General features: G+C 43.4%; 12 protein-coding genes and 2 non-coding genes across 21 annotated transcripts in view; 8 read left to right on the forward strand and 6 right to left on the reverse strand.

Annotated features, from left to right (window-relative positions):
- Positions 1-8280: 8280 nt before the first annotated feature.
- Positions 8281-18722, reverse strand: LOC133913044 (GATA transcription factor 18-like). Of its 2 annotated transcripts, XM_062356075.1 has the most exons (8): positions 18348-18719; positions 17385-17465; positions 17151-17287; positions 10541-10660; positions 10332-10437; positions 8912-8971; positions 8750-8838; positions 8281-8674 (listed from the first exon to the last, which is right to left on the reverse strand). In XM_062356075.1, the coding sequence occupies exons 1-8, from the start codon at positions 18603-18605 to the stop codon at positions 8635-8637; spliced, it is 891 nt and encodes a 296-aa protein (XP_062212059.1). In that variant the 5' UTR covers positions 18606-18719; the 3' UTR covers positions 8281-8634. The 2 variants fall into 2 exon arrangements, with proteins under 2 accessions (XP_062212059.1, XP_062212060.1); XM_062356076.1 differs by lacking the exon at positions 8281-8674 and having other exon boundaries at positions 8783-8838; positions 8912-9029; positions 18348-18722.
- A 6133-nt stretch (positions 18723-24855) lies between these two features.
- LOC133911201 (uncharacterized) lies at positions 24856-26854 on the forward strand. Its single transcript, XM_062353407.1, has 4 exons — positions 24856-25038; positions 25112-25235; positions 25811-25878; positions 26572-26854. Exons 1-4 carry the CDS (start codon positions 24862-24864, stop codon positions 26689-26691), a joined length of 489 nt encoding a protein of 162 aa, XP_062209391.1. The 5' UTR covers positions 24856-24861; the 3' UTR covers positions 26692-26854.
- A 10533-nt stretch (positions 26855-37387) lies between these two features.
- LOC133913045 (glucosamine inositolphosphorylceramide transferase 1-like) lies at positions 37388-40515 on the forward strand. Its single transcript, XM_062356077.1, has 4 exons — positions 37388-37882; positions 37974-38096; positions 38368-38535; positions 38648-40515. The coding sequence occupies exons 1-4, from the start codon at positions 37613-37615 to the stop codon at positions 40328-40330; spliced, it is 2244 nt and encodes a 747-aa protein (XP_062212061.1). The 5' UTR covers positions 37388-37612; the 3' UTR covers positions 40331-40515.
- A 266-nt stretch (positions 40516-40781) lies between these two features.
- LOC133913046 (uncharacterized) lies at positions 40782-43139 on the reverse strand. Of its 2 annotated transcripts, none has more exons than XM_062356079.1 (5): positions 42736-43139; positions 42334-42467; positions 41400-41523; positions 41204-41310; positions 40782-41112 (listed from the first exon to the last, which is right to left on the reverse strand). In XM_062356079.1, the coding sequence occupies exons 1-5, from the start codon at positions 43022-43024 to the stop codon at positions 41071-41073; spliced, it is 696 nt and encodes a 231-aa protein (XP_062212063.1). In that variant the 5' UTR covers positions 43025-43139; the 3' UTR covers positions 40782-41070. The 2 variants fall into 2 exon arrangements, with proteins under 2 accessions (XP_062212063.1, XP_062212062.1); XM_062356078.1 differs by having other exon boundaries at positions 41400-41547; positions 42736-43119.
- Positions 43140-46506: 3367 nt separating this feature from the next.
- Positions 46507-49075, forward strand: LOC133913047 (ferredoxin C 2, chloroplastic). 2 transcript variants are annotated; one of them, XM_062356081.1, is made up of 8 exons: positions 46507-46666; positions 46830-47076; positions 47159-47222; positions 47610-47698; positions 48161-48229; positions 48363-48407; positions 48598-48656; positions 48737-49075. In XM_062356081.1, exons 1-7 carry the CDS (start codon positions 46638-46640, stop codon positions 48640-48642), a joined length of 588 nt encoding a protein of 195 aa, XP_062212065.1. In that variant the 5' UTR covers positions 46507-46637; the 3' UTR covers positions 48643-48656; positions 48737-49075. The 2 variants fall into 2 exon arrangements, with proteins under 2 accessions (XP_062212065.1, XP_062212064.1); XM_062356080.1 differs by having other exon boundaries at positions 46510-46738.
- A 2592-nt stretch (positions 49076-51667) lies between these two features.
- LOC133913048 (uncharacterized) lies at positions 51668-55181 on the forward strand. Its single transcript, XM_062356082.1, has 4 exons — positions 51668-52092; positions 52196-52475; positions 53342-53392; positions 54740-55181. Exons 1-4 carry the CDS (start codon positions 51746-51748, stop codon positions 55157-55159), a joined length of 1098 nt encoding a protein of 365 aa, XP_062212066.1. The 5' UTR covers positions 51668-51745; the 3' UTR covers positions 55160-55181.
- A 29544-nt stretch (positions 55182-84725) lies between these two features.
- Positions 84726-88835, forward strand: LOC133913049 (gamma-glutamyl peptidase 5-like). Its single transcript, XM_062356083.1, has 3 exons — positions 84726-85240; positions 88109-88432; positions 88544-88835. The coding sequence occupies exons 1-3, from the start codon at positions 84851-84853 to the stop codon at positions 88682-88684; spliced, it is 855 nt and encodes a 284-aa protein (XP_062212067.1). The 5' UTR covers positions 84726-84850; the 3' UTR covers positions 88685-88835.
- A 4185-nt stretch (positions 88836-93020) lies between these two features.
- LOC133913050 (uncharacterized protein C6C3.02c-like) lies at positions 93021-96654 on the reverse strand. Its single transcript, XM_062356084.1, has 5 exons — positions 96504-96654; positions 94748-94807; positions 94417-94503; positions 94163-94332; positions 93021-93306 (listed from the first exon to the last, which is right to left on the reverse strand). The coding sequence occupies exons 1-5, from the start codon at positions 96520-96522 to the stop codon at positions 93211-93213; spliced, it is 432 nt and encodes a 143-aa protein (XP_062212068.1). The 5' UTR covers positions 96523-96654; the 3' UTR covers positions 93021-93210.
- LOC133913866 (small nucleolar RNA snoR138) lies at positions 95084-95217 on the reverse strand. The gene has a single exon (XR_009909107.1). It is a non-coding gene; the product is annotated as a small nucleolar RNA snoR138 (small nucleolar RNA).
- LOC133913921 (small nucleolar RNA U19) lies at positions 95752-95865 on the reverse strand. The gene has a single exon (XR_009909154.1). It is a non-coding gene; the product is annotated as a small nucleolar RNA U19 (small nucleolar RNA).
- A 4689-nt stretch (positions 96655-101343) lies between the features above and the next one.
- On the forward strand, positions 101344-116281 carry LOC133913051 (calcineurin-binding protein 1-like). 2 transcript variants are annotated; one of them, XM_062356085.1, is made up of 21 exons: positions 101344-101457; positions 101567-101641; positions 102939-103058; positions 103132-103172; positions 103797-104008; positions 104112-106066; positions 107311-107535; positions 107631-107778; positions 107872-107982; positions 109536-109735; positions 109849-110084; positions 110184-110394; positions 110481-110636; positions 111937-112094; positions 112178-112370; positions 113543-113934; positions 114296-114476; positions 114557-114786; positions 114860-115505; positions 115576-115660; positions 115750-116281. In XM_062356085.1, exons 1-21 carry the CDS (start codon positions 101455-101457, stop codon positions 115977-115979), a joined length of 5808 nt encoding a protein of 1935 aa, XP_062212069.1. In that variant the 5' UTR covers positions 101344-101454; the 3' UTR covers positions 115980-116281. The 2 variants fall into 2 exon arrangements, with proteins under 2 accessions (XP_062212069.1, XP_062212070.1); XM_062356086.1 differs by having other exon boundaries at positions 115576-115642.
- A 496-nt stretch (positions 116282-116777) lies between these two features.
- On the forward strand, positions 116778-129526 carry LOC133913052 (uncharacterized). Its single transcript, XM_062356087.1, has 2 exons — positions 116778-117201; positions 129279-129526. Exon 1 carries the CDS (start codon positions 116899-116901, stop codon positions 117178-117180), a length of 282 nt encoding a protein of 93 aa, XP_062212071.1. The 5' UTR covers positions 116778-116898; the 3' UTR covers positions 117181-117201; positions 129279-129526.
- On the reverse strand, positions 117972-118586 carry LOC133910709 (uncharacterized mitochondrial protein AtMg00810-like). The gene has a single exon (XM_062353011.1). It carries the CDS (start codon positions 118584-118586, stop codon positions 117972-117974), a length of 615 nt encoding a protein of 204 aa, XP_062208995.1.
- Positions 129527-135554: 6028 nt separating the features above from the next.
- LOC133913054 (protein FLOURY ENDOSPERM 6, chloroplastic-like) overlaps positions 135555-140700 on the forward strand; it is a 6145-nt gene continuing 999 nt past the window's right edge. Inside the window, exons 1-8 of one of the 4 annotated variants that reach the window (XM_062356092.1) lie at positions 135555-136294; positions 136402-136470; positions 136562-136713; positions 136812-136856; positions 137940-138137; positions 138218-138456; positions 139148-139293; positions 139383-139444. In XM_062356092.1, coding sequence (XP_062212076.1) covers positions 135702-136294; positions 136402-136470; positions 136562-136713; positions 136812-136856; positions 137940-138137; positions 138218-138456; positions 139148-139293; positions 139383-139444 — 1504 coding nt within the window. In that variant the 5' untranslated portion in view covers positions 135555-135701. Of the gene's footprint in view, positions 136295-136401; positions 136471-136561; positions 136714-136811; positions 136857-137939; positions 138138-138217; positions 138457-139147; positions 139294-139382; positions 139531-140700 lie in introns of all 4 variants that reach the window. The other 3 variants (XM_062356090.1, XM_062356089.1, XM_062356091.1) reach the window with 3 other exon arrangements.

Genomic DNA, 140700 nt, shown 5'->3' on the forward strand with positions numbered 1-140700 from the left:
AAATGTTTCACTGAGGTTAAAGATGCTGTCAAAATTCCCACCTCGGAAGATCTGGTCCAAAGATTGGAAGTTCCGATATGTGAAAAAATCCAGAAAAACTGAAGATCGGAAGTTCCAATTGGAATATCGAAAGTTCCGATAAAAAGATTTTTCCAAGGATAAATCTGGGAATTTCAATAGGTCGGATGTTCCGGTATGAAACACCCGTATGTTCCAATATGTGAAAAATTATAGAAAAATTGAAGCTTGAGAGATTTGAAACTTGAGATACGAAGGGATTTATAGAGAGATTTATCAATTGAACACTTTGGGTGTTTTTCCACTTGTGATCAGTGAACAAACAATCAAAGCTATGATCGCAAGCAAATTAACATGATTTGAAGATTCAAATGGATAAAATTGTATTAGAATGAACCAATAAATCCAACAAGCAGTTAAAATGCAAATGGAACCAACTATGGTGAATTAACCAAGAAAACTGGACTGTATGAATCCAATTATTGTACTATGACCAAAATTCATTTAGAATGAGATCCCTTAGAACATAGATTCATATTTCACACATAAGTCACCCAAAGGTCACTTAATTGCAAAAATATCAAACACCATCTTAGTTTGTGTATGCTCAAGTAGAGAGCAACATGTTGCCAATCTATGTTCACCATCTTAGTTCAAACACTTAGGCAAATGTAAACATTGTATGCAAAGAGTCAAGCCACGTTTCAAGAATCTAGGATATTTAGCTCATTTCTCAACTCGTAAAACATATGCTCATCTAGGAGCTTGGTGAAGATATCCGCTAATTATTTTTTCGTCCGTATGTGTTGTATGTCTATATCACCTTTTGTGAAGTGATCTATAAGGAAATAGTATTGGATATCTATGTGCTTAGTTCGGGAGTGTTGAACTGGGTTGTTGGCTATCTTGATTGCACTTTCATTGGCACTTTGTTCATATGAATTCCATAATCTTTCAAAGTTTGTCTCATCCAAAGTAATTGTGCATAACAACTACATATGAAAACATATTCTGCTTTGGCGGTGGATAGGGCTTTGGAGTTTTATTTCTTGGAAGATCATGACACTAGAGACCTACCCAAGAATTGATATGTACCTGAGGTGCTTTTCCTATCCACTTTACAACCCATATAATCCGCATCAGAATATCCAATGAGACTAAAACTCGAACCTTTAGGATACCAAAGCCCTAGGTTATGTGTATGAACTAGATATCAAAGAATTCTCTTAACGGCCATTAAGTGACACTCCTTCGAAGTGGCTTAAAATCTTACGTACATGCACACACTAAGCATAATATCGGGCATAGATGCACAAAGATAAAGCAATGAACCTATCATAGAACGATATATATTTTGATCAACGGATTTTATCGTCATTGTTGAGGTCGAGATGACCATTTGCTTGCATGGGAGTGCGAATAGGTTTGACGTCCTCCATGTCAAATCTCTTGATCATATCCTTAATGTATTTGGTTTGACATATGAACGTCACTTCTTTGAGTTGCTTGATTTAAAATCCTAGAAAGAACTTCAATTCCCCTCATCATCGACATCTTGAACCTTTTGGTGATCCTTTTACTAAACTCCTCGCTAAAAGATTTGTTAGTAGAACCAAATATAATGTCATAGATATATATTTGGCACACAAATAATTTTTTATCAAGCTTTTTAGTAAACAAAATAGTATTGACTTTCCCAATTTCAAAATCATTCTTGACTAGAAAATCCTTAAGGTACTCATACCATGCTCTAGGAGCTTGTTTAAGTCTATAGAGTGCCTTATGGAGTTTATAGACATGAGATGGGAACTTGGGATCTTTCAAACCCTGTGGTTGTTCAAGATATACCAATTCTGATATGGGTCTATTAAGAAATGCACTCTTCACGTCTATTTGATAAAGCTTAAAATCATGGTGAGCAGCAAAAGCAAGTAATATGTGAATGGACTCTAATCTAGCAACGAGGGCATAAGTCTCACAAAAGTTCAAACCTTCGATTTGTGTAAAGACTTGTGCAACTAGTCTTGTCTTGCTCCTCGTCACTATCCCATTTTCATCTTGCTTGTTGCTAAAAACCCATTTGGTGCTGATCACATTTGGTTGAGCCTTTCTTCCAATGACAATATCTTATTTTGGGTGAAGTTGTTAACTCTTCTTGCATTGTCATCACCCAATCTGGATCTTGGAGTGCTTCTTCTAACTTTAAAGGTTCCAAAGAAGATACAAAAGAGTAATATTCACAAAAATTAGCAACTCGAGATCTAGTAGAGACTCTCCTATTTATGTCATCAAGAATGTTATCAACAGGGTGATCTCTTTGCACACTTTGATGGATTCTTGGATGTGGCACTTGTGATTGAGGTTCAACTTCATCTTCTCTATCTTGATCAAGGAATGTGTTAGAATCATCTTGATTATTATTTGAGATTGGAGGCTCCACTAGAATTGATGAAGATGGTTGATTTGAATCTTCTTGAGATGCTTGTGGTCTTATCTCACCAATCGTCATCCTCTTGATTGATCCGTTTGGAATTTCTTCATAACCTAGTACATTAACATCAACTTGCTCTACTTGAAAGGCATTAGTCTCATCAAATGTTATGTCACGCACGATCTCAATAACACCGGTGGTTTTGTTGAAAATGCAGTACGTATAAGCATTTGATCCATAACCAAGTAAGAAACATTTCTCTACTTTAGAAGCAAATTTAGAGGATTTTGCCTTTTTTTGTTGAGAATGAAACACTTCCTTCCAAAAACACGAAAATATGAGATATTTGGTTTGTTACCGGTAAGAAGCTCATATGATGTTTTCTTCAAGAGCCGGTGAAGATACAACTGATTCATCACGTGACAAGTGGTGTTGACGGCCTCCACCTAAAAATGATTAGAGATCTTGTATTCATCAAGAATGGTTCTTGCCATCTCAATAAGTGTACGATTTTTCCTTTCGACAACCCTATTTTGTTGAGAAGAGTAGGGTGCTGAAAACTCATGATTGATTCCTTCCTCATCAAGAAATTCTTCAATTTTAGTGTTCACTCCTGTTGTTACTTCTAATTTTCTTAATCTTCAAGTTGAACTTATTTTGGGCTCTTCTTGTAAATTTCTTGAATATTTGTTGAGTCTCACTCTTATCATGTAAAAAAAATACCCAAATAAAACGAGGATAATCATCAACAATGACTAAACTATATTTGTTACCGTAGATGCTTATGTAAGCAATAGGACCAAAGAGGTCAATATGAAGCACTTCCAATAGCCTTGTGGTCGTCATGATGTTCGTAACGGGATGTGGTATTCCAACTTACTTTTCGGTTTGACATGCGCTATAAATCTTATCTTTCTCAAAAGAAACATTCGTTAGTCTCAAAATATACTCGCCCTTTAGAAGTTTGCTAAGATTCCTCATACTGGCATGGCCTAGCTTACAATTCTATAGCCAACTCATACTAGATTTAGCCATTAAACAAGTCTCAAGGCTTGCTTTTATCCGATGACAAATCCACAAAATAAAGCTTACATTTCATATGATCTTTAAACACTACGGAGGAATCATCACTTCTAAAGACCATCATATCAATATTTGTAAATAAGCAATTGAAGCTCATCATATCAATATTTGTAAATAAGCAATTGAAGCTCATTTCACATAATTGAGACACATATAGTAAATTGTAGTTCAAAGACTTTACAAGAAAAATATTTGATATGGAAAGATCACTTGAAATAGCGATTTTACTTAATTCCATTACCTTTCCTTTGCCATTGTCACCAAACACGATATTCTCATGTGATGATCCAGTTGCATCAAATGATGAGAACATGGATTTCTCTCCAATCATATAATTAGTGCGACCGCTATCGACAACCGAACTTGTTCCACCGGTGGCATAGTCCTACAAAAATAGATCAAGTTCTATTTTTAGGTACCCACACTTGCTTGAGTCTTTTCATGTTAGTCACAAGATTTTTTTTGTTCCCAAATGGATTTCTTAATAGAAACATGCTTATTTCTAACAACAAAATACTTAGCAATAATTCTACAATGATGATCTTTTCTAAACACATATGATGCATCAAAAGTAGCTTGAGGTGCATGATTGTGATTTTGGATAATTTTGGCTTTGACAAAGTTGATGAATCTTTGCTTTTATACCAAGGTTTCAACCTTCTTTCCCTTGGGAGGATAGTATCCAAGTCCTTCATGGTTAAAGTTGCCTCTTTGATAACCAAGATACTGCTTGAGACTCTTACTACCCATATAGCACTTAAGGAGGCCATTATGAAGGAGTCTCATGAGCTTCTCATTTTGACTTGCTAATACTTGTATAGATTTAGCGTTAGTAGCACAAGCATTAATATCAATATCTTTGTATCTAGAACAATCAATATTACTTGAGACAGTAGTAGAGCAAGGTGTATCATTAGAGATGGTAATGCTATTCTTGACAATTTCAAAATTGACTTTAAGAGTTTATAGACTTTATCTAAGCAATCTAATTTTTGTTGAAGTATTTCACTTGAGTTCTCAAGACTAGCATTTGAAGCTTTGGCTAACTCAAGCATTTTAGCCAAAATTTTATTTTTCTCCTTCTCTTATCAAGGGCCTTCTCGTGTTCAAGTTTTCTCTCTTTTTCAAAGATAAGCAATTATTCTTGCTTCTCGAGAGTTTCCTCTTGACCTTCTATTGTCTCAAGTAATTCGCACATGCTAGGTACAGATATTTTGCTTAAATCATCTAGCAAATCATCATCACTATCGCTACTACTATCATACTCACTAGTAACATTAATATTATGGGATTTGGTAGTAGATGGTACCTTGCACCCTTTTGCCATGAGACAAATGGGTGCCTTGTCGTCGCTTGAATGATCAAAGAGCAACTTGGTCGGTGGAGTGGTTGCGAAAGCAATGGTGGCAACACCTTCATCCTCATCGAAGTTGGTGTCAGAGTCATTGGAGTCCCATTCTTAACCAATGTGACCTTTACCTTTGTAGTTCTTCTTGTGGTACTTGCTTTTATCCTTTTTGTTATACTTCTCTCTCTTCCCATGGTCTTTCTTGTCCTTCTTATTTAGACAACGGCTATGAAATGACCCAGTTTGTCATACTCATAGCATTTTCTTAATGAGTATCCTCCCTTTGACTTGCCGAAGGTCTTCCTTCTATCACCCTTGTTCTAGCCACTTTTCTTGAGAAACTTTCTAAATCTCTTTATGAAGATTGTCATGTCTTCCTAGTCTTGGTGATCTTCACTATCATCCTCACTTGTGCTTGATTCAGTTTCTTTTCTTGCTTTCAAGGCTAGATCTTGTTTCTTTGAGCTTGAGGCTTTGGTTGTTGAGATCATAAACTTCCTTCGACTCTTGTTGCATCAAGTCATGTGCTAGGATTCTTCCAAGGATGTCATGAGGTTTGAGTGTGTTGAAATCTTCTCGCTCACGGATGAGAGTCACTAAAGTGATGTTCCTTGGAGTGATGGCTCGAAGCATTTTCTTGACTATGAAGTTATCAGTCATCTCCTTGCATCCAAGTCCTTTTATCTCATTCACGAGTAGACTTAGACGGTTGTACATATCACTTGGTGTCTCATTATCGCCCACTCAACAGGCTAAATATTGCATTTGCGACTTGAGCGTTCTTGTGTTCATTGAGATCATCTTTGGGGTGGGCTTGCTTAAATCTTGCATGGAACTTCCGACCTACTCCATCCAAACCAAAACTGATAGAATACACACATCGGAACTTCCGACCTCACATATCGGAACTTCCGATTAGCAAAATACTTCCATCCCGAGAACTCAAGATTTTGACAAAACCAGACAGTCCAATCTACATCGAAACTTCCCATTAGAAAAAGAATTCTAACCCGAGAACTCGATGATTGAGACAACCTGGACATTACAATCTACATCGGAACTTCCAACCAAAATGTCAGAACTTTCAATTAAATCGAAACCTGAAACCCGAGAGCCTTGAAAACCCAAAACATCGGACGTTCCGACTATGACTAGAACTTCTAATCGAACAAATCGAAACTTCCGATCTTTCCAGAACTTTTTCAACCCAAGTGTCCGTGTTGTGAATAGTATCTCTCATTATAAGGATAAACTTTGAGAACTAAGTTCATGAAAAAGTCTTCAACATTGCATCCCTCTGAGAAGTACGACATTCCTATACTCAATATAAAATAAAATTCTTATAACCATAGGAGTATCCAAGCGCCATCTTCTTTCTTCATTTTTGGGGATCACCAACGTCGTTTAGATTTTATCATTGGGACTTTTTCTTATTCAAATACTCATTGAACATATTAGTCCTTTAATCGCTTGTCATTAATCATCAAAACCCACATAGGGGCTTAGATGCACTTTCAGTGCCAGCATGCTGGTGCCACTGCCACTGTGCACCGCAAGCCTGTCGGTTGGGCGACTGTTGTTGTGTTGTGCCACAGCCACGTAGCTCGCAATGTTGCCGAGGCCCGACTGCCCGAGATGCCTCGCTGGCAACCAAGGATCCCACAATCGATGCTTGATGAGCCGAGTGTTTCATGCCTTGACCTGCTGGTCGTTAGCTACCATCGCACGCTCACTGAGATGCCTCACCACGGCACTGCCAACCACCAGAGTCATGACGACGCTGATTTAGGGATTTGGAAATTGAGGAGATCACGTGTTGCTTTGGCTGCGTCGCGCGTCTGGTCGCATGATTTTGGGAGGCAACACCTAGCGTGATTTTTGGAGGGTAGGTAATGTTCCGTGAATTAAGGAATCACGTGGGTGGAAGTGCAAGGCGTGGGCAAGGAGCGAGAGCATGACGTGGAGAGGGCATGACGTAGAGGCAGAACACAGGAAGGTGCAGAAACCACTGTGAAATTTTTAAGTAGTAAAGATAACCGCGATGAAATAATATACATAGTACAAAGAATGAACTCCATTAACATTGTAAAGTATAATGATTCTATATTCCTAACATATAAATCATCTTAAATTTCTAGGCATTGTCCACTTTACAGTGCGGAATGTTGCAATGGTGTGTCCAGTTTGATAGGGGTTTTTTTTTTTTTTGATAAAAGTTCAGTTTGATAGTTAAGTCACATTTGAAAGAGGTGGATCACTTATGTTGTAATTGGTTGCTCGCATAGGGTCTTGTATGGATGGATCGTATATGCAGGCTGACGGAAAGTAGACTGAGTAGAGTTATATTTGTTCAAAAGAAGAATGTCTGGTTGATCGTATTTGTTTAGACATGATGAGCTGAGTTTCTGTTTATTTTATCGAATATGAGTAGATGTAAGAGTTTAGATTGTGATTGGTTACTTGCATAAAGGTGATTTTGTGATACTGACAAGTGGATCCACCTACATGAGCGGATGCAGGAGTCTATATTCATCATATTAGGCTACAGAGGGAACTAAATTCAAGCATACCTCCTGGCCCAAGCTGCGGACGCACATTTGTATCCATCGGGTTAGACTGAAACAGTGCAGGCGACAAAATAAATATATTTCTTTCTAAAATTATATGTATCCGACAGGCCAGGATCATCCTATGCGAGCAACCAATCAACACGTAAGAAATGTGAATTAAATCGTACTGATTTGGATCCCGTTCCGAAGGTTCTCAAATATTTTCGACCAATACTTCCGATGTCTTTTCCAATATTTCTTACATTATGTAATATCTTATGCATAAAGTAAAATTAGACTAAACTGTCGAAATGCAGGAATTTCACAATGTCACAAAAATTTCACATGGAACTACTCTACTCCTGCCGTCTTTAGAAAAAAGATTAAAAATCTGCACAATTCAAACGGACCAAAATAATTTGTCGCACGTCAAGCTTTGGTGACTGCTCACAAGCAGCCGACTACTTGGATCGAGCCGGCACCTTTTCTTTGCACACGTTAAGCATCTTGACAACTAGCCATGATAAATTCACGGCCCGAGCTTCCTTTTTCTTATTATTTCGTAATCTGCCGCATCATTACGAGGGCTTCTTTGGCACGACGACGAATGTTCCATCCTACAGTAACAGAACAAACCATTTCATTATTTCTTTTGAGTAAATCTCCTGACCAATATGGAAAACTGCAATATCGCATCTGAGCTGTCTGAAATTGGTTCAGGTACATCCTACAGGTAGCAGAAGGATTGTAGAAGACGGCCGCATACGGCATATACAGAAAGAAATACCAATTTCGTCGGGAAAAAGGAAAGAAATACCAATTACAAAGACAGTTAACATCACAGACTAATCAACGGGAAAGGGGGAACCAATGAGTATGATTTATGTGAACGCACTGCTCGGAAAAGCAGGAAATGTAACACAGATCTGGGTTTACAGTTTACACAACAGACATCAATCGACCTTATGTTAATTACATGTCTAACGCTGTCAATCAAGAAATGTACACTTGATGAGAATCGGTATTCCTCATTAGCAAATCTTTCTATTGAGGTGTTTAGCTATACGCAAAGAATCCGAAATCATTGTCTTCAACAATGACATGTTTATATAACTTATTGTCACAGCGCCTTTCGCGCTCCTATCTCAGCTGAACTTGCAGGCGCGCTATTGCGAATGCTGGAGAAGACGACACACAGTTTCAGTTCACGAGCTGCCTGCGCTTGCAGGCGCGCTATTGCCAATGCTGGAGAAGACGACACACAGTTTCAGTTCATGAGCTGCCTGAATAACGTTACAAAAGAAAAAAAAATGCACTCACGCTTCGTCATTGCTTGCAGCTGCATTGTCATTCTTTGGTGCCACTAACGTTTTGTTGTCACTTCCATACTGAGAGACGGCGGCATTGCTCTGAGGTATGAAAATACTCAAGCTCAGAAATGTGTGGAGAGCACCAAGCCGATACAGCAATGAGAAAAATAACCTGCTCAGCTGCAACCACGGGAGATTCAACTTTTGCCTTGGGGCAACTTCTCAGGGTACCCTGCACAGCGCCAGAGCCAAACACGAAGTATAAAGTAACTACAAGTCTCAGATGACCACTGGGCAGTAAAAGCACATACAAATCCAAGAATTAGCCATCAAAGCTAAATAGATTTTTTCAAGGGGACGATCTCGAGATTTGAGATATGCTCATTGCAAAGAGAACAAGCTCCATTTGGTTTCACTCCTGTGCAACAAGAGTAACAGGAACGGAGCAGCTGAACTAACAGCACAATGTAAAAGATAGGCTCCCTTTACTTTTCAAATTTCATATAATATTTTCTTTTATTCATCTCCAAAGGACTGCGTACTTATTGTTCTGACACCTCGCCATTGAAGTGCATCAGCAGACCTCCATGGGCAAAGATTTTTTTTTCCTAAAGGGAGGAGGCGCTGCAACTGGAAATTAATATTTGATAACCTCAAAAGGCAACATGGTTGAATATAGCCATTTTTCCATAATTTGGCTGAAGCACGCCATGAATTTTTACCCATCAAGTTGCTACCACACATACAGTATTTCTGCAAGTACATTAACAGCAAAACAGAAGATGCTTAGCACGTCCTGGTGGGATTTTTAGATTTTGGCCCTTTTTAAAAACTTTTTTCTACACATGGATCTATAGGAAAACAATGTCAAAAAATGGACCATTTTTACGGCATCATGTCATTTGGCGCCGTGGTTGAATAGCATGACGCCGTGATAGCTACCACGTATAATCTTTCTAGTCCAAAATAGAAGATCGCTAGCACGATGCCAAATGTCACGGCGCAGTGCTATTCAACCATGGTGCCAAATGTCATAGCACCGTGAAAAAGGTCTATTTTCATAAATTGTTTTCGTAGGGGTCTATTTGTATAATATGTTTTTAAAAAAGGTAAAAATGTAAAAATTCCACCATGTCATGTAACACCATCACAACAAGCATGGAGTTAACCATGTTGTGAAGAACTACTTCCAAGTTGGAACCAAGCAAACTAATTCCACCAAAACTGCAATAGTAATGTGTTCATTAGTGCTCCCTCCAATCACAAAAGAGTGACAATTTGGAGAGTATGCAGTCTACAATTTTAAGTTTGACCTGCAATATCTTCATGTATATATTTAGATTAGTCATATGAGAATAGTATATATAGGTTTGTATTAAAACTCTACTTAGTTTCAAGTATATACTTCAATAGAAATCAATGGTTAAAGTTATGTCTGGGACCGTGTTCATGTCCAAAACATCACTTTTTTGTGACCGGACAAAGTATATGAAAAGGAGTAAAAAGGGAATGTCTAGCAAATAGGAAATGAAGATGAAGATAAGCATATCGGCCATTAGAAGAATCCGGCATGATAAAGCATGTAACTATACCTTGTTTGCCCACATCAATCCACAAGCATTGCACAAAGTCCTTGGACCAGCTGGACCACGACGCATTGCTGGCGTCATCCTTTCACTAGTGCCGCAATTATGACATCTGCAGTAAGTATGGTATCAAGGGAAAAAAAGGTCAGTTTTCCACCAAGTGATGAACCGACAGAAGGTTTATCAAGTGTCAACTAATGGAAGAAAAGACAAACTTTGATTCACGAGACATGAAATCTTGGCCTGAGCCCTGGGAAGCAGGATCACCACCAGGAGCTAGAGACTCCCCTTCCAAATTGGCTCGCCCAGCAAATTGCCCCTTATGGCGCTGCATCCTGAGATTAATTAGAAACACCATAAATTATTAACAAATGTAACATAGCTGCTAGTTATACAACTTAGTTGCTAGTTGGCTCCATATCCTCCTTTTTCTTGAACGCGCAGAAGAGCTACATGTCGTTTCATTAAAAGGAGAAAGAACAAACCAGTACAACACAAGAAAGCACAAACAAAAGAAAGAAGAAAACAAACAAACATACACAAACTGAAAAAGAACTAAAGAAACAGAGACCGGAGGGTCTTTAGCCCCAGCAGCACACCATAGAGCAACCTCATCTTCCACCTTCCTCAGCAACTCACTACCATTCGAGGCCTCTCCATTGAAGACGCAGCCATTACGGTGCTTCCATGTTTCCCAAGGGACAAGGATTATTAGGAAGTTGAGACATTTCCTGTGTTGTTTAGCAACCATCTTGATGGTGCGACACCACCAGTTGGAGAACACAAACACTCGCAACTACGGAGTCACCAGTTGCAAACCGACTTTCTGGAGAATATAAAACCACACGAGAACGTGCTCATAGTGTGGTGGTAAGACCTCCAATTGTGGGGCTACCGGCCAGGGCTTGAACCCTGGTTCTCACAAAAAAAATAAGGCGCCTCGCCAAGTTAAACCGCTTTCTGCGTGTTCCTAGGCTGACTAGCCTTCAGGGCCTTTTCTTGACCTAGTTGCAATATCCTTCGGGACGTCTCTCCCTAGGGTTGAGTTTTTGAATATCAAACCACACCTGTCAAACAAACACGCAAGACACTAGCAAATGTTGGATTGATTCATCCACCTGATCACAAAGGGGGCAGGACATCGGGTGAGGCAGCCCGCGCTTGGCCAAGTTATCTGACGTCCAACAGCGATGACGGATAGCAAGTCAAATGAAGAATTCGCAACGTAGAGGCGCCTAAGACCCCCACACTCGCTTCCAAGGTGCAAACTTAATCGAACCAACAAAGAATGCATTGTAGGCCAACAAATCCCAGATCTGGAAATACTCCTTAATTGCCCTCACCAAAAGGGCTCCCTTGATATCAGCCACCTACCCGAAAGGGCTGCACGTCAGGCCGCCCGTCGGGGCCGCTCTTCAATCGCCTATCACAGCCCTGCTGCGCGCTACTTTTCATCAGCAAACCTGCCGCCCGGATCTACGCGTCACTGTCGCCTTCGTCTCGCGTCACTACGCCCGTCCGTCGGGGAGCAAGTCTGCCGTCACACCTGCTGTGTCCGTCGCCCCTCCGCTCATCGCGGAGGCCTGCTACGCTCGTCACCCCTCCACCTGTTGTGGAGATCTTCTAGTGGAGTCGCTCCTTCGCTTGTCTGCCGGTGGTGTCGCCCCCTCTATCTCATTGCCGCGGGGTGTCTATCAATCGACAGGTTTCTCCTCTATTGTTGCTCTGCAAAGGACATAAGAAGAGGAAGGGAGGTATCATTGGTACACTGTTCATCTACTATTGCTACGCCTGCTCGTTTATTGTCGCCTGCTATTATTGTTCATCTATTGCCGTTTTGCGTCCAATATGTCACAATCAAGTGCAATTGCTATTAAGCTTAATGGTCTTTTTATGTGAAAACTGTGTTAGGAAGTTATGCATTGGCGTCTCACTTGACTGATGTTCCACCTGTTGATAAATCGAAAGATGGTTCTGGTGCCGCGAAGTCAAGAATTGGCAGAATGATGATGGAAGGGTTATGAGCGCCATTGTCACTAGTATGAAGGAGTCTTTGATCATGAGTCTTGAGCATCACAAGACAGTCAAGGAGATGTGGGATTATTTGCAGCATCGATATGTTCAAAATAGCGGTGCCCACTTGCATACTCTCATGATAGGATTTCATGGTCTTCAGCAGAATGATCTCTCTATAGATGAGTGCTATACCGCTTTTGATCATTTGATGGGTCTGTTGCTTTCCATGGTCCCCTAGTGTACTGGAGGGTGTTCAGGCTGTTGTGATCGAAAGAACAAGTTCATTGAGAAGTTCCTTTTGTATCAGTTCTGTCATGGCCTTCGATCAGATTTTGAGTCTATTCGTAAGCAGCTGCTCAGCAACCCCACCACACCATCCATTGCTGATGTATTGTCTGCTTTGATTGCTGAGAAACTCGTTTTCGTTCGCTCACGTCTACTCCAGTGTCAGTACCTCATAGTGTACTTGCAGCTTCTCAGATCTAGCACAGCTAAAGGCAGTTCCTCAGAGGGTATTCCTTGTGAGCATTGCAAGAAGACTGGTCATCGTTCAGAGAATTGCTTCCCTCATCATCCAAAGAAGTTGGCTGAGTTCCGTGCCCGTCGTGCCGCTCGATCTCGTAATACAGCTCATTCCCAAGGTTATGTATCTATTGCTGTTGCTAACAACAGTGATTCTCAGTCTTGGGTTCTGGATTCAGGAGCTTCGTTCCATGTCACATCGGATAAGTCTCAGCTAGCTGCTTGCACGCTGGTCCCTACAGGAGGTTCTATTCAGACAGCTGATGATACATCTTGTCATATCACTCATCAGGGTGCACTTTCCACTTCTTGTTTTTTTGTACGTGATGTTTCTTGTGTACCTCAGTTATCTATGAATCTTCTCGCCGTAGGTCAAGTCACTAACTAAAACTATTTTGTTAGATTTGATATCTCATCTTGTTTTATTCAGGATCTTCGAAGCTTTTATTCAGGATCTTCGAAGCGAGAGTGTGATCGGGACTAGCCGTCGCCGTAGCGGGTCTACTGGCCTCTACATTTTGGACACCTTGCGTCTTCCTCTTTCCACCAGCTCCATCGCTCGTGTCATCCGTTGCATCATCATCCGCTTCATCTTTTGTCAAGTAGCATCATCGTCTTGGTCACTTATGTGGATCGCGTCTGTTTATTTTGGTTCCTCAAGGTCGGTTAGGTCATACATTCATTGAGTCCATTTTTCATTGTAAGGGTTGCAAGTTTGGTAAATAGCTTCAACTCCCATATTCTAGTAGTATTTCTCATTCTGCTAAACCTTTTGATCTTATTCATTCCGATGTATGAGGCCCTTCACCTTTTGCTTTAAAAGGTGGTCATAGCTATTATATCATTTTTATTGATGGTCATTCTCGATATACTTGGATTTATTTCATGAAACATCGTTCCCAGTTGTGTTCCATTTACCAGTCTTTTACTCGCATGGTTCACACTCAGTTTTCTACTCCCATTAAAGTTTTTGTTTTGATTCAGGTGGTGAGTATTTATCTGATATTTTTCGCCAATTCTTGACCTCTGAGGGCACTCTTGCTCAGCTCTAATGTTCTGGTGCTCATGCTCAGAATGGTGTTGCTAAACGCAAACATCGTCATCTCATAGAGATTGCTCGAACACTTTTGATTGCCTCTTTTGTTCCTTCTCATTTCTAGAGCGAAGCTGTTTTCACTGTTGTTTATCTCATCAATCGACAATCATCATCCAAACTGTCTGGCAAGTGCCCTGGTAAAGTATTGTTTGGTACTCCTAGCTATGATCATCTTCGGGTGTTTGGGTGTACGTGTTATGTTATGCTTGCACCTCGTGAGCGAACTAAGTTGACTGCCCAGTCGATTGAGTATGTTTTTTTGGGGTAGAGTCCTGAGCATAAGAGTTATCCTGAACATAAGAGTTATCGTTGTTATGATCCTTCCTCTCGTCGCATACGTATCTCTCATGATGTGACCTTTGTTGAGGACCGTCCCTTCTTTTATAACCCTTCTACTCAACTATCATATTCTCCCACAAAATCCCCATCATTTATATGCTCCCCTCCTATTTCATCCAGTGATGATGTCTCTACACTGCCCCCATCAGTTCCACTCATTCCTAATGAGCCTCCTCCACCCACTTCTGCTCCACCTCCACAATCTAAACCACCCATCATACATGTATACACTCGTTGTCCCACCGATCCCACAGAGCTCCCGCCTAGTTCTACCTCCTCGGCCAATCTTGATGCTCTTGTTTTTGATGAATCTGACAATTTTGACGAGTCACATGGTATTTCTGATGAGTCACAGGTTGGTCCGAGATATAATCTCCGAGATCGTACTACTATTAAGCCTCCTGACAGGTTGCGTTTTCCAAGTGTGAGTGCTATTATTGATGAGCCATCCACTAATCAGGAAGCTTCTAGTATTCCAGAATGGCAGCTTGCCATTTCTGAGGAGCTTGCTGCCCTTGATCGTACTAGCACTTGGGATATTGTTCCATTACCGTCCCATGCAGTATCTATTACATGTAAATGAGTGTTCAAGATTAAGATCAAGTCAGATGGTTCTACTAAAAGATATAAAGCTCGTCTTGTTGCCAGAGGTTTTTAGTAGACTCAGGGACAAGATTATGATGAGACATTTGCTCTTGTTGCTCACATGACTATTGTTTGTACTCTGATTGTTGTAGTCAGATGGTGCTATTGAGAGATATAAAGTTCGTCTTGTTGCCAGAGGTTTTTAGCAGGCTCAGCGACGAGATTATGATGAGACGTTTGCTCCTGTTGCTCACATGACTATTGTTCGTACTCTAATTGACGTAGCTACTACTTGTTCTTGGACTCTCTCAGATTGATGTTAAGAATGCTTTTCTTCATGGCAATTTGTATGAAGAAGTTTATATGTAGCCACCCCCCGTGTTGCTGCTCGTTTTGGGCATGTTTGTCGTCTTCGTCGTGCTTTATATGGTCTTAAACAGGCACCTTGTGCTTGGTTTGAGCGTTTTGTCTCTGTGATATGAGCTGCTGGTTTTTCACCTAGTGATTATGATCCTGCTTTATTTATTCATCTCTCTTCACGTGGACGTACTTTGCTTCTTATGTATGTTGATGATATGTTGATCACAGGTGATGATGTGAAACATATTTCTCAAGTGAAGAAGCAACTTAGTGAGCAACTTCTGACGTCTAACTTGGGTCCTCTCAGTTATTTCTTAGGGATTGAGGTTTTACACTCTGCCAATGACTATTATCTTTCTCGGTCCAAATACATTCAAGATCTTATTTTTCGTTCTGGCATTACTGATAACCAGACAGCAACAACACCTATGGATCTTCACTTGCAGCTTCATCCTACTGATGGTACACCTCTTGAGGACCCCTCTTGATATAAGCATATCATGGGCAATCTTGCTTATCTCACTGTTACCAGACCTGACATTGTTCATGTTGTCCATATTTTGAGTCAGTTTGTGAGTGCTTCGACTTCGGTTCATTTTGGACATTTACTTCGTGTGCTGAGATACTTCAGGGGGGGCATCATCTTAGTGTTTGTTTTATGCTCGTGATAGTCCGCTTCAGCTTCATGCTTACTCAGACTCCACTTGAGCGAGTGATCCGACAGATCGTCGTTCTATCACTGGTTATTGCATTCTTCTTGGTTCTTCTCCTCTTGCATGGAAATCCAAGAAACAGACAGCAGTATCTCGGTCCAATACTGAGGCAGAACTTCAAGCCCTTGCCACTACCAATTCTGAGATTGTATGGCTTCAATGGTTCTTGGCTAATTTTTTGGTATTTCTTGTGATGATCCCACACCTCTTCTTTGTGATAATACTGGAGCTATACAGGTTGCTAGTAATCTTGTGAAGCATGAACTTACAAAGCATATTTGTGATAATGCCTCCTTTACCCGGTCTCATTGTCATCAGAAAACAATTGCTCTTCAGTATGCGCCATCCGTACAACAAGTTGCACATTTCTTCACTAAAGCGCAAACTCGAGAGCAGCATTGGCTTCATTTGCTCAAACTCAACACTTCATATCCGCATTGAGTTCGAGGGGGGTATTAAGGCCCATATATCATCTAGGCCATATTGGCCCATCTCATGGCTATATATACACATCCACCACCTCATGACGTGATTAAGCTCTCTAATCCCCAATGTTAGTAACACTCTAGATATTGTACCCTTTTTAAATTGGTCCACTTGTTTATACTTATTCTTTCCTAATAGTAATAGGACTGTGCAGTTTAATATAGTGGAAAATTTAGAGTAACTAAGATGTATAATTCAGATTGAATGACTAGTACTTGAGGACTATGTAAAAAGATGAACTGAGCTTAGTTTCATCTCCGGTTAAGCCAATGCATCATGATCCAATAGTCATTAAGGATTGAACTAAGAAACAGGCAAACAACAGGCTGGTGAAATAGATTAAACTACTAATCATAAACGTTACTCTGCTTTCTTTCCCTTAGTTCCAGCAAACTGTCGGCTATGTATTTGTTTGAGAGAACAGGAGGGGCAAGCCCCTACTGATTATATTATATTGAAAAGAGGGGAAAAAAGGTTATGTGCAAGATCTACAAACAAGAAAAAACATAGGAAAAGCAAACAAATCCAAGAATGTTACTCAGCTCCTATGGGCACCAAAGTGGTACCACTATTAGATACAGTAAGAAGGTTGACAAATCATTCAAGATAAGAAAATGCTTGTGGCTAACAGGTATGGCTTATATACACCTTCTGTAATAGCATTTAGAAATAAAATATGGCGAGTAATTAATCAGACCAGCAACACACCTGAGTGCCACTTCTTTGCGTACAGAATAACGTATCTTCTTATCAAAATTTCTTTCCTTTCGCTTTTCACGGAACCTGATGAGCGAAGCAACCCTTTTTGCAGGAATGTCTGTCCTCCGAAGTATATCATCATAACCCTACAGAAATGCTAACAAGAAATTATAAACGAAGAAATGATTACTGATATAGTGACTGTCATACACACTGCAGAACAAATGAACAATTTCCACTTACCTTGTTCTGATTAGGTAAAACCATGCCAGCTAAACCAGGTGGCAGTTCACCGCTTCCTAATAGTAACAGGACAGCTTGAACCTGGAAAACAAACTTCAGCTTAGAGAAACAGAAGTGGGTCAGGAAGTTGGAAATTGAAGAGGGGGGGGGGGGGGGAGCAGAATTACCTGTGCTCAGATGTATAACCAGATGGTTGATATTCATGTACTATGGCAACACATAGCTTTTGGCAATAGCAAGTAGTTAGTACAAATCATCATGCTCTTTGGTTAATGTGCTACATGCAGGGAAAAAACATGCTGTGAAAGGGTTGCAAACTCCCTCAAGTCATAATGACTAGGATCGTATCCGTTTTGTGGTAGTAAACCACAACTATGGTACAGTGATGTTGCATAATAGCACAGTAATTCATTACAAAAATTACAGAATCTCAGCAGTTGCTACTAGTTGTCACCGTGAGGTTACTTGATTCTTAAGATTGGGGGTTCTACACACTACACAGATTAGCACAGGTATAGTATAACATATTCTCACCAACAAAAATACGTGACATGTCTGTATTGCTTTGCAAGTCATACATGAGGATGAAAATTACTTGTAACCCAGGCCAAACCCAGTATCCCAATGTAACTCATTTCTTTAGCCGATCCAACTGTACTCAATACTCATAATAGTAGACATGTAAACAATGTTTTGGCAAACAAACATGTTGATCAACCAACTCCAAGCCCAACACAGAATCAGGTGGGAAAAAAACAGAGCTGTGAGAAGTAAGAACAGAGGCGCAATTTCTGATGCTCACAAGGAAATGATCCCAAACAAAAAATCGTAACACCAAGTACATATCCAATAGCCGCTCACTACCACTAACACGTCAAATTTCTGATTCGATCGCACGAATTCTCGAGCAGCACATTTCCATGTGAATTGCAAAACATAACGAAATGAGTCGAGGGGGAAGACCTTCTCAGGGGTAACGGATTCGAACACGTAGACCTCGCCCTGGAAGAGCAGCGTCAGCTGGTTCGGGCTGCTTGGCAAGGCCGAGACCGGCGCCGGGGCGGGCGGCTCCTCGTCTTCGTCTTCCTCGTCAACGTCCTCATCATCCTCCTCATCCTCGGTGTAGTCCTCGCCGTCGTCGTCACCGGGCGCCGCCGCCGCGGCGGCGGCGGCGTCGCGCATCTCGGCGTCGGCGTCCTGGGCGGCTGCCGCGTCGGGCATGACCGGCGGTGGCCAGGAGCGCTCAACCCTAGATTGGGGAATGGAAGGCGGTGATGCGGGGCGGGAGCTGTAGTGGTGTAACTGGAGGCCGAACTCGTGGTGCGTGTGGTGATGCGAAGGAATAGGCGACCCAGATGACCTTTTTTGCGTATGCAACCTCCAAGAGTCCTGATATTCCGTAGCTTGTAAGTTGATACTACTACATACTAAGAATAAAAATCCACAGGCAAAAATCTAAAATAGACAACAAACGTAATTATATTTATCAAAATAGATAATATATCGGTGTATTTATAAATTTAACGTATGTATTTAGCACTTCAAATAATGAAAAATCAATTTCGGTACCTGAGGTATCGAAAACTCCTGTATTCGACACCTCACGTGCCAAAAACTCCCTGGTGCTGAATACGGTGAACAGGGATGAATACGGTGAACAGGGCCATATTCGGCACCTTAGGTGCCGAATATAGGCCAGCTCCGCTCACATCGCGTCGATCGATGCTTTCAACACGGTAGGTCATGTCGTGTTGTGTTGTGTCGTTTCGCTTTTGCCCCCTTTTTGAACATGCGCGATGTTGTGTTTCACTATAAAATACTAGCGTGCTGTCGTGCTTCGCTATAAGGAGCCACAACGCGATCTGAGAACAGATGAGCAAGGGAGGGGAGGAGAGGAGAGGAGAAGTAGTAGCGCAGCGCATGGAGATGAGAGGAGAAGCAGCGCGAGGTGAGGAGTAGCAACAGCCCGAGGAGAGGAGAATCAGCCTGAAACGAGTAGCAGAAGTAGCACGAGTTACAGTAAGTACTTAAATTATGTATTTAATTAATACTTGCAGAATAATAGTAATTAGAGTAAATAGATTGTTTAATCCGTTCAATTATATTTGTATAATTATTTGTTTAATTTGATTATATCAATTTGATTATTTTCTTAGTCGGTGTAATAGTAATTAATGTGAATTTGTATAATAGTAATTAACGTGAATTTGTATAATAGTGATTATTTGCTTATTCAAAGTAAGTAGATTGTATCATAGTAATTAGAGTGAATTTAATTAATCAATGTAATTAGATTATTTAATTAGTTTAATAACATGATGGTCTAGTAATGACATTTTGTGCTAGTGGTGGTGTAGGGTGGTGGCCTAGTGCATGTATGCTCTCCATAGGTGGAAGTAGGGTGTCCTATAATGAGAGGAAAAAAAAGAAAAAGAAAGGAAAAAGAAAGGGTAAAGGATAAAAAATAATTTTTAGAAAGATTCTAAAAACTTGGGTTAAACAGTAAGATTTGATAAAAATCACAATGCACCAAAAAAAAATTATCAAATTGAATTTTTAATTAATAGTGATGTGCGTATGTTTAATTAGTATTAATTTAATCTATTAAAATAGTGGTACACACAAGAACTCATGCCCTAAGTTAAAGAAAAGAAGCAACTATGAATTCAAATAAAGCAATATTTTCAATGTCTTTTACTTACCGTAGACTAGTCATTTTCTCTCTTCAGCTCACTCAACATAAAATGTGAGCATTAAAATTTTGCTAGAAACTATAGGCATAATAGTATTCACCGTAAAAATGAGATGATCACCAGGGTTGAGAGCGGTATATTGATGCTTTTGACTTCTAGAAGAGTAAATGTAGTGTAAAGAAAGCTAGCAAAACTAGCTTCTAAAATAGTTTTAAAGTTAATTTATAATGAGATTGAATATTTGGTCAATATAACTTTTATGTTAGTTTAATTAATATTTTAAAATATTAAATATTAATTATTTTATTTGAATTAAATATTGATGATTTAATTAGTATTGTTAATTACTTAAATATTTAGCATTGTTAAGTATAGTACTATTTAATTTGTATTGTTAATTTATTTATTATTTATTAAGGGGGCGTAATTAGTTGTGTATCGTATATACATCTAAGTAGTTATTTTATTAGATTTACTTTGTTTAGCTAATACGGCACAACTTTCCATATTTATTACGAAGAACGTCCAACAGTTTTGCACGGAATGCTCGTAACAATTCAGAACTGGCAGCACATAGAGAGTTCGGTTGAGATACCTAATGACCTGGATGATCTGAAATCACATGTTATAAGCCTTTTGCGTGTGAACCAGTAATGTCATACTGTTGTCCTGAATGGTGTGCGGTCACGACTTATTCCAAACAGCTTGTTCGTTGTCCATATGTTGTTCGAGATGAGAAGGAATAACACACTGGCTCTATACTCACCCAAAGCATTGGAGGAGAATTTTGATATGGGGGTGTACAGCCATGACTAGTGCAAGGTGATGCAATGACTACCGTGGAATGATCAGACCAGCAGGTGATGCATGAAGAGGATGGAAGGCATGTCGGGGAGGGCAGTTTTGGTAGAGAGGGAGCTAGAATGGACCCTTCTGAGGTAGATGCAGGATGCATGAATGATGAAGCCGGTGGTAGTGGGGATGAAGAAGCTATTGATAACGATGATCCGGTGCTTGTGATCCAGTACTTTCGTGGTGCTGGGTTGTTGGATTGTGCCATCATTGAGTATAACACCTTACCTAACTGGGGATATCGGAATAGCGACATACAAGTCGGGCAATAGTTTCATAACAGGAGGGAGGTCATCCACTTTATTAGCAACTATACTGTAATGACAAGAAGGGACCACAAGTGTGTCCAGTCTAACCCTATAGAGTATGAGGTCAGGTGTATCAAGCACCCAAATTATCCTTACTTTGTACAAGCACATATACCAAAATATGAAAACTATTTTGTGATTAGTAGACACATCCCACATGGATGCAGCAAAGAGACAATTAGGAATGTGAGCCACGTCATTGATGCAAGGTTCATAGCCTAACTGTTCATCACTCTTGTTGACACGGATATTTATTTGTCACCAAAAATCATTATAGATTAGGTGCAGACTAAGACAGGTATGCTGATCAATTACCACACTGCATAGCGAGCGAAGCAGAAGGCGTTGAAGATGCTGTTTAGAAGCTTAGAGGAGTCTTAACTATGCTCCGAGGCTATTGCAGAAGATTTCTATGACGAATCCAGAGACTTAGTGGGCCATGGCAGATGAGCCAATCAATCTAGAGGATGGATCATACAACACCACTGATCGATACCTCATTAGGTTATTGTTGTCCTTTGGATAATACATCAAAGCTTTCGAACATTGCAAACCGATTGTATGTGTAGATGACATATTTATAAGCGGCAAGTACCATGGTACTCTTATGACAGTGATAGCGGCGAATACAAATAATCAGATCATTCCTCTTACCTTTGCAATAGTTGAGAGTGAGAACAATGATAGCTGGTTGTGGTTTCTCACTTTGGTGAGGACACGTGTCGTGGGAAAATAGGGAACGAGTTTACATCATCTCAGACCGCAACAGGGCCTTTTATATGCGTTGGATATGCTGCATGATAGCATAAACAACTCCATTGCATAGCCTGATGTGGAAAGAAGATGATGCATGTGACACTTTGGAGCAAATCTGTACACAAGGTACTGCAACAAGTCTCTTGTAAAGATATTCAAATGGTTGTGTCCGTAGAACCAGCAGACAAGGTTCAATGAGATATAGAGAGTTAAATGAAACCACTCGTAAGATGATGACAGATCAACAAGCACAAGAGGACCATCTATAAATGCAAATGGTTAGGGGACAAACTATCGTTAGTCGTTCACATGCTATGTTCAGCCAGTGGATAGTGGCGAAGCTGACGGAGCGTTGGGCCCTAATCCATGACACTTACAGTGGCATGTTAGCACATAGAATTTAAATGATCATATTGTACCATTTCTTATGCAAATAGACCTTCTAAAATTATTGTATAACATGTTAGATACATCATTATAACAACGAATATAGCAAAGGCATTCAACAATATCATAAAGGGAGTACGGGGCCTCCCGTTGTGTGCCATCATTGAGCTCACATTCAATAGAATAGTAGACTACTTTCGAGACCGTGGTAATACTGCTATGAATTGCAGCACGTGGTTCACACCTAAGGTGAAGGAAATCATATACAGATGGAGTAACAAGGTACACTTTCATCAGACGAGGATCTATGACCTGGTCAATAATGAATTTGAGGTTATATACCGTCATAGGTATGCTTCAGGGTATAGTGCATGGGACACAGTGCAACAATGTCAACTTGGGCCTCACGAGGTGAAGTGCACATGTAATAAGCCAAAACTGCACCATATCTCATGCTCGTATATCTTAGCCGTTTGCAGGGATATGGGCAGCAATGACGAATCACAGTACGTAACACCGTACTTCGAGATCGATGCATCGAGGAACACATGGCTTACATAAATTATTTTGGCACATAATTTATGTAATATTTGTCAAATAATTGTGATATTTAATACTTGTTTGATGTTTCTTAAATAATCAAGGATTCGTGCTTTGGTACAAAATCATAACGTTGCAGTAAAGAATCAATAAATCTATGGCGGGATCTTCGAGTACATGCTTTCTATGGACACATATAACAATCCATATAGCACTTAATGCCTTATTGCATGTTGTGCATGAAGGGAAGGATGATCCATTCAAGTAGAGCAACCTAATCCAAGCCGTGACCAAATTGCATGCAAGACCCTTCTGTTTTGCGTATAACCGATAAGAAAATAGGACGTGCTATTACCGTGATAGCTCAAGATGACAACTACGACGATTTCATACCACAACAACCCCTTCATCCGAGGCCTCCATCTCCGGAGGACATTGATGACCTTAAAAATAATGCCATAACTTTTTTAGCTTTCACAGGGAATCCTATGCTCCAGGCCTCAGCCAAGCTCATGCACTCAGTCCATGCACCAGCCCCCATCCACTATAAATAACTCAACCTTCATCCATGAATAGATCACTCCTTCCTCAACTATCTCAATTGCAATATCTTCATCAGCTCTATCAAGCCCACCCAAGAAACATTGGGGTATTTTTATCCCTCAGATGGTCGAACCTCCGATGTGCTTCTATAACGACCCTTGTAGGCTTCGTGAGTCCCATGACATTACTACACCTATAGCCTATGCTTCTTCATGTGTACCAACTAACAGTACAATAAGCCTCGACATGGACAATATGAGTACTCACTGGTATAGTGACATAAATCACTCATGTGACACTTTCCATATGATTTCATGCACTGTCTTACTAATCTCCCCTCTTGTTTCATTTGTCTAGTCTCCTCCACCTATTTGTGACTTCATAGAATGACTGGATATGGAGCAAAATGAGCATCAAAAGCAATGGGTCCAAATGATCATACAATGAAGGAGGGAAGTGTACGAACATCGAGAATACGAGCAACAACATGAGGAACTACGGCTGAAGCGTCAGGAGGAGCGCACCGCGGCTGAAGCACGCGAAGCAGAAAGGGAAAGAAAGCCAGAGAGGGCCCGCCGCGCTAAGATGGGAGGTTCCGATGCCCTACGGAAGGGAAAATATCCCAGGTGCACTCAGTAGAGACCATCTATTGTAACCCGACATACTTTCATTCCCTAATACATGTTAGGTTTAGTAGTGGCATACTATTACGTTAGTCTTTAGACGTACCATACATATCAACGTTTGTTATCGTCGTCTCTTTTATGGTTAGGATTCATTCGTGTACCGATGATAAACCCCATGTAATATTTTTTAGCGTATGTAACATCTATGCCTGATTCTATGATAATTGTTCTCTCTAACTATTATTATTTGATTAATAGTTTTTTGTCAGTATTCCTCAATATAAATTTATTAAAAACAAAAAATCAAATTTAAATGAAAAAGTAGCTATCGTCAACCATAATTATTAATAAAAAATAATAATAAGAGGTATGCCTATCGACATTCTATTTGCCGACAGACATATCGGCTCTCCGCTCCTGCGACACCCCTATCGGTGTCTATCCAGGGTTCTCTCGGCACGCGAAATGCTGACAGACCTTTTCTCCGCTTTCTGCATGCTGACAGGGCGCCAGGTTCAGTGTCACGTAGATTGTTGGTATTCAGAATGCCGACAGTACCCTTGTCGGTATTCTGTGTGCCGACAAGTAACTATTTTTGTAATTTTTTAAATTTAACTATTATTTTTACAATTTTTTAATAAAAAATATTATTAAACAAAAAGATTCCAGGAATGGCGTTCCATCCACCGGCCTGTTTTTGGATCGGCTCGATTTGGCCCATCTACGACTAGAACTTTATAACAGCCTATTCGAAGCATGGAACGCCGCAAGAATGTCGACCCCGACCCCTGCGGCGGCGCGGTCTGCTGCGGTCGCCATGGACTACACACTCGCGGCGCTGAAGGTCTTCGGCTCCCAGCTCGCCGCCTCCACCGAGGCGCCGTCCTCCGAGGGCTCCTCCGCCGCGCAGATGCTCTTCGGCATCCGCTACCAGCGCGCCTGGATCCAGGTCCCAAACCCACCTCTCCCTTCCTCCTCGCATTGTCTTGGTCTGAGCCCTGACGACTTGCGGCGACAGGCAGGGCATGCTCCTATCGGCGGATTACAATGAGGCCGGCGAAGGGCGCCTGGTGCTGGATGACGGGTCCTGCGTCGCCGACCTCTTCGTCTTGCCCAAAGAAGCCGAGGGACGGCAGTGGCGGGCAGGTTCGACGGTTCTTGAATCTTTTGCTGGTTCTTTGGTCTTGCCTTTCCGGTATCTTGGATGTAATGTGTGTGAGAAATAACTTCACTTGTGAGAAATCATGGATTGCAATTGTACTTCTCCAATTGCCGATAGATTATATTGGTCCCGTGAATTGTATTATTTCTAGAAACCAAGGAAAACTAGGACCCCTGCTGCCCTGCAAGGTGACCGTGCAAGGATTTAACATAGCCCACCATCACTACCACCTTGAAAACGTGAAGGGTTTACGAATGAATTCATTAGATTATAGGATCTTTACTATTAGCTTACCATGACTTAATATCAGCGTGCTGTTAAGCACAATGGCGTGTCATGCTTGACTCTGCATCTGCCACACTGATGCCACCGCCTAACAGACACACCCATCGCTTCCACTGTCATATACAGACTGGCAACTACTCGACGAACCTGTTTTCTTAATGATCTTGAAGAGTGACTGTTTACATAGAGGTTATTCTGTTTGTGTTCTAGCCTTCTTCGGTTGTTTTCTGACTCGTTTTATTTATGCTAGTTGATGTTCTATCTTGTGCTGTAGGGATGTATGTAATGGTTATTGGGGCATACGTTGCAGCAGAGTCTAAGGACAATTATCCAGCTATCAAGGTGTCATCTCCCTCCCACGCTTTTTTTGCTTGTCCCATGTTAGTCCCAGTCTTTTTGCATGCTTTTTCCCATCCATTTATTGATAATTGGAGGTTCTTTGTTTGCGATCTCTTTATTGTTTAATGCGATTGAAAATTTCATTTTGAATGATTAAAAAATTGTCAATTTAGCGAACACCTGCGGTATTAAGCATAGCCAATGCTTCATCTAATAAGAGGAAACAGAAGGAAAAAACGATATGTAATTTAGACTTCTTAGGTTGAGCTTTTTGCAAAATATGCTAATACATGCCATTGCTGAAGTAAAAAATTAGTAATCAGTGGTGGGAGCTCTTTAGCATCTAACTCCACAACAATTCCTAATTTGGAACTTCACTACGATCAGGGTGTTATTGGTTATCCTTTCATATCTCCTGACATAGCATGTCACTCCTAGATTTGTTAAGATTTTTGGTTAAAGCAGGTTTATAAGAATTTCCTGCGATCTTTTCAGGAAAAAAATAATGCTTGTGCACATTACATCATTTTATTCGTGAGTTCTATACACTGCAGAAAGGATATTTGACATGTAATCTTTCCCATGCTTCATTAAGTCCTCTAATCGAGTGCTCTGGTGGATCTTATTAGGGAAAAGGGCAGTCAGCTATCCTATTTTCAATCGGTCAATAGTGATATGTGAACTTGATTGTTGCAGGTGCATAAGATAGTCGATCTCTCGGCCCAGCCAAACCGTGATGCAATGTGGTACATGGAAGTAGCCGAGGCCTACAATTTCTTTTACTTGCCATTCTCAGCTTCTAGTCCCCCGTCATGAGCAGTTGAGCACTGATCTTGTTCTCTCCAGTTACTTGGTTTAATCGTTACCCTCTCTTAGCTATTTGGACATGTATTCAACACCACATTGTGGTTTATATGTGCTATGGGGGATCTCTCTAGTTATTGTAGACCTTCTATATTTTAAAAACATTTTGGAAATATGCCAGGCGCTGTCTTGCGACTGAGGAGGTAAGGATTCGGTTTTTTTTTCTTTTGCCACAGGCTCACAGTTGATTACTCTTTTTTTGGAGAGAAAATTGGATATTTGTCACTTCAAATAGCGGGCTTCGCAAATTTGCCATCCAAACATTGGCACACGTTAAAATGCCATTCCAAACATTGCCACTTTGATTTGCCATCCAAACATTAGCACACGTTAAAATGCCATTCCAAACATTGCCACTTTGATTCTTCTGCAATTGTGGAGATTTTGCCCTTGAAAATGACAAAATTGCCCTTACCTTCTTCCATCGTCTCCGTTTTCCCTCTCCTTTGCCTGGAGGGTGCGCCGCCGCAGCCGAGTAGCCGACCACACGGTGGCCCTCGCCGCTGAACGTCGCGAGTTCGTGATGAGCCATTAAGCTCACCCTCCCCGAACGCGGGCTTCACCCCCGTCTCCTCCTACCCTCCCGAAGCGCGGAGGTTCGGTGAGCTAGCGGCAGCTACCTGAATGCAAGCGGACGGCGACTGCCTCCTCGAGCTCCGCGGTGATTAGATCCGCGGTCCAGCCCTCCCTTTCTTCCGCCACTCACGACGCTAGTCGTGGATCGAGCTCCCCCCTCTGTGGTGCCCTGAGCTTGTGTCCTTTTGCTGCATCCGCTGCTGGGGAAAGGCCCCGGCACCCGCCACAGGGGATCGTTCCCCTCCTCCATTGCGAAGTGCTGCCACCCGTCCGAGCCTTTGCTTGTCGGGGGCCGCGATCGGGGCCTGCAAAGGAGGCGGAAGGAGGAGCAAAGGTGCTCCTAGTTGGCGAGCTATGGCGGAGGTGATGATGCTCGATAAGCAATGGATGCTCGGCAGAGGTCGCAACAGCGGAGCTACCATTAGAGTCATAATACTCACAGACAGACTTTAGTCTTATATGATAGAAAAAACTTATAATAAAAATTATTCGAATCAGACTATCGGGACTATTTTTATTAATCATTCTAAAATAATTATAAGAATAAATTTCACAAAACTACGTTACAATCGTTAAAACTATCATAAACTATAATTTTCTCATTTTATTTTATAAAATCACACTTACTTTATATCACTTTATCATAAAACTACATTTTTTAAGTTCAACTATCACAAAACTATATTTTTTCCCCTTCTATTTTATAAAATCACACTTATTTTACATCATGTTATCACAAAACATTATTTTTGTTACTGTAAACAGATCTGACAAGATGAGGTCTACACGTTATACTTGCAGGTTTCGATCCTCACCATTTCCTGACATGATTAACTACACAATATCACAATTGCTTGCCAAAGTAGCAGATCATATGTGACATTTGAGCTCCTTTTGGAAGCTACCGATCTGGCACGAGTTGAATTTCTAAGCGTGAAAAATTAGTGTTGGTGGAGGTTGGCATGACACTATTTAGCCGCCCAAATGATAAACCCCACCAGCGCCATTTAGCCGCCCAACTGGTGTCATGCTAACCCCCATCAGCACCATTTGGACAGCTAAATGGTGTCATGCTAACCCCCATCAGCACCATTTGGACAGCTAAATGGTGTCATGCTAACCTTCATCAATGCTAATTTTTTGTATCTAGGAATTCAACTCGCGCCAGATCGGTAGCTTTTAAGAGAAAAAGCTTAAATACCACGTAGGATCTACTAATTTGGCAAGCAACTATGACATGGCGTAGTCGACTACGTCAGCAAACAGTGAGGACTGAAGCCTGTAAGTATGACATATGGGCTCATCTTGTTAGATATGTCTACAGTAACTGAAATATATTTTTGTGATAAAATGATACATAGTACGTGTGATTTTGTGAAATAGAAGGAAAAAATGTAGTTCTGTGATGGTTAAGTAAAATAAAGTATAGTTTTGTGATAAAGTGATACAAAGTAAGTGTGATTTTGTGAAATAGAAGTGGAAAGTCTAGTTTTGTGATAGTTTTGATGATCGTAATGCAGCTTTATGAATTTTACTCTAATTATAATTATATGAAGCATCATATGAATATGTATGGTTTCACATAATGATTAATCATATACAAGAATTGTGTGATATTGATTCATCAAAATCATCTACTATTATCTATGAAGATAATATTGCTTGTATTGTTAAAATGCATACATGTTATATAATAGCAATATCACAAGTATATTGCCTCAGAATTATTTTATCCTCATGAATTACAGAAATAAGGAAATACATACTTTGCAAACCATCTTGTAGATTTATTTACAAAGACTTTATCAACTTATTTATTTCATTTATGGAATTGGTATGAGAAGACTTCGAGATTTGTAAAGTTTAGTTGTCGAGGGTTAATCCCAGACAACGATTCTGGGGGCACCGGACGACGGTGTGTGATCAACATCTTGAACGGATATGTATCTGCTAGACCTCAAGAACACCAAGGGTTATCCAGTTTCAAGCCTCCCAAAGGATAACAACCCTACGTCATGTGTATTTTGTTATGAGTGTTTTCTGGATTGGTTACAAATGAGATCCCCCCCCAATCCTAGACCCGTTCTCCTCTTTATATACAAGAAAAGAAGAACTTACAAGTAGACTCTTTTTCGTAGACCCATACTTTGCTAGATATTCTTTTCTCAGGCCATCACCACGCGGAGCGTGTGAGCTACACCTTGCATCGGTGGTACTGTGGGGCCCATCCCGTCCCTATGGACGTCTCCACTTTTATTTTACTCGGTAGCCCCGCCCGTCCCTTCGTCATGAGTCGCAAGCTTATCTGCCAAGCTGTTCCATCCTAGCCTTTCATGAGCCTACCTGTGAACTCGTCCACTTACCTGGTCATTCTGCAGACCCTATCCCATCTGTCGTGTGGTGTAAAGTCGGTCCGTAAGATCCCACTCCGTAGCATTTAATGCTATGGGACGGGGCACTGCCCATTTGCGCCGGTCACAACTTTGTTCGCTAAAGGAATGTGTCTCGGGAAGGATAACAATTAAGTAGAGATCAATAAATGCGATTAGACAGGTTAGATATGGATGTCAATGAGATTAGATATGTTAGATATGGAATGTGCCTCGGGTAGGATCACAATATATCGCAAGGAGGCTGGTCGCGCAAGCCTCGCGCCGGTCAAGCGAGCTTTGATCTAGTAGCGCGATGGGCCAGGGTTTAGGAAATATTCCCCGTCGGTTGCCATACCCCTCGTGTGGCCCGTTAGCCAGGATACCCCTGTCGGAGGATGAACTCCTGTCGCAGGGATCCCGAGAGACCCCTTTTTAAAGATTCGGCCGGGGGGATGATCCTGAACGGGCTTGTCTGGGAAATAAATGGGAACGGAAATAAATGCAGTGGCTAGTGGTGGGAGATGATCGACCTAGTGCAAGAAAGATGGGTGCACCGGGGTTTAGACAGGTTCGGGCCGCGCGGGGGCGTAACACCCTACTCCTGTGCGAGTGTTATATCTCTCCTTGAAGGGAATTCTTCAAGGATGTATCTGGTTACAGGGGCGAGCTGTCTACAGAGAGCTTGAGGCTCTCGTGTTCTAGCTTGGCTTGAGCTTGTTTGTGATGTTCTTCGCCTTTTGATCTGGGCTTCGGGTGCTTCTTGAGGGTTGTCGGGGCTTTCTTGCCTTGTTCACTTTGTTTTTGGTCTGTCTTTATGTGTTCTCCATCCTTTCCTTTTATAGGCGCGCCGACCTCGACTTATCCAGAATGGGAAAGAGGGGGCGCAAATGCCAAGGCGCCACGGAGAAAGGCGTCATCATTCCATCTTGGCGAAGTGACAGGGGCGGTGGAAAATTGCGGCGTGTATCTGACCACCCGCCACTGTGGATGTCCTCCGGCGCCATTAAGAGGGTCCACCGGGCAGCCACAGAGGTGCCCGGTGCGCCCACCCTGTCTTGTTCTTCTGCCAGGACAGGGTGGCAGGCGGAGCGCTTCGATTTTGGCAACGTTATCCCGAGGCACCCGGATGAAACGGGACGGGACTCGTGCATTTAATGGACCCATGCCCCCCTGCCAGAGCATGGCAGGGTCTGACACTAGGGCGTGAGCAGCTGAGAATGTCAGGATGTCAGGCCGCGCGTGCCTATTAAATGCGGCATTGGGCCTTTGACTGGCTGACACCTCGACGATGGGACCCTTCGGGTCGTCGGACGATCTTGCGCGAACCTTCGGGGAACCGAGTCCTCGGGGACTACCACGTGCAGCCCCGAGTACTCTCTCCCGAGCACTCCGGTGAGACCTTCGGGGAACCGAGTCCTCGGGGGCTGCCACGTGCAGCCCCGAGCACTCTCTCCCGAGCACTTGGGGGAGACCTTCGGGGAACCGAGTCCTCGGGGGCTGCCACGTGCAGCCCCGAGCACTCTCTCCCGAGCACTTGGCTGTTTGGATCATCGAGGGACTACAGTACTTGGGGGTAAGCGAGAACCCTTCCGAGTACTTCCTTCCCGGTACTTGGACTCTGCGGATCATCGGGGAACTGGGGTGCTCGGGAACCAGAGGCGGCAGCCCCGAGCACCTTCTCCCGGGACTTAGCTTCTTCTTATCTTGCAGGGTGGACCTCGCGGGATGGTGACGCGTGGCGGATGGCCGGCCCGGTCTCGGGACTCAGGGACCCCTGGTTCCTGATACACCGACAACCCCCTTACTCAATACTCCGACAGTATCCCCCAAGCTTCCACGTGGTCGTGGTTAGGTCTAGTCACATCACTTAGGCCCCGAGGGAACATAGTCCACCCAGAGAGTGGTCGTCGATGTCGTTAGCATTCAGAGTTTGATTATGTACTTCACACCATGTGGGGAGGTTAAGCGTCTTGAGAAAAAGAGAGAGATATTAATTGTCACCGGGCCTCAGGGACTTTTGATTCCCCATGCGCACCCCCTTGGATTGTTGTGTCGGGTGAGGTTCCTCAGTACTCCCTAGACTGAGGTGTCATGATGAGATGTGTATAAAAACACAAAGGTGTTGGTGCCTAGATGCCGCCACATGCATGGGTTTGATCGGGAGATGGCCATGAGCCCCCTAGGTAGTAAACGATAGGAACACAGGGCATTTCTCGCAGTGGTTCCGTCTTCCACCCTAGGCGTGAACTAATGGTTGGACGAGCTATAAAAGCAAGAGTATACCTAGCCGGCCACCCATCGATATTTTTTGCAAGGCAAGAAGGCAACTCTCCTTGTGGATCATGGCATCCTCCTCCCATTCTTCATCGGGAGGGTCCATGATTTTGGAGGATTTAGCAAGGGTCGAGTCGCCTCTGATGCCAGCTTCGCTTGTTAAGGTGCCCCCGGGGGCAAATAATCTCAAGGACCTACTCGCAAGGTTGGAGCCAGCTGCCATCGAGCTTCCCTCGCTATAAAGAGGGTCTCCTCCTGCCGCTCTCACTTGATCCTCGGCGCGAGCGGTTGCCTTGGTCGAGGTTATCGATATCTTCGATGACGAGGAGAAGGTCGACTGGAACCTTCTGGAGAAGGAGATCGACGAAAAGGAGAAGGCGAAGGAGGAGCAAAAGGAGGGTCAATGGGGTTCGCCAGCGCCGGTCAGCAACTCCAGCATGGTCTTCGCATCAGCCGCCCTCCCTGGCCCCTACACAGACCGTCGTCTAATTCCTGCGGTGACCAGCTGCTGGACCAAGGAAGAGTATAAGAGGTTCCTCGACTCATTCAAGGACAAGTAGGGGTCCACATACTTCTAAATTCTTGGAGTTGGTGAATCCTTATGACTTGCAAGAGTTAGCGGAACTTTTATGCCAACTTTACGCCAGACACGCGAGTCAAGAGGGAAAGAACAAGCATGTAATAGGATAGTTAGTCTGATCAAATGTAATTATGCCGCATGTAACCTAATTTTTTTTCCATGAATGAAAAATGTTCCAACCCTTTATGATGGCCTCGTCGATGGTCAAAAGACTATACATGAGTCTTGCTGTTTTTGAACCGTCTGGTCTGAACCACTGTTCGGAGTGTTCAGAGAGTTTTCACTGTGTTATCATGGCGAGTAGGCTTTGATTGTTTCTCTCCGCTCGTTAGTTAGGCTTTCGAAGCGCATGACAACCCTTAGCACGATAAGTCTCTCAGCAGCGACTAGCGCCCGACTCGTGTGGAGACTTATGGTCTTGTGGTCGTTATCCTGAGCCGTTCGTACCTTTTACATCATGTGAGCAGCGATCCCACACTATTCTAGAGCTCTCGACCATCTGGTTGTTTGAACTTCGTGGTCGTCGAGCGTTGTCATGTACTGTGGTCGAAGAGTCAATCTGGCAGAGGTCTGTTGTTGGTCGTGAAATCCTGCAAAATAGAGAGTTTGGTCTTTTGAAATTTTTAAAAACCTACAAGTCATATTCCACGCTCGTCCCGAAGGTTTTGCAAAATAGAGAAACATGCCCGTCTCCGAGCAACCTTATACATAGAACTTGCGCAACAGGTCGATGTTCCAGGAGTTATGTAATGCACAGCCACCCTCCATGGCTAGCTTGATCGCACCAAGTCTGATGATATCGACCACTTTGTAGGGCCCCTCCCACTTGGGGGAGAGTTTATTCAGATCGTCCTTATTTTAAATTTGCCTAAGGATGAGGCTTTGCTGATATCAGGCAGCTCGAATTAGAGCACGCTCGTGGAACTCTTTGATCAGGTTACATCATCCTCTCGTAACGCCACCTAGTCGTCGTTCGAGTAGTTGGCCACTCGAGGCAATTGAAAGGTGATTTCGGAGGGAGGCATTGCCTCTGCGCCAAAAATAAGGAAGAAAGGGGTTTCGGTCATAGTCCTACTGGGAGTCGTTCGCAACGACTAGAGTACTGTGGGTAGTTCGTTCACCCAACGCCTTGAATAGCTTTTAAGCTGATCAAAGGCACATATTTTGATCCCTTGCAGTATCATCCCATTTGGCCTTTCGACTTATCCGTTGCTCTGTGGGTGTGCCACTAACGCATAGCAAATCTTGGTCCTGTGTGTACTGAATAGACTATTTAGAAACAGCCCCTGGGAGCTACCCGGGTGGTCGCTTTGTAATGAAAGGACCAGTCTTCATATAAATTTCTCTTCATGTAAATTCCTTGGCCCGGGGTGCTCGCTAGCAAGGTTCCTGGTGCTTAAGATGGTCCTTAGCACGACAAGTCCTTCAGGGGCGACCAGCGCTTGACCCGATCTAGGAGTTGTGGCCTCATGGTCATCATCCCTCGGACGCCCATACCTTCGACACTGCACGAGCAGCAATTTTGACTCCCACTCAATTGATATGATCGATCGGGTAGAACAAAACATATATGTTGTATAAAAATAAACTACATATCCTAAAAGTCTATTAATCGGAAAAACTTACCATTTAGTGAGACCGTTCATACCCAGGTTATCCTGCAAAACAGAGTCTAATTTTTGAATTTGAAAAAACTTACAAGCCACATTACAAGCCCAGAAGATCCTATAAAATAGAAAAACATGCTCATCTTCGAGTAGCCTTACACATAGAACTCGTGTTCCACAAATTTGTGTAATTTATGGGCGGCCTCTGTGGCTAAATCGACTGTGTCAAGTCAGGAAATGCAGACCACTTTGTAGGTCCCCTTCCTCTTGAGAAAGAGCTTGTTACGACCTGCGCTATTCCCTGACTCGTATGAGGTTGAGGTCATCTACGACCAGTATCCGCTCCCACTCCTTGTGATCACGGTAGCACCTGAGGCTCTGTTGGTATCGGGCTGCCTGAATTTTGAGCACGCTTGCGGGACTCTTTTGCTCAGGTTTGTATTGTCCTCTCACCGCACGTTTGTTTTGTTGAAGTTACATTATGTCTAGCTAGTAAATTCATTGCAAATGCAATATCAAGTCCGGTGTAACTTATAAGATAAATTAGTGATATAATGGTACTGAGATACGAAACTTCACATCCTAATATCTCTTCATCATTATCCCTAGTTCTTGATGAATTTTTTCCATATTAAGAAATCTAACTACCATAAATGTTTTTATGGATATGCTTTATCCATATTGAATTTTTCCAATATCTTTTGGATATATGCAAAATAGTGTACACGTATTACTAAGAAAAGATGATCAAGTTATAGACCTAAACATAATTTGATTTTACTTAAATCTTTCATTTTAAATTCTATTTTAAGATAATTGTATGCTTATCATCTACGACGCCAGTTGAGACAGCTCTGGCCCTAGGATGTTGTTGCTATTCTCTTTTTGTGATGTTGTTTAATTTCTAGGTAATTACAACCTAAAGTGTCCACCTATTGTGCTCGGCCTATGTGCATGGTAAACTTGATACATTTGCTGCCATTCTTCTGTAAAGTTGACGCGTAAAGCTTTTGCGTGTTAAAAAAATGGGCAAAGTAGCAGGAACTGAAACCGACATGTTAGAATAACAGAAAATAGCGTTGAAATTCAGGTCAAAGCATATAATGACATCATTGAACCAGGTAAGATTCCAACATGAAGGGAAGCAAATATCGTTATATTACACAGTGGCCAGTATATAGACTGAGGTGGCATAAAAGGTAAAACAAAAATAAAATGTATGTAGATTCGTGATCCAAAGGAGCCGATAAATCATAAACCAACCCACAGTAGAGAACACATAGATTAAGGTGGCATAAAGCGAGAGATCACAAAAGAATGTGTGGAAATGCGCAATCAAAAGGAGCTCATAGACCATAAAAAAAAAGGCGCTATGAAAACTAAGATACGGCGACAAAGAACTGGTCATGAGTGAACACTGGTTCTGGAAGATAAACTCCGACCCTGCTCAATGCCTGCCCTTGGCACTTGTTTATTGTTATTGCATATCAAACCCTGACAGGGAACAGGCGCCCCTGCAATGTGAAAGGCCATTTGGGCTAGTTCCATTTAAAATAATCCGAGGTCTGCATGCCACATCGCCCACATGAGTACCGGTCATTATTCGAGCTTCCAAAAGACGATCACCTAGCCTTTCAATCAGCAACCGAGTGCTGTTACAAAGTCCAGCTGACTGATTAATATTTCTAAGAAGCACCACTGCAACACCGGTTTTCAAAGAGAGACGATGCTATGAGAAATTGTTAATCACAATCGCATTTAAGAATTCTGATGGGTAAAGCATTCAAAATCAGAAGGCTATTTTGATGAATTGGTAATTGTATTGAAACTGAGATATTCTCGAACACAACCAGGAAACTTAAATATGCATCAGTAATACCAAGGGGTGGATCATCAGCCCCTACTGCTCCGTAGCTAATAGGAACCCCTCTAAGGCCCTAATAAATTTTCTGTCATGCATGAGGGAGACGAAGAAGAAAATAATAAAGAGGGAGAGAGGAGCAGATCCGCCACAGGCTGCACAACAACATATAATAACACAACACTCCACATCCTTACGCCATGCCACCAGTACACATCTCCAAACTACGTGTAAGCATAATAAGATTATCTCCAACTATATTTCCTTTATTTCATTCCCTTTCTGATTTCTTTTTCCATTCTCATTTCTTTTATTTTCTCTCATTTCCAACAGCTTCCCTTCGAGGGGAATCGCGGAGGGAAAGAAGAGATAATCATGTCCTGAAAGGAATAACCTTAAAAATTCTTTCATGATGAAAACCATGAAGAAAAACCGTTAAAACGCTGAATGAAACAAAAATCCCTTCACGACGGGATTTTCGTTCCCGAAGAAAAGCCCTTGGAGATGGCTTTATAGCATACGGTTTAAGCAAGCACCAGGATAATAAATCCATAAACACACATTCCGAAAAATATTATGAAACCCTAAATCGTGAAGTACCCAAGAGGGCTGAAGGCCCCTCGACCAAAACTCTAGCCGAACCAACAGCACCCGCCGCACCTAAAGGAAAACAAAGGCCACACTATTAGCCAGGAGCAAACAAATAAGTGGAGAAAGAACTCAACAGACCGCCATGAACTAAGGGCTCGTTTGGTTGGAACATAGAACAATTTTGCCTAAACATTGCGACCGACTGCCAGGAAGGTGTGCATGTGGTCTGTTTAGTATTCGCCCATACTATTAAGGCAACAAATTGTAGCTAAGAACAGTCCCCACCTAATCAACCAGGGAACAACACCAAACCAACACAACAAAACCCCGTAGCAATACAATCATGCTGCAATTCACAAAAACCATGGAACAAACATAACATAGCGAGAACAAGAAAACCAAAACCGATTAACGCTAGAAGAAGCTTCCTGCTAAAGGAAGAGAAGAAGGAGAGGCAAGACAAGCAGCAAAGAGGTCATATCAGCTTCCTCAAAAGAGACAAATCATGATCCTCTTTTAAAGTCACTGTGCCTTTACTTTAAACCGAAAATGTTACGTAACAAATTGAAAAATGTTATATAAGTAACTGAAAAATGTTAAACTAGTTACGAAATCGAAAAATGGTGCATAGCTAACAGAAAAAATACTAACTCTAATAAAATTAAGATTTAATCTTAAATGTCGAACTGTTTTTAAATGTCATAAGAACTTTAAAAGAGGTGAAGTCGGAGGATACGGCATGACGACAGGTCCAAGGAGGGAAACCGAGCCGAAACACCCAAACGGGCAGCCGCGATACACCCGGGACAACAAACCAGGCCGAAACACACAAACAGGGCCGTCGCCAACCCGCCGCCGAACCAACGCACCGGGAAGAGAGTGAACACGACGCGCCCGTCGCGCTGAGCCGCGTAAACCGCCCTGCGACGGGGGCCGCCCGACGATTCGCGAGCACTAACGCGTTGCTTCCAGCGAGCTCTGTTTTCTTTCGCGATTAGAGTTACCGCCGCCGATGCCGTCGTCGTCACCCCCGCGGCCGGCAATGTCGACAGCGGCGGCGATGCGCCGCCACCCGCACCCCGCTCCTACGCCCTCCGCGCCCGCCTACCTCGCCGCGATGCTCGCGCTCCTCGCCCTCGCCGCGATCGCCTTCTCCCGCGTCGCCTTCCCCGGCTTCCCGCACCCGCCCGACACCCGCCGCTGCCGCCCTGACGCCGAGGGGTCTTGGTCCGCCGGCGTATTCCTCGGGGATTCCCCCTTCTCGCTCAAGCCCATCGAATACGTAACCAATCCCCCTAATTGATCCGGTTTCCTCTCCTCTCCTCAAAAAAGGCACGTCTTTGATGCCGATAAGTTGGTTCGTGTGGCCGCAGTGGGGGATCAACAGCGACGCGGGAGCGGCGTGGCCGGTGGCAAACCCCGCGGTGACGTGTGCCGACGTGGCGAAGGCCGGATTCCCCGTCAGCTTCGTCGCCAACCCCTTCCTCTTCATCCAGGTAGCTTTACTTGGTTTTCTAGCCTTAGCATTTTAATAAGGGAGGGGATTACAAAGCCGGTACGGAACAAATGAATGAAGTCAATCAAATGTGTTTTGCAAACTATAAAAGAAGTCAATCAAATGTGGAATATGTCTTATCAATTCCATACAGAGTTAACTTACTAATCATGATGATGTCACCACAATGGCGCAATTGGAATGCCCAGTTGTGGTTTCGAAAAATAGCGGTTTGTCCTGAGTCCTGGAATCTGAATCTACAATGTCATTAGGGGGATGCCATTTATATGTTTTTCGAGACCAAGAATCCTGTTACATCGCAAGGCGACATTGCTGCTGCCGTGAGCAAGGATGCCGGTGCAACATGGCAGCAGCTGGGTGTAGTGTTGGATGAGGAGTGGCACCTTTCTTATCCGTATATGTTTAGCTACGAAAACAAGGTAAATATTTGTTTCACATGGAGGAAGTTGTGCATCATTGACCTGGACAATAAGTTCTTGTTCTAATGCTTCTCGCATCTTTTTTTCTTTCTTTCTTTTCCTTACTTCGAAGATCTACATGATGCCTGAAAGCGGCAAGAATGGAAACCTTCGGTTGTATCGAGCTGTAAATTTCCCCCTTAAGTGGAAATTGGAAAAAGTCCTTCTGGAGAAGCCACTTGTTGACTCCGTCATTGTAAATTTCCAGGGTTCCTATTGGCTCATTGGATCAGATTTTAGTTCTTATGGTGCAAAGAAGACAGGAAAAGTCTGTATTTGGTACAGCAGCTTTCCTCTTGGTCCTTGGAGTCCGCACAAGCAAAATTCAATTCATAACACGTACAACAGGTCGAGTGCTAGAAATGGAGGTAGGCCATTCATTTACAATGGTAATCTTTATCGCGTAGGCAAAGACCGTGGTTTTGGATCTGGCCACAGTATCAAAGTGTTCAAAGTTGAAGTCCTAACAGCAAATGAATACAAGGAATTTGAGGTCCCGTTTGTCCTCGAAAAGCCTTTGAAGGGCCAAAATGCATGGAATGGTGCACGGTCCCATCACCTTGATGTCCAACAGCTTCCAATAGGTAAACTTTGGATTGGGGTAATGGATGGTGACAGAGTGCCCTCGGGTGACTCAGTTCATCGTCTGATCTTAGGCTACATGTTTTATGGCGTTACTTCCATTTTGGTTCTCCTGCTTGGTGGGCTTATTGGTTCAATCAAGTGCATCTTACCACTCAGATGGTATCTACCACATACTGAGAAACGGAGTGACTCCTTCAATGTACACCAGCAGTTCTTTCTATACCATAAGCTTAGTTCGCTGATCTCCAACGTTAACAAGTTGGGATCTCTTATTGGTTCAAGAATTTATTACAGATCTTGGAAAGGCCAACTTTACATAGGTGGGATAACATTGATTTTAGTGGTCCTAACTTGCTTTGGGACTCACTACATCTTTGGTGGCAATGGTGCAGAAGAGCCATATCCTGTTAAGGGAAGATACTCACAGTTCACATTGTTGACCATGACCTATGATGCTCGACTTTGGAATCTGAAGATGTTTGTGGAGCATTACTCCAAATGTGCATCAGTGAGGGAGATTGTTGTTGTCTGGAACAAAGGTCGACCCCCAGTGCAAGGTGAATTGAAGTCGATGGTGCCTGTGAGGGTCAGAGTTGAAAATAAGAACACTCTGAACAACAGATTCAACATAGACAGAGAAATTAAGACAAGAGCTGTTATGGAGCTCGATGATGATATCATGATGACATGTGATGACTTAGAGCGTGGATTCAAGGTATGGAGGGAGCACCCTGATAGAATTGTTGGGTACTATCCACGCCTTGCTGAGGGCAGGCCGCTAGAATACCGCAATGAGAGGCATGCTCGGAAAAAAGGAGGTTATAACATCATACTAACGGGAGCAGCATTTATGGATCATCGGCTGGCCTTCAAGAGGTATTGGAGCAAAGAGGCTCAGACAGGAAGGCAGATTGTCGATAGTTTCTTCAATTGTGAGGATGTTCTCCTAAATTTCTTGTTTGCAAATGCAAGCTCGACGAGCACGGTAGAATATGTGAAGCCGGCTTGGGCAATTGATATGTCTAAGTTCTCAGGAGTAGCCATTAGTCGAAACACACAAGCACATTATCATGTTAGGAGCAAATGCCTTGCTATATTTTCAGAAATCTATGGGAATTTGACTACCAAGAGGTTCTTTAACAGCCGAGGTGATGGCTGGGATGTGTTGTGACACAGATAACTGGGTAGCTTTTTCTTGATACTTAAAACGCCTGCTTAGCAAAGTTTATAAGGTAGTCAAGCCGGGGGAGGACCAGTACAGGGTGATCCATGTAACTGTTAACTGTCATCAGTTTGTATAATTTTGGCACATCTCCTTTCTGTAAGTTTTGCAAAGATTCTCTTTGTGTGTCCTTACACCTACATTCCATTTCTAAATCCTTTTTTAGTTTAACCTTTTCAATCGTTGGTCAGAGTTGTACTCTTCGCATGCAAACTGTTATTATTGTTACTGTGCAAGTATGCATGCAACTGCAACTCTGTTCTAGAATAAATGACTTTATCCAAAAAGAGATTATCACGAAACATTCTTGATTTTTTTTTAAAAAAAATGCACAATTACATTACATGAATAATGCCACCAGAAAAAGGAAGGCAGGAAATTTTTTGCACAAGTGTCAGACTTCATTCAATGATAGATTGGTAATTTGGTATGTACTTGACATTTGAGTGCTCTGCACTTTGATTTGGTATGTACTTCACATTTGAGTGCTCTGAACTTTGATCGAGTACCTTGAATTTTTTTTCTTCTATTTTTCCTTCTTTCCTTTTCTGTTCAGTAAACCCAACCAAGTGACAGTAAATCTACATTTTCTCAACTTCTTGCAAATGCGGGTCATGTGATTTATAGTACATGATTGAATAATTAATGAAACCGCTGCTACAAGAAGTCATGAAGTCACTCAGCTTGAATCAAAACTTGAAGTTCTTCTTCAGGTAAACTACCACCTCTTGCTGCAAAAAGTGCAGTGTAAGGGTTAATGTTCTATTTTCTATGCACTAAGCCTTCTGTACTTTCAGGAAGCATGAGGTACAGTTTACTTACAATCAAGCAAAGAACGACGCAACCTGCAGCTCCAGGGAAAAGAGCGTACCATAATTGCAAGTTGTGAAACTTGGGACTGTCGATAAACAAGAGGGGCAAGCCTGCAGCTGCAAAAATCCAGAAATAATAAACAACAGATGCAATACCAACAGTTGGGCAACAAAACAAGACTGCAAATTTCTCTTGGGAGTTTTACCTGGAGGATGTGAGGAACCTGTGATGGTCATGAATGCTATGCAGGCAGAAAGAGCTGCACCTCTTGCTAACCAGCCAGACCCAAACAATGAAAGGGCTAATACACCAAAAGCCGCACAGCTAATCTGGGCAACGAACATATTATATTTCTGCAAGTTTTCACAGCTGCTAGTGTCACAATTGATTATCATAGATGAAGCTCAAGAGCTCTTGATATTTTATAAGACAAAAGGAGTTGTTACAAGTTTCTCCAGTCTTGGATCAATTCAAAATGGGTGCTACGCTGAAAACCTTATGTAATTCAGGAAACGTATACTTTTGGGGTTACAGTAGAATGAAATAACAAATCACTTAAGTCCTTGCTAAATTCCATGAATTCCATTTACTACTTGCTACATACTTTTTAGTGAACATTCTGTTTTTGCCACTAAGGAGGTCATCTATTAAGGTCTCATTTGTTTTTACCTCTGGCATCAGCTATCTTGAAATTGGCCACGGTTGACCAGATTGGTTGGATTGAAGATGTCAGATTTCATGAAAGATGTTCAAATGCCCCCAAATGTTTGTTTGTTTGTGGGACATATTGATCATGTTTTAGTAGAAGTTCATGGATCATTTCAACAACAATAATGATGATGATGATGATGATGATGATGATGATGTGAGAAAAAGAGTGACAATTTTTGCCCTGCATTTATATAAACCGAATCTTTTTAAAAAAGGATGATACAATGTTTTTCTAAAAAAAAGATATAGAAAGGGTAGCATGAATTGTACATGTAGGATTTATTTGTAATATTCTAAGCTTTTTATGACCAGAGATGAAGTTAACCAATGTAATATCCAACTCAATTGTTGGTTATTTCTTCTTTACTAGCAATGACTTGCAAGTCTAAATGTTGGCTAACTAAAAATTTTTAGTGCTGATTATGAACCTTAGCTGCAGGTGAGTCTGGAGCGCTGAAAAGCACGCAGCAGACTGCTCCAAGTGGCGCAATGGTCAGTGATACTCCCTTGAACGCCACCATTTGATCTAGTTTTCCCAGTACTGCCATTGCCAAGAATGCACCTGCATGATATCAACATTGAAGCAACAAAAATATCAAACGGAAGGCTCTCTTCCGTACGGCTTTGTTAGTCAACAAGAAATAGCTGGCACCATCTGACAGGCACCAAGACAAGGGTGAGCCAGCGATTCTCGGGCTCGTCCATCACCTCTAAACAGAACATACCAGAGAGAGAGAAAATGAAAAGAACCTCTCTGAAATTACCAACAAGAGGATAGAGAACCGGACACACCAGCCGGGGGGCAAGAAACATCAAAGCTTTAGACTCACCAGCAGAAGGCCAAATCACATCGCTGATGGTGACGCCGCGAGGCGACGCCGGTGAGACCTTGGCCGCCGCGGTCGCTTCAGCGATGACGCACAGGTCCCTTCTCCGGCTTAACCTTATCGTATTGCCAGCCTTAAGGGTGGGGGAATGACCCTTCTTGCCGCCATTAACATGCAGGAGAAGATGCAGACGCGGCGCATGGGGCGCCGCTGTCAGACATTGCACCCTCGCTCGTGCCAAGATGTTGCGGCAGCCAATGCCGGGCAGGCTCTGCTGCAACGACGATGCCATATTGTTTCTCTCTCTCCCCCCTCTCCTAGCTCTGCCCCTTCTCTCTCCACAAGAAGTACAGGTATTTAAACAAGATAAGGTGCGGGAGGACAGAGGAGATGGATGGACCCTTGGGCTGGGCGAGAGGAGAGGGGTGATGAGCTCTTCAGTGGCGTGGAGAGTCGCAGCTGTTCAGACTCTGATAAAACAAACAGACAGTCAGATACCGTCATGCGCGCCTCCTTGTCTTTTTTCTTCTAATTTTGGTCCCAGGGATGACTTGATCACTGGGGAAGAAGTAGCTTTCCCATGTCATTCATGTGGCCAGTGGTGACAAACTCCCACGCGCTACAGATCACCGGTGCGTCCGTGTGCATGCGTGAATCCAAAACCAGCAAGTGAAGCCTTGCTGAGGATGGATTTTACTCCCTGAAGATATTTTGTACGAGAGCAGTTGGTTCTGGATAAATCTTATACTATTTAAAGGTTCAGAGAACATTCCCACAAGAAAAGAATGGAGTTTTAGGTCCTGGTTGGATGTTAGTGTTAAAAAAAGATACAGTAGTTGCAAAACCAGAGTTTTGTGAGGTTACTTGTAAAATCCTACGGCTTTCAGATACGGCAGTTTTGTGCATATTGAGGTCACATGGGGCGGGCAGCAGCATGTGCGCTTGGATCTAGATCTTATGATTCGAAATCGCACCCATTTTCAAGAGGTCAAGTCCCTAATGGTTGAGTGATCATGAGAGCTGCATCACGCCATCTATGCAATGCATACGTAGGACAATATGGCTATTCGTTTAACAAAAAATGAATACATTATATATGTGTTTGACATTTTCAGTGTCAACGAACTCAAGCATATATATTTTTCGTTCCACGATAGCTACTGCGACCACCAGTTTCCAAGAGGTTGGTGTTCGGTTGCCGTACCGGTTTGCATGTGCGATGACGGACACCTGAAGAGAAACCTGATTGCGCCCACTTTTTTTTTAGTTTTTTAACCTGCCAAACCATGTCACTCGACATCCTATAGCAGTGGCGGATCGAGGATTCGCAAAATGGATATTCATTTTTTTTTAAAAAATATGTTTAATAGAATATCATAAATTTATAATAGTATAGCTGAAGTACATAAATTATTCAGCGTAGCGACATCTTAGCTAATTTAGAGAAATTACAAAATAATTAAGAAAACTACAATTGAACTTGACGTTTTTTTATGACTTGAAACGCTAGATGATATCATTTTCCTTGACTTAAAAAAATCACACTCTATAAACACGATACATAGAAACTTCAACACTAACAACTAGCGACCTTAGCGAAACTTGACAGGTCTATATGGCAAGCTATCTGATTTCAGCACGTTACATTGAAAATTTAACACAAAAATAAACTATCTAATTGAATAATCTTGTGTATTCAGATGAACAAAACAAAATTATAAATATTAGTGGAAATTTTAAGAGTGTTCTGACGCTAAATCAGTTCGCCTTTCATTTTGGCTCTGGAGTTTGTCCTAGCATCTAGTTGGTTGCAAGCTGCCTATGGCGTGTGCTCTCGCCGCACTGCCTATCTACCCCATTTAGAGCGGTGGAGCACTAGATGGTAGGATGGATCATGACTAGTCGGCTGGATGCCTAGTCATGCCACTAGTCGCTCGTCGGCGCAGCCTAAATGTCGTCTACCCACCAGCTACTCGGCTGGTCCAGCCATCGCCTGCCAACATGGTGCATATGTGTCTTTGCGGGTTACGCCACTGCGGACTTGCGACCTTGCTTTAAACCCTAGCTATAGGCATGAGCTCACGGTGACACGATCTGGTGTGCGGAGGCGAGTCACGAGACGACGATAATATGACTTGAGGAGTTGAGGTTTCGGTCTGATCTGGTGGAGTCTCTCATGGCTTGTGGGATGGCGATTGGATGAGATTGAGCCATTAATGTAGACTCAAAACTGAATCCGGCACATCTCAGTCTATACACATGTATATATACTTTACATATACTTGATTTTTTGCAAAAAATAATGGGTACTGAGTACCCATGAATCAGGTCCACCCATGCCATGTAGGAGGAAGAAAAGAATTGAAAAGAGAAACAGCACAAGCTCTTCCGGGCGACAAAAGAACCAAGTGGGCAGTAGCCAATCGCCGAGCCACCCAAGGCGAGCCAACCACAGCAAGGAATCGCCGCTGTGCACGTTGGATCACACCTGACGACGAGCCATTTCCGCAGCAAGAGCCGTCCCAGGCAAGTTTCACGTGAGCGTCGTCTTTGCTACCAGCGGAAGCTCCGAGGCCAATTTGCAGTAGTCTGATGGCCCCTATCCAATCCACCGGCCCGGGGTGGCCGAACGCGTCTCGCGCCTTGCGTCTAGGCCTGGCAGCGGGGCTGGGTGCAGCCAGAACGCACCCGACCCGAAACCCGAATAAAAAACCCGACCCGAACCCGAATCACATGTCGGGTGCAAAAATGAACCTGACCTCGAACCCCGCGGGGACCAGGCGTGCGGGGTGCGGGCCTGCAAGGCTACAACGTAAATGGGCTATCGGCTGCCTCCACGGACGTGACACGGTGACGGGCCACATACTACTTCGGGCCCCCGTGGAAGCCCCGCGGGTGATAATTTATCCCCGAACCCGACCCAAACCCATTTCGGGGACCCGACCCGCGACCCCCGCGGGTCTAATTTCGCCCTCGCCCCCGCCCCCTCCGGGTCTAAAACCCACGGGGCCCCGACCCGACCCGACCCGACCCGTTGCCAGGCCTACTTGCGTCAAGAAGGGACTTTTTTATTTTTATATTTTGAAAATAAAAAATTGTAACATTAGAAGTCCGTTTAAAAAGTTACAAAAATAAACTACTGTCAGTGTAAAGGATACTATATTATCCTTAAAAAATTATTATTTTTGTTTCTCATTGTACATATAATATTTTTGGTTGAATTTTTTTAAGCTAGATTATAGCATCTTGTATAACATAATTTTTTCAAAAAAATCATGACTATTTAGATAATGTTTTTAAATTTTGAGAGCAATGAACCGTTGTGTTTTTTGATTTTTTAATATATTACCTGTTGAAAAAACAACATGTTTATTTTTTAAACTTATAGCCTGTTAGAAGGGCGATAATCACATGTGGCCTTTCCAACGGGCGAAAATAGCATATTTTTGTATTTTTTTTCAAACCGATATCTAGTTTTGTATTTTTTTTATTTTCAAAATATAAAAATAAAAATAAAAATCCCAAGAAGGAACTCGCCGTTCGCTTTGCGCGGTCGCACAGCCCGCTGGGAGGGCGTGCGCCCACGCTACGCTCGCTGCGCGGGCCGGGCCGGCGCGCCACGGTTCGCGCGCACGCGGCCGAAACGTTTTCGGGCCCCCGTACCGTACGCGGACTGGACCGAGACCGAACGGCGCGTGCTCCGCTCGGCTGGACACGGACACCGCACGCACCGCCGCCGCGGCTTTTGTCAGTGCGCGCGCGGCATCCAGGCTCTCCCATCCCCTTATCCGCTCCGAGCCAGTCGCGGGGTCGCGCTAAGGATTTCGCCCAGCTCGCTCCCCTCCCCTTCCCCGCGCTGCCCACGGCAGCGCCCAACCCGTCCACCGCGGGCAGGAGGCGACACTATGGCCTGCGCCGCCGCCGCCGCCGCCACGTACGCACACGCTCTCCCCTTGCCCCCTTCTCCTCTACCACAGCCACAGGCACATCAGTTGGCGAATCACATGTGCGGCTCAGCTCAGCGGCTGTGCTTGTCACGCAATCGATCGCGGTTCTTACCCAACTGTGCTGAGTTTGGCTCTCATTGCGCTTCTCAGGGCTCGCATCGGAGCTGGGAGAGGACCCTGTCTGTGGAGGAGCGACAAGAGCTCGAGCATTCTCGTCGGTTCCGCGCCCCTGCTTCCTTCGTCGCCGTCCGCAAACCGCCCCGCCCGGGGCACGAGGGCGCGCGCCTCGGAGCTGCAGCGGGCGCCCGGGACGGCCATTGCCGCTGGTGTCGCGACGCACAAGGTCACCGTCCACGACCGGGAGCGCGGGGTCGTCCACGAGTTCGTCGTGCCAGAGGTACGCACACATGCTGCCTCCCTATGCTTTCACTTTTGTGAGGTGCTTGGTCTGATCGGTACCACGGTGGTGATGGCCGCAGGACCAGTACATTCTGCACACCGCGGAGGCGCAGGACATCAGGCTGCCTTTCGCGTGCCGCCATGGTATGCTGCATCTTTTTGTCCTGAATAAATGCGTCTTATATGTCAGATACTTGTTTCGGCTAACTGCCACTCTATGCCCTCATTCTGAACTTCTCTGTTGCTATGGCACCACTCAGCTTGAACTTCCAGTTAGTTTGTGCTGGATTGAGTAGTTTTTTATAATCTATTAAGCAGCATAATTTAACTTCAGGCTTACAACTTGTAGAAACATATTATAATCTGTGATCTAGAAGGAAAAAAGATCCATTTAATAAATTGACTGAACTGGCTGCTAAATTAGGATGTTGGTGTGTATCCTTTTAGCTTCGCCTCGGAGCAGTATCTCGTCTTCATGCGTTTCTTGTAAAGTTGTTACTGGATCAGTGAATAACTATATTTGCTAATTAGGTTGCTGTACTAGCTGCGCTGTTCGTATAAAATCAGGGCAAATAAGACAACCTGAAGCACTTGGAATATCTGCTGAACTGAAAGATAAGGTACACACATTTTTTCCTCCTTTTGTTATCAATTGGTACCACTAGTTCATCTTTCTTATTGTTATCTTGCACGAGTGCCACCAAATTGATCCCTTCCTGTCCATGGTTTACAAAACGTCTATGCTTTATCACAATACTAACTGATGATTCAGTTCAGTTATTGGATTTAGCTTTATGTCTTCTAGCATTATTTCTTTGTCACAAATAGGATTTAGTTGTTTTGAAACGTGACTTGAAGAAAACTGATATAGGATGCAGTCAAGCTAGCCTTCAATTATGCTACTCAAAGTCTTAGCTAAGGGTTATCAATTCTTACTGTTAGTATGCAAACTAGCCAACTAGGTCTGCAGCTATGCCCCATACATGCCATATATTTTGTTTTATCATTCATTCTGGTTCTGTAGTTGTGCAAACTGACAATGAACTATTATGGATGCTGCATTTGTGCGGTGTCCTTTTCAGGGCTATGCATTGCTGTGTGTTGGTTTCCCGACTTGTGATGTTGAAGTTGAAACGCAAGATGAAGATGAGGCAAGCACATTTTCTAAGCCACATTGTGAATTTTGAGAATTATGTAGTTTAACTTAAGAAATAAATATTCCTCTAAATTATAATGTTTTAGCTTATTTTCTTTCTATTAAGCATAGTCTATCTCAATTTATAGGTATATTGGCTCCAGTTCGGGAGATATTTTGCACGAGGACCAGTTGTAAGTGTTACTTTTTTATTTACAAACTGCAGTTTCTATGTTCCGACTTCTCAGACGTCTTGGCTTAAGTGCATAACCAATTGATTGCTCTTTGGTTGTCAATCCTAACTGCTATCGTTATTCCCCTTAAGCATTTTCAGTTTTGCATGGTTCTAGCTTTGCTAACGCAAAGTGTACTCATTTTATTCAGGAAAGAGATGATTATGCACTAGAACTTGCAATGGGAGATGAGTGAGCTGTGCTCAAGAGGTTGCGCCATCTCAGTTTCAATCCCTGCTCGTCTTTCTTTCTGTCTTCCTAATCTAACTCGCTGCTCTCATCCTTTTCAGGGGTACCGTCTTAGACGATGTTTCTGCGGTTGGTAGCTTATAGAGTCGCAAAGACTTGCATCACAAGTGGTGGAAAGAATTTTGTTTGCTGTGTTCACAGTTTCTCCATGTTCTGCAACCTGTATGGTAGCAGCCTGGCATTTGCAAATATGCTTCTTGTAAATGTAGCGATGCCGTTTCTGATTTTTCGTCTTAGTTGCCTCAAATCCATGTTCGTTAGTTGAACGACAATTCGAACCGTGTGTAAAGTTGTAAACCGCCTGGCATTCGAACTTGGGCGCAAACAATGATCACCGGGGCAATGAGATTAGGAATGGCATGGGGGACTGGAACTGGAACCATACCAAACTGTTGCGTTGGTACGGAAGAGTTGCTTCCAGAGCAAACCAATTCGAGCTAAGTTCTGGCGCTGGCCATGTGCCAGGCGGAGTGGATGTAACGCCGGCGGGGTGCAGGTGCACCAGATGGCTGTGGCTTGGCTCCAGCCGGTGCCGGAGGACCTGACCGATCACCAAACGTGCAATCGCCCCATGCGCGCCTAGTCGGCTGTCAGCCCCGCCGCTCTGGGTGCACCCGTGCTTGGCGTCCCCGTCGTCGGCCGTCCTCCGGTCGGTTGCGCACGGCGGTTTTCGGCAACCTTCCAGGGAGAGCGCGCGCTGGACGCACGGACTGGCTCAGCGCAACCTCGGCTACTCGTCAAGTTGCTCCAAGAATGCTGGCGATCCGAGTAAACCGCGGATCCTTCGGCCAGCACACCATCCAGCAGCACCGTGCCGCCGTCTACGGAGGAGCCGGGAGCGATTGACGTGCGCTGCCAAAATGACCTTTGCTGGATGGTTCACGCAGGAAGATCGGGGAAAGGGTGCACTATGCGTTAGTATTAGTCACTGGATCCTATGAAGGTTAATGATGAGTTGGGAGGTTCTTTTAGTCTAAGAAAGGGTTGAGACAAGTGATCCTCTCTAACATGTCTCTGCTATATAAAATACAAATTGGTTCCCGTGTCATATATTTTCCTACTATCTTTTTATCTAATAAAACCCTCTAAAATTTAAATAATTTACTTAATTTTATCATCTACCCTCATCCTTTAATCTCTCCGCATCATTACCTGTTTCGGATATGGGATCGGTTTTACTAATGAAAATAAAAAAAAATTAGGATGTAAATTAGTAGATAATCTTCTCCTCTTTTTTTATGCTATATGAAATTAAACTATGACATTGCTCCTGACGTATTCGTTCGGCTGTACTCCCATGGTGCATCCACGTATCTATACCTTGAGTTTGTACTTAATGTTATCACGTTCAATATTTATATTTTTGTTGCAACACATAAATATTTAGCTAATCTTTTTTAATATAGTAGTGGATATTCTGCCTATTTTAATTGCAAGAGTAAAAGAAAATGGTTAGATATTGGGTGTTGTACCTCGTTTAATAGATGATGGCTTGTTGAAAAAGCTTGTTGACTTTTCAATAGACAGATGATACAATATTTTTTATGTATCATAATTTAGAACATGCTAAAAGTATGAAGCTCTTGTTGTGTACTTTTGAGTAACTAGTTATTATGTTATGGTGAGACCAAATTGTATGAGGAACAATTAATACTCTCAACTTTTCGGATGTGAGAATGACGATTATTCTTTTAGGTACCTAGGTATTTCTATGCGTCATATAATATTAAAAAAATTGAATTGGAAAAAATAGGCATGATTCAAAACAAATGTCGGCTGAGTAAATGATTATTGCAACTAATTAACAAGGATGGTGTATGACAGAATCTACTTAGGAACAAATACCTGGGTGGCAAGACTACTGCTCTGGTGGAGAAAAAGCCTGGAGATTCCCATTATTAATTTGATCTTGTAAGTATCAAATCTTTTTTCCTGAACTTGGGAAAGTTGAGTTTATAAAACGGCACACAGGTCAAAGTCTAGGAGGATAAATGATTGTGCAATAATACTCTAAAAGTGCAGTGCCTATCTTTATGCAATATATTGCATAGGAAACAGTGACGGTAGCGGAAGTGCTTAACTCATAACAACTGAACGTCTCATTTCGTAGAGCGATTGTGGGCGATAAACTAGAGGCCTGGCATAGTCTTGTAGCTAAAGTGGCTTTGGTTCAGCTGATTGTTAACCCTGTTTATTGGGCGTTGCTAGATTCTAATGTGGCAAGTACTAAATGTTATATATGGAAGCTTAAACTCCCTTTAAAGATAAATATTTTCTTTTGATACTTGTATAAAGGAGTCATTTTAACTAACTTGGTAAAACGAAACAGACACAAAAATGATAAATGTTATTTTTTTAAGGGTGATGAGACTATTCAGCATTTATTTTTAAAATGCTATTTTGCTAAGTTTATTTGGCAAACTATGCATATCACTTTTGGCTTACATTCTCCTAGAAGTGCCCTAGATATGCTGGGGTCTCAGCTTAATGGGATTAATGTAGTGCCCTAGAATTTTTGTTAGGGCAGGTGCAATGTATTGGATACTTTGGCGCAACTGAAATAATGTTTTTGATAAAGTAAGAACTGACTCTTATATGCAGGTCATTTTTAGATGAATTCATTGGATCCGTTTCTAGACATTGCTATAGAAGGAGGAGGCATGAGGAGCAATGAGAAATGCTTGCCGCCTTCTAGAATAAATCATTATGGATATCTTCGCTAAACATATGTAGAAAGTTTAGCAAGTAATTTTGTGGTTGAGTTTCTTTTACCATGTTCTTGGTCAACTTTGGCTGCTAGTCAACCCTTTTGATCTTATTTATGGGTCACAGCCTTGTAATAAGCAACGGTTATAGAGACCGGGATATTTTTATTATCTAGATGAAATAGATTCTTTTCATAAAAAAATGATGCGAAAGTTAATCAAACATCTCAACTGTGTTGCAGGCAGGCCGTTGTATCCAACGTTTTATTTTTTTTGAGGCATGTATCCAACGCTTTTGATGAAGGGAAATGGGGTAGTTTCTAGAGTTCATCTGTGGACCGTTTGATGCAACGAGTCCATGAGCAGATAAGATGGGCGCGAAGCGAAGTTACCGAGCCATATACCACCGCGATGCTACTGGCGCGCGCCCCACTGCCGCCGCCGCTCTCGGCGGCCAACTTTCCGGCGAATCTGGAGCGTGCCCTCCGCCCTCGCCTCCTAGCCTCGTCCCGCGCCACCGTTGCGATGGCCGCCACAGCGGCGAAGGCGGCTTCTTTCCGGGGCGGGCAAAAGCGCAAGCAGGTGGCGAGCGTGGCGAACCCGCTCGTGAAGCACTGCGTCAAGCTCCGGCTCTCCGCCGCGTACCGCCGCTCCTGTCACCGCATCCTCCTCGTCGGCCTCGCGCCCATCCTGTACCCTTCCTTCCTGCCACTCCCAAGCCCTCGTCGTCTCACCCGTCCTGTGAATCTTCTTGTCATTGTGCTTTCTTGTCTTATTCTGTACTCCTTGCCGCAGGGAGATGTGTAGGCTTGAGTTCTACGCCATCGATTACTTGCTTCTCCTGGACGGTGTAGAGGTCCCGGAGGAGTTGCACGAGTTCTCTGACAATGTCGTGTATGTTAGCGCCGCTGTGATGAAGAAGGTTTCTGGGATGCAATCAGTTGATTCGACCCAGGCGATTGCTGTCGTCCACATGCCTAAGCATTTTCGCGACCTCGGGAGCGATGATGACGGAGCTGTTGTTGATGGGTTGTTCCCTTCTCCAAAGAGAATTCTAGTCCTTGATGGGATTCAGGTGAAGATATGCAGTGCTCAACTTTATGCAGATAGATAGCAATTTCTGTCATTATAAAACATAAGATATGATGTCTATAAAACATAACATATTTTTCGAAAGGGCGGCAGGAGTTCTGCCGGTTTTATTTTAGGAGGAGGAAAAAACGAGCAGAAAATTTATAGTTTAACAAAAATTCTGAAGGGTGGACCAACACCACTTCACCCATGCATAAGCTGAGAGAGAGGAATCAACAGCATTTTATAAGCAACAGCATTTAATTAAGAGATGCCATCAGCGAGATCCTCATGTTGCCATTCTCTGAAAGCTATCCTCCTTTGGTCTATGTCCTCCTTGATCTTGTATGCAACTTGTGTTGTTGGAAGGGCTTCATTTTGGAAAATTCTCCAATTGTGTTCCTTCCAAATATTCCACCAGATGTAAATTGCAATCCGTTGAATTCGTTCCTCATTTGCTTATCCACTTTCTTGTTTGTGTCACGCTGCCACACTTTGATTGTGTTGTGGTCACTGAGGTTTGGTAAAACAGTCAGGCCATACCATCCAGCTATGCATGCCCAAATGTCCTTTGTGTATGCACAGTCTAGAAAACATAACATAATTCCATGCTTATTGTTTTTGTTTGAAGTCAATGTAAATATGCACCTCAAAAGCAGTGTTACTTGGACACAGACATAGGTGTCGGAATCCGACTCGGATTCGGATGTCCAATTTGGCAAAGAAAATTTGGACATGCGAAATACAACTCGGAATCCAACACGGGTGTCAGAATCCGACTCAAATTCGGGGTGTCTGATTCGGCAAAAGCATAATTCGGTATATTTGTACAATGCACCTCATGCTTATCATGTTACTGCTACATTGCAGGATCCTGGTAACCTTGGAACATTAATAAGATCAGCTTGCGCTTTCAAATGGGTATGTCATTTTCTTTCTTTAACATTACTTGGTGGATTATGTGCACATAATGAAACAATCTATTACCAGATCATGTTTTCTTTCTTCTATTTGAGATGAACAGAGCGTCTGTTTACTTTAGTTTGAGATGAACAGAGCGTCTGTTTACTTTGATTGCTATTATCTGTTTGAACATACTTCATCTACAAGATAAAATAAACTGTGTGAGGATGCAAAGTCAGTAATCTTTCAGGTCTCTGACATTTTCGATGTTAATATATTTACTGTGGCTGGTCTTGGACTGGTTGCAGAATTTTGTTTAATGCTTTCTCTTCGGTTCTTTCCTCCTTCCTCTTCTTGTTCATATGCTTGCTGTGCATATGTTTTGCTTCCCTCACTGTTTTCCGTTCTCTCTCTCTCTCTCTCTCTCTCTATATATATATATATATATATTATATATATATATATATATATATATATATTTGCACTGCGCACAATCCCCCAATTACAACCCGAAACACTGTGAGTTACAACTTGTTAGGTAGACCAGTTACAACTTCACGTTCAGAAATGTATAATTGCAACACGAGAAGCTAACACTGTGAGTTACAACTTGTTATTCGCACTGCGTACATCCCCCAGTTACAACCCGAAACACTATGAATTACAACTTATTAGGTAGACCAGTTACAACTTCATATCCAGAAATGCATAATTGCAATACTAGAAGTTAACACTGTGAGTTACAACTTGTTATTCGTATTGCGCACATCCTTCAGTTACAATTCGAAATATTGTGAGTTACAACTTGTTAGGTAGACCAGTTACAACTTCACGTTCATAAATACATAATTGCAACACGAGAAGCTAACACTGTGAGTTACAACTTGTTATTCGTACTGTGCACATCCCCCAGTTACAATTCGAAACATTGTGAGTTACAACCCGAAACATTATGAGTTATAACTTGTGAGGTGTGCGTAGACATGAACTACAGTGAACATACCTACAGTATATATATATATATATATATATATATATATATATATATATATATATATATATATATATATATATATATATATATATATATATATATATACTGACCACACTGGGGAGAAGATTAGAAGCGTCATTTATATGGCACTATAATCCATTCTGCTCCTTTGCTCAAACCCCAAAAAATAGACCATTCTGCTCACGGGATGTCGTTGCTGATTCCATTGCACACAATGCATTTTTTTTGTAGGATACACAATACATTATACTTATGTATTAATTATTTGTGGTTGAGAAATTTATGATTCTTCCTAGTATGTCTTTCCAACTTCTACACTTCTAACAAGTTGGAAAACTAATTACCAACAGGATGGAGTATTTCTTCTTCCAGCCTGTTGTGATCCTTTCAATGAAAAGGCTCTTCGTGCAGCCCGTGGAGCCTCTATGCAGCTTCCTATCGTCTCCGGTACCTGGCATGACCTGCATGCTCTGATGACTAAATATGAAATGAAGATGATGGCAGGTCATCCAGAAAGTAGCAATGACGGATCAAAAGGAATGCACTCACTGTCCAAAGAACTAGCTGATTCACTGGTGAATGAATCTTTGTGCTTAGTGCTAGGAAGTGAGGGGAATGGCCTCTCTGCAGAGACCATCCAAGCCTGTGAGCTTGTAAACATTCCAATGGAAGGTACTTTTGACTCTCTGAATGTTTCAGTTGCAGGTGGCGTATTTTTGTTCATGTTACAGCCCAAACATGAACTATATAGCAGAACATTAAACCCTTAAGTTAACTTTGCATCTTTTTGCATTGTTTTTGTCTCTTTTTTTTTTGCATATTTCTGGCTGTTTGTTTCATCTTCACTGTTAATGTTCAACCAAAGTACAGGAACAGTTGTTACTCATGGAACTGAGAAACGTAGCCTACAGAAAAATTGAGTCCTGACGAACTGTTACTCGTGGAACTTCCTACTATGATGGCATCCCTATAGTAGTATAGTTTCGCTAGCCCTTTAGTAAATGAAGCATGCTGTGAGGCTTGATTAATGTTCTGCCACAAGGATAAGGCCATATAAGACCATATTGAATGCCAGAATGTTTGGAACTATCTCCCTTCAGTTTACAGACAGACGAAACACAATTCTATGTTAAATCTTGTAATATGTCTTCATAGAAGTTTAGAGGCACTATGATGGTATCCAAAATACATATACCATGATAAGATCTCAACTATAAATCTTTACAACTTGTGTGGTTGATCCTTGATGACCGCTGTTAATAGCTTTACATCAAGGGATGTGATCCTTTAACAATAATGATATATGAAGATTCTGGATAATGCTTGTTATAAGCCTTTTGGAAATAGGCAGGCCTGGCCTAGAAGCCCGTATGAATGATATTTGGTCATAGAAAGTCCCGGTTTGTTAGTTTGAATCAGGTTTGGTGTAGGAGATAAGGTAGAGTTTGGTTAGTTTAAATCAGGAGAGAATTAGAGATAAGATTAAGAGATAGAGTTGGATTTAAACTAGAGATAAGATTAGAGATAGAGTTGGTTTGAATAGAGTCTTTGTAGGCCGGCTATATATAAACGACGTCAGCTGTGATTAATCAATCTAGTAAGAGAAATCAATTTAGTTCTTAGTCCCCTTCTCATATGTCTTCCCTATGGTTCTAAGTGTCCCCAATCTACAATCCAATCCCTCTCCTAGCAGTCGACGCCGCCCGGCTATCGTCTCGGCGGTGTTTACCCTAACACCTACCAAGCATTGTTCTCTAAAAGAGAAGTATTTCCTCAGTCATCAGTTGATTTATTTTGCAAATTGTGATGTTAGATGCTTAGCATTTTAGATATAAACAGTTTCTTATAAAGTTAGGCCTTATTTTACTATTGATGTATGAAATTCCTAGTAGAGATGAAGATTCGTTGCTACATGTGCACGCCCCTTTGCATGTGAATAAACTCTTTATTTTACTATTGTCATTCTGTAGTTCGATTGTACTCTGGCTTTCATAAGAACCTATCACTACTTCGTAAAATTCAGCTTAGTTGCTGTTTTCTTGACATTCTGCTCTGTTGAATATTTATACGGTAACATTAGAGAGTAGAAAGAATAGTATTCATTACTGTATACAGGAGGCGTTTCCTCGTTTTTTCCTAAGATTAGGGTATTCCACTCCTTCTAGAGGACTTATGGCACCAAGATGAAAATTGCGTCCCAATGTTTTCCCTTTTGGTATTATTGTCCAACACAAGCATAAAAATAGGTATTGTAGAACAATTTGTTACAACAGGAGTAAGCAATTGACTCTGAATGCTCACGCCAAGGCATTGTCCCTTGAGCCTTTGACACTAAAGAATAAATATATGAGTATGAAATAATAAATGCACAAAATTGCTTTGCACTGAGTGCAGGGACACATATTTATATTGGGTTGGAATATCTGAAATGATACTGTAGGTTTGTGGCTTCTAAGTTGGGTTTAGTTCTTGGTAATGTGACAGTATGTCTGCACCACAATGACATCTTTCACAGGACTTACTTCAAGATCTTGCACGATCCAACTCTTGCTGACCTGATATGGTGTGTCCTCAAATAAAATGCATTGTTGGCTTCTATTGGTGTCATTTCAACTTGTTTCGGCCTTAATTAGTTGGTGCTTCGAAGGAATGCTTTCAGGTGAAAGCTTGCTTTGTTAACAGGTAAGAGCATCGTGAGTCATAGGCAATCTGGATTTGACTATTGTAATAGACGTGTGCATACTTGTCACTCACTGAAATGTTGTGCTCCTTTCCATTAATGTCTTCTTTGACACTAGACCAATATTTTTCAAGGGATCTTGTTTTGCCAATTCATAAGGAGTTCATAAGGATTTTTTGAGCATGTACGACCGTTTTGCCTTTGTTTAAATATGAATAATGGTTTATTTTATTTTAATATTTTCATGATAAATAATATGACCACTCTCACTTTCAACTCCTACATGATATTTTTTTTTAAAAAAAATCTTGGAGTAATAGCATCTGTTTTAAGGAAATTCTATTCTGATTCACCTTCTGTGCTTCAATGCTTGTTGTCTATAGCTGATAAGTTGATTCCTCTTATGGCAAGATTGTTACAGTGGTGGTAAACTGCCCGTCTTTAACTTTACTTGCATTTTTGAAGAAGTGTTATTGACTCATCAAACATATCAATAATGACAGTTTTTAAATGCTTCGATTGTCTCAATAATTTATATAATTTGCCTGTGTAAACTGCTCAATTCTCAGGGAATGAAAGTTTCTGCTGAACCCATTTATTCAAGAAAAACTGGTAGCGCATTGCTTGTCTTGTCTGCTGCAACTGAAAACAAATACACTATCTCTTGCTTGTAAAGAGGCATCACACGATCTGTGTATTGTATGCTGAGCAACCAACCACTCAGCTGCAAATACATATTTTTACGGAACCTTTACTAAAAGGTTATAGAGTCAGCTACATCACAACATCTTCATGACTTTGCCACCAAAGTACTAGATGGTACCTGTGCTGGCACCTGAAAATGACAACCTAATGGAGGCAAAGTTAAAATTAATTCATCAATGCGCTGGCTGGCACTGTAGAACATCAAGATGTTGGATAAAGCAACGAAACACTGCATGTTGTTATTTGAATAAACAAATATGGAATGTGGTTCTCTACTGCTGTATAACTCTATTCAGTTTGCTTTTTGTCTATTTGTAATAAACAACTTGTTCAGGTTATATCTTAGGTGGTTCAAGCACTAGTTAGTAACTGTGAACCAATTCATTAGGAACATAGGCTCAAACACTGAGTAACCTTTCAAAGAAAAGCTTCCATTTCATTTCACAATGGATTCAAATGGTTTAGCTGATGTTCCAAGACTATTTCTGACTAAAATATTCTTAAAAAAAGAATTGATTACCATGTTCTGATCTGTATTTCTTGTGAATTCTAGAACTTTGAAGATTTGGTTATCTACACAAACTCTTTACCTAAGGAGCTATTCATATGCTAAAATGAGAGTTATACAATTTTGTGCTCTTTCCGAAATTCATTCTTGCATATGTTTCTAAAGATGTATAATATCTAAAAAAATCCCACCCACTGTCAAAAGTAATCCAAAACACGAGTAATAGATTGGTGCTGGATTGATCACTCATTCTGTAGGCATGCAACGCTCGCTACATGCTGAGAAGAATTATAAAACTGATTTTATTTTTTTGTAAAATTAACTTTTGGAGATAAAGGAAACAAAGTTTACTTTCGCATCCACTATTTATTCGTTCTGGGCTAAATTTTATAGGATGATGTATCGTTTCAAAACTTGACTTCTAGAAAGAAATATCATAATGATCATGATGGCATCTATATTATTTATGAATTTTCGAGCTGGTCAGGCTTAGCACAACAGGAACTAGATATTTTCTTATATGAAGTGGTGAGACAACATTTGTCAACTTCCATTCTTCCTATTCTTTGATTAGTGATAATTATGTCACTGTGCATAAAACTCTCACTATTTTTTCATGTGACAGCTATAGCCCTCAGTTCCAAATTACGCTTGTTTTGTGATCAACCACCATCAGGAACATTAGCAGGTTAATTTTGAACTAAATTTGGACAGTTTCCCAGCCCAGTACTTTAAGTAATGTAAATTTAAGCTGTTACTCTGCCTGCACATATCCTGATACCCCTATGCAGCGAAACTGTTGTAACTGAGCTGTTACTCTGCATGCAAAACTAAACTCCTGATACCATTATGCAATAAAAGTGTGCAAGAAATATTGTCCAGTTGCCTTTACTTTTTGTCCAATGTTTCTACTCTAAATGAAGTCCATTACTTGTGATTTGTACACATGTATGTCAATTGGTTTTGTGCCAAACACTACTGGAGTCATCATGTGCTCATATATTTGCTAAATGTATGTCATCCTAGAACTTCTATGCACTTTTAGATGGAATAGATTTATCTTCAACAAATATTATCGGTACCTTTATGTCGGTGGCACATTTCTACCAAACCAATAGAGTTATGGAGCACTATTTTGTAGCACGTTGAACCTTAAGCCTGCAAGTTGTCATAAAAAAATGATAGTTTTTTCTTTTTTGTCAAGAGTGACTAACTGATTGCCAAATGCAGTGATAGCATAGCCAGCCAGTGAAAGAATCTCGATTTCAAATCATCCTCCAACATGTACCACCTAGAAGAATATAGCCAATATGCTTGAATTTTACTTAGATGAGAACAGGAATAGGCCAGGATAAATATATAGACTGAAAAGGACATCCAAGAATTTTGGAATATGCTCCATGGGATGCAAGTTGCCAGCTGTGCCGATGTGATAACTATGCCAAAATCCATCTGGTACAAGTACTGCAGCACTAGCACAACACATCCATCCATTCGTTCCATGTGCTCCTTATCGCTTGTGGCTCGTTCATATCACGCTCTAACTAGTGGACAAAATATTCTTCACTTGGCAGCGAGGATGACAAAATACTGTACAAAATATTCTTCACTAGTAAGGTAACTAAGGTTGTCTAGATTGCAAATCGAAGGAGCCTGAATCTTTCACATTTTGACTTGTAAATGAACTATATACACCGGAGATGAAGAGCATGTGCGATACGATACATATATAATCTCTCTCTCTCTCTCTCCTTGGTGTGATGTAATTTTCTTCGGGCGCACTGTCAATATTCTCACACGCGAAGAAGTCCAACTGCATGCATCAACATGCGTCCCACTTCCTTCCGCACACAAGAATCCCATGTTGACACAAGACTTGAACCAAACGAGTCCTAAGGCCATTTTAAGGGGTGCAACCGGTCATGAATTGCACACTCTCTTTTGACCCATAAAAAGAGTAATGTAGAACGGAAGCAAGACAATGGCTTGCACGAACAAACATTTCGACCACGCTCTATTGAGTGAACTATGCATAGCGAAGATCGAGTTGTCAATAGGGCCGGAAACAAAGCTTGAGGCTCACGAGCCAACTCGATGGCTAAACAAGCCAAGCCTAAGCTGCCTCCTCAGCTCGGTGGACTAACGAGCTGAGCCCGAGCTGACTCGTGAGCGGCTCGTTGGCTCGACCACCATCTCAGCCCAGGCCACAGAGCTGAGCGCCTAGCCTCCAGCGGACCAGCGCCCTCCCTCATCCTCTCCTCATGCTTTCCTCGAGTCGAATCCCAAAATCTCCATCTAATCTCCTTCATCCCACAGATGCCGACGCACCGCCACCCTCGCTCACAGGATGCAAACTCCCGCCGTCCACCGTGGCGCCATACCGCCGCCTCTCCGCCCGCCCCTTCATCCTCCTCCATCGCCGCGGGGCCCTTCATCCTCCGCTGTGGTCGCGCTCCCATTTGCCCTCTGTCGCCGCCGCAAAGGAATGCGAGCAAGTGCGTGTTCGCTCCCGAGGTAGCAAGCGGCTGCCTCTACCGACATGTAGCACAATACAATGACTGCAGGTGGGGACCGCCGCCGAAACTACATGACGATGGGCAACCTCCACCGCGTCGATGCTGTTGCGTGTGATGAGAAGACGATGTCCGGGAGGTACATGCGGTACGGCGTGCCGACGGCAGTTGAGGTAGGGTCGCTGGCTTGGTGCGGGTGGGCAAGGTGCACGTGCGGCGGCAATGGCGTGTGGAGGAATATGTGGATGGAGAGCAAGGGGTTGAGGTCGATGTGGAGGTCCTTGGACACCACGCCATCAGCCACACAGAAGTTCGGTTTGGCCGCACACTGACCTCGTCAGGGCGGCAGGACCACAGGAGACCCCGAACGTTGCGGAGCTGAGGGTCCACCGGGGCATTGGCCAATGACTGGAGGCGATGACAGAGGAAGATCTTGAAGAAGATAATGTGGATCTTCACGCTAACGCTCAGCATCACAGCATGGATCACGCCGCGTTGCCTCACCTAGGTCCGCGCATCACACGGCCGGATCCTTCGCTCGGATCTGGAGAGAGACTTACCGCCCCAGCCGCCGCCGCCTGAATCCGTTGCGGAGGATAGGATCAGATGGGATTGGATTGGATGTGGTTGGGTGACATGGGAAGGAGAGTGGTTGGGGAAGGGGAAAAGCAAGGGGAATGACGGTTGATGGGGTGGCTACCCGAATGACGATGGTGGCATCGTAGGGGTGGTATGGCAGGAGGAGGGAGGCAGGCGAGGCAAGCAAGGAACTAACAAAGAATCGAGAGGGAGAGGTGATGCATGAGACGAGGAAGGAAACGGTGGGGAAGGGAGGGGATCTCTCTGTTGGTAGCTCGCGAGCCAACTGAGCCGGCTCGAGCCTGAAATGAGCCTGAGTTGAGCCCGTATTTCAGCTCGCATTTTCTATCTCGCCCACGAGTGAGATTGTTTCCACCCCTAATTGTCAAGTCGATTTAAAGGATCGAATGGCCCAAGAGGGGGGTGAATTGGGCGCTAATTAAAATTTCTACCGCTTTCTAAAACAAATAACAACCTTAGCCTATATAAAAGTGAATGCAACTACGTGATTTAAACTAGGACAAGGCAACTAAATAAACAAAATAACTAAGAAAGAGAACGGTAAAGAAAGACTTGCAAGAACAAAGATACTCAAAGTAAAATGCGGGAATGTAAATATTTGGAGAAGAGAACATAAATTTTTTTCCAAGGTTTCGAGAAGTTGGCACTTCCCCCTAGTCCTCGTTGGAGCATCCACCAAGGATGTAGCTCCCCCTTGAGTCACCAAGACTCAAGTGCTCCATCTTGATTTCCCCTTCTCCATCTCCGGATTGGCGGGCATCAAACCAAGTACATCATCTCTTCCCGGGGCTCCCACAAGTCCTCCAAGAGCTCACCGAGAACACCTCCGATCACCAAGACCGTCTAGGTGTTTGTCGGTGAATCAGGAACCGGGGGTCCCCGAATCCCGAGGCCAGGCCAGCAATCCGCCACATGGCGCCATCCCGCGGAGTCTCCTCTGCAAGGTAAAAAAGATTAAGTCCCGGGAGAGGGCGCTCGAGGCCACAGTCGGTGGTCCCCGAGTACCCTAGTTCCCCGATGATCCACGAAGTCTAAGTGCCGAGAAGTAAGTGCTCGGGAAGGTGTATGGTGACCCCCGAGCACCCGAGTCCCCCGACGGCCACGAAGGCTAAGTACCGGGAGAAGTGTGCTCGGGGCCGCGGGTGGTGGCTCCCTGGGCGCCCAAGTATCCCGAGGACCCACTGAAGGAAGTTCCGGGAGAGAGTGCTCGGGGCTGTGTGCAGCAGCCCCCGAGCACTCGGTCCCCCGAGGATCCATGCAAGTGTGCCCGGGAGAGAGTGCTCGGGGAGGTGAACAGTACTCCCGAGCACTCGGTTCCCCGAGGATCAAGAAAGGGCATTCTCGGGAGAGAGTGCTCGGGGAGGTATACAGTGACCCTCGAGCACTCGGTTCCCCGACGACCCAGAGAGTCCCCTGACAGTGGCCCCCGAGGGGCCCACCGATGAGGTGTCAGCCAGTCAAAGGCTCAAGGCCGCATTTAAAGAGCGCGCGTGGCCTGTCACCTCTAACTGCTCCCGCCACGCTCGGTGTCAGTTCCTGCCACATTCTGGCAGAAGGGCGTGGGGTCATTGAATGCACGGGTCCCATCCCGTGCCATTCGGCCCGTCTCGGGATAACGTCGTAAGGGCCGAGGCGTTCCGTCTGCAGCGCTGCTGTGGTAGGGGAACAAGACAGGGCGGGCCATCCCGTTGCCAGTGCATTTACGGTGACGGATGACCGGGCGTGGGACGCATTTTCCACCCCCAGTCACTTCGCCCAGAGGTAATGATGACGCCATTTCCATTTATGGTGTCTCGGAACTCATGCCCCCCTCCCGTTCGGGGCACGCTACTGCCGGCGGGTATTTAAAGCCGGCAGAACGGACGAAAAAAAAGGAGAGGAAACAATTGCTTACAAGCAGAGAAGAGAAGATCGAGAGCACCCAAAGCCGGCGGCTACACACAGACCGAAGAACAAGGAGCCCCAGGCTCTAAGATAGATAAATATTCTTGTAACTAGCAACATCCTTGAGGGACTTTCTCAGGGCATTTATAGTATCCATACAGGAGTAGGGTGTTACGCCACCGTGCGGTCCGAACCTGTCTAAACGTCGGTGCATTTACTCCGTTCCGCATTAGATCATTCCACCCCACCGGCCATCGCATTCATACCCATTTATTTCTCCGGCGAACATATTCAAGATCATCCCCCCGACCGAATCTCTAAAAAGGGGTCCCTCAGGATCCCTGCAACAGGAGTTAATCCTCCGACAGTGTTGCCAACCACCGAGAGTAACAAGCTTCAAGCTTCACTTGACAAAGACCAATCCTAGACAACAGCTAGATGCACACTCGTTACTCTCCAAGCACTAAAGATGTCCTTAATCTTCAACTAAGAACTTGAAATTAACACAAGTGCTCTCTCTTGCTTCTAAATGACACACCAAGTGTATGAGCTGTTACAGGGTCGCAAGAGCCACTTATGAGACCAAATGAGTGGGTATATATAGGCTATGGATCAAGAATTAGCGGTTGCCTAACAACCCAGAATTTTTCTTAACGCCGGAAGGTCCGGTGTGAATAACTCTCTCCACATCGGAATATCCGGTGCTAATACCCTTGACAGAATAGCCGTTAACTATTCCATTAGCCGTTAAAGCTCCGGCGTTTCATCCGAACTAACGCCAGATCATCCGGCGCATTGAAACTGGCCAGATGATAGTTTGCAACCTTTCTGTATAAAATCATCCGGCGTTAACTCTTCAGTACGCCGGACCATCCGGCGTGTAGAATCAAGCCGAGACTGCACTGCAAAGATTGCTCCGGCGATCTCACCACTCGAACGCCAGACCATCCGGCGTGGACTTCAACAATTTTTCAACTCAGAACTCTTAGGAAATTGCTCTGGTGCTGACAACAATTTTGGCGCCGGACCATCCTGGATAAGCTAGAGAATTTTGCTGACCTCAACCAAAGTAAACTCCGGTGAGTACACTCTTCATACAGAGGATCATCCGGTATGTTGAATATTCGCTGAATTCATCCAATTCAAACAATCTTGAGTTCTAAATTCTTGGACACTCAACCAAAAGCTTGTATGAGCTACCTAGCTCTAGAGATTCACAAGTGTGCATCAACAATGTCTAGACTCACCTAGGTCAAGCTACAACTCTTAACCCCCCCCCCTTATAGTACGGTCAAAAGACTAAAGAGAAATAGAACCTATACTAATCTAAGTGTCCTTCATCTCCTTGTGACACTTAGAACTAGAAGATCCTTAATCTTCATGCACATATCCTTTGATCGTCCATATAAGCGCTTAAAGGGCCAAGAGTATCAAAGCATCATTGTGAACTAAGTTTTTTTTTTCTTTGATACCGTTCAAAGCACATATGTTAGTCATAATGATACGGTTGTCATTAATCATCGAAATTCTTACCACTTACCTAGGGGTCTAGATGCTACATCGATTGTGCCGGCTGCCGCATGAGACCGCTCGTACATACACAATGCATTGGTAGTAACCTAAGCTCTTTGCTAAATGTATGTCATACTAGAATTTCTATGAACTTTTTAATATTTTCTTTTATTCCCACTACGCTAGAACAACACATTAGTGACGGGTGATAACCTTCATTAGTGACAAGTTTCATACCCGTCACTCTGAACGCGTCACTAATGATGACCCATTAGTGACAGGTGCCGACCTATCACTAATGACGGTCATCAGTGACGAGTCATAGTTGAGACCCGTCACAAAAATACGTCTCATATAGCCTGAGCAGACCTGTTGCCTGTCACTAATAATGGTCATTAGTGACTGGTGCATTTACCACCTGTCACTAATAATCGAGTCCCAGTGACGGGTGATAACCTCACGCGTCACTGTTGACTCAATCATTAGTAATAGGTAGTAACCGCATCCCGTCATTGGGACTCGATCATTAGTGACGGGTGGTAAATGAACCCATCACTGTGACTCAGTCATTAGTGATACGTGAGGTTACAACTCGTCACTAATGTGCTCATCCCCCAAAGGGTTTTACTTATTTCCTAACTGCATCCTGAAGCAATGTTAGGATTTGGCAGCCGTCTTTTCATGCAAACAAGGTAATACACATACATATATCCACATCGAGATCACTCATAACATTCATGCCATAATCAACATACATTTCAAGATATCCACATTGTAGGGACCAAAGTCACGAGATATCCACATATACATAATCAAAACGTACAACACCGCAAGTTCACATCAAGAATAAAAGTACAAATTACATAAGTAAAAAATGGAACCATAAATTACATAAGTCAGTACACTATCTCCCTACAATGGAACTCGCCTTTCAAAGAGACCACTTCGGTCATTATGAATGAGGCGATCCGTTCTCAAATGTTGAAGAGTGCAGACTCCTCGATGTTGCCGTTCGGTAAGTTGAGTTCCTGCTGAATGAAAGTAGTTATGAAAAAAGTATGCAATTAGCGTGAGAAAAATTATTTTATCATCAGATATTAGTAATGAATGAAAGCAGTTATGAAAAGACTGTGCAATTATCTTACATCTGGGGATTTCATATCCTTTGCTGCCATGGTTAGCACCATGTGACGCGCAACGTAGAAGCCACATGCGTTGCCCGGTGATTGTTAGTGGTACTGGAGAGGGAAAAAACCGTCAGTTCGAAAGAAAAAAGGTAGTAATAGAGTATTTGCAAATATATCTGCTGTTACTTACCATGAAGATGGTCTTATGTGTCAGTATGCGGGGCTTATTCAGATCGTACTTTGGATCACAACATATATATGTGTCAAAAACCCTACATCCAAAGAGGGATCCGTTAGTCAAAAATTGGAAAAAGCTTGAAAAGTTCAATATGTAACCTAAGTCATGAAGAACTTACTCGTCGAGAATTTGTTTGCCCAAAATAAAGTCACGTACTCCTCTGTTCACTATTATGTCCTACTACTAGTCTTGATAAATTGAGGTACTAGACTAAGTACCACTTAGGGGCAATGACCAGTAAGATCCAATGGTCACCCGTTTTGTGGGCGACCATTAGGTAGTCCTTCTTCAAAAAGTGGCTCATTGCCCTAGCCACATATCCCGCAACGAATTTCCTTTCTTATTCCATCACATAAATTGTCATAATTTAGGGGTCAAAGAATCCGAAGGGCTTCTTCTTCCTCATTTCTTGCACCAAGTCTCTTAATTCTATATGCACATATCGACCACATATTTGACATTAGGTAACATATACAAGAGCTCAATCAATATATATATATATGCACATATCAACCACATCTTCAACATCAGGTAGCATATACAAGAGCTCAGTCCAAATTATAGATTAGATAAAGATAAGAAAGACCGATTTATGCCCAAAAACACATACACTTCAGCTTCCATATTTATGCATATTGAAAAGCAAAAATTCTACATGGCCGTTGCAGGAGTACCAACTCTTATGTCAAATAACAATGCTAAAAATTCATATTGTCACACCTAAGTAGACTACATTGTCACACACAACCTCAATAAGGCGCTGTCATCATCGAGTAATATAATTCAACATCCCATTTGCATTCACCGCTGACACACAAAGTATGGAAAAATGCACAAAAATAACTAACAAGACGTAGATTGTCTATGTGGGTTGACTCACAGCACGATAACAGACGAGAACAAAGCAGAGCGGAGCAGCATGACCACCACACCATCACGGAGCATAGCACCACAACCACCACTCCACCGCAACAGAACAAAGCAGAGCAGAGCTCCACAACCATCACACCACCACAGAGTAGAGCAAAGCACCAGGGCCACCACCACACAACGGTGAGGAGGAAGAGTGTAGTGAAAATGGCTTCATTAAATCATGATTATGATTTTAGTGATTAATGACAGCATAGTCAATGGGACTAACATGTTTGTCAAGAATATATGATAGTAGGTCTCATGGATGCAATACATGAAGAAGCTATCGCAGCCGGGATAAAGTTAGACTGAATTAGAGAAGTCCTAGAAAGATTTGCCTCACCGGATGTTCCGATGCTCTGGGTGTTGAACTCACCGGAGCTTTGATTGCTTATCAAGACAGAAAGAGGATAAGTTCAACGGATGCTCTGATGTATAAGTTAATGAATCACCAGATGAATTCTTGGGTGACACATGGCCAAAATTGTTAGAAGTGTTACACCGGATGGTCCGGTGCTTTGTGTGTTGAACTCACCGGAGTATATTTGTCAAATGGGAGAGAGGCCTGAAAACCTCATCTAAAGGTTCGGTTTTTGAGCAGAGTGCTCACCGGAGCAATTCTTCCAGAGAAGGTGTCGTGGTGAAGAATGAAGGCTAAGCCTCATCGGATAGTCCGATGATCAGTGGGAATTGCACCGGAGCATTTTCAGAGAAAAGAAGAGAAGGCTCAACCCACCGAATGGTCCGATGTTGAGAAGGATGAATGCACCAGAACATTTTTATCAGAGAACGATGCGGCTGTTGAAGATCGAAGGTTCAACCCAACGGATGGTCCGGTGTGAATGGAATGAACACTGGATAATACACCAAACAATTAATAGTGCAAAGAAGCAGAACAAATTTCAAGGCATCAGATGGTCCGATGATGAAGGTTGTGTAACACCGAGCATTATTTCTAGAGAGGGTTGCATTGGCTCAGTTGGCTGAAGTCAACCCAACGGATAGTCCGGTGATAAAGTGATGTGCACTGGATGCATACACCGAAGCAATTTACATAGAGAAGAAGGAAAGACTCAGATGGTTCAAGATAACTAACCAGATAGTCCGGTGATGAAAATGAAGTATACACCGGTGTGTCTGGTGTTCACAGAGGCTTGAGAGGGGTTCCAACAGTTAGTTTGTGAGAGTGTACTCACCGGATAATCCGGTATTAATAACTTTTCTAAGCCGTTGGGTTAATGGCTAGTGCGCGGGTTTGAGGCTATAAATACCCACCCACTCGACCATTTGAAGGTGCTGGAGTACAGAGAAGTTCATGTACACCTGAGAAGACATCCAAGCCACAAAAGTGCTTAAGTGATTATCCAAGGCGATTAAGCACAAGATTAGAGAGTGTTTAGTGCTTATAGGCCTAGAGAGAGTGTCGCTAGGTGATTGCTGCCTAGAGAGTGGATCAAGGAGTGATCGAAGCTTGTACTAAGTGGCATGCCAGCACCTTGGAATCTTAGTGACTCATCAGCAAGCTTGTTCATCCTCTGACTTGGTGTGGAGCGGCGGCGAGGCGATTGTGTAGGGACGCAGAGACCCTTGCCTTGGTGGCTCAAGCTCCAAAGTGATCACGGCGGTAAGGAACCAGAAGAGAGGCTAGTGGTGAGACCTTACCTTTATGGCTTGGTGGCTCATCTGGGTGGAGGCATTGTCTTTGTGACTTGGTGGTTCAAGAGCCGTGACTGGGTGCTGACCGGGAGCATATCATTTGTGGAGCTCCAACGTGGACTAGGGGTAGCATTCATACCATTGATACCACGGGAAAAAATCCTTGTGCCAAGTTTTTTTTTCTCTATATTATTTATATTTCCGCATTTACATTCTTGCAATTTACCTTCTTAGATAGGTTGCAAACGCTTTGACCGGTAGAGTGGACACAATAGATAAACTTAGAGCACATTTAGATAGAAATCGATATAGATTTATCTTGTGTTGTTTTTAGAGCTGAAATAGTTCTAAGTGTCCTAATTCACACCCTCCCCCCTCTTAGGACGTCACCGATCCCTTCAAAGGGGAGGGCGAGGAGGCAGCGTTGATGAGAAGGAGAGGGAGGATGAGGAGCCGGCGTTAGCAAGGAAGAGGGGGAGAGCGAGGTGGAGACGTCGGCGAGGAGGAGGGGAAAGGCAAGGTGGAGGGGAGGGCGAGGTGGAGGCATCGACGATGAGGAGGGGGAGGGCGAGAAGGCAACGTCAACGAGGAGGAGGAGGAGGAGGAGGAGGGTGAGGACTTAGGCAAATTCAGGCTAGGGTTCTGACAACCATTTATATAGGTAGGTCATTAGTGATGAGTGACTACTTTTACCTGTCACTAATTACCTTCATATTAGTGACGCGGAACATAGGCCACATCACTAAAGGTTCTATCGCTCATCACAAATAACCGATATTCCTATAAATTCATAAAATTCATCAAAATTAATATAACAGGTGTGGTATGGATATGTGGTCAGGACATGTGGTCTGAAAGTCATTAGTGATGGGTTATAGCTATGGCACATCACTAATGACTAAGTAATTAGTGACGGGTCATAGTTTTCACTGGTCACTAATGTGTTTACGACCCATCACTAATGACTTTCAGAGAGATTTTGGTATATTTTCTTTTAAGAATAGAATTTCTTTTTTTCCCTTCTAATTGAATTATTTCCTTTATAAATTTATTTACAATTGCATAAATTCATAAAAATTTATTTTTGGTTCATAAAAAATCGTCACAAGTAATCTAAATTATATTCATCACAATATGACAACAAGATACTGATAGGTGTCATAGATTCAAACTTAGAGTGTCAATCCATATAAAATTCAGACTTAAGTGAATATTACAAATATTACAAATTTGATGTTACATTGATTCATTGCATCACTTGGACTGTACTCGCCGTGTTTGTGCTTTCTTGGATTTCATCAAATTATCGTACTCGTCCTCATTAACCACGTTTTCAACTCCTACGATCCGTCTTTTTCTGACGCGAACTACATGGAGTTTCTTATTTGCCATGTTAGTCACATAAAACACCTAGGTAACCTATTTAGCGAGTATGAAAGGTTCGTCCTTATAATAGACATGTTTGAGATTATCGCTAGTGAATCTGTACTTATCTTTGATAACGCCCTTTGTCTCATGCACCCAACAATACTGAAGCAGGGGTACCTTGAATCCCAATTAACATATCTCCTATATCTCCTCTATCTAATCGTAGTATGTACTCATGTGCATGTTGTTATCATTAGCATCTATACGAACATTGATGATCTGGTATGTGCTTTTTTGATCTTTGGCAACCATGTAAAATGTGTAACCGTTTATATCGTACCCTTGATATGTTGTAATTGTGTATATAGGGCCCACTACTAGTTTCTTGATCAAATCACTTGTAGGAGTACTCGATTGATTGATTCGATCGTGAAACCAAATGTTGAACCTATGCATATGTTGCTTCACAAGCCAAGTTTTGGTCCGCCGTGGATTCTCTTAAAGAAGCAACTGATTGTGCTCATCAATATATGAGGACACTTCGCTCATTTGTTGCAAAATGAGAAAATGAGCTTGGTCGTATGCCTTTCGCTTATTAGTGATGAGCTTTGAGACGACTGGTCACCATTATCTTTAGTGACGGGTCGTTTACCTGCAATCGCTAATGACCTCCTCATTAGGTTTGTCAACCGGCCCGGATAGGGATGACAATTTCCCCTGTCGGGTCGGGTCCCCGCGGGTTTCAGACCCGATGGGGGCGGGTTCAAGTGGAAAAATAGCCCCGCGAAGCTATCGGGTCAAATCGGTTCAGGGCCTCGACTCGGGTCGGGTTTGGGTTCAGATTTGTTTTTTCACCCGCGGGTGTCACCGGAAACCCTGCCCACCCAGCGCCTGGGCTCGCCCCGCTCGCCCACCCTGCCCCGATCGCCCGCTATGCCGCGCCTGCCTCGCTCGCCCACCACGCCCCGCCCGCCTCGCTCACCCGCGCCGCTCTCCCACTGTCGGATTTCGGGTTGCCTCGTCGGGTTTCGAATCCCCGTCAGGGCCGGTGGCGGGGGTGGTTTTGCGCTCAATATCGATTTTGGGTCCAGATCGGGTTTGGCAAGTTGGGTTTCGGGTTCGGTTCCATTCCAGCAAAACCGGGCGGGGGCAGATCCATTGCCATCTCTAGGCCCGGGTCACACCCTAGTGACGAATCGTCACTAAACCCGTCACTGATAGTACATTAGTGATATTTTCTGTTCAGTCGTTACTAATGTTGCGTTACTAAAGGTGATTTCTTACGTATTGACCTGTCCTTACAAAATAAATGCTACCACTCTTATAAATAAATGATTTGTCTTTTCTCATGTAGTATAAATGAAATGTAACAAGGTTATTTGAGATATTTTTTTAATTTCTATGTATAAGTTTAAAATAACATAGATTGTGATTTGTGATCGGAGGGAGTTATGAAGAAGTTTGTTCAGAGAGCTAGGAGGACGTGATCGAGCAATTCTTAATATTAGGAGATGTAATTGATGCCGTCCTAGAAGACCCGAAAGGAGAAGAAAAGACAAACCTCACTTATGTGGAATACTCCTTCCGTTCACGAATTTCTATCGATTTTGAGTACTATTCAAATATTGATCGGTTAAGTGTTTAGAAGTGTGTGCAAATCATTGTAAGTATATACTCCTATGAATACTTTGGATGAGTAATTTAATGATGCTTTTAATTTTTACTTGACCGAATATCTCTTTTCTACTGTATAAAACATAAGTCGATTTCATGTCACTTTTCCCCTCTACTCTCCTCTTATATAATGAAAACTCTTAAAATTCAAATAATTTATTCATTTTTACTATTTATTCTCGTCCTCTAGCCCACCCAGCTAGTTACCGTCTACTAATATAGACCCGTTTTATTAATAAAAATAAATAAATAAATTATGAAAAAATTAGAATATAATTTCCTACTCTTTTTATCACATATAAAATTAAATTACAATATTACTTACAACCTATTCGTTCGACAGTGTTTTTATACATCTATATTCTTATATCTTAATTTTATATTTAATATTACTGTATCTAATATTTACGTTTGTGTTGTAACACATGGTGACTTAGCTAGTTTTAAAATCATTGCTCACGAAACTTGAGTAAAGTCAGAATTGTAGCCCATGTGGGGAAAGTCAACTCTGTGTGCGGCTCTGGGCTCCGATGCGTTATGCGGCCGGTCCTAGCTGCACGTCCGGCGGTTTTCTGCCACACCTTTGACTTTTTTTCTTTTTTTTTTCTTTTTTTTTACTAATTAGGCCGCGCGCCCGCGCCTTTGACCTCGATGGGCCTACGCATGCACGCTCGAAGTCGCGAAGCATTCGCGTCGCCAGTCACTCGACCAATCCAAGCCTGCCACGTCAGATTCTTCGCAGCTTCTCTCTAGCAAGGGGAACAGGTTGCCACGCGGCGTGACGGTGCACGGGTTTCGAGCTGTAGTGGGTACAGAAACTACGTATCGAGAGTAATGGTGACGAATACTCCGTCTTATTATAAATATACGTCGTTTTAACCTTCTCAATTATTCTCTAAATATAAGTTATTCTTAAATTTTTATATATTTTTTCTCTTCTCTTTCCTTCTTGCTCTTGTTTAATTAATGCTATCACTCTCACAAATGAATGTGTTATCTTTTCCAATGTATAATAAATAAGTGATAATAAGATCATTTGATCTACTTTCTTAATCCTTGTGTATAAGTCTAAAACGATCTACATTTGCAATCGGAGGAAGTACGTAGTAGATAGAGTAGAGAAAATCAGATAATGAAATCTTGTATTTATTGATTAAAGTGTTTATATATTTATATATAACAGAAGGACATGATAAAAAAAAACATATCTATTGAGGAGACACTGTTTCCTAATAGATATAACTATTGGTAATTAATTATATGCTTATACCAAAAGGTGTCTATTTATAATACTCCTTATTGATCAATTATTTTAGTCGTAAATTTTTTATTGAAAACTCATCTAAAACCCTCTGAAAAAAATAAGAAGAAAACAATATATTAATATACCATTAAAACTCCTTTCAAAACTAATGGAAAAATATAAGAAAAAAATGATATGACATATATTGATTATTGCCTCATTGTAAGTTCATACGAGAAACCTAGGAAGGAAAAACTCAGTAGTGAGCTTAGAAAATAATAATTATGATCTATAGATCATATTAAAACATCTGAAAAACTTCTTGAGGAAATAAGAGGAACAATAGTGATATGCTGTTAAAACTCCTTTAAAACTTAGTAGAAAAATAAAGAGAAAATGGTACAACATATATTGATTATTGTCTCTTTGTAACATATAAAAAAAATCTTTAAAAAGGAAAAACTCATAAGAGAATTTAGAAAACAATATATATGTTTTTATACTTCCCTTAAAAACCACGAAAGGAAAAATACGGAGCTAACAAAACCGGTTTCATAATTTTTGGACCTAAATGAATTTTCTACACATTTTATAAGGTTGCAGCTGATTAAACATTGAAAAACTAATTCATTTCTTCATTTTCTCATTTAACCGGAATACTGATTTTTCCTTTTCACAAAAACACTTTGCACCGACACGTATCCTAGCGTATTTTCCCCCTATTTTGATACTTTTTCAAAATGGACCGACGGCAAAACTATTTCCAGTTTTGAATCTGGCTCCGCGCCAGAGCCTCTGGCCCGGACATTAGTCATATCCGCGCCATCATGATTGCCGCGGATGTTATGGTCATCATGACACACTACGAGGTGGCCCATGGCGGACGACTCGGCGCATGCTTGCCGGCGGTGAATCCGGTGGGGAAGCGGCAAGGGGCCGGTCATCGTTCTAAGGCAAACCCGACGGAGGGGTTTTCGCCAGGTGGACTTGACTGGAAAGTGCCAACGGTGAGCACGATAGCACGACAGAGCTCAGCTCCCGTGGATGATTGGGCCGGCATCAGGCCAAGGCGAAATGAGCGCACGCTAAAGCTTGAAGGAGTTGTGAGGAAGCTCACTACGGATCGTATTCGGGAGGAGGAGCAACGATGGTGTGGTTCGATGGCGAGGTGGCGGAGCAGTCACCGGAGTTGGGGAAGAATGGGCTGGTGCACTCAATGTGGGCTGGAGGGTGGCGGATTTGTGCGGGATTCACTCGATGGAGGCTCAAATGACCTTGTACCTTGCTTCTCTTGGCTCGGGTGCGGCATAGCTTATATGAGGTGAGGAAGAAGGTCACATTGCTCGGTTTTGCTCGAAGGTGTGCTGGGCAAAGGTGGCAAACATGGATTTTTCTAATGCTATGTAGCCGAGACATCACTGTCGGCTCATATAACCAGTCGACAGTGATGCCCTGCTATCACTGTCGATCAGTGGCTTCAGCTGACAGTGATGATAGAGCTGAGCATCAATGCTGGCTCAAGCCATCGGCTGATAGTGATGACTTTTATCACTACCGGTTTATAAGCCACGATGATAGATTCTTCCCATGTGGCTTATAAACCGGTAGTGATATCGATGACCCATTATTGTCGGCCCATTAGGAGCCGGCAGTGATGAGCCAACATATAAACTCATTTTGTAGTAGTGGGTATGGCCCCATTTAGGTCTGGAGCGTATGAAGAAACATAGATGATTAGAACAGGATGCAGAAAATATAGAGATAGAAATTAAGAGTACCTAAGCTTTGTAGTATACATGTATAAATTGACAATGGTTTATTGAGGTCTGAGATAATTGGCTCCATGGCTGTGTTGTTTACGGACGGATAATATGAACTCAGCTCCTACTCATGGCTCACGGCCAATACTTAAAAGTCTAATCTTGATGGTTAATTTCATTTTTTTGTTTAAGATTGTATTAAGTTCGTACGTACTTATGAGGTTTCATAAAAATTTGCATCGCATTCACCTTGCATGAGGCAACAAAGAGGCTCCCATGATTAATGCATGGAATGCAATGTAATTGAACTAGTGTCGGTGATGCATTAATGTGTGCATGCAATTAGAGTAGATTGAACCATAAATATGGGTATTTTGGTAAACTAATTGGGTTTCTTGGTTAGGTGCCTCAGAAAAATGTGTCTTGTAAACTTCTACGGAGGGAGTAACAATTAATTATCTTAGGTGCCCTTGGAAACAATAATATGATATTGTGCATTGAAGGGGTTGTTTATAGTCATCAATTTATTCCTTTCACTTTGAAGCGGCATACTTGGGATTAGCAACATGATACTATGCATTGGAAGTAACCTAAGCTCAGTTGGCTGAAAGTTGGCTCGGCTCAGTTCATTATGCTCGCGAGCCAGACAACTTTTTGAATAAAAAAATATATTTGATAAATATATGCCATCCTAGAACTTTTATGCACTTTTAGATGGAATAGATTTATCTTCAACAAATATTATCAGTACCTTTATGTCGGTGGCACATTTCTACTGAACCAATAGAGTTATGGTAACTTTGTAGCACGTTGAACCTTAAGCCTGCAAGTTGTCATAAAAAAAAAGTGATAGTTTTTTTTTTTTTTTTTTTTGGTCAAGAGTGACTACCTGATTGCCATATATCAGTGATGGTATAGCCAAAATCCTTCTGGTACAAGTGCTGGAGCACTAATACAACATAGCCATCCCATTCGTTTCATGTGCTCCTTATCACTTGTTGCTCGTCCATATCACGTTGTAGCTAGTGGACAAAATATTCTTCACTTAGCAGTGAGGATAATAAAACACTGGACAAAATATTCTTTCCTACTAAGGATGTCTAGATTGCAAATCAAAGGAGCCTGAATCTTTCGCATTTTGACTTGTAAATGAACTATGTACATCGGAGATGAAGAGCATGAGCGACACGATACATATATAATCTCTCTCTCCTCTTGATGTGATGTAATTTTCTTCAAGCGCACAGCCAATATTCTCACACGTGAAAAGTCCAACTGCATACATAAGCATGCGTCCCACTTTCTTCCACGCACAAGAATCCCATGTTGATGCGAGACTTAAATCAAACGGGTCCTAAAGGCCATTTTAGGAGTGCAACCGGTCATGAATTGCACACTCTCTTTTGACCCATAAAAAGTGTAATGTACTCCATCCAGTCTCAAAAAGAAGTCATTTTAGGTCTGAACTCACGTACCAAAGAGTAGTTAATTAGGTCAACTATTCTCTGTTTTGGTCAGGTTAGGGTGCTCTAAAATTTAGTAAATGGTTGTTGTCCTAGTGGTTTGTGCTCAGGTGCATAAGCATGCAGCAGGCCCGGGCTCGAGTCTTCGTTTTGCGGCTTTTTTTTTTTCGTCTCCGCTGAATTTTTCTTTCTAAAGGTAGTATAAATGAAAGGTAACAAGATTATTTGAGATGTTTTTTTAATTTTTATGTATAAATCTAAAATAATATATATTTGCGATTTGTAATTAGAGGGAGTTAGGAGGAAGTGTCGTTCAGAGGGTTAGGAGTTGTTTAGGTCCTACTTTCCGTTTGAGAAAAAGGTGATGCATCTGTTCAAAAAGGAGATGCAATTCTATCTGGCAAAAGAATAATAGATGCCGGCCTAGAAGACCCGAAAGGGAAAGAGAAGACAAACCTCACTTATTTGGAATACTCCTTCCGTTCTCGAATTTCTATCGATTTTGAGTACTATTCAAATATTGATCGGTTAAGTTTTTAGAAGTGTATGCAAATCATTGTATGAATATTTTGGATGACAAATTTAATTATGCTTTTAATTTTTACTTGACCGGATATCTCTTCTCTACTATATAAATATGAGTTGGTCTTGCATCATATTTTCTCTCTACTCTCCTCCCATCAAATAAAAACTTTTAAAATTTGAATAACTTATATCCACTTTTGCTATATGTTCTCGTCCTCCAATCTCATCACTCATTACTGGCTACTGATATACAACATGTTTTACTAATAAAAATAAATAAAGAAATTAGAAGAATAATTAGCAGATAATTTTTTTCTCCTTTTTCGAATCACATATGAAATCAAATTACGATATCATTTCTGACATATTCGTTTGACATTGATTCTATAGTATATTTACATTCTTATATCTTGATGTTACTCTGTTAAGTATTTACGTTTGGGTTGAAACACACGGTGACTTAGCTAGTTTTAAAATTATTGCTCACGAAAGTTGAGTAAAGTCAGAATGGTACCCCACGTAGGCAAACTCAACTCTGCGTGCGGCTCTGGGCTCCGATGCGTTATGCGGGCGGTCCTTGCTGCACCTCCCGCGGTTTTCTACCGTGCCTTTGACCTTTTTTTTAATTGGGCCAGGGCCGCGCCGTTGACCTCGATGGGCCTACGCATGCACGCTCGAAGTCTCGAAGCATTCGCGTCGCCAGGTCACTCGACCAATCCGCGCCTGCCACGTCAGGTTCTTCGCAGCGTCTCTCTAGCTAAGGGAACAGGTTGCCACGCGGCGTGACGGTGCACAGGTTTCGAGCCGGAGTGGGCACAGAAACTACGTGTTCCTTTGACGGGCGTTCTTCGTTCCTTCCACTTCCATCACGACCATGCATGCATGTATGCAACGTGATCTTGCAAAGTTGACCACCGTATTTTCTTTCCGTGGAATGCAACGTAATCTTGCAAAGTTGACCACCGTATTTTCTTTCCGTGGACGCAGCACCGTGTATCGTTTTTCAATTCAGCAGCATAAAAACGGAACGAACCAACATGAAACCATGTGTTTGGACTAATAATTTATTCCAAGCTCTTGGTCTTGGAGACTTTGGATTGTTCCACACAGCCTTCATCAAGGTCACAGGGCGTTCCAAAAGCCAAACATACATACTTCACGTACGAGCATGAGCGAAGCTACAGAAGTGCAACCGAGTGCACTGGCAACAGAAAAAAAAAATCAATTATTAGCAATTTAATTTACCTCTTGTACACCATATAATTTCAAACATATATACTATCTAGGTCTACCTATATTAAATTAAACGTGCACTCAGGTTTTAAGACTTAGCTTCGTCCGTGTGCATGAGCCTTTGGACGTTGAAAGGCAGGATAGTACGTACTTGGATTTGCCCTAGCCTCTCCCATGGGTTGACGAATTACAACAAACTTAGAATACAATGTAACATATACAATATTAGCTTGGGCGTACGGTATTTTCATTATTTTGTACAATTTTGTGTATCACCTTTCTTTTCCAATGGAAAGTATGCAGGTTTGAAGAGTCCCGAGCGAAAAACCTAAGCAGTTTTTTCATGAAAGGAGAGTGCAATCCGAAAAGTATGACTAAAAGTATCTCTCCACCAATTATACAAAAGAAAAATACACTTGAAAAACCTTTTTTTAAAAGAAAATCAAGAAAAATATATCTTTTTTTCTTTTAAAAAGATAGAGCACCATGAACAACAAACCGCATGTCCTTCTTGCCGATCTTCCTTTCAAGAAAAGCGTGCTCCAACGCAGGAACGGCAGGACCATGCTTTTTAAAGCTGTTGTCCGTTCTCCCAGCTGACTTGCTCGATCAGGACGCCAGAATGATACGCCCAAGTAGGTATGCTCAGTGCTTAGTGCTGCACGCCGTTTCGCCGTTGCCAAAACTAGGGCCAGGTTCGATGAACCGGCAAACAATCCGGCCGAATTTAGTTCATGCTCTCGATTCACTTGGTTAATCGGGCCATGAAACTCGCTGTCTTACTCTCCCGGATGTGGCAGGGATTAATCGATCGGCGCTCCGGATCACAGATTTGGCCGGATTAAGTTCATGCTCTCGATTCACTTGGTTAATCCTGCCTGTGAGCTGGAACGCATCGATCGATCGATCAGTCGATGATGAGTCATCTCGATGTCTGATCGATGCGTGTCACCCTCTCTGATTCGATGCGTGTCACCCTCTCTGATTCCTTGAACCGGTTTTTCAGCTGTGCTACGGACAATTTCTAGCTTGGTTGCTTGATCACTTCTTGGATCCGGGAGCCAGTGGGGAAGAAGATCCAGTGGGTACAGGCTCTTTTTTCCTCCTCTTACTCCGCCTTCACCTCATTTTCTTCATTTTCTTCTTTTTTTATCTTTCTTCACCTCTAATCAAAAAAAAAAAAATCCACCCTGCCTGAGTATAACATAATTTACGAGCAACGATTCCTATGTAAAGCAGATTTTTATGGACTATGTAAATCAGATTTTGATTGATTGATTGATCAGTCACAATAGTTCATTTTAGCACGCTCTCCCAGTAATAGATGCCCCTGTGAAAGAAAATTTACATGAACATTTAGTATACAGAATGAATACTAACTCAAATTCTCCACAAATTAAGTGAAGGCAATTCCTGAATCTGCTGAGACTGTTTTGCACTTGTGGTGCACCGTTACCATATCATCAGTGCCAAGATGAAGTGGTGTATGAATCTCACATTAGTGTACCAAGCATAGTCATTGATCAATGCTGCAGTGGTCGACTCAGTAGGTGAAAAAAAAAATTAGTGATAGATGATAACAGATATTAGTGATGAGTCTCGTACTCGTCAGTCTTATCACGTGACTAATAATATGTTATTAGTAACAGGTGATGACTCGTCACTATTAAAGTTATTAGTGGCGGGTAATAACCGTGATTTATCACTAATATTCAGTTTATAGTGACGGGTCACAATTACGACGCATTACTATTGATTGAATATTAGTGACGGGTTGTAATCTTATCTGTCACTAATGACCGATGAATATTTTTCGTATTTTTTGGACAAAAAAAGTCAAAAAATATATTTTTTTCACCGAGCCATCCCAACGCAGTCACATCCTATATGCCTCACAAGCCACGCTTTCTTCATATTGTTTTCAATATTTGCGTTCCATGGGAATCAAACTTGTGACCTCCTCCTCGCACGTGTAGCCACATTTACACCTTTGCTATCACGTAGTTATGATATAAATCGCATATTTTATCCTTTTAACATTCTTTGCTAAAGATCATTAATAACACAGCATAACCATGACCCATCACTAATAACTAATTTTGCTAATTTTTGTATTTTAGTGTTACTAAGGTGAGAAAAAAAAGAGAAAAATAAAATAAAAATAAAAAATATTTGCGAATACCATCATTATTGACTGGAGTTGGTCATTATTAACGGATTACAAGTTGATCTATCACTAATGACAAGTATAGGACGATCTGTCACTGATGAGTTGGTTATTAGTGATGGGTCAAATTGTGACCCATCATTAATACCGATCTAGGACGATACGTTACTGATGAACTTATCATTAGTGATGGGTCACAACTTGATCCATCACTAATGACTCATCTAGGATGACCTGTCACTGATGACCTAATCATTAGTGACGGATCACAACTTAACCTGTCATTATTATCATCAGTGACATATCATGTTACAACCCGTCATTAATAACCACTTATTACTGACTGGTCTATATATAATCTCGATTAGAAGACATATTAGCTACGCGTCCTTATTAAATTCATCACTAATATAACATTAATGACACATATTGAGCCGCCGTTATTAATATGATGTCTCTTTTGCTATTTTCTTATGTAGTGACTTTATCGAGAACGCATTTCGTTTCCAATAGTTCATTACTTTGCGTCAGAAACTCAGAATTGATATGTACGCCATATCACCCGACTAAATTGTAAAATTATCGTGGAGAAACAATTGCAAAATTAATGAGTTTTATAAAGTGTGTGTACCAACACACCTATGCCGAGAAGCCCCACGATATTTTGTTGTACGATATTGCATTCAGATAAGCGGAGATACTAGTGAAATCAGAAAAAAAAATCTATATTCTAATTTAGCAAAAAGGCTCAGTTTGGAGATTTATGTCGCAAGGCTTTTTCGTTAGAATATTAATTACATAAGCTCTGAAAAATAAAAAAAAAAGCATCAAATATAGGCAAACGCACAATGTCAAAATCTTGAGCACGCACCAAGGAAAAGAAGGGTAACAAGACTTCCCCTCCATTTCATCTTGAAATTTTGGTCGGAGTCATTCTAAAAGTTCCGTGGCTATCTTGAACTTGTCTACAATACTTTTTTACTGAGTTCATCCTAGCATCATCCTGCAGTACAGACAACAATAGTATGTTTGGTTTTCTACATAAGGTTTTGTAAAATTGTATCGTATAAGCAGTCTAAGGTGAACATGCTAAATGGAGTCATATTTGTTGAAAGAATAATGTTTGGTTAGTTATATCTATTTGCGGTTAAGCTAAGTTTTTATTTGGTTGATTAAAATTGAGATTGTATAAGTGGATGTAAGAGTTAAGATTATGATTGATTATTTACCTGAAGATAATTTTATGATACTGGCAAATAGACCTGCCTGATTAAGCGGACATGCCAGGCTCCCAAGACAGGATGAGACATCATATTTGTATCTGTCGAAACAGACTGGAACAGTAGATACGGCCAACCAAACATATTTCTCGTTGAGATTATACATATCCATCAAGCTAATCCAGAAAGATTCGGACAACGAAACACACTTCAAATTCCTGTTAAAATGTTGCCTTTTTAAAATTGATTTTTTTACCAGTACATGCTTAAAAATATTCAAATTGGACTGACAGTAGGATCCGAATCTACTGGTTTCACATGCCGGCACGTGTGGTCCTCGCCTCGGTATTCCCTCCCGTGGTGTTTGCATGTGCATGTTGCTGCACGGTCTCACGTGCACGTACCCGAAACACTAAGTAAATAAGAGCAAATTTGTTTTTAAATGAATTCTACAAAACTATAATTATTATTTTATTTATGACATAAAACTATAACTATTATAAATCTATAAGTTATGTACATCAATTTTACATATATAACCTGATTTTTTTAAATCTACCATCGAAAGTCATTGTTCACAGGTACTGTTCATGATAAAAAAAATAGTATTATTTTGTTTCTCCAAAAATTATAGAAATTTTTGTACGTATTCTACAATCCATGTGCAACCTATTTTAATTGAATTTAGCTAAAAAAATTAGTGTAGAATTTAAACTAAAATTATCCAAATAAGACTACTTTTATACTACAATTATTGCAAAGGCTTTTAGTTTAAATTTAATCTATATATGTTTTTTGGACGAATCTAATTAAAATAGGATGCACATAGATTATGAAACATATACAAAAAGTTTCGACAGTAGAGATAACGAAAATCAGGTTATGTGTGAAATTATTATACAAAAGTTATATTTTTGTATTACTGGACACAATAGATATAATTTTGTATTATAAATAGTCTAATAATTATAGTTTTATGTAATTCACTCTTTTTTTCCGAAACCATAATCGGAGCAATTTCTCGAGAAAATTAAAGAACGTTTCTCCATGTCAATGAGAACATATTACCGTGCTGCAACATTAGAAATTTGACTTTGCAAGACAAAAGTATTTAGCGAATTCCTTTATTGCTTCATGAGTGTTGCTTATACTAGTACGCGTAGGCGTAGTACTCCAAAGATGTGCTTTTATTTACGAGTAGGGGAAACAAAAATGTAGAAAAAAGGGTGTGTCCTCCAAGATCCGCCATAAAATTGGTGCATCCAAGCACATGGAAAGTAAACGATCGAATCCCCCCCCCCCCCCTCTCGTCTTTTTATCTTTCATCGTATTAGCATTTGTCAAAGCTGGTGTTTTCACGATTACTATATTGGTGTTAAATTTCGGTGGAACCTGTGGGTGAAGGTATTATATACAAATTTGATATTGCAATCTATTGCCTCGCATCAACCGCCGTGCCATCCAATATATTTGTATTGTCAGACGCTTCAAAACCTCTTATGTTCCAGTCAAACTGTATGCTGGTAAATATTTGTTGTATTTTGCTTTTAAACTTCATGTGATTAATGGGAGTATGGGACCACCAACCACATGCTTTGTCTCTTTGCCATCCGCATCGCACAAATGTCTAAAATCTAAAAGATTTCAGTTGATTGACTATAGATCTTTCCTTTTTTTTAATAACTTATACTTGGATGTGTGCAATTGTGAATATTGTACCTAAGAGATATATATATTCCGTATGTGAATAGATATAGAAAGATTTGATTATGATGATTCACGCATCTATACTCCTATAAAATAAATGAGTTATAGCAGATATGAACAATCTCCACCATACATCTTATATGATCAAATAATCTATAATTAAAATTGCTCCTCATCTTCTCTCCTCTTAATTGTTTGAAAACCTTCGATCAATAGGCACTATCAATATTAAAAAATATTAATACATCATTATTTGCTTGCATCTATAGAGATGCGTCCTTAACTTTTTATTTTTTAATTATGTTTTTCCGTGAATTTTTTTTGTCCAGTTATAATGTTATTGATTTCGTGAGTGTAAAACACATGCATGATGAACTTTTTATTTTACATACATTTATATTCTATACATGGTACTTTAAGCAGTGGACCATAAGATCATGAAAATTTGAGAGAAACGGACAAATCCCCGGCTCCTTATCATTAAAGAAATGCGAGAATCTTTCACTCTACAACATTTGTCAAAAGCGTCCGTTTTCATATCTACGACAATTCTCGGTTCGGTCCTAATGATGTCAAATTTCGATAAAACCCAAAAGCAAAGGCAGTATATCCAAAATCCGACCGCGAAGCCTCTTGCCTCGCATTATAAACCGGCGGTGGTACCAAAAATCTTAGCACGCTGGTTCATTGAACCTGGACCAGTTTTCAAAACGTTGCCCAGGTCCATTCCACAACCGGTCAGCGACAGACCCAAGATTCGTAGAATAGGTATTCAAACTTTATAAAAATATATTTAACAAAAAATATTCTAATTTACAATAGTATAACTTAGGTACACGAATTATTCAGTATATTTGAGCATTTGACACGTTTTGATGAGTTTTTTCCGGGCCGGTCCCCAAGATAAGAAAGCGAGGCTCGTGATAGCACAGCTGGTCGTCTCGGAGCTCGTGCTGGCTCTCTTGCCCCCTATTGGCGCCAGAGGCTCAAGTCAGTGGTCACCCGCCAGTCACTACAGCACCGACTGGTCTCGTGACAGGCAAGTCCAGTGGATTCCATAGGATAACCAGCTGCAACTCGCACGGCTTTCCACAGTGTACATCCGGTGCGCGAGAGAAATGCTGCTACCACGATTTTTCTTCTTCTCATCGTCAAACATGCGTTGATTCTGCCTTAGAATTTGTGTCTTGGACCGTTACATTTAAAAAACTGGTAACGTCATGAGACTGCCATAACCTGCCGGTCCTGCCCGTAGCTCCTTGGCCACAGTTGGTCAGTTACACTAACACATTTCAACACGACATTTAAACAATTACGAGGAGTAATTTGCATGAAACAAAGGAGCTTATGACACATAATTTACGGAATTTTCTGCCTTGTGAGGGCAAAAAAAGAGAAGAAACAAAAGAGGAAAGCCCAGAGAACACGGCGGAGACCCGGGAAGAGAGAAGAACAGAGAGTCCAAAACAATCCGCCAGCCCATCGCTCAATACCGTCCCAGCAGCTGCTACCTTTTTCATGACCTCCCTGGGGGGGAAAATCGGAAATATTAAATAAACCACGGGAGAAAAAATAAAAAGTATTTTTTTTTGAGGAAACAGGTGAGTTTCGCCTTTAAATACCGCACTCGCCTCCTTCCCCTTCCCCATTCTCACAACCAAAGGAATCAGCCAAGAAGCCCACCCGATCCCTCCTCGCCTCCGGCTCCGCCTCCGTTCCCCGGCCGGAGACCCCCGAGAGCTATCTTGCGCGCCGTCGCAGGAACCATGGGAATGGGGCCGATTGACGCCGCCACGACGGCCGTGGGGTCCGCGGCGGCTATGGAGGCCGCCGTCGCCGCGGCCACCGCGGCGGGGGGATCGTACGCGCTGCTGCAGTGCGGCGAGGACTCGGAGTACGTGCGCAATGCGTACGGCGGGTACTTCGAGGTGTTCCGCGCGCTGCTGGCGGAGGACGGCGAGCGGTGGCGCGCCTTCCGCGCCGTGCGCGGGGAGCTCCCCTCCGACGCCGAGGCGGCTTCGTTCGACGGGTTCGTCATCTCGGGCAGCTGCAGCGACGCTCACGGCGACGAGCCGTGGATCCTCGCGCTCGCCGAGCTCATCCGCCGCCTCCACGCCGCCGGCAAGCGCATCCTCGGCGTCTGCTTCGGCCACCAGGTGCCAATCCGGCCATGGCCTCCGATCCTCTCCTGTTTGGTTTGGTTGGTTTCTTGGTTTGCCCTGTTTGGTTTCCTCTCGGGGGTAAAACGGTAAAAGGGGGAAATGCTTCGAGCTGGGTCACCACATCACTTCACAGACACGACACAGCAGAAGCTGAGCGGAGTGGCGCTCTTCTAGCGCCTTCTATAGTGGCTCACCACGCGTGTGCTCGCTGCTCGGTAAAAATTCCAGCTTTCTTTTTTTTACCGTGGGTAATTGAATTAGGAAACGAGATGGAGAGGATTAATGTGTTTTTTTAGGTAGATAGCACGGCGTTACCATGTGAAGGATTTGCATTGTGGCAAGTAAATGGTAACTGCGATTAGTGGAAACGACCGGCGTGAGGCAATTACGGTAGAAACTGAAAAATGCCATCTCAAAAAAAGAACTGAAGAAACTATTGCCTATTTAAAAATTTAAAAATCAATTCTATTTTACATGGTAGAGCTAATGAGCCGCACCCAATGCCAGTCACAAACACCATTTTAATAAGATCGACATCGTGCCAAATTAACAAAAAATATATGAGAAAATTAACCTAAAGCGTGTTCTAAAAATGTATTACGTGCTAGTATGCCTCCATTTTCAAAGAAATTAAAAGGAAAGAACAACCATTTTCAAATAATCGGAGTGGTAATAGGAGAAATTGGGAACGGATCCTCCGACGCGAGTATTAAAGTCACCGGAACACGCAACAGTATTATGTGTCTCGTCAGATAGTAACAGCAGTGAATCACGGTGTCGGTCTGTCAAATAGATGTAGTTTTAGAAATTTAATTCTGTTTTTAAATAGGTGTTGTTTTAAGTTTTTAAGTGGTGTCTTATTAGACTGTTCATATTAAAAAATATTGAAAAATAAAGTTTTAGTTTAATAAGAGGTGGATTGATGGTTTGTATTTAATTGAATGTATTAAAAAATATAAATATGTAATGTATGAAAAAAATTATTATAACCTTATTCTGTACATTAAAGGCTAAAACTTATTTTATATTTTAAAAACTAAAATAATATTTAAAAATATATTAGAGATGGTATACCTAGAACACTGTGTACATGAGTATTCTGTGGCCGAATCGAACGACTGCTAAAGTCACGGACACTGTACGCCGGCCGTGACTTTCGTGTAGAGCCGGTTCGGAGAAATTGATACTCCATTCGTACGTACGTGAGCACCGGAGGCCGCCGTCGTGGCCAGGAGGAAAGACACGATGTCATGTGCAGGTGGGTCCCGCTGCTCTGCCACCTCCGATCCCCTGTTGGATTCACGTGGGCTCTGGCCGCGCTGATTCACGTGAGGTGACGTGGCTCGGTTGTCCTTGCACCCACACAAACGAAACAAAAGCCTTTTCCTCTCCGTGATCCCCGGGCGGCCGCTGCTGCCACGCTGTGGCCGCGGTGGAATGTCAGCAGCAGAGTGCCGATGCGTGCGGAAGTAAATGTTATAATACTTATCTTAAAAAATCCTCTCTTTTATAATGATATTTATTTACTCACTCTCTCTTTTTCACTCTCTTTTTCGGTTAACTTATTAAATTATAAGATGAATGATATAAATAGATCTTATCAGAGTCTTTCTTAACCGAGTTATATAAACTTTACTTCCGATGCGCCCTCTCTGATTGCGTTTGGCGCGCAAATCACATCGGCGATTTTGAAAGTGTTCTTGGGAGGGGAGGACACAAATGGCGTGAGGCGTCTCTCGGAACGATTGCTTTTGAAATGACGCGACTACTATCGTGTCAGCTACTAGCAATCATCCAAAGGGCGTGTGTCGTGCAAGCGTAGGGGTGAACATTTTTTCTTTTCTTTTGAAACTGGATCGTGCCGAGAAGCATGGGCGGGAACATTGACCACGTGAGGACTCTTCCCCTAACCACGGTAATCGGTTTCTGTTACATGGTCGTAGTAGTAGTATGAATGCGAAATTCACACGAGTTTTTTTTTTTTAAGAACCGAGAGGAACTGCTAATTATATTAATAAAAAGAAAGAAAAGCCCAAAACCGAGAAGAAACAACACCGCTCCCGAAATTTCATTTCATGTTCAATTCTTGCCGCGGTAGAGTGCCGTCTCGGTGGGACAGTCATTTGGAAGAGGAATTGAGGGGTTGGTCTTCCCCGTCTGGTCCTTGTCCCTAGTTTGATTGAAGAGTCGGAGTCGTTTCGTCCGGTGGGGAAGCTCCAATTGGATTTGTTCTTCTTGCCTTCTTGGAGACAGCCCCTCAATTGTTTAATCGTTAGTATTATCAACCTAGGATGGTGCCTCAACTGAATATCATAGGATTAGGGTTGCCATCACGCCATGCAGAAAGTCAAATGCTTCCTTTAGTTCAGCCGTACAAGCCCAGCCGTCGAATAGAGGCGAGCATGTTCATGACAGGAACAGCTGCAATCTTGTGCGAATTATGTAGTACTAGGCTGCCGTGCATTATTAATTCCTGATGCTTGCGCCTGAAGAAAACACTGCATCGAGTTTAGAGGATCACGCGGTGCTGTCGGAAGATTGTCCGCGTCCTCTCTCCACATGGCTCCGCCAATTTCTTCCGGTTGGATGGGTCCAGCGAAGGAGCTGGATATGATTTGTCGCCGGCCCCGGCATTGTCAATGGCCCCCAGCGTCAGCAAATCGGTGATCCAATCGCGTTTAGCGCTTTAACAACGCCAGCTTATGGCTTAATAATTCCCATCCCGGACCGGTGTTCATCGCTGATCTGATCCAACTTGTGTTTTCATCTGACAAGTCTAAACTTCTTTACTTCCGACTTTTGAGAATTTTTCAAGCCTGCAAATTAGTTTTGACATCTTACAAAATGTTGTTTCTGATGCAGATCCTGTGCCGGGCTCTGGGCGGCAGGACCGGCCGGTCCAGCAAGGGCTGGGACATCGGCGTGAACTGCATCCACCCCACGGCGGCGGCGGCGAGGCTGTTCGCGCCCCTGAAGCTGCCGATCCACATGCCGGTCATCGAGTTCCACCAGGACGAGGTGTGGGAGCTGCCTCCAAAAGCCGAGGTGCTGGCCCGGTCTGACAAGACCGGCGTCGAGATGTTCCGGTTCGGCGACGGCGTCATGGGCGTCCAGGGCCACCCTGAGTACAGCAAGGACATCCTCATGAGCATCGCCGACCGCCTCCTCCGGCGCAACCTCATCCTGGTAAGCTAATAAATTACACAGCAAATGCTGCAGCTCTGGACATTTAAAAATCTTCCAGACTCGATTATTTACTGTACATGATCTGAAAAAATTCTGGTTTTCTTTTGCCAGGATTGCCAGGTGGGTGTGGCGAAGGCGAGCTTCGACGTGCGGCAGCCCGACAAGGACCTGTGGAAGAAGGTGTGCAGGGGTTTCCTCAAGGGGAGGCTTCAGTCGCAGCAGAAGCAGCAGCAGCAAGTGGTGGTGCTATAGGATCGGCTCAGGAAGTTTGAGGAGGAAACTGAGATGGGAGTTGGGGAGCTTGGATTAACTGATCCTTATTTTCTGCTTCAGAGTTGTACAGAAACTATTTATCCGAAGCATTAATAAGAGAAGGAAAAAAAATGGGTACTTTGTTTAGCAATATTTGGCTTCAGTTCGTTCTCAGATTCTCTCTCTCTCTCTCTCTCTCTCTCTCTCTCTCTCTCTCTCTCTCTCTCTCTCTCTCTCTCTCTCTCTCTCTCTCTCTCCATTCTTTTTATAGGTTTCTTTCATCTTCGCTGGAGATTCTCAGCTTATATCTGGTGTCGCCTTCAACTTCAGGACATAAGAATTAATTTCAGCATTGAACTTGTATCGGATAGAACCAAAAAATTCAGGCAACTAAAAACTGAATATGCTCCAATTGGCAAACAAGAAATTTCGTATCGAAGTTATTGCTTCCCTATGAGCGAGATCCTCGACTTCAAAGCCTGTACTGAGCCCCCCACCCCCAACCGTGCGCATCAGCGTCAGGTCGTTGAAGTGGTTGGTGAGATGAGCAAGAAAAGGCGAGTGACCGACCTGGACAGACAGGACGTCTCAACTGACCGGAGACGAGATCCTGGCGGCCTACAGGATCCAGCGCAGGGATCAAAATTTCGATGAAATTTTACCAAGAATTTTAAGAATTTTGGAGAGTAACAAAATACTTAATTTTAAAATTTTCTTTTAGTAGCATGTGGGACCTACAGAACATATGACGAAAGATTATCGAAATTTTGGTAAAATTTTTAGAATTTTGGCCCTTTCACCAGTAAAAAAATCGTATAACGGAATTGAAACCCATGTCAGAGCAGGGTTCAAAAAACCGTCGGTAACCGCTCAAAAATCGCGGTTACCGACCTTCCCGGTCCAGTCCGATTTCAAAAACCGCTCGGTAACCGAAATTTGAATTCAAAAAATTCGAAAAAATAAAAAAATTTAAAAAAAAATTCAAAAAAATCTTAAAAAAAACTAGACACAATTCTAAGAACTTCTGTGAAAAAAAATTTCAAAAATAATGTCGTTTGCATCATATTCTATAGGGAGAAAGTTTGAAAAAAATGAAAAAAATTGAAGCGTGCGGCTCAATTATTAACTCACGTTAAGGAAAAGTGTAACATGCAAACACATATTTTTCTTGTATAAAACTTATTTTAAGAGAACCTTTAAAATTGATTTCACTTTATTTAGAGTTTTATTAAATTCTCTATGATTTTTACAAAGTTCACAAGCATAAAGTGAATATGTTAAGAAAAATCACTGTAATTAATTTTTTCATGTCTAATATTATTTTTTCTACGTAAATCATAATATAAATAAGCTAATGAAAGTGGTTTCACTAATTTTTAAGGTGTGATGGGTCAGTTATGAATTAATCTAGTCGCAACACATTTACACAATCATGCATGTTACAAAAACTAATTCATGAGTTCATATATTTTTAAAAGATATAGGATCATGTAAGAAGACTAACAAAATTAGTTTCATGATTTTTGGATTAGCAAAGAGTAAACTATGCATTTACCTTGGTTTAACAAATAAAATTTCTCACAGAAAATTTTGAACTTTTTTATGAGTATAAATACTTTTATCATGTAGATCATGTTACAAGGAATCCAACAAAATTTGTTTCACTTGATTTGAAGCTCGGATGAATTAGTTATTGATTTTACAAGATTGAACCCTTTTTTAGATTTTTTGTTGAACTGCGCTGAAATTCGATAAAACCGCTCGATAAATCGAGAAAACCGAGCGGTTACCGAGCCAAACCGCTCGGTAACCGACCGAATCGAAAATGCGAGAAAATCGCTCGGTAACCGACCCAAACCGCTCGGTTACCGAGAGGGCAAAAACATGATTTTTTTGCAAAAATTTAAAATTTGCCGAATGAATTTTCTCCGAATTTTTTTGAATTTTTGACGGGTAATCGCGGTTACCGCGGTTTTTCGGTTACCGCCGGAGGTCGGTAACCGACCTCCGGTCGGTAACGCGAACCTTGTGTCAGAGTGATAGAGTCCAGACGACCCTGTCCGCTTCCCCTACCCCCCTGTCGTGGCCCGTGGGAGGTCCACTGGCTTTTCCAGCCACGCACGCGTCATCCATCCTCGTCCGCCGAGAGCGCCCAGCCCCGCCCCCCATCCGCGCACTGGGGAGCTGCACGACGTACGTTGCTCAGCGCCACGCGCGCCGTTGGCAATATCCCCCGTGCATGTCCGCGACCAGCGCCGGGGAGTGGGACGGGACGGGACGGCGATGCACCACCGAATTGGCAGCTTCTCGTGGGGATGGCTCTCCGGGTTACTGGAGAAGTAAAGGGATGGCTCGACTAGACGACTGCTGACTGACGTGTACAAGCCTGACTGGCATTTCTGGCTCCAGGTCTGGGCTGTATAAGCGTGTTTCGTGTGTCTGTAAATTACAAGTACCTGTGGACTGGTCTTACAACACGATTTCTGCGTTAATCTGGAGGTAGCGTTGTCCACGTTCTGCATGAACGGATGAAAGCAGCGTGGTAGACTGGTAGTAGTGTTGCCAAACTGTGCTGCGCCGGCAGCCAGCCACACCCACCGTTTGGGGATAAGATATGCGTCCAGGTACAGTGAACCTCCCGGCGTTGTGCTGCTCCTTGACGTGGATAGGCGGACGAGGACGAATCCTTTGTCCGTTCAGGAGATAGCTGAGTGCCTTTGCGTTCAACTGAAGTAGCGAGCTATTGGGAGGAGATAGCGAGCGTGTTAAAATAGCGATCCGAGTAGAGAACCGGTTGGAGCCGATAGATTAGATAGAATCGCTACATATAGCAATAACGGGATGGTGAGTTTTTTAGATGCTCTAAGAGTGTTGCTAAGCACCACAGCCACCAGGACTCAACGCCTAGTGTATACTTCCTTCTTAAGCCTGACGGGAACAGTGGGCTGGAAATTAGAGTTCCCCTTGGTAAAGAGTTCGTAGCTTCGAGTCACGGGCCTTTTGGGGCGCACGTCCAACAAAACCCGCTCTCCCATGCGCGGAAATTAGAGTTCCCCGTGGTAAAGAGGTCGGAGTTTTTTTTATATATATTTTCTAGCATTAATATTTAAATAAATAGATCTCTAATAAGAATAATTAGATAAGTAAACACCTACCGCTTTCTCACTTAACGACAAGCAGTCTGAGACGGCATGCAAGCTAACAGCCTTCTGACCGGAGGTTACAGCCGTATAAACAGTATTCCTAGAAATCACTGTTCACAGTCATAATTTTCCTGATCTTCTGTTGCTAAAAAAACCTAAATTTTTTTAGATGCTTTATAATTCATGTGCAACCTATTTTAATTGAATTCATATAAAAATCATGTATAGAATTTAAACTAAAATTCTCAAGAAAAAAATCTATTTTTATGACTTTTAACAATTGTTAGTGCCTCTAATAAATTTTTCAAAATCTGAAAAAATCACTAATATTCATCTTATGTGATAACTAATTTCTAAAATTATTTTTAGCCTTAGGTTATACGATAAAAAAATAAGTTCCTTTGTAATACTCTTTTTATATACATTACTTTTTCACCATATATTCTATAGTTAAAAATAATTTTAGAAATTAATACATCACATAACGCGAATATTAGTGAATTTTTTTCATATTTTTAAAAATTTATTTGAAAATCTAACAATTATTAAACGTTATAAAAGTAATTTTTTTGAAGAATTTTAGTTTAAATTTTACATATGATTTTTAGATGAATCTAATTAAAATAAATTGCACATAAAAACATGTACTAAAATTTTTAGATTTTTTTAACAAAAGATCACAATTTTATATAAAAAAGATAGAAGGGAAACATATTACTGTTAGTCTTTGTATGTAACCGCCCTTTTAAAAGGCGGTAAAAAACTAACCGCCTGTCAAAAGGCCGTACACGTCTATTTCTGATAATTTTTTAATAAAAAATCTATTTATTTAAATATTAATATTAAAAAAACATTAAAAAAAAAACTAAGAGGTCGTAGCTTCGAGTCACGGGCCTTTTGGGGCGCACGTCCAACAAAACCCGCTCTCCCATGCGCCACACGATCACCGACGGAAAGGCATCAAAACTCTGAAACTCAAGCCAGCAGGGGCACACCTCCCTAAAAAATCGAAAGGAAACGAAGGACACAAGTGGGCGCTAACATTTGCATCCATACTTCATTAAACAAGGACACGGACCAGTATTGGTCAGACACCATACGAGCGATGATACCCCAGAACAGCACATCAAAGATTCAAAGCGCCAAACAATTTCAACTCAAGAATGCACCGACACGAACTATCAAACAGTCCAAGCACAACAGGTTATTTTCAACATTTATAATCGCCATTATCACGAAAGACTGTTCCACATTTAAGGACATAATGTACTACTCCCAGGACAACACAACATAACCACAAACTCATACACGCACACCAAGTCTTAAACTTCAGTGAAAGAGTAAAATAGAGAACCCATGAATCAACTGCAGTGAAGCGGCAGCTTAAGCAATAGATGCACCAGCACCCCGGCGGCACTCGTTCAGCATGTCAAGATAGAACTGGCACTTGCTGATGTCGCTTCCGTAGTTGTTGATGCACTGCATTACCATGCCAATACAATAATAACAGTGAGACCGCATCACCATGCCAATACAATAATGTTGATTCAACCATATTGATCATGAACTCAACTAAGCCTACAAAATACCAATACAATAGCGATGTCGGATGAAGCAATCTGTAAGCCTAGTTATGGCGACAAATACTTCACAGAGCTCAGTTACGAAACAACCTTCAAAGGATACTTTCTGCTGTGAACAGCTTCGGTGTCTAGAAAAATTGAGCTCCCACTCTCGGAGGCACATTATATATCAGATTTAAAAAAACATAGATTACACAATGCAAGAGCTGAATTGATGAAACAAGTAATGCACCAAAGTAACAAATAATCTTTACAAACTTATGAGTAAGAATAACAAATATGAAAAGTCCATATTTGGTCACTCTAATATGTGGTTGGTCTAACTTGGACCCTCCAGGTTATTTTACACCCTCTAATTTTGAAACCAGTACAGCGTTCATTCAAAACTGTTTCCAATGGTGGCTTTTGACGTCCAAAACCACATACAATTAGAATTGGTGGACGCCAAGTAACCTAAACCACCCGTTGAAAAAGTTACGGATGAAAGTTGCAGTGCTTTCAAAAGTAGAGGTGTAAATAGCCAATTTTAATGTAGAGGATCCAGATTGGACCAAGCCCAAAGTAGAGGAACCAAAAAATGGGCTTTCCACTGCAAATAACCAATGAGGGTTGAACGGAATATAAACCAACATTGTAAGAGCTTCGCTAGCAAAATAAATTGCATACCAGTCTATCACCGAGGTAAGTAATAAAAAGTCATCGATGAAGTAAAAATGGAAAAATTAAGCAACAGAAGGGGGCAAAAAACATACATCTTGGAAGGCCTTAGAGTGGATGTTGCAAGAATCAGCATTGCTCATTGGAGCAGCAGGGGCAGCAGCAGCAGCCTCCGAGACAACAGTCTCATGCTGAATGGTCCGGGGACCCATTACCGCATCGACAGCTCTATGTGCCATGGCACTGCCAGTACCAAACGCCATGCCTAAAAATTATGTGCATAAGAAGCTTCAGTATTGTGCGCAGAGCTACCATTGTTTCCACACAAATAAGGCCAAAAAATACCCACCTTGAGCAATCGTGGACCCAATTCCTCCAAGAATGGAGCCACCACCGCTCTGAGTAGGAGTAGGAGCAGGAGGAGGAGCTTGGCGCACTGCCAAAAAAAGACAAACAAATTGCAGCTGTTATAGTAAGAACTATCAAGAAATGATGTTTGGTTCCAATAAAATCAAATTTGCAAAACAAAATTGGTGATGAACATTAGAAGACAGTTTATATCATGAATGTAGTTACAGTAGTACATGAAATATAATTTCAATGCTCCAACAACATTGCCATGCACAAAAAAAAACCCCCTAAAAGATGCAAAAATACTTCGATGCGGATCACTGTAATACCTGGCTGTGGTGGGTTTCTCACTGGAGCAACACGAGAAGCAGGACGGGGTGCTGACCTACCTGCCAATATAAAGATAAAAATAAGCATCAAGATCATACAGGCCAATGACATGGTTTCTCATGGATGGAATTAACTCATAAACATCAGTGCAAACTGGTAGACAGAGGACAAAGATGGATATCTGTATATGGCAATGTTTCAGGTACCCTAGTTAAGAATGAAAAAAACAACTGCATATGCAACATGTAGCAAGCCAAATCCTTGTGCTAAAATCGCAGTAATACAGATCAGCCTTTCACAACCTCCACCCACAAAACATGATATAAAACAGCAGTTACTGTTCGAACCAATCTAAGAAGGGATTAACAGAAGACAACCCCTTCCCTCAAAAGATTCCATTCGATATATGCCCCTGTCTGAACCATATGCAAATATACTAATAACAGCAACTGGTTATTCAAGAGGCACATCAGATGTGACAAAAGTAATAGCCCAGACTGCTTATAACAATACATAATGCTACAGAAAGCATTTGCTCTCTTAACTCTAGTATTAATCAGGCAAACAAATTGATCTTTGGTGTATTTGCACTATGTACATACCAGTCATCTGGTTAGTAAATCTCATGAGCAGAGGATGACAGAAACAAACAAGAAAATGAAGAAACTACAACGTAAGGCTGCTCAAAGAACACCTCTGTCAAAGAATGGTGTTCCATGCTGAATCAGCCAAAGTGACTTTGTCACCATAATCTCTATATGCCCCCTAACTAAACCAAGATAGTACATACAAATACAACTATAATGGCTACTCAAAAAGGCAAATAGGCCAGTTCCAAAACAACCATAAAGATATTGCACTCTAAAGGTTACAACTAAGGCAAATAAGCTAGTTCCAAAAGCAACCAGAAAGATATTGCACTCTAAAGATTACAACTAAGGCAGAACACAGTCCGGAGGAATAAAAACTGTGCAAAAAATAATTGCATGATATAAAAGTGATGGAATGTCTAGGGCTACTTGGGGGGCACCTCTAGCTAAAACAGATGAGGCGCCCCCTCAAAAGCCTGAGTGAGCATCACGTGCCCGTCACTATGCGCCTCCTAACTAAACCAAGACAGTACACACGACTGTAATGGCTACTCAAGAGGCAAACGTCAATGGTACTGACGACACAGCTACAAAACGTATAACATTCAATGGACTGCATCCGCCACGAACGAATAACAAGAGTACCCAAAACACCTCACAAGAACACAGGAAATATGTAGTCTATATGAATCCCAACAGAGAAAGGGTCAATGGAGAAACACCCCTTCCCAAGTGAGAAAATGTCAATGGAAATACCACATCCCTCCGAGGGATTCAAAATTATTCTATGCCCCTGTCTGAACCGCCTGAGAATGTGAGTGTCTGCAACCGGTTATTCAAGAAGCAATCGGGTCTTTTCAGATAAAGATCAGTTCATTTCTTATAATTTTCCAAACAGCACGGACAGCCAATATATCGACGTCTACAGATTTGCATCTAAACATGTCCAAAAAGGGCACAATCCTATCTCCCATACCACGAATATCATCCCACAAACTAACAACGAAATCCACAGCCACAGAGGGATCTACTCAAACAAACCACCAAATCTACACGCCCCAACCCCAGATCCGAGAAAATCGGACCATACCGCTCAACGCGAGTAAGGAGCCCATCTACAATCGAAACCCTAGGATTCCAAGGTAGGGCGGAGCGAGAGGGATACCTGAGCTGCGGCGAGCCATGGCGGCGGTTGGTGCGGACGGAGGAGGAAACCCTAGAGGCGGCTCGGTGGGGAACGAATAACCACGGAGGCTTCGCCTAGGTTACATTTTATAGGCAGAGAGGGGGGTGGAGCTCGAGTGGAGATTTTTTCCTTTTTTACTCCCAGCTTATTGCGGCGCGTTGGGTCTGTCTTGCAAGGCACGCAAGACTGACAGGTGGGTCAAGCGGTTGTGCCAACGGGGAATGCAACGTTCACGCTGATGTGGGGTCCGGATGTCGGCGGCTGGTGGAGGCCGTAACAGGTGGGTATATCATTTCAACAGGGAAGCGTATATGCTTGGAACACTCTAGATTCCACCAGATTATCAGCGGGGGGATTTTCAGGTCGCTTCTTTTTCATAAAACAGTGAAAATGTATTAGCCCTTTATTTATAGTACAACAAATTTGGAGAAAAATATATGTATGAGCTATTTAGGGCGTGTTTGTTTGGCTATTATAGTTTGCCAAACTTTACCGTATTTTATGTAGCAATTGTTTGGCTTGTGACACAGTTCTATCATGCAACAATTGGTCCTCCCTCCTCCCATCACAATACATCACTTTTTTCTATCTTCCTGCCTTCCCCATCAGATCGAATTCATAGTCCCCCTTCGGCTCCCCTCTTCCTCCCCCCACCCGACCAAAAAATCAATCGGACCCATAACAAGATCAGCACCACAGTCCGCCCCCTGTCAAACACGCACACGTCGCCCCCCTCCCCCACGCTGCTCCCTTGTCCCCGACGGTGTCTCCGCCCACTCCTCCCTCTTCCCCGACGGCGTCTACGGGCACTCTTCCCTCCTCCTCGATGGCATCATGGTTCCCTCCTCCCCAACCCCCTCGACGGCAGCACACACGTTCGTTGCGCTGACGGGGCTCCTTCGTCTGCCTCGACGTCCTTCACAGCAATGGCCACGGGTGATATTGGGCGCAGGATCTGCCACACCGCGTCGAACTGGGCGCAATATTAGCTGAATCCGCCATCGAGGTGGGTACAAAAGGAATGTGTATATATGGCAAATCTTTACATTCAAAAATCACTATGCCAAAGGTCGTCGAGGAGGTCTACTAAATAATCCTTATATAAACCACCAAGGAGGAGGGCAGAGGGAGGAATTTCATAGGTACCTGACCCGATACGTGGGCAAATTAAAAAACCAGAGCTCGACCTAATCCTTTTTGGGTACCCGACCCACTAGACCCATGGGAGAAAAATTGGACCCAAACTTGGACCCGTTGGGCTTAGAACCTACGGGTACCCGAGCCCATGGGTCCAACTGCCAGCCCTACATATCTATCAATTTTAATATGTTAATATATTTGTGACTAATGCTTACAACAAATATTTGCTTTAGGTATTCATTCCAATTAACATCACATGATGTAAATTGGTACATATCAGTTGTGAACGTCTAAAAATGTAAGATAATAACATAAAAGTCTTCTTTATTATAATGAAAAATGAGTATTTAAGTTATAAATACTCACAATAACAGTGAGATCGTTGCGGTTCATTATAGGGCCTAGCGAGTCGAGAACTCAGATATTTTAACATAACCTGGTATATAGAAATTCGGAGAGGCAATGTAGACTGACGGGTACACTAAAATATCGCTGCTTACTGAAATAATTACCTTTCATTGATTGATAATTAAATAAATAATTGTATGAAGTTTCTGCAATACTGTAGCATCTCTTGTGGTCTGTACATGCTAAACTATATTGAGTATTGGATAAGAGATACACTATCTGATAATGTGACTCAGATATTTTAAGCTTGATCATAGATATTTGCAACATGTTTAAATAATTATATTATATTCAGATAAAAGATTAAATTTTATATAATTTGTAGCGTGATATGATGAATTTTAGACAAAAACTAGTAGCAATTTTGTTGGACTCAAAACTAAACACAAGGAAAGAACATTCATATTCCAAATATGACAATAATGAAGAAAAAAGTTCAGATGATATTATGATTGTAGATAGTCCTGCCAAGTGTGGCAAATTTTTTAAGACATCACATCAATCTGAAGATTAATCGTTACTGTGCGTTCTTCCCACTGCCATCATGCCGACAAATGCATCTAAGTTAGTAAGCTCGCTATGCAAATTTATCATGTCTACAAATCATGCTAAAACTTTAGAGTACGTCTAACTAAATTTATATAATATGTATTGTTTATATACATTATTCTTATTTGTTATTGCATCTAATGCAATACATTATTTTATAGGAAAAAATGGATTTTGAGCTCTAAGCCTCAACCGATTAGCTTAAACCTAAAAAAAGTCCAGGAAATAATGGATGTGCAAAAGGCTATGGACAAGGATAAGGGCGTGAGGATGTACGTTTACGATGAGATCAACATGTTAATAGATACCCAATATTACTATATGAACCTTCAGTTCTAGGTACGATATAATATATTCATGTAATCATCTTATTTGCACATAATCTTACGAGCTCTCTTATTTATCACAGTTGTTGTGTGACTTTAAACGAGAGCTTCCCAATTGTTGTGTGACTTCGGATGAGAGCTATCGTGTAGAAGGAAGCTTGATGTCCAGTTGTTCGCAAAAACGTTTGATACGTGGCCTAGGATAAAGTATAATATTTCATAGAGCAAGTTGGAATATTTTGTTTCGTTGTTTATTTGTGTTGTGGTTTAGTTTTTCCTGACGATAATAACTATTGTTTGTAGATTATTGCCAATATGTCACCACAAGCATTTCATACTATTTGCATTTGATATGGTGGGTAGAAATGTATTGGTATTGGACCCACTGCCTATACCAGATTGGTTTAAAGGACATGAACCTATAATGCACTGAATGTTAAAACCTCTTTTTTTTAATAATTTGAATCTAGCTCTAAAAGCAGGAAACCCCCATATGTGATTAGCGTTGTATAATAGCAATTTATGTTTCAAAGGTAAAAGATTGGTAAATTTCTTAGAACATTAGTCCAATCAATTAAATTATCCACACATATATAACAAATTGTTCTTCTACAGGTTTGGTTCGGGGTTTTTTGTTATTAACTTGATGCACATGTGGAATGGTAAAGAACTAACCATCAATTTGCATTGTGACGGTTCTCAACAGCATTGTGGTTTATATTATGCAATTGACCATCTGGTTATGTAATTTTTTTACAATTAAATTGAAAATAATGTAATTACAGGATGTATGCGAACTAAGAAAGAAGTTATTGGTTTGATCTGCTGAAATACAATGAAAATGAATCTAGAGATAACATCCATGAAGCTGTACAAGAATTTATTAAACACATCATACAGTGCATCATTTGGAATGAGAGATTAGTTATGCTATTATTTTTGCTTACGACTATTGTATTGTTTATTTTTCTCATTTACATAAGTTTTTACTGATGACTTCAATTATGTATAGTTGTAATAGGTGATTGTAAATTTCTACATCGTAATTTGCTTAAATAACATAAAATGTGACTGAAAACTTCTACACCTTATTTTGCCTAAATTTTTTACTCCCACTACAATGTTACTTGATTTTATGTGTATGCACTCGTCGTAACATTATTAATTACACATGTGTCAAGGCAAGCGACTTGGATTCTTGCTAAGCCAAAGAAAGAAATAGATCACACAGGAAAGAGCGCCAATAAATATTGTGTATAGAGACGTATTAGAGTGGTGAGACATATTGGAGTTGTTAATAAATGTATTTTTTCTTTATAGTGGTTGTAGGCTTGCAACATGAGTAAATTAAACTAGCCTTTATTATATTTATAGTGTTTTGTTAAATATTTGTGGATGATGGTTTAAACATTTTCATATTCGGTTACTTGAATTATGTTTACTTATAATATAAATGGTGCCCGCATAATTTAGAAGTCATAGTTATACAATTTCTCGCGCGTGCACGATTACTAGTTTTCATAAAACAGTGAAAATGTATTTGCCCTTTATTTCTAGTACATCAAATTTGGAGAAAAATAGATGTATGAGCTATTTAGGGCGTGTTTGGTTGGCTACTACAGTTTGCCAAACTTTGCCACATTTTTATGTAGCAATTGTTTGGCTTGTGTCACTGTCGTGCCATAATTTTTCTTTTCTAAATCTCACCTGTCTTAGATTCATGTTTTAGTCAAACCTTGCCTAAGGCATAGCTAACAAATTATTGACTACACCTTAGACAAAGATCATCAAAGGGTGTGTCATAGTATGGTAAAGAACCAAATGTGCCCTTAGTAGATTTTATTGTGTGATGATACCTATCTTTATACTAGTCAAATTAATGGATGAATATGTTTTGAATCTATGGCAAGACTAAAAAAAAATAAATATGAAGTTAATATTTGAAAATGTTGAAAATATAGTTTTAAAATTCACATACAAAATGTCGTAAATGCTCGTGAAAAAAAATGAATTAGGTCTCACAAATTGGTGAACATGGTTTGAAAAAATTAAATAAAGTATTTGCAATTACTGAACTAGGTTTTAAAAATGATCAAATCGGTCATTTAAATTGTTTTTTAGAGTAATAATTTTGAATAATTGAGCGGATATGAATGTCAAAAACTATAAACCTCAATCGGGCTTAAAAAAAAAATATAGATCTAAATCACAGAAAACCGAACAAAAATTTAAAAGGAAGTGTGCTGGACCTGGGCTATCTGTGCTGCTCAACTAGGTCCGGCTCGCTAACGGGCCCTTCCAAACCGGCCCACTCCTCAGGCCTAATCCCGCGCACTGCCGTCGGGCTGGTGGGCTTCCGTGTTCACACCCAAGCACAAAACCCCAGCGACGGTACGGAGCAACAGGTGTCCGTAACTATTCGGGAAACGCGCTGTCCCGGCGGTTGCTGCCGGAACCCTCGCCGCCGCCGGCGATAGCCTCGCGGTCTCTCCGCCGCGCCGGCGGCCATGGTAAGCCTGACCTTACTCTCCCTCCGTGCCGGCCTCTCGCTCCCTGTTCGAATTGCTGTTTCGCTTACTCCTGCCCCTCTCTCTCTCTCTCGCGCGCGCGCGTTCGCAGTTCTCCATCGCGGCCATCAACGAGAGCGACTCCGGCGGACAATGGGAGCCGCTCGCGCCCACAAAGGAGGCTCAGGTACGCCGCCGCCTCCTCCTCCTCCTCCTCCATATAGCTCCGAGTTTTCCATCGCCCGAAAAATTTAGTGGTTCGCTTCTGCAGCTTGTGGGTTGTGATAAGTTAGGGCTTTCGATTTGTCGAGTTCAATGTGTTGGGAGAATTGAGTTTCGTCTGACGTAATGAATTCGTAATCTCTGCGTCAATCATCCGTTGCGAGATCATGAGTCGTGGAGTACAATCGTTCTGTCCTTTGGTGCAATCGCAGATAGATTACATTCCAGAAAGTGAGAAAACCACAAGTTTTTGTTATCTTAGTTGCAAAAAAACCCTGGGTTTTTATGACTTGTGGAACTCAACCCTTACAAAATCAATTGCCACTCTGCCTGCTGGCCCATCCACGTAGGCCAACCGTCTAGAAGAACAAGGCTGCTCATCTATCAGTACTGCATGTTTAATCCAAGTGCTACTTCTCTTTGTGTGGAAGGAGAACAGGAAATACATGCAGCAAGATTATTTTGGTGTCAAATTATGACTCATTGTATCACTTAGAGCACATTGTATAACAGTTAATGAGAGGATCTGACTAAAATCGTGTTTTTCGTTAACAAAAGTTCTTATTGATCTTTTATGAACAAATGTACTCCTTGATTCTTGTATTTTTAATTAATTAATGTTGATTAAACGAAAAAGGTGATTGTCTTATGTGGCTATTGATATTTTAGAGGGGATTTGTAGTGGGAAATGGAAATTCATAGTTTAATGAGATGGGCTGTTGTTTAATTAGCAAAGCATAACCTTTTTGGTGTTTTCCGGGGATCGGAATCTGAAACTTACGGTCTTTGATTCACTTCTATTTTCTTAAGTTCAGTGAACCTTTACTTTCTTCGAATGGGGGCATGTGCCCATAGTGGCACCTAAACCACATCTATCATAATATTGCAGTACCTTTCTGTAGATTTTCCTATATGTCAAGGAGAGAATCCATGTATATTATTGTTGTCTAGGGAATTTGTTTGACATACCAATTTTTTTCCTGAATTTACTGGATCAAGTGTTCGAGAACTGGAGGTTTATCAATCATTTTCAGTTGGGTGCAAATTATTAATCATTTTTTTTTTTGCAATTGCTAGATCAATGTAGGTTGATCTAAGAGAATGCTGAATAATGGGTAGCATCTGACTGATATATTCATTCTGTTAACTCCCTTCTTGTGTGTGTGGCTAAGGCTGAGCTTTTCAGTGTGGAAAGTTCTTACTAGTTACTACAATTGTCATAATCTTATTGTGTTATTGAGATTTCCTTTTAATGCTGTCAGGAATTTGCACTCTCTCAGAAGTACCATGAGGGACTACTCAAGTTGCAACAAAAAAACTATGCAAAAGCTCGTGAACTTCTTGAGGATGTTTTGAAGGACCCACTAATATCAAACATTCAGGCAATCTCACTAGTAATATTTCATATTTTACTTTATGGCCTTCATTGTTACAGCTAGTAGTTTTTTTCGACAGGTTGATAACACTGGCAGTGATCAGCATTTGCTGCAGCTAAGGTTCTTTTCTCATACCTTTGTTATTTTCATGGTAAAGACATACTTAATTGTTCATTGGTTTAAATCATGGGCATAGTACTGAAGAAATATACAAAATAGAAGAACCAATCCCAAAAGAATTGAGTTGCATAAAACTAAGATGCTTCTAAATTTCATTGTACCAAGTACTCGATAGTACCATTTCCTTATAATAGTGACTTTGGAAGATCATTTTTCTTCTGTAATGGATCAAAATTTGGATATCTATGAGCTTAACGTCACAAATTGTAGTACTACAAGTGCAAAGTAAGGCAATGTAGTGTTCCATAAGAAGGAAAATGCTAGTGTTTATGCCTTTCTGATGGTTTGGTTTGATCATGCTTTTCCAGATATATTTCCTCTTTTTGTTTGAAACGAGATGTCCCCTTTTCAGCAGGTAGTTAATGGTTCTATGTATGCATAGCATCATAGCATACTACTTGCTTGTCATAATATATTTTTGTTTTGTTGTACAATACACGACAACTGCCTACTTGGTTTGTGTCATGACTCTTGAATTAGATAGCTTACCGATTCCACTGACTGACTATTAATTTTTAGTTTTTAACTGTTAAAATGCTGACACACCTTTCTTCAATTGCACAGGTTTTTGACGTTGAAAAACCTTGCATCTGTCTTCCGTCAACAAGGGTTGGAGTTCTATGATAATGCTCTTCATTGTTACCTACAAGCTGTAGAGCTTGATGCAAATGATTCAGTTGTATGGAATCATCTGGGAACACTTTCTTGCTCGATGGGTTTGCTGAGCGTATCAAGATGGGCTTTTGAACAAGGGCTTCAATGCAGCCCAAACAACTGTATGATATCCTTTTTATTCTCATTTTATATTGATTTGTAGTTCATCTATCACACTTGTGATAGCTGTTTTGGTTTCTCATTTAGTTTTGATGTTTTCTATAGGGAACTGCATGGAGAAACTATTGGAGGTGCTTATAGCAATCCGTGATGAAGTTGCATGCCTTTCTGTTGCAAATTTATTACTTCGGAATTGGCCATCACATCATCGTGCTTTACATGTAAAGAAGACCATTGAGGATACTGAACCAGTACCTTTTGCACCTCGGGGTATTGACATACTTGAACCCAAGCATGTGACACTCAACATTTCCAATAAAAGAAAATCTGGAGATGATGAAATCCATCAAGAAACGAGGATGAAGAAGAGTAAACAGAATGCTACATTGCAATTGAACGAAGCAAAATGGATGGCCCTTTTAGATGGTATACTAAGCTTCTTAAGTGCAAACAACGAGAAGGCTGATGGAGATAATTGCACAAATACTGCGTATAGGTGTTTAGGCATTGAGGGTAGTGTCAAGGGGCTTGGTTATAACATGATCGATGTTGTCATATCTACAGATACATTCAAAACTGTGGAATCTGCTGCTGGAAATGGACATGATTCGTACCATGATGGTGAGAGTGTGCCATCTCATGATTGCAAAACTACAGTTAAAGAGAAAGATGCTAATTCAGATAGAGAACATCCTCATGAAAGGCGAAGCACACGCCTTGAGAGGTTGCGAAGTCGCAAATCTGGAAAAGATGAAAATGGATCTGATGGTAAAGATATATCGCATGCCATGACCCAGTTTCTGGATTCATTTATACTGAAGGGGCCAAGTGCTGTGGAAAAGACCGATTGTTCTGGAAATGCTCATGCTGATACTCTCATCTATACATCTGACGATGAGGCAAACGATGTTAAGCTATTTCTATGCAAGATATCCAAAAATTTTGGTCCTCATCACATTGGTTATATGTTACTCGAGGAGATGGCTCATCTCAAAATACCTTTCCAAGATTATTTCGTTAAGTTCATCGAACTGGAAAAACTTACTAGAGGCTGGGCTTATGACAGATCTGCATTGTGCAGCTTATTTCTAGCTGAACTGTACTATGATCTAGCTTTGTGTTCTGGAAGCCCATCAACATCCTCAGAGTTGTCTGATTCATCTTACCATGTTTGTAAGATCATTGAGTCAGTAGCTCTGGAATTACCATTTAACACACCTGTCGGAGAAATGCATTCTACCAACTTGAATTTGGATATAGAAAACAGCAGTGCAGATGTATCTTCAAGTGATCGAATTGAGAAAAATGCTTCACATGTGTCCAAAAGTTCTGAAAATTCTGACAAACCTGTTTCCAGTAACATGCTTACTGATGAAAAATCTGAATGTGATTCTTCATCAGACATGGATTGTGCATTCTGGGTTCGCTGCTTCTGGCTGAGGGGTTGTCTGTCCCTTGCATCAGACTGCAAAGAGAGAGCTTTTAAGCAGTTCAATATTGCCCTGTCAATCCTAACAAATATCAATGAAGCCAAAAACAGTGAAGAACTCATCCTTCTACCTCACACCAAGCTTGTAAAATTGCTGACAGCTGACAGGATTCTTCGTGAAATTAACTTGATCAGGCTTGAATCTTTACTTTGGAACAATGATGAGAATATCAACAAAATAACTCATACAGAGTTCATGAAATTGCTACCTCCACTTTTGCTTTCCACCAGAGATGTCTATGTTGGAAATGCGTATGGTCCACCAAGAGAAAGCGAGAATGTTATTTCACTTGAGTTGTCTGCCTTGGATGTCTTAATATCTGCATGTGAAAAAGCAAAACCAATGGATATCCAGGTCTATCTTGACTCTCATCGAAGAAAAATTCAAGTTCTAACTGTGGCAGCTGGTATGATTGGATCAGTTACACCCCCAAAGGGAAAAGGTTCAAGTGATGTGGACTTTGTGGAAGCAATGAACAGGAACCGGCTGGAGAATGTTGTGGAAGCAGTCAAAGACGTATCTCGAAATGCCAGTAAAGCAAAAGAATTTATAGATCAATGCGATAATTCTGTAAGTTGGATGTTCCTTTTTTCCACAAATCTCCTTAATTATCCTTTTAGCTTGAGTATTTTCCTTGGCACGACATCTACCGAGCTTCACTTAATCACTTTTATGTTAATTCATAAGTATATCACTGCCCTCCTAAAAAACAATTAGAGTTGGGTGTAGAGTGAGAAAGTTGAAACTTTGGGGTTTCCGTGATTTTTAAGTAATGTTCCATGGATAACTAATAATTTAAAAAGTTTGGCACATTTATTACAGCCAAACTTTTGTACTTTGACCACTTATATATTATGAATATTTAGATTGGTCACAGGGAAAAAAAGAAATGAGCACTGTTTGTTGTACAAACTATTCTTACTATATAGTTTTATTTTTTGCAAGCATATGATGGGAATTTTTTATGGTTAAACCTGTATCTTGGAGGCCATGCTAAGTAAATAAAGGGGAACTGCCTTGTGTTTTTAACTGGAGGGAATAGATTGGTTGATCGGGCAAGAAGCATAAAGTTTTCCACAGTTACTCTGAGCCACACACATAGTCATAGTGAACCCATTCTATTACCATGATTACAAAAGGTTGCTCTGTAATTAGCTGCGGAAAGAAAAGTGGTGAATTATAATGGTAACAGAGTGTTATAGCTTCCCATGGGTCAATTTCTTGCGCTGTAATAGAATCTCATCTGAGGTCTTTGCTACTTATCAGATGACTTATATCCTTGATTGTGGTGGTTTAGGAGTATGTTATGCTATCCATTTTAGGATGATCTATGTTTTGCTGGCATGTGTTTGCTAGTTTAGTCGTTCCGTGGTACTTAGTGAAATAGTCTACCAAGGGTGTGTTACAGTGGTGCAAGTCTATCAAGGGTGTTACAGTGGTGCATGTTAGGATGGTACTTATTACTTATGCTTATTCGATGTAATTAGTGAAACTGCGTTATCTATTAACCTTGTAATAAAAGATTTAGCCAACATGAACAGTATCTAGTTAATATGTTTCATGGTTTTTGAGTAATATATATTCTGAATAATGCAGTCCTCATACTTGCATCTTGTGGGAATTGGTCCAAGACATTCCATGCTCTAGTTAAAGGCATTATCTGAAATTTCATATACGCCATGTCTCTTGTATCACTTTTCTTTTATGCATTCGACCAAAGTTGTATGCTTACTTTCAAGTCAGGAAAAGCCTTTTCATGAATTATTTCCTCTAATACTGCCACCTGAGTGACAGTTTGATTTTCGTATTTGCAGGATGGGCAAGATGGCTGGAGTTCACTAATTTCTATTGTTGGTGATATTCAATCATTGCTCCTCACAATCATGTGTGCTGCTGTCAAGATGATCCTGTCAAGAAAATTCTCATGCTTCGGAACCTCCTATCAGGTTGATCAGTTGGAGAGTTCGTGTCTCGTAGATGCAGCCATTGCATTTTGCAAGCTCCAGCACCTTGATCCTACAATATCCATCAAAACTCAGGTATGTGCCACCTTCATATTAGGCAAAGTTGCAGAACTCTGAAGTATTGCTTTTCCTATTCAGCATTCATCATTTTCTTTCATTCACCTATGCAGGTTGACTTAATTGTCGCAGTCCATGATTTGCTTGCTGAGTATGGGCTTTGCTGTGCTGGAAGGGATGGCGAAGGGGAGGAAGGGACATTCCTCAAGTTTGCAATCAAACATCTCATGGCACTAGATGTGAAACTAAAATCTCAACTTAGTAGGTTTTTCTTACCAAATTTATTCTTGTAGACATGTTTCCTTGTCAATTAATAACTGGCATTTGTTGGTTTTTCTCTATCTTACTGTATAGATCCAAATGGAGTGGAAGAAGATGTAGTTCCGAAAATTGACGGAGCACAAGACCGTGATGAACCTTCGGTTGGTGACAGTAAGCAGAACTCTGAGGATGAGGAAGAATCGGGTAAGATTGGACTTGTAATGATCCGTTGATCATTACTGGATAATACCACCGAGAGGATGGCTGGGTGGAGTCGTCTTGTTGGGGATTAGATACTAGAGCATAGATGAGAGGGGCAAATGTAGATGCGATACTAGATTCTTCTTTCTTGATTGCTGCCTCAAAGAGATACAGCCCCATCCTTATATAGACGGGATGGCATGACCCTTAATAAACATATCTCTAAGATTAAGGAACTAGATAACAACTCAACCTCTCTTAATATATATAGCAACTAACTTCTTTAGAAATAAACCTAAGCTAACTTTTAGTCTTTTACCATTATTGCTATAGTACCACACGCTACTTTTCACGTGTACCGTTCTCTGGCCATAACAACTTCACCCCTCCTCCACACAGCTCGGCCTTGAGCTGTGATGGTGGCCAAGGATGCAACCCTTGGAAGCCCCATGCTTCGAGTGGCTGTGTCGCTGCACACGAGAAATCAACAGTGATGACTAAAGAGAGAAGGTACTGACGCTCCCTGTTGAAGTAGCTGGTGGCAGTGATGGATGCCAGCGTGGGACAGCAGGGTCTCTTTTCCTGCTGTGAGATGCAGCAGATGTACAGAATAAACTAGCCGCCTGCTCCCACACACCTCCCGCCACGCACAGCACCTCAAAAGGTACGACGTAGGCTGGTAGTACGGCGCAGGTGGCCACGGTACAGCAACTACCGTCGCCTTTCGGAGTGAGGCCACCAAAAGGTGCAGCCAAAGGCAGCACAACCGATGATTGTGACTTTGCCGGTAGAAGCGGCGGTGAGTCTGGTGCTGGCAGTGGTAGTGCTGGCAATGTTGATGGTGCAGCGGCTCACCTTGCCTCCTGTGCCCCACCGCCAGGGGCCACGACCCGGGCGACGGATCCTGCAGCCACTGTCTCCCGGCGTTGCCCTTCTGTTTCGCCTTGTCTGGGTTGGCCAATGTGATGGAATCCACCATGATAGCCTCACTAGCGCTGCACTTTTGCTTCGGTTGATGTCAGTGATGGTGCGGTTAATGTCAGCGAAACTATCCTGAAACTCCTTGCAGAGCATCTCCTCTTGCGCAGTTATTAAGACCTTGAAGTCATTGTTCCCGGTCTCAGATGCCATCAAGAAGAAGAAAAAAAAAAGATGCCATCAAGAACATATTTAGAAACAAACCGAAATTAATTTTTACCATTATTGCTACAGTACCGCCGCTCAGGTGTTCAGTACCCTGGCACATAACAGGATTGCACAAACCATTTTAGTAATGTAACTACTTTGTATATATCTTCTGTTAAAGATGATGTATAACTTGCATTGAAGGTTGCTGGTTATATCTCATGAATTATCAATACCTAAATTCTTCCTTGCCTGCTTGTACATATCTCTCTTTCGCTTCTTTTTATATAAAAATCACAGTAGGGGCCTCCTCTCATTTTTTGGTTCAAAATTATCGATACCTAAATTCTTGGTGCTGCAGCGAAAGTAGAAAGCAATGAACACTAAGGCGTTTTGTTGGTGTCTCCCTGATAAATGTCATGTTCATGCAGAATTGGACGAGATACAGTCATGTATTGATAGCGCCTTGGACCAGGCTTTTTTCTGCTTATATGGTTTGAAGATAAACCCAGATTCTTGCAGTGAAGATGATCTCGCAGTACATAAAAATACAAGCCGTGGTGATTATCAAACGAAAGAACAATGTGCTGATGTGTTTCAATATGTCCTGCCATACGCAAAAGCTCTATCTGTGAGTAAATTTTTAATGAGTACCTTCGTGTTTGCTACTTTTGATTTAGTATGAACTATGAAGCATCAAATACCGTGCTTAACACCTTGGCCATTCTTAATTTGTTGTTTTAGAAAACTGGCTTGGTTAAACTACGAAGAGTGTTGCGGGCTATACGTAAACACTTTACACAGCCACCTTATGACTTACTGGTTAACAATCCTATTGATAATTTCTTGGATGGAACTGATTCATGTGAAAAGATGCTCTCTGAAATTTATGAAACTAATGGATCTAGGGAAGCTATCCTGAATGTACTGTTCCCAGGTGAAAGAGGCTATGAAGCATTCAAAAAACTCTCAACTGCCAGGTTAGCTTGTGCATTGCACCTAGAATCCCTTCTATATCTCTATGGATTAAACAGTACTGTTGGATATACCCTAATTATATGTTCAACTATTTGGTACAGCTCTGAGCCTTACTCAGATGTTTATGGAAACCTGTATTACTACATAGCACAAGCTGAAGATTTAAGTGCCACCGACAAGTATACAGGTTTTGTTTTGAAAAAGGAAGGAGAAGAATTTGTTGAACAGAGTGCTAATCTTTTCAAGTATGATTTATTGTATAACCCATTGCGGTTTGAAAGCTGGCAGAAACTTTCCAATTTATATGATGAGGTATATCTTTTTGGGTATACCCATTGATTGGAACTGTTCCCTTATATTTGTCAGTTCTTTTGTGTAACCAGTATTCATTATGACAGGAAGTTGACCTGTTGCTGAATGATGGTAGTAAACATATAAGTATCTTGGATTGGCGGATGAATACAACTTTAATTCAAAGGGTTGAGATGGGTCGTAGACATAGTCGACGCTGCTTATTGATGAGTTTAGCACTGGCCAAAACTGCTCCTGAGCAGGTGAGTTCCATCAGTACCTGAAAGTACACTAGAAGGCCCAAGGCTTGTTCTATATTTTTCCATCCTTGTCTTCATCTTGCACCTGAATGTATGGAGTACTAAGAGTGCGAGGTTGGCAAGGCCCATTAGCCAAGTTTTTTCTTCTTACTACCTCTCTGTTATTCGGATGGTAAGCATATATTTTTTTCCTTTTCAATTACAAGGAGATGGGCAAGCCAAGCCTGCTAGTAGCCAGTACGAAAATTGAAAAACATTGTCTGGATCAGATTGAATCTCCGGTTGCCAATTGATATCTTCTGGAGTAGAATCCGTAGCATCTATTTCAGGACCGTTGGCATTATCTGGGGCTTTCCTTTTGAGAAACTGCTCCATAAACTCACCTAAAATTTGTGGATAATTCAAAGATTTAATTAAACAATCGCATATATGTACTCACATTCAGAAACAAGAACTGCCATCAGAAGCACTCAATTCAAATATGCATCAAGAAGCTTACTTGACATAGTATTTGTATCACAACCCTCAACTAGTCCCTTGCAATTTGCTTCCAAATTGCATCTAGGCCGGTAGTCCCATCTCTAAAACTCATATTTCAAACCCTAACCCTATAATTTGACAAAAGGTAATCATTATCATCTAATTAAAATCCTTAAACCCTAACTTGTTTTTCTTGAAAGAAATCAGCATAATTGGGAGGTAATTAGGAGAGAGGCAGAGAATGGTGGGTGGGGCATTTCCCGATTAGAGGAGGCCGTGGGCTACGGGTGGCCATGCCATGCTGGTGGCAGAGGGCGCGACCTCGGCCAGGCAGCCAGTTAAGAGTGCCACTTCTGAACGGGGGCTCGGTGAGATTTGAGAAGGTCAGAAGGAATCGTGTGCCACTGTGAGATGGAGTCATGGAGAGATGGTAGCTTGCTTGTTGGGCTGCCTGTAGCGTGACCGGGCACTGCGCCTTTGCTACTGGGTTTTGCGTCTGCCAGCTAGGTCACACGCTTGGCAGCAAGAGGAGGCAGGGAGGCCCAGCACTCGGGAGGGGAGAGTTGGCCTTTGTTGTTGTTGTGGGGTGGGGGTCACGATTCTAACCTAGGGGGTGTGTACAAGTGGTGAAAATACGATGGTAACTACTGATCTTCTTTTTTGAACCTGGCTGGGCTGAAATCAATTTTTTGAAAAATATTGGAAAAAAGTAAGTACGCCCCTGATTATAATCCCTTTTGTGTTAATATGTTTGTTACCTTCCCTTTTTCTCGATGAAAGCTTGATTGTTTCTTGGATGACATCAAATCTCATTTTCATCCAGAGCGAGACACATGAATTGTTGGCTCTAGTTTACTACGACAGCCTTCAAAATGTGGTCCCCTTTTATGATCAAAGAGCTACTTTGCCAGTGAAGGATTCAACATGGGAGACATTTTGCCAAAATTCTATGAAGCACTTTGAGAAGGCTTTTGAAATCAAGTAATCTAACACTCCTAACCTGTTTTCATGTTCTATCAGTTGTTTGTCAAACATGGAATGATATGATGCTTATTTACTTGCAGGGCGCAGTGGCTTAATGCTTTTTACCTTGGAAAGCTATGTGAGAAGCTGGGGCATTCCTTTGCTAAGGCATTTTCATACTACAACAAAGCTGTGATGTTGAATCCAACTGCAGTTGATCCTGTTTACAGGATTCATGCATCACGCATGAAGTTACTTTATACTCAAGGGAAACAGAATCTCAAAGCTATACAGGTTTGTCTAAGGTGTTACCGACCAGCTTTTTAAGAGCTATTTTCCCCTTGAAAATCGATATGCATCAGTTGGGTTTCCTCACTGAATGGCTTAAGTATACTCTTGACTAAGCTATGCTTTTGCATAGTGACTGATTGGTAAGTGATGACATGATCACATGAGTTGTTCCACTAGCAAAGCCATGTGGAAATGTGGAGTTGTTTTCATTGTCCATCTCTTTTCCTGCTGGTTCCTGCTTGTAAACACTTAAAAAGTTAAGACTGGTGTGTGGCTACTGCCTTGAACCTTAGTGTGAACTTTAGTGACTTAATCCTAACCATTATCCTTGGTTAGGATAATGGAATCCTAACCAGTAAAGCTCTCTGGGATTATACAATGAAAAAGTTTGGAGGTACTGTTGCTGCATGAGTATTGTCTGCCATCTGTTGTTGATTTCAGGAATTACAACATTGGTATAACCCCAGGGCAAAGTTTCATCCATCCTTTTTTTATCCGAATCGAGATTCGGTCTTTTTATTAATACAAAAATGAAAAACAATTGCGTCGGTGAACGTACATCCCACCATCTAGTGTAGCTATGGTTGCCAACTCCTTTATTACTAGACTTAAAATTTGAAGGTCCCAAATTCCATGGTCAGCGAAAACAGATCTCTGCACCTGGCAAGAGTCTGGTAACTGCTGGTTACTGGATGAGAGAATTTCCCTGGTTGATTTAATGCCATATCCTTTGTTGTTTGGGACTGGCTTCTACATTTCTTTACCTCAACTCGTGGATGCAGAGAACGTGCTTGTGTCTTCTGTCCTCACCTGATAAATATCAACACATATCCCAACTCGGTATTCTATGACTGACAACTGGAGATTTTGAAGAAAGAAGTTTGGGAATGCCATTACCGCCATGATAGGAATATAACTCAGCTTAGTTTGTAGCTACGGTTGTAACTTAAATGATAGGATATTTGTTTCACAGTGCTTCCACTTTTTTTTTTTGGCAGCCTACTCTTATTTCTGCACCATTTCATTTCCCAGTGATAACTCCTCCTTTACTCTTTTCCATCTTTTCATGGATTATGACTATTGTATACTATTTCCATATCGTTCCTAATCAGAGCATCTGTTGTGACATAGTTCTTTAATAGATAATCAGATGTTAACTTTGTTGATTTTTATAGGTTGTTGCTGACTACACATACAACCAGTCGACAAAGGAAAATGTCTTGAGCATGTTGGGGTCCATAGCTAATGTTCAGCATTCATCTTCTGATCATAATGAAAAATCTACTCTAGATAGTAAAGAGGAAAATAAGTTTGTTGAGCCTGATTTACTTGATAAAGTGTGGCACATCCTTTATGATGATTGTCTGTATGCCCTTGGTACTTGTGTGGAAGGGGAGCTAAAGCATTTCCACAAGGCGAGATACAAGCTTGCACAAGGATTGTATAGAAGAGATGAAGCAGGGGACCTGGAGCGGGCTAAGGAAGAGCTCTCATTCTGTTTCAAATCTTCTCGGTCTTCCTTTACAGTGAACATGTGGGAAATTGATGGCACTGTTCGAAAAGGAAGGCAAGTTTATTTTCTTTTGCGCAATGCTATAATTTATTGATCATTTGATTGATGTATTTAACTGTTACAAATTACTCCCTCCGGTATGAGTTACTGACAGCTTAGTTTGTGGGTATGGTCTCTGATGTACAACTTTAGCCATCACTTTTCTAAGTATATAGTATCAACCAAAAAAATAAACTTTTAATGATGTTGAAGTACTTCTGATGATGAATTCATTAATGTCACTCATACGGCAAATCTAAACATTTTTATGTGTAGTGATGGTCAACGTTTTAAAAGTTTGACATATGTATGCAGACAACATTTACTTTTGATGATTAATCGCTAACCTGGAAATTTTGTTCTTTCCTTTTTCCAGGAGGAAAAATCCAAATGTTGGTGGATCCAGAAAGAATCTGGAGGTCAGTTTATCAGAAAGTTCACGAAAATTCATTACATGCATCAGGAAGTATATGATACTTTACTTAAACCTGCTGGAGAAGAATAGGGACCTGTGGACTCTCGAGAAGGCATATACATATCTGCGTACGGATAAGAGGGTACCTTCTAACTACAGAATAATTATGTTAAGCTGTATGTTTTTCCCAGATATTAAAAAAACATTTGCTCTCTTCTGTAGTTTGCTTTATGTTTGGGTGATATTGTTCCTGTTGGTCTTGGGAAGTACCTTCAAGTTCTAACGGCAGCAATTCGTAATCCTGAGATTCGTCGAGCTTCTGGTGATGCTCCTGTTGAACAACTACTTGAGAAAATGTTCAGTGTATTCATGGATCATGCAAATTTGTGGGCTGATATAAGCACGATACCAGAGGTGAACTGTCCAGAATTATCAGAAAGTGATCTTTACAGGTAAATTTCTCAATCACAGTGGAATTTATTTCTCAATCACGGATGATTTTAAAATAACACTTCCTTGTGGCAGTTATATCCACCAGTACATCCATATGCTCGAGAGTGATATCCGATTAGATGTTCTCGAAGGACTCAATGAGAAGATAAGAAAGCGTTTCAAGACACCGAAGTTGTCAAGTAGTAACTTTGCTAAGATATGTAAGCATGCTTCTCTGGCGTGGTGCCGGTGTATTCTCATCAAACTGGCCTCAATCACTCCACTGACTGAATCAATGGATGCAACCGATCAGCCTGGTCCATTATCCAACGGACTTCTACTTTATGTAGATTTGCAACCTGATGAGCTTCTTATCTCATCCCCTGACGGGCCTGCTCGATTCAAAGGCCTTGACATGAATTGGTTTGAGACACTTAACAGAATTAAAAACATTCCAATCAAGCAAACATCTGAAGATAATTTGGAGATTGCTGTTACTGTAATGAAGAGCACTTACAACTTTTATCGGGAGAGCTCTTGTGGAACATTTCCCTCAGGTATTCATATGTATACAGTAACCCCATCACAGGCGCCTATTGAAGGGCTACCACAAGCCCCTGATGTAGTTGATACCCTTGACCTAAGCATTCCGAGAAAGCTCCTCCTGTGGGTGTATACCTTAGTTCATGGTCGTTACTCAAATATATCCTCTGTTGTAAAGTACTGTGACGAAATGAAGGTACGATCCTTGTGAAATTACTTTTTCTCCCAATCCTTATCCTTACGTTTTTCTTTTGTTCTGCTTGCAGGCAAGAAATAAAAGAGGAAACCCAGCAGCGTCCGCTTCATCACAAGTTGTGCAGCCAATGCCACACAGTACTGCTTCTTCTCAAGGTTTTTCACACAAGTCCTGACATCTGGGCGTGCTTAACATAGCGATCACCCTTTGAATTTACCCTGACATTTGTTGTTTCTGTTCACAGCTGTAGCTAAAGAAAAGAGCGCCCAAGTTGAATCCACTGAAGCAGTGCATGCTTCAAATCCTTCTGCTTCGGCTGTAGCTTGTGCTCCTCTGCACCAAGAAGTGGGCGGAACAAGCACCTTGCAGACGGCCATTGATGTCCAGAAAACTACGGCCACGGCATCTCAGCTCACCCGTAGCAGTTCATCCAGGGGAATGGAGAACACACAGGACGGCGGGGAGACGAAATAATGAAGGCAGAACTTGATTTCGCAGCATGGTCGCTTGTGTGTGATCCCTCCTGATGGTTCTCAGTTGTGAGCTCTGTCCGTTGTGCAGTCGTTGACATCTTTAACAGGTGGAGTCGGTCGTATGTCTAACCTGGTGTGTAGTTAGTTTTTCCGGAGTGTAGACTATAGAGTTGTGAAGAGGTGAATATTAAAAGCAGCGGCGAAGCTTGAGCTAAATCTGATTCAAATCCATTACTTGGTGCTAAAATTTATAGCAATTGAGTAATCCTAGATTGATGTTGCCCAGATTTGGGCCCAAACTAATACACGCAGAGCAAGAGATGCATGGACCAACTCTGCTCAGACTACTATAAGGTTTGTACCTAAATGCTGGACTAGAGTAGTACGACTTGGATTCGGAGTGTATGATTCGATAAAAGAAATTAGATACAAGTGTTCAAATAGCACTGCTTCTTAGTTGAAATGCTGCTACTACTACTTTTACCCCCTCTCAGTAAATCCTCCGCCCCTGATCAAATCTTTATGATCAGGGGGTCCACCGGGTCATTTGGAAGGCAGTTGGGGCGATGGAAATCAAAAGTGCAGAGACGCTGCTATTAGCGAGAATTGATCATTTGACACTAAAATATGTGACAATTAACCGCTGAGAATGATATATAGATCACCTAAGTCTATACAAGTAGATCTAGTATCAATTTAATTGATACTCCGATATTTTAGTGTCAAATGATCAAATCTCTCACCATTAGCCCTTGTTGGGCCTGTCCGGGCCGGGCCTCATCTCCCTCCCGTTGAGGTCGCCGCCGCGGTCATCTCCCAGACACCCACCGGTCAGCCATCGCCCCACCCAAAAGGAAGGAGAGAGACGCGCAGCAGATCGCAAGCTCGTCGGCGAGGGAGAGCAGTGGGAGGCGGCGGCGATGGGTTTCGTCATGGAGTTCGCGGAGAACATGATCCTCCGCCTGATGGAGGACCCGGACCGCCGCGACCAGGCCCAGCGGGAGCACGTCTACCGGATGAAGGAGCGGTGCGAGCGCACCAAGGCGGCGTGGAGCCTCCCGCTGCGCCCCTACGGCTTCTGGACCTTCGACCGCTTCAACTCCCAGCTCTCCTGGGACCCCCAGATCAGCCAGGCCGCCGGGCGCCGCGACCCCTACGACGACCTCATCACCCGCCACTCTGGCACCCCGCCGTCGTCCTGAGCGCCGCCGACTCCCGCGCCGGTACGAGCCTGCCCCTGGTGGATGGATATCGCTGCTTTTGAGTTGATGCTACCTCGTCGTCCTAGGAATTTGTTGGTTTGGTTGGTGAGGGGTCGGGAGTTGGGTGCGGATTGCTGGTTGGATTCGTGCGTGGAGAGTTTGATATTTAGCGGAAGTAGGTTAATCTCCAATTGTTGCGTGATTCCTGAAACAAGATAGGATCAATCAACGAATTGTATTGATCATGTACAAGTATATTTATACAGGCATTTGCGAGCAGAGCGGCGACGGAGCGCGCTACGCGGAGTCGCAGGAGACGCGGAGTGCGCGATGAGGCCGCGGAGAGCGCGTGTCGTGCGCGAGAGCCGCGGGCTGGCGAGCGAGGACTCGGGCGTCCAGAGGACGCGGTCAGTAGTTGTGCATGCACTCGTGCAGATGGATCCGATTCCGTTAACACCCCCTGCAGTCGATGCGTCGGGTGCCCCGACAGTGAGGCTGGACCTAAACTCATTGAATTGTGCCGTCGGTAGGCCCTTGGTCATTACGTCAGTGAACTGCTGACCCGTAGGCACATGGACGACGCGCAAGTCACCCAGTGCGACCCGTTCCCGGACGAAGTGTATGTTGAGCTCGATGTGCTTCGTCCGTCGGTGGTGCACAGGGTTCTTGGCCATGTACACAGCGGAGACGTTGTCGCAGTAAGCCACCGTCGAGCGAGGAACGTTGCAGTGAAGTTTGCCGAGCAGCTGTCGTAGCCATATACACTCCGCTGTGGCATTGGCTACTGCCCGTTATTCGGCCTCTGCGCTGGAGCGCGACACCGTGGGCTGTCGTTTAGACGACCACGACACCAGCACATCGCCGAAGAAGATGCAGTATCCCGACGTCGAGCGCCTGGTGTCCGGGCACCCAGCCCAGTCAGCGTTGGAGTACGCTGTGATGGTCGGTGATGTCGTGGCGCGGAGATGAAGACCGAGGTTTGTCGTCCCGTGAACGTAACGTAGGATCCGCTTCACGAGCGCCAGGTGACACTCCCGTGGATCATGCATGTGCAGGCAGGCCTGTTGCACGGCGTAGGCGATGTCTGGCCTAGTGATGGTGAGGTATTGGAGAGCTCCAGTGATGCTGCGGTACTCGCTAGGATCATGGACTGCAGATCCGGCCGTGGACGAGAGCTTTGCTTTTGTGTCGATGGGCGTTGCCGCGGGCTTGCAGTTCGTCATCCCAGCGCGGTCGAATAGCTCCACTGCGTACTTGTTCTGCGACAGGAAGAACTCGTGGGCAGTGCGTTGAACGTCGACGCCAAGGAAGAAGTGCAGCGGCCCCATATCCTTGATGGCGAACTCGGTGCGCAGGCGATCAACAATGTTTTTAAGTAGTGCATCGGATAACGTACTGAGCACCATGTCCTCGACGTAGAGGAGTAAGTATGCCGTCGCGTTGCCTCGTCGGAGTACGAACAACGATGAATCGGAACGGGTTGCCGCAAAGCCGATGTCGCGAAGGAATCCGGTGATGCGCGCGAACTAGGCGCGCGAAGCTTGGCGTAGACCGTACAACGACTTGGAGAGGAGACAGACCGCATCGGGCTGCGCCGGATCGACGAAGCCGATAGACTGCTGGCACAGGACTCGTTCATCGAGATGTCCGTGGAGGAATGCGTTTGACACGTCGAGTTGCCGCACCGGCCACCGTCGTCCAGCGACGAGGGCAAGGACCGTACGGATCGTCGCGGGCTTGACCACCGGCGTGAACGTCTCTCCAAAGTCGATTCCTGGGCGCTGAGTGAAGCCGCGCACAACCCACCGGGCTTTGTAGCGATTGAGGCTGCCGTCGAGGTTCAATTTGTGCTTGAACACCCACTTCCCGGTGACCACATTCGCCCTAGGTGGCCGATGGACCAGGCGCCATGTGTGATTTTCCTGCAGGGCATCGAACTCACGTTGCATAGCAGCACGCCAGTTTGGATCACGCAGTGCTGCTTGCGCCGAGTTGGGAATCGGAGAAATTGCCGTGGGGCTCGATGTCACCATGGCATACTTGGGGTTGGGTTTGAAGACGCCGGCCTTCCCCCTTGTCACCATGTGATGCCGCGGCTGTGGGTCTTTTGGTGCCAAAATCGCTGTTGATGTCGCCGCGGCAGCAGCTTGGGACGCCGAGGTGGTAGTTGGGGTGGGTGTGCTTGGCGACGTTGTGGCGTGCACCAGTTTGCTTGGGGAGCTGTCGTAGTGTGGTGTGGACGGTGTTGTCGGCGACGAGGGCACCGGCGACGTCGATGGCGTGGATGGAGCGCTCGGTGTTGCGTCGTGCGTCGCGGAAGGTGACGTCGTCGTGGCAGGCGTGAGCGCCGGCGTGGCAGGCAACGACGCCGGTGGCGAGGCAGCAGCGCGCACTTCGCGCCCGTGCGCCTGGGCCGCTGCTGGCACTGGATCGTCGGCGATGTCGACGCTGGGGCTGTTCGCAGCTGAGCATTTTTGCTTGCCGAAGGGGAAGTGTGTTTCATCGAACACGACGTGCCGTGAGACGATGACGCGCCGGGTCTCCATGTCATAGCACCTGTACCCCTTATGATCTGCTGGGTATCCCAAGAACACACACGCTACGGAGCGAGGACAGAGCTTGTTAGCGGCAGTGGCGGATTGGTTCGGGTAGCAAAGGCTCCTGAAGACGCGCAGGTGTCCATATGATGGAGGTGTGCCTAGAAGGAGCTCATGTGGTGTGGTGATCCCCGTAGAACGACACGGGCGCCGGTTTAGGAGGTAAGTGGCTGTTGCGAGGGCTTCAGCCCAGAACTCCGGTGGCGCATGGGCGTCCAGAAGCATGGCGCAGACACTGTCATTGATGGTGCGGAGAGTGCGCTCGGCCTTGCCGTTCTGCGCAGATGTGTAGGGGCACAAGAGGCGTAGGGCAATACCGTGGCTCTGGAAGTACGTACGCATGGCATAGTTGTCAAATTCTCGGCCATTGTCAGTTTGTAGAGCGAGAATGGGCAACTGAAATTGCGTATGAACGTAAGAGCAGAAAGACAGAAAAATGGGCACAACGTCAGATTTATTTCGTAATGGGAATGACCATACATAGTGGGAATAATCATCAATGATCACTAAGTAAAAGTTGTAGCCGGAGATGCTAGGTACAGGAGATGTCCAAACATCTAAATGCAGTAATTGGAAAGGAAAGTAGCTAACAGAAGAGGAAGAGGAAAATGGTTGCCTCACATGCTTTCCAAGCTGACAGGCGTGGCAAGTATGTTGAGCAGATTTGTTGCACATGAATTCAAAGGAGCGTAGAGATGCAGCAAGTTGATCACGCCCCGGATGCCCCAATCGTTGATGCCATAGGTCGACCGAAGCGGTGGAGGCGTGAAGAGCTTGGTGGATCATCGGCTGCAGCGGGTAGAGGTCGCCATGGCTGTCACATCGGAGCTTCACCTGACGGGTGTGAAGATCCTTGATGGAGAAGTCAAAAGGATCGAATTCCACCGAGACATTGTTGTCACGCGTTAGAAAACGAACAGAGATTAAATTTTTAATCAAAGATGGAGTGACAAGGATATTGTGAAGAAGAAGGGGAGTGGAAGAGGTGGGAATTGAGGAGGCTGCCGTGTGCGTGACAGGCAGATGGGCGCCATTGCCCACGGTGATGGAGGGAGGGGAAGGTAGAGCGCGCAGGGAGTGTAGGTTGCCAGGGGCCGAAGCCATGTGTGACGAGGCGCCGGTATCGAGGAACCAGTCGGAGGAGCTGGTGCCGGCTGGAGGTACGCCGGTGCTGGCGAGCGCGAAGAGAAGGGAGTTGTGTTCCCAGCTGGATGGCACGGCGTGCGCTGCGTTCAAACCCGCGGCCGGGCCAGCAGTGAACTGCGGCGCGCCGGCAACGAAGGCCTGCTTAGGAGGCGTGCCGGGCCGTGGGCCAAGAACCCCCACGGCAGGGGTCCGGAACGGCATGGGCCACACCTGGACCATGTCGGTCCACGGGTTGAAGCCCGCGGTCCATGGTGAGTTGGGGAAGGGTGGCCTTGTTGCAGAGGAGGTGGCGCCGCCGCCGGCAGCTGGTGGCTGGGAGCCGCCAGGGTTGCCGTTGCCGCGGCCGCGGCGTCTCTTGGAGCGGGGGCCACCGGAGGGAGATCCGCCTGATCCCGGAGCCGCCACCATTGCCGGTTCCCGATCCGGTGCCGCCGTCTTGGGGAGTGGGCGGCCTCGCGCCGCCGTGGGCCACTAGTGCGTGATGCGCGGCCATCTTGCTGTACTGGGAGTCGTAGAGCTCTTCCAGCAAAAGTTGTGAGCGAGCAGAGAGGAAGGTGTGCGGCGGCTGCTTCGAGGTGATAGCAGAGATGGTGTGTCGGTATTTGCCGTTGAGGCCGCAGAGCATGTTCAGTACCTGGGAGGACTCGGTGACGGGTTGGCCGAGGTCACAGAGGGCGTCGGCGAGCCGCTTCAATTTGGTGCAGTAGTTGGTGATGCTGAGGTCCCCTTGGTAGAGGCTGCGGTACTCGGCCTCAAGGTACACGGCGCGGTGGAGCTAGTGGTCGCGGAAGAGGTCGAGGATGGCTGCCCAGATTGAGTGAGCGGTGGCACCCGGGGCGCGGATGATCTGAAGGACGTCACGCGACACGGTGTTGTAGAGCCAGTTGACCAGGCATTGATCAACCATGAGCCACTCGGGGTCAAGGCGCTTGGCGACAGTCGGCGGGGCGGCGATGTGGGAGTGTGAGGGTTAAGCCTAGTGCTACTCTCAATGTATCTAGTTATCTGTCTTAGCTATTTACTATTCGCAGTACTGCTGTTTTCAGCTGATGCTTTAGCATCTTAGTAGTATCTGCTTTATGCAGCTAGCATATTCTGTAGTGGTTAGGACCTTCTTGTAACCCAAGTTTACTTTTGCTATATAATGCAATAAGTGGCCTATGGCCAAGCTGCCCTCTGGCAGAACCAAATTCCCCACTCCAAAGTGTCTTATCTGGCCAACAATTGGCATCAGAGCATAGGTTTTGAGATAACAGTGCCATGTCCACCTCCAGCGAGCGTAGGCGCCGCAACGTGCCCAGCGTGCTGCCGGATCCGGACGCCGATCGTGCCCAGCGTCTGGCTGCCGCGGAGGCTGCAGCCGCGCAGGCAGTCGAGGCGGCCAGGCAGGCAACAGCAGCGGCTCAGGCCGCAGCGGCTCAGGCCGCCGCGCTACGAGAGGAGATGCAGGCACAGCCCAGAGGATCGCGGAGCCCTGCACGGCGCCGCGCTCCATCACCATCGCCGGAGCGCCACCGTGGACGCGGAGGCCGTCGCGGGTCTCCTGCAGTCCAGACGGTGTACAAGGACTCCGGCATGGGCGCGCCGTGGCCAATGCTCACCAAGACTAACTACCACGAGTGGAGTCTGCTCATGAAGGTCAAGATGCAGGCTCGCCAGCTCTGGGAGGCCGTCGAGGGCGGCGTCGTGGAGTACCACGACGATCGGCGGGCGCTCGAGGCTATCCTCGCCGCCGTTCCTCCAGAGATGGGAGCTCCCCTCGCCGACAAGGCCACCGCCAAGGCAGCGTGGGACTCCATCGCTGCAGCGCGCATCGGCGTCGATCGGGTCCGCCGGGCGACGTTGCAGCGGCTGCGTCGAGACTGGGAGAACCTTTCCTTCCGCCCTGGTGAGCAAGTTGAGGACTTTGCACTCCGGCTCACTACTCTGATGCAGCAGATGGCCCGCCACGGTGATGAGGACCTTACGGAGGCGCGCGCGGTGGAGAAGTTTCTGCGCGCCGTGCCGAAGAAGTACTCCCAGCTCGTGATCGCGATAAAGACTCTCCTCGATTTCGAGGACCTCACTATCGAGGAGGTCACCGGGAGACTGAAGACGGTGGACGATCGCGATGAAGCACCTCCCACCGAGCCAATCACTGTCGGCGGCAAGCTGATGTACACCGAGGAGAAGAGGAAGTGGGGGGACGGCTCCAGCTTTTCCAGCTCGTCCAAGGAGCGCCGCTGGCGTCCACGCGGTGGCAAGAAGGGGAAGCCCAAGGTAGACCGCGATGGCGGCTGTCAAGCAGAGAAGGCAGGAGCCGGCGGCGGCGAACGCAAGGCGAACCGCGACGACACCTGCCTCAACTGCAATCGCGCCGGTCACTGGGCAAAGGACTGCCCCCATCCTCGACGCGAGCGTGGCGCTGCGGCGCACGTCGCGGAAGCAGAGGAAGAGAAGGCTGCTCTGTTCCTCGCCCACGGCGTCCTGGAGCTGGATGCAGGGGAGAACAGCGGCAAGGCGCAAGCTTCAAGCTTTTGCACTGAGTCCGCCACCAGCCTCGACATCGAGGAGCCGCGAGCCCGTGCTTTCCCAAACACCGGTTTCGGCGAGGACAAGCTCGGCGGATGGTACCTCGACAGCGGCGCCACCCACCACATGACCGGCCGTCGCGAGCTCTTCTCCGACCTCGACACCAGCGTTCATGGCTCGGTGAGATTCGGCGACTCGTCAAGGGTGGAGATTCAAGGCGTTGGCTCGATTGTGTTCGAGGGCAAGACCGGCGAACACCGCATACTGCACGGCACGACCTCTCTGCCTCGCCGCAAGCCGCCTCTACGTCCTTCACCTTGAGACGGCACGACCTCTCTGCCTCGCCGCAAGGAAGGACGATGAAGCCTGGCGTTGGCATGAGCGGTTCGGCCACCTCCACTTCGAGGCACTGCACAAGCTTGGCAAGGAGGCCATGGTGCGCGGGATGCCGGTGATCAACCACGTCGAGCAGCTTTGCGACACCTGCGTCATGACGAAGCAGAGGAGACGCCCCTTTCCCCGCCAGGCCATGTACCGCGCGCAGGAGCAGCTCGAGCTGGTTCACGGCGACTTGTGCGGACCTGTGACGTCTGCGACTCCGAGCGGGCGGTGCTACTTCCTCTTGCTGGTGGACGACGCGTCCCGTTTCATGTGGGTCGTCTTGCTGCCGTCCAAGGATACCGCTGCGGACGCCATCAAGCAAGTTCAGGCTGCGGCAGAGGAGAGCGGCCACAAGCTCAGGGCGTTGCGCACCGATAACGGCGGGGAGTTCACCGTCGCTGAGTTCGCTGCCTATTGTGCCGACAAGGGCATTCAACGCCACTACTCGGCTCCCTACTCGCCACAGCAGAACGGCGTCGTTGAGCGTCGGAATCAGACCGTGGTCGCCATGGCCCGGTCACTACTGAAGCAGAGAGGGATGCCGACCAAGTTTTGGGGGGAGGCGGTGATGACGGCAGTTCATCTGCTCAACCGTTCACCAACTCGCAGCTTGCAAGGCAAGACCCCCTACGAGGCCTGGCACGGGCGCACGCCGGCGGTCAGCCACCTGAAAACATTCGGCTGCCTCGCCTACGCAAAGGAGCTGAACCAGCTGGGGAAGCTCGACGATCGCAGCAAGCCCGGCGTGTTCATCGGGTACGCAGAGGGAGCGAAGGCCTACCGCATCCTCGACCCGGTGACTCAGCGCGTGAAGGTGGCCCGCGATGTCGTCTTCGACGAAGGACGCGGCTGGGATTGGACCAAGGGCGTGGAAGACTCGGCACCGGCGGTGAACGACTTCACCGTCGAGTACTCGTGGATTGGAGGAGCAGGGGGAGCACTGGGTGCGTCCCCGACTGCGTCTGGATCATCCTCTCCAGCGCCAACTGCATCGCCTACTCTGCCGAGCTCGTCGACTACTCCACCAGCATCTCAGCCGACTACTCCACCTGCGTCCCCGACTACTGCTTCCCCTGTTTCGCCGACTACCTCACCAGCACCCCGCGATCAGGCTCCAATCGAGTACGCCACGCCACTGGAGGACGACGAGGACCGTCTGGATGCCTACTACGACGACGAGCCTCTACGCTACCGCAAGATGACGAACATCATCGGCGACCAGCCTTCGCCTCCACCGGCGCAGCGTCTCTTCACCGAGCTGCACCTGACGCACGCCGGCGAGCCTGCCAGCTACGCCGAGGCACAAGGTGATCCGGCATGGCGGGCGGCAATGGAGCAGGAGATCAAGTCCATCGAGCAGAATCGCACCTGGGAGCTAGTGTCACTGCCCGACGGCCACCGCCTCATCACCCTGAAGTGGGTGTTCAAGCTCAAGAAGGACGAGCTGGGCGCGGTGATTAAGCACAAGGCGCGGCTGGTGGCGCGCGGCTTCATCCAGCAAGAGGGGATCGACTACGACGACGCGTTTGCTCCGGTGGCGCGCATGGAATCCGTCCGAGTCCTCCTCGCGCTGGCGGCTCAAGAGGGCTGGCGCGTCCACCACATGGATGTGAAATCCGCCTTCCTCAACGGCGACCTCAAGGAGGAGGTGTACGTGCAGCAGCCACCCAGCTTCGCTGTCGCCGGAAAAGAAGGTAAGGTCTACTGCCTCCGCAAGGCCCTCTACGGTCTGCGGCAGGCTCCGCGCGCCTGGAACGCGAAGCTGGACGCCACGCTCAAGGAGATGGGCTTCCAGCAGAGCGCGCACGAGGCGGCGATGTACCGGCGGGGCAGCGGGCGCTCTGTTCTGCTCGTCGGCGTCTACGTCGACGACCTCATCATCACCGGTGCGGAGGAACAAGAGGTGGAGGCGTTCCATGAGCGACCTCGGACTCCTCTGTTTCTACCTCGGCGTCGAGGTGCGCCAGGATGCCAATGGCATCACCCTCCGCCAGTCGCACTACGCCAAGCGCATCCTCGAGCTCGGCGGTATGGCTGGCTGCAATCCAGCCCACACTCCAATGGAGGAACGGCTGAGGCTCAGTCGGCACAGCACGACGGAGGAGGTCGATCCCACACACTACCGGCGGCTCATCGGCAGTCTGCGCTATCTGGTGCACACTCGGCCAGACCTGGCGTTCGCCGTCGGGTTCGTGAGCCGGTTCATGGAACGGCCCACGGTGGAGCATCAGCAGGCGGTCAAGCGCATTCTTCGCTATGTGGCGGGCACCCTCGACTACGGTCTCCACTACACCAGGGCGCCCGGCACAGCGCGCTTCGTCGGCTACTGCGACAGCGACCTCGCCGGCGACATCGACACAAGCAAGAGCACGAGCGGAATCATGTTCTTCCTCGGCAATTGCTTGGTCAGCTGGCAATCTCTCAAGCAGAAGGTGGTGGCTCTATCAAGCTGTGAAGCCGAGTACATTGCCACCACCACTGCAGCAACTCAAGCTTTGTGGCTGTCACGGCTACTGGGAGAGTTTCTCGGCAGGCATGTCGAGGTGGTTGAGCTAAAGGTGGACAGCAAGTCTGCTCTAGCTCTGGCCAAGAATCCAGTCTTCCATGAGAGGAGCAAGCACATCAGGATCAAGTATCACTTCATCAGAAGCTGCCTGGAAGATGGAAGCATCAAGGCCAACCACATCGCCACTACTGATCAGCTAGCCGACATCCTCACCAAGGCTTTGGGCAAGGCCAAGTTCCAAGAGATGAGGGAGAGGATTGGGCTCAAGCAGATCACCTCCAAGGCTGAGCACAAGGCTTAGGGGGAGAAATGAGGGTTAAGCCTAGTGCTACTCTCAATGTATCTAGTTATCTGTCTTAGCTATTTACTATTCGCAGTACTGCTGTTTTCAGCTGATGCTTTAGCATCTTAGTAGTATCTGCTTTATGCAGCTAGCATATTCTGTAGTGGTTAGGACCTTCTTGTAACCCAAGTTTACTTTTGCTATATAATGCAATAAGCGGCCTATGGCCAAGCTGCCCTCTGGCAGAACCAAATTCCCCACTCCAAAGTGTCTTACCTGGCCAACAGAGTGAAGCCCGAATTTGCCGATGGTGGAGTCGAAGAAGCAGCGCCACTCGGGATAGTTGGGGTTGGTGATGTCGAGGATCACCGGAACATGCGACTTGATGTTGACCGTCTGTAGAGACGAGGCAAACAGGGGTTGTGGTTGGGGTGGGCTCTGGCGCATGCCGGCGTCTCCGTCGTTCTCGCCGGTGATGGAAGCAGAGGAGGAGGAAGCAGCATGAAGGGAGGGCTCGAGATTGAACAACGGGTTGAGATCCATGGAGAGCAGCGGAAGAGGAGCGAGCGCAGGCGATGGAGGATCAACGCACGCTTACTGATACCATGAAACAAGATAGGATCAATCAACGAATTGTATTGATCATGTACAAGTATATTTATACAGGCATTCGCGAGCAGAGCGGCGGCAGAGCGCGCTACGCGGAGTCGCAAGAGATGCGGAGTGCGCGATGAGGCCGCGGAGAGCGCGCGTCGTGCGCAAGAGCCGCGGGCTGGCGAGCGAGGACTCGGGCGTCCAGAGGACGTAGTCGGTAGTTGTGCATGCACTCGAGCGGATGGATCCGATTCCGTTAACAATTCCTTTGTTGGGTGCTCCCGTCGAACCGAATTGTGCTGGTTGCTGCAGCTGACTCCAGTTAGGGTTTCTTTACATTGCTGTTAGTTGAGAGCTCTGCAGATTTTGTTTCAGTCTGATGGAAATCAGGGATGAGGCAAATCTGGTTTAACTAGTGGTTTGACTTCTGTTGGTTAGCTAAGCTTGGAAGTTTGTGGTTGCTGTGAAAGGACAAGCAATATATGACTTAATGGTTTGTGAATTTGTGTGATTATAGTAAATTAGTTGCTTCCTCGTTATCTCTTATCCTGTCTCTTTGGGCCGGGCGAGATACAAGTAGACAGTTTGGTTTGCTGACTGGTTGCTTTTCAGGGAAGTTTAGTAGGCTTTGTGTTTCCTCCACTTATGTTCTGTAGGCTTTGCGTTTCTTTCTGCAATCGGCATTGCGCTAACACTTATTTTATATCCAGGTTGCTGTCTCTGACTATGTATGTATTTTTATGTCTTGTGAGTGCTAAGAAGGGTGCTCTCATTCGAGCTCTCTCTTCTTACTTCTAAGGATATGAAGTTATGTTTAGATTTGTTGGCGAACATCCAAAGTATGTGTTCTTGTTTATAGTTTGCATTTTCCATTAGGCTGCCCTAGTTTTATTTTATTTTATTTGGCTTAAGTATTTTCGTAAACTCAATTGCTTGACTGATCAAATAGAGCTGTTGTACCTCACATGCCTGTTTCTCAGAGATGTGTTCTTAGTGTACTGAATTTCAATCTGATTACAGTAATAGGACATGACTGATAAATCATGCGGGCAGATTATAGACCTTAGAACTGTTGATGACATGAAAATGCTTGCTTCAAACTTGTGTGTTCTATTGAAATCATATGAAGTGGTCATCACATTATCTGGTTCACATACCACAGTATAACTTCAGGTTTTCTGTTTAACATGTAATTGCATGACATATAAGTATTTTAAGTAGTTTCTTTTGGCATAATGTTAAGAAAATCAGATTGTTGCATTTCGATTTCAGAACCTTTTGACAATCTTCTAGTTTGTTCGAGACATGAGGCTTTGTTTAAGTTGTAATCAATGTCGTAAGTTCTTGGCAGTGAGTCATCAGTTTTGTTCTTATTGCATAACTGATTGAAAAATAGTTTAACCCTTGTAAGTTGGTATCTATACACTCCATGTTGTCAATTGTGAGTTTGTGACACCTCAAAAATCAAAATAAACCGAACACTGGAACCATTCATGTTCCCCTGATCAGTTGGCAATCTGTATGTCTCAAAACCATAGTACAGAAAATAATTGGCGTGCTATAACTCTAAAAATTCTGCCTAGATAGGAATCCACAACACAAGATAATGTAAAGGCAAAAATAAAAAGTGGGTAGGACTGTAGGGAATTTTTAGGTTGCCTGGGATATTGATGATCCAAGGTAATCGATCAGCTATACTTTGGGCTCTCAAAATGCACCAATATATAGGAGAAGTCGTCACCTGCTACCAACATGCTCCATTTCTCCTGCATTGTTTTTTTTTCTCTTCTATGAAATATTTTCGTAAAATATTTGATTAGGACGTAAAGTAGACTGTCAAGCTATTATCAATGTTGGTCGGGAAAGTTGAGCATAATATGGGTTGTTTTCCTGTAGCTTTAGTCAATTATAATTGCTTTGACTTGAAAACTGTCGTTTTTTATTCATGACCTTTCTCTATCCTGCCTGAGAAACAGGGTATTCTTGCATGAGCATGCAAGCCATATGTTTGTTGTTCGTCTAGTTTCTTTATCATGGGGCTTCAGGTGGTCTGATGGTTTCTTACTTTATTTCCCTGCAGATATCCGTTGTGACGAAGTGTTGCCATGTCGAATCTACTTGGGCTAGCAAAAAAGGAACTCATTCCTTCAAACTGAATGTGATTGCATTCTCTTCTGTTTCGAAGTGTTATCACCGAACTACCCTGCTTCCAGTTTCAAGTTGGCATGGAAGCAGAAGTTGTCCTGAGCTTCCGTTCACGATTGCAGTCTTCGTATTATGAAATGTTTCAATAATCTTACTACTCATTGGCTTCTGCTATTTGGTAAACCAGCCCGATGATTACATATTTCAGGTCATATACTGTTGGATGGTTTACTAACAAGGGTAATGATTCACTATATGAACCCTACAAGCCTGCAAATCCATCATTAAGGCATAGGGGTGCGAATTAATTAATCTAAGGATACACACCGACCCTCTTTAGTTCCGTTAATAACATTATTTGTCTCAAATCGGACATTTTTAGAGACAGTTCCTGTTTGGTCTGTCGGCATTTTATCAGCCACGCAACGGTTGCCAGCATCTCACACCAGAATGGCCATCTGGTCACGGGCATGCAGGCCAAAGTTGTGTGTCAGTGTCACTGTATCGCTCTTACAGGTAACCATCGAACCCTAGGAAAAAAGGACAGAGCGCCATTTGGATGGGCTTGAATCTGCCTGGGAGCCTCATAAGCCTTCTTCTAGACGTAGTAGTTCGTAACGCTCCAATAGGAACGCGGTATTGTTGATTCCTGTAAGCCGGTAGCACCACTGTTTTTGTCGGTTTGAAGTGCTTTTTTTTCTCGGATCCGATGTCGGACACGGAGTCAGACACAGATAGTATTGAATAGTATCGGACACGGATACCAGTCATCTCATATTTGTTTCGCAAGCCTTTGGGCGGGCGTACAAGCGAGAAATATTCATCCTATTTTCATCCCTACTGCCCGAGCTCGATCCTGTGGCGTGCACTAGGGCTTACTCCTAAATATTCTTTGGACAGCCTCACCGCCTATGGACCATAACAGGAGGACAACATGTCCGTCGCTAGGAAAGCATGAGAGTTTGTAAATCTATTCAGTAGACATGTGTGAGTTTAGATTATAGTTCTAGTGTGCGTCTCAATATATAGATGTGTAGGATATGTGTTTAGTCGTACCTTGAGATACTACAGCTTGTATCCTAATATTGCTGCTTAAAAAAACCTTGCTGGGAGCGGTACGAACAAGACTTCAGCAATAAAGAAAAACTTAGGGAGTGACTTTGTTCTGAGGTGACTGAAAACAAACTTGATTTCACCCATTAGATCAATATCCAATGGTTCCTATGTGTTATTTCTATATGCAGTCCAAAATTACACTATTCTTCTACTAAATTACACATTCACAAAATTGTAATTTTAGGCTAAGCAATATGTAATTTTAGTTGGCTGGGAGTTAAAAAAATTCAAGCGACTAAGAGAGACATTCCGAAAACTTATATATCTCGAGCACGATTTATAGCATCAGACCAGGCAATTGCTCTTGTTAGTCCGCTAGTGCAAAACACGGGTGATGACGGCGACGATGGACTGGCATGGAGCATCTAGTCAGTGTCGAGTCTTTACCAAGCTACTCCCTCCAATACTAAGTATAAGTTTATTTTAGATTTATCTTAAGTAAAATTATTTTACTTTTGACCATCAATAACTGAAAGATCATATAGATTGACAATATAAGATTGGTGTTACTAAATTTATTATGAAAAATACATTCATAATATACAACAATTTCTATACTAAATAATAAATTTTTATAAATGTTATTAATTAAAGTGACATATTAAAGACATACGCTAGCGAGGGATCGGACGGAGGAGCTTTTCAAACCTTAGCTTACGGTAGATACAGTTAGGTTTACTGGATGGTAACGGCGTGCAAGTCATCATAACGAAAAAAAGGTCGGACATCGTGGCTCAGGATCACAATTGACACCTGACAGTCATCCGGCATGCCAGGCGGTCACTCAGGTGTCACCGAGCGCGGCCTCGAGCCAACAAGTCCACATCATCCCGGGACGAGAAACCAAACCAAAAACATCACAAGATTTTCCGCTCTCATGTGTCAACAGGACAGGCTGTCAACGGGTCCGCAAAAACGGACCACACCCCTCGTGCTCGAGGGCTGCCTGACTCGTGGGTTTAGGTTTGTAGGTTCTGTACACCTGGTCGGTGTGAGTTTCGTTCAATGGTACAATGGATTGGATATTTGATCTTGTAGAATAGGAGAATTGCAACATACAAATTGTATTCGGTATGTACATATATATTTATACAAGAGTTAGCCATAGGTAACAAGCTAACAGACAGGCGAGAGAAACGAGCCGTGCCGTAAGACTCACAACGGAGAGAGCTACATGAACCGGTGCATGCAGATACTTGTGTGTGGACTCAACTCTTTCTACACCCCTGCATTTTGTGCGTCATTGCCAACGATGCAAAGATTGGTACGGAAATCCTCGAACAACGCCGTTGGAAGCCCCTTGGTCATGATGTCAGCGAACTGTAGGTGCGTTGGAATATGGACGACACGGACATGTCCGAGGGCAACCTTTTCACGCATGAAGTGGATGTCGAGCTTGACATGCTTTTGTGCGCCAATGATGGGCAGGGTTCGCTATCAGGTACACGGCCAATACATTATCACAATACATGACAGTGGCTTTGGTGACACCAAAGTGAAGCTCGTGAAGGAGATTCTGAAGCCAACATCATTCTGCCATGACATTTGCAACGCCACGATACTCCGTCTTGGTGCTAGAACGTGATATAGTGGGTTTTCTCTTCAACGACCACGATATCAAAGAGCCGTTGAGGAAGATGCAATACCCAGATGTGGAGCGTCGTGTGTCCGGGCAGCCTGCCCAGTCGGCGTCTGTGTATACCACAAGATCCATGGATGACGAAGCATGAAGATGTAGGCCGTGAGTCGTTGTTCATCGTATGTACCTTAAGATCCGCTTCACAAGGCTTCGGTGAACATCATGGGGCAAGTGCATATGCAAGCACACTTGATGAACTGCATAGGCTAGGTCGGGGTGGGTGAGCGTGAGATAGTGTAAAGCCTCGACGATTCTGTGGTAGTGGGAGGCATTGGATGCAAGCTGTCCGGTCAATGAAGAGACTTTGCCCTTTGTGTCCACCAGAGTCACCACGGGTTTGTAGTTGGCCATGGCTGCACGCTCCAACAGGTCTTCCATGTACTACTCCTGGGAGAGGAAGAAGCCTGATTCCGTCTGTCACACTTGTATGTTGAGGAAAAACTGCAGCGGCCCAAGGTCCTTCATGTCGAACGCGGTGTGAAGTTGGCCGATGATCCATTGAAGCAGTGTCATGGACGACGCGGTAAGGACGATATCATCAATGTAGAGAAGGAGGTACGTCGTGTTGGAGTTGTTGCGTAGAACGAACAGATAGGTGTCTAATGTCGTAGGTGCAAAACCAATGCCGCAAATGTGCCTGGCGAATTGGTGATACCAGGCTTGAGGGGCCTGACGTAGTCCATACAATGACTTGGAGAGAAGGCATACGTGATCCGAGTAGACACGCTCGTAGAGCTCGCCATGAAGAAATGTGTCCTTCATGTCGAGTTAGTGCACTAGCCACGCGCGGGAGGTGGCAAGATGAAGCACTGTTCGGATGGACGCCGGCTTGACCACGAGAGAGAAGGTTTGGTTGAAGTCCACGCCTGGGCAATGAGTGAATCTGCACACCAACCATCGTGCTTTTCGCCGTTCCAGAGAGCTGTCAGGTCTGCACTTGTTTATGAAAATCCATTTACCGCTGATGATGTGTGCATCGCGAGGACGAGGAACCAGCTGCCAAGTGTTGTGTGCCTTTAGTGCATCCATCCCCTCCTGCATGGCCGCTACCCACAAGGGGTCACGGAGAGCGCTGCGCACGGAGGTTGGTGCGACAGGAGTTGAGGTGGTCGCGATGTGTGCGTAGCGGGGGTTCGACCAGTGGATGCCAACCCTGACACGCGTGACCATCGGATGGATGGCTTGTCGCATTATAGGATCCAGCGCTGGTGCAGTGGGTTTGAGGCCATATGAGATGTTGCGCTAGTGTCGAGATACCAGTCACCACTGTCAGAGTATGGAGCGTGGGTCGGCATCCCTTGGATGGCCGATAACAGGGCTGGAGGAGCCTGCTACAGGTATGATGGTTGTGACGACATGTCGAGGTAGGGCATCGGCATGTACGACGCAGTCAGTGCATGAGGTGGAACAACACCGGGTCGAGGGCTGAGGAGGCCAGGAGTAGGGGTGCACAGCTGAGGCATGGACCATGCCTGAACGATGCCTGTCCATAGATTGTAATTGGAAACCCATGGCGACATAGGGGTGGCAGGAGGACGTGGCGTGCCATCAGTGTTGCTGTTGTTGCGGTTACGCCCATCATTCTTGCGTTTTTTCTTAGAATGCTCACTGCCGCTAGGAGAGGAGGCCAAGGTAGATCCCATAGCAGTGGAGCCGGTGGTCGTCTGATAGTCGAGGACCCGACCACCAAGAGGGCCATCGCGGCCTCCATTTTGGCCTTATGGTCGATGCGGTTCTCCTCCTGAAGGAGATAGGAGTGATGTAGAGAAATGATGGTGGTGGGACCTTAGATGTGAGGATGGAGATCGCATGCTAAACTTAAGATTTAGCCCGCATAGGGTGTTGATGATGAGCCCTTGATCGTTGACCGGTGCGCCGACATCACGCAGAAGGTCGACAAGCTTCTTGAGTTTGCTGCAGTACTCGGTGATGGTGAATGAGCTCTGGTATAGGCTATGGAACTCTTGTTGGCCATACACCACGCGCTATAGCAAGTTGTCGAGGAACAAGTCGGTGATCGCCGTCCACTCGCTGTAAGCCGTATCGTTGGGTTTCTTGATGATGTTCATGATCTCGGATGACACTGTAGAGTAGAGCTAGGAGACGACACAATAGTTGTTCTGGATCCACTCGGTGTCATTGCGGCAAAGCAAAGCATCCACGGTGCCGTCGACATGATCCATCAAGCCGAACTTGCGAAACACAAGATCGAAGAATGTATGCCAATCGGAGTAGTTGCACTCGGCGAGGTCCAAGGTGAGGGGCACATGAGTGCGAATATTCACCAGTTGGATGGACTACGTAGAGATGGGGATAGGAGCATCTTGGTTGGAGAAGAACAGACGAGCCAGAGGAGGCAGTGGAGCTATCCGTCATGGGAGAAAAGGGAGCGAAAGATCTGGGAGTAGTTTGATCTTAGAAGCCTGATACTATGAAGAAGAGGAGAATTGCAACACACAAATTGTATTTAGTATGTAGATGCATATTTATACAAGAGCTAGCTATAACTAACAAGCTAATAGTCGGGCGAGAGAAGCGAGCCGTGCCGCAAGACTCACAACGGAGAGAGCTACATGAAACGGTGCATGCAGATACTTGCGTGTGGGCTCAACTCTTTCTACAGATCTAAAGTGGGTGTGGGTGTGGTGTGAATTTAAACTTTCCTCTATAGATAATCCGCAGCTATCCAAAATAAACATGTTCCCTATTTCTCAACCTAGATCTATATCTTTGAGCTAAGCCCAGCACGACAGCACCCAACCTAGCACGCTCGGGCGACACTGCAACAGGGAATAGACCGATTGGTCGTGCACGCATGCGTCGCCGCTGTGCACCCCCACGATGGGTCAGTTATGAATTAATCTAGTTGCAACATATTTATACAATCCTATATGTTACAATAACTAATTCATGAGTTTATGTATTTTTAAAAGACATATAATCATATAATAAGACTAATAAAATTAATTTCATGATTTTTGGATTAGCAAAGAGTAAACTATGCATTTAACTTGGTTTAACAAATATATTTTATCACATAAAAATTTTAACTTTTTTATGAGTATAAATACTTTTATCATGTAGATCATGTTACAAGGAAACGAACAAAATTTGTTTCATTTGATTTGAAGCTTAGACGAATTAGTTATTGATTTTACAAGACTGAGTTAATTTTTGGGTTTTTTATTGAATTTCACTGAAAATCGAGAAAACCGTTCGATAAATCGAGAAAATCAAACGGTTACCGACAAAACCGAACGGTTACTGATAATGCGAAAAATTCGAGAAAATCGCTCGGTAACCGGTCCAACGACCGGTTATCAAACGAAGAATCTGGCGTTTATTTATCCAAATTTTAAATTTTAGTAAATAAATTTTATACGAATTTTAATCGAATTTCGAACTGTTATCATGGTAAACGCGTATTTTCGGTTACCGCTGGAACGGCGGTAAAACCTTGCGCACGAGGCAGCAGAGGCGGGGATTGGTTTGCCGCTGCTCCTCCGGCTCTCCTCATCTTCCCCTCGTCGCCTCGTCTGCTTCCCTCCTCTCTTCAAGTCTCCTCCCTCGCCGAGCGGAAGCGCGGAGAGAAATGCGACCGCGATGCCCCCCTTCCTCCCCTCCTCCCTGCTCCTCCCAATCCCAGCCCTAACCATACCCCCGCCTCCTCCTCTTCCTCCTCATCACCACCTTCGCCGCTTCCTCCCTGCTCCGCTAGCCGCCGCCGCCACCGGGGCCCCGCCGCGACGCCCTCTGCCCGCTCCGCTCGCCGCGTCCTCCAGACCTCCTCCTCGCCAGCCTTACCGTCGCCGCCGCACCGCTCCCCCGCCGCCTACGCGGGCGCCTCCGTCTTCGTCTCCCCAGCAGCCGCAGGAGCGCCCAGCCAATGCCGCCGCGCGGACTCTGCCCGACGCCCGCGGCCAGGAGGAACTGGAGGCGGCGATCTACGACTTCATGCGCCGCTCCGCCAAGCCCGGGGCCTTCCCCACCCGCGAGGAGCTCGTCGCCGCCGGCCGCGCGGACCTCGCCGCAGCCGTGGCCTCCAGCGGGGGCTGGCTCTCCCTCGGCTGGTCATCCGGCGCGGAGGGTCTCTCCACGACGCCGTCGTCGTCAGGTGGGGGCCACCCTGACTATCCGCCTGCGGCGGGCATCTATGACCGTAACCTAGCGCCGGGCGCTGGGGGTGACGCTGGGAGGTGGGTAACTGTATTGCTTTGTGCTGTGATCGTCCATTGATTGTTGATTGCTCCCCCGTGCCCTTTTTCGTGCGACTTCTTTCTGAATTTTGGTCCGTGCCTTGTAGTGAGGAGGTGGAGGAGGACGAGGAGGAGGCGTCACCGTCTGGGCGGCAGCCGGAGACGGAGGAGACGAGGTGGGTGTCTGCTGAAGCTCCTTGCTCTATTTGATCACTGCGGTCTTCTGTTGGTTAATCATTGTTGCTATGCCCTGCACGGTGGTTGCAGGGAGGTCAGGTTCAAAGCAGGCCTCGAGGGGATGCTCACCAGGTTGCAGAGGGATAGGGAGCGGGCTCGGCCTCTGCCGCGGCGCAGTACGGGAGCGGGAGGGCAAAGTGGCAACAGTGGTACCGGAGTGGGAGGACGAAGTGACAACGGTGGTACGTAGAATTTCAATTGTCAAGGAACATAGGTTATTTCCAATTGTGCAGTGGTAGTAGTACATCTATGACTATATCAGTTCTCTTTGTTGCAACAGTTGAATTTTCGTGTGTCAAGGAGATCATTGCCACAACGCATAGTGGTAGTTGTGGCTTTGCTTCTTTTAGTGCTACTCATTGCTTCACAAACTGAAAAAAAAAGCGCGGGAAAGAAGGTTCCAGGAATTAAATGAGCACATTGGGAAGGGTTCATCCGAGCCACCTGTTTTTGCAGTTTAAACGGTTTTCTGCTATGCCTTCCTAACATTGTCTCTAATGGAAAATTTGGTACATGAACCGTTATTTTATTTTTTGCACAAGTAACTAAATATATTGTAACATCTTGTCATTTTTCCATTTATGGCTACACATCGGACAATATACCTTTTTGTCAGCTAAGTAGTTTTCTTAAACTAAAATAATGATAATCTTTTGTTATTATTCCGTAATCCATCATAATTTTATTGTTCATGTTAATGTTCACTGCTCACACCTTGACGTTGATTGCAATTTTGACTAATTGCAAAAACAGCACCAAGTTATTTTATTTTGTTCTCCTTTTGGATCATCGAAGGATTCCGAGCAATCAGTTTCAGTCTGCCCTCAAGTGACTTGCAAAGTACAAACAACTGATTTATCTTAGCTAGTACTTTGAACAGTATCTTATGTCTTCATTTTTTATCATTGCAGTTGTGGGGCTTTTGTGTGCTCTTTTTGATTGAATATCTGTGTGTATTCCACTTTACAGTTATGGCCCCTGTTTTGTGCTTTAAACCTAAAGGAATTCGAGAGATCATACACTCCAAGACATACATGCCTAGTTGAAATTTAGTATAGAGTATAGGCAGACAGGTGCAAATATATTTTAAACAATTATCTGCTTTAAGACTGGCCATATTTTGGGTATTTTACTGAATTTGCGTGCGCAGCTTCTCTCACTACACTATTAATACCAGTAATTATGGAGTGCAAACTTTTAACTGGAGAGTCAGATGATCACAAATTACAAGCTTCCACCTTTTACAGTGTTCTTAAGAAACAGCATTGGATTTTACGCTGTGGTCAACTTATGCATAAATCATTATAACAGCTGACAATGTTCATTCTGGACACACCATCTACGCCCTTGTATATTTCTTCTTTTGTATATTGAACTAAAATGACCCAACTATGTTGCATATGTACAGCTTTAGTTGGCAATAACAGCGCTCCTAGTCATACTGCGGGTGGTAGCAGGTATACTCCATGGGTACCTGAGAATGAAAACATTCACGGATCTCATCCTCATAATGGTACACTAGAAGGCAACAACACCTTAAGGAGTTCGAGCAATGATGCATGGCAAACATGGACCCTTGGCAAGGGTGGCTTATCTGATTTTGAAGGTTATATGTTAACTCAACTTTATTCCTCTATAGTGCATCATATTTGTTAGATACTTGTTGACACATCTGAGGTACTGCAGCTGCTGAGGTCCTTCCAACTGAAAGCAGAAAATTATCTGAACATGATTCACTAGACATTGCAATGGTGGAAGATCACATTCACAGATCATCTAATGGTGTGGCTGTAAGCGATTATCCTAGTGATGCTGTAGACTCCGAAAGAGATGAGATTCATTCACGTCTTCAAAATTTGGAATTAGATCTTTCCGCTGCTCTCAAGACATTAAGATCAAGATTTGACAAAGTTTTATCAGATATGGTGTGTATATGTCTCTTCGCATTATCTAATTACTGTTAAAAAAATTGCATTCGCTTTTTTCTTTACTTTTTTCGCTTCTGCGGTTGTAGTTTTTAATTAGCATTTCGTAGACATAGCTCCACTGCTTTAATCTGCTTTTTATACACCAACCGACCCTCCTTCATACTCCCTCCAGACACAAAGAGTGCCATCATGAGAAGCATGCAATGAAATCTTTTACACTGTGACTGATGATATCGTCATAATCATAAATACCTACATTGGCATCATGAAGATGGTGCAAGCAGACTTACAAATGATTGCAGTGGACAGTAGAGGTTGCTCCCTTGCAATGTTGAGTGCTTTTGTGTTAGTCAATGCTGTCAGTAGTTAACTGCAAAATTTAGTTGATTTATTGTTGTACCTTTGAAGGTTTTCTGAAACATATTATCACTAGTAATTGGTGCAGTAACCAAACAGCCTGTCAGTAATAATCAAAGTAAGTCGTTGATCTACATTTCTCATGTTGATGTTTCTACAGGCATTATACTTGTTGCTCTAAATATCCAGCTTTGTTGTTTACTTTTCCAGTCAAATAGTGATAGAGCAAATGCGCTGAATGATCATCTCTGAGATATTTCTCATTTTGATTTTTCTAGTGGCATTATACTTGTTTCTCTAAACAATCCGGTTTTGTTGTTTCTTTTTCCAGTCAACTGGTGATGGAACAACTGTGCTGGTTGATGTCTCCGATGATTGGGAATTTGAGGAGACAAAGGTAATGCAAGCTCAGGAGGAGCTACGATCAATCAGAGCTAAAATAGCTGTATTAGACGGGAAGATGGCACTTGAGATAATGTATGCCCTCCTCAAATTGATCATCTATGTTTCATATTTCATCTGATTCCCTCCTGCTTACTTTGTAATAATATATATCATGTCATCAGTGAAAGGAACAAAATAATTGAAGATAAACAAAGGAGGCTTGATGAAGTTGAGAAGGCCTTGAGTGAGCTCCGTACTGTTTATATTGTGTGGCCTAATCCTGCTTCAGAGGTTTTATTGGTTGGGTCTTTTGATGGTTGGACTAGTCAAGTTAGTACCTACTCCAATTTTCTGTTATGTCTCTTAAATGTTTGAACTTCACTGAGTAACTACAAGATATGTAATATTTCAAGGCTCCATTCTTAGTTACTCATTTTAATTGATTGCCCTTATAATTCTATTGAATTATTCATGTAAATTTAGGGTTATCAAAGAGATGAGGACAACTATATTGCTTCTCTTATGGGTTTTGCAAATGCAATTTACTGCTAGCACCTTGTATATTAAGTGATTAGTTCATTTCTGATACATCACAAAACAAGCTCAGATAAGACTAGATATTGTAAAAGACTGTTAAATGGAAACCACATCCTGAGAACTTACTGGGCTGGTTTGTTTAGTGTTAACACTTGTCAAACACAGTACACCATGTGTCAACTACTAAAAAGGGGAAGAAAAAACTGCCATGCTCATGAATGTAGCAACGTTGTATGCACAAGGATGAATCGGGGCAGAGGGCGGTCAATCTGGTTGGAGGTGTAGCCAGATTTAGACAGGGGGGCAGATCACTAGATTTGGACATCTAACCCTTTAGGATGGTTAGGGGGAATAAAAAGATTTGGAATACATTTATTTTTTTGTTTCTTGGAAAAGAGGAATAAGGTTTAATATTTGATTTCAATTATTATTTATTTGTGCTGTACGAGAATTGGACAATGACGGAGGCACTAGTGGTGACATTACACGGATTTTCTAAACCTAGGTTCAGCTACATCTAGGCTCTAGTATTGTATTTGGTAATACTGCATTCTATACGCTGTGACTTGTGAGGTCAAACAACCAACAAGTTTTTTTAGGTGACTATAAAACTGAAATTTATTTCCACCTTTTCAAGTAATACTTCTACTGGCATGGTTTGAAGAACAGGTGTATATCATATAACTTCACCCTAAGTTTAGGCATGTAACATTTGTTTATCTTCAACTAATGAACTAATTATCAGTCCTTGTCGTGTCACACTGTCACTACTAACTATAATACCGAACTGAACCAGATGTTTTTTAGCTGTGCATTTCTTGCTCACATTGGATGAAAAAATATGAATGGTGATAGATATGACATGCACTAATTAATAATTATGGAATTATTTTTACTTTAGACATGTAGCCCGGTTTCAGCTTTGATATATTTTTCAGACTACGAAGTTTTTAACTATGTGAA

This window comes from Phragmites australis, chromosome 3 (genome assembly GCF_958298935.1).
Source record: "Phragmites australis chromosome 3, lpPhrAust1.1, whole genome shotgun sequence".
Taxonomy (NCBI): domain Eukaryota; kingdom Viridiplantae; phylum Streptophyta; class Magnoliopsida; order Poales; family Poaceae; genus Phragmites; species Phragmites australis.

Excerpts from the sequence above, each read along its gene's own strand:
- LOC133913051 (XM_062356085.1), top strand. Across the intron at positions 106,067-107,310 it reads TAGATCAATGCGATAATTCT|GATGGGCAAGATGGCTGGAG; the intron begins GTAAGTTGGATG and ends TCGTATTTGCAG. Across the intron at positions 107,779-107,871 it reads GAAACTAAAATCTCAACTTA|ATCCAAATGGAGTGGAAGAA; the intron begins GTAGGTTTTTCT and ends CTTACTGTATAG.
- LOC133913050 (XM_062356084.1), bottom strand. Across the intron at positions 94,504-94,747 it reads GAGAAACCCACCACAGCCAG|TGCGCCAAGCTCCTCCTCCT; the intron begins GTATTACAGTGA and ends TTTTTTTGGCAG. Across the intron at positions 93,307-94,162 it reads ACTCTAAGGCCTTCCAAGAT|TGCATCAACAACTACGGAAG; the intron begins GTATGTTTTTTG and ends ATGGTAATGCAG.
- LOC133913052 (XM_062356087.1), top strand. The coding sequence starts at position 116,899 with ATGGGTTTCGTCATGGAGTTCGCGGAGAACATGATCCTCCGCCTGATG.
- LOC133910709 (XM_062353011.1), bottom strand. The coding sequence starts at position 118,586 with ATGGTGCTCAGTACGTTATCCGATGCACTACTTAAAAACATTGTTGAT.
- LOC133913049 (XM_062356083.1), top strand. The coding sequence starts at position 84,851 with ATGGGAATGGGGCCGATTGACGCCGCCACGACGGCCGTGGGGTCCGCG. Across the intron at positions 85,241-88,108 it reads GCGTCTGCTTCGGCCACCAG|ATCCTGTGCCGGGCTCTGGG; the intron begins GTGCCAATCCGG and ends TTTCTGATGCAG. Across the intron at positions 88,433-88,543 it reads TCCGGCGCAACCTCATCCTG|GATTGCCAGGTGGGTGTGGC; the intron begins GTAAGCTAATAA and ends TTCTTTTGCCAG.
- LOC133913047 (XM_062356080.1), top strand. The coding sequence starts at position 46,638 with ATGGCCTGCGCCGCCGCCGCCGCCGCCACGTACGCACACGCTCTCCCC. Across the intron at positions 48,230-48,362 it reads AAACGCAAGATGAAGATGAG|GTATATTGGCTCCAGTTCGG; the intron begins GCAAGCACATTT and ends CTCAATTTATAG. Across the intron at positions 48,408-48,597 it reads ATTTTGCACGAGGACCAGTT|GAAAGAGATGATTATGCACT; the intron begins GTAAGTGTTACT and ends CATTTTATTCAG.
- LOC133913044 (XM_062356075.1), bottom strand. The coding sequence starts at position 18,605 with ATGCCCGACGCGGCAGCCGCCCAGGACGCCGACGCCGAGATGCGCGAC. Across the intron at positions 10,438-10,540 it reads TTCATGTCTCGTGAATCAAA|ATGTCATAATTGCGGCACTA; the intron begins GTTTGTCTTTTC and ends TACTTACTGCAG. Across the intron at positions 8,839-8,911 it reads CCGTGGTTGCAGCTGAGCAG|AGCAATGCCGCCGTCTCTCA; the intron begins GTTATTTTTCTC and ends TTCATACCTCAG.
- LOC133913048 (XM_062356082.1), top strand. The coding sequence starts at position 51,746 with ATGCAACGAGTCCATGAGCAGATAAGATGGGCGCGAAGCGAAGTTACC. Across the intron at positions 52,093-52,195 it reads GTCGGCCTCGCGCCCATCCT|GGAGATGTGTAGGCTTGAGT; the intron begins GTACCCTTCCTT and ends TCCTTGCCGCAG. Across the intron at positions 53,393-54,739 it reads CAGCTTGCGCTTTCAAATGG|GATGGAGTATTTCTTCTTCC; the intron begins GTATGTCATTTT and ends AATTACCAACAG.
- LOC133911201 (XM_062353407.1), top strand. The coding sequence starts at position 24,862 with ATGTCGACCCCGACCCCTGCGGCGGCGCGGTCTGCTGCGGTCGCCATG. Across the intron at positions 25,236-25,810 it reads GGGACGGCAGTGGCGGGCAG|GGATGTATGTAATGGTTATT; the intron begins GTTCGACGGTTC and ends CTTGTGCTGTAG. Across the intron at positions 25,879-26,571 it reads ACAATTATCCAGCTATCAAG|GTGCATAAGATAGTCGATCT; the intron begins GTGTCATCTCCC and ends TGATTGTTGCAG.
- LOC133913046 (XM_062356078.1), bottom strand. The coding sequence starts at position 43,024 with ATGGCATCGTCGTTGCAGCAGAGCCTGCCCGGCATTGGCTGCCGCAAC. Across the intron at positions 42,468-42,735 it reads TGTGATTTGGCCTTCTGCTG|GTGCATTCTTGGCAATGGCA; the intron begins GTGAGTCTAAAG and ends GATATCATGCAG. Across the intron at positions 41,311-41,399 it reads AGGTTCCTCACATCCTCCAG|CTGCAGGCTTGCCCCTCTTG; the intron begins GTAAAACTCCCA and ends GGATTTTTGCAG.
- LOC133913045 (XM_062356077.1), top strand. The coding sequence starts at position 37,613 with ATGCCGTCGTCGTCACCCCCGCGGCCGGCAATGTCGACAGCGGCGGCG. Across the intron at positions 38,097-38,367 it reads ACCCCTTCCTCTTCATCCAG|GGGGATGCCATTTATATGTT; the intron begins GTAGCTTTACTT and ends CAATGTCATTAG. Across the intron at positions 38,536-38,647 it reads TGTTTAGCTACGAAAACAAG|ATCTACATGATGCCTGAAAG; the intron begins GTAAATATTTGT and ends CTTACTTCGAAG.